Below are 123,656 nucleotides of genomic sequence, written 5' to 3'. Positions count from 1 at the left end.
GGAGACGATGGACTTCAAGACGTACATTGTTCTTGAAGGAAGTAAAGCTAGTTGATCTAATTTGATACACTGAATTGCTCTGAATGTGCCTTTGTTCAGTGAACAGGTTTTCTTTCCTCCTTTTTCTTTGTCATTATACCGGCTGGTTTGATCATCAAGAAGGAACAAGGGGACAACAAAACAAATATGATTGCTGTCACTTAAAGGGTACAAGCAAAGAGCAGGGGAACGGGATTAGAGTACACAGCTTCAATGGGCGAGTGAGTATCAGCACAGACAAAGAGCAGGGAATTGGATTAGAGTAGACAGTTCCAGTGGCGGAGCAAGCCAGCACAGATGCAATGGGAAAAGAGCAGGGCAATACGATTAGACAGTTCCAGTACAGGAGTGAGCACTCCCACTGAGACAATGGAGTAAAAAGCAGGGAAATGGAATAAGAGTGGACAACTCCAGTGAAGGAGTGAACACACGCACAGACACAATCAGGATAGAGCAGGGTAGTGCAAGTATATAGTATAGTAGCAGTGGCTACAGTGGAGGTAACAGCAATGCAGAAACTGAATTCTAAGTTACAGATTTGCTACTATTCTGTACTTTGAAGAGATTATTGGTAATAAAAAAAACAACAATCGTCTTTCACTTGGTCTGGCAAAGGAATGGGTACAAAGTCCTGTGATTCAGCCTGGCTTGCAGAACTCCTTCCACAAATTGCAGGAATCTACTATTAACTTGAGGGGTGAATTCTACATTTTAATGAAGGCACCTCTGTCACCCAGTATAATAAACCTTGCATCTAATATAACATCCATCATGTCTTAAACTGGACACTGCAGGCAAATGTAGTGACAAAATGTAGGTTGTGTGCAAAAGAAAAGAGTTTCTCTCGATGTCCTCACCAACCATGTGGCAAATAAATTTGGACATTCATAGCTGTTAGTGAGACATTGCTGTCTGCAGTTAGCTGCTCTGTATCCTTCAAAATATACAGTTACAGTACACTTTAAGAAAAAAATTCTGCAAAGAGCTTCGAGATGTTTTCAGTACTCCGAGACACCACCCATGTAAAGGGGACTTTATAAATGCAAGTTGTTTTGACATTGGTCATTCAATCTACGACTGTTTGTGGGACACTGCTGTGCACAATTGGCTGCCGCATTTCGCCCACAAATATACAGTCAATTCACTTTGCAGTATATTCTGTGAAGCGCTTTGAGACGTCTAGAAGATGTAAGGATTATTATTGTTGTTGTGATACATTTATGCATAGAAACTCCATTCTCTTTTTGAATAGTGCCGGACAATCTTTACTGTCCACTTCAACTGACAAATGGGAATCGCGTCTCACTCGAGTGAAAAAGTTGTGGATTCAAGTCCTGCACTGGGAATTGAAACTTATACAGTTTATGCTGATGCTCCAATGCAGTGCAGGGAGGGGGGAGGGGGTGGCATTTCCAGAGGTACCGTCCTTCAGATGAGATGTTTCTCCTGGTGTTTTGGCCAACAATCCCCCCCAAAAATTGGGTCATTTACTTCATGGCTGTTTGTGTCACCTTGCTGTGTGGAAATTAGCTGCTGCTTTCACCTATGCAAAACACAGTCAGTACACTTTACAGTATATTCTGTGAAGCGCTTTGAAACTTACTTCTGACGTAAAGGGCACAATATTAAATATGAGTTGTTATCATTACGGCAGCACTTCTTACAATGCACTGCTGCCTCAGCCTATCAGCCTAGACCACGGCGGTCCAATCTTTTGGCTGCCAGAGAGCGAATTCCCTATTTGAAAAAGGTCTCAAGTGTAGGCCGCCAGCTGGCTACCCTGGAGGCAGCCCACAGGCCACGTCTGGACTGAGCCCATTTCCAACATTCTAACCCGCTTTCCCCCCTCTTCTCTCCCACTTCTCTTCTCTCCCCCCGCTTCTCTCCCCCCTCTTCTCTCCCACTCTCTTCTCTCCCCCCCCTTCTCTCCCCCCCTTCTCTCCCCCCCGTTCTCTCCCCCCCTTCTCTCCCCCCCTTCTCTCTCCCCCCACACCTCTCCCCACCCCCTCTTCTCTCAGCCCCCTCTCCTCCCCCCTTCCCCTTTCTCCCCCTTTATCTCTCCCTTCCCCCCACCTCACTCCCCCTCTCTTTCTAAGCCCACCCACCCTGCTCTCTCCTCCCTTCATTCTCTCTCCCAAGCGCGGGTCACTTATCTGCAGCCGCAGGAGCCGGCGGTTGGTAGCTAATGACGCGGTTAGTAAGAGATGCACTTGCCTTCCTGACAGACTGCAGTAAAGGCTCTGTGCTCTGCGTCCTCCCAACCACCGACTCCTGCTGCTGCCCTGAGAGGATGTTTACCAGGGAGGGAGTGGAAGTCGGAATGGTGGAAATGGTCTCGGGTAGCATTGAATCACCCGCTGTCCTGGCTGTTGGACAACGTTGCCTAGACCATGAGCTCAAACTCCAACAGTGCTTCAGACTGATAATGTTTTGAGATTGCTGATCAGTTTGATCTGCAGTCTCCAGGAATGTGCAGTGAATCACTTTGTGGACAACTGTAGAGGGTGTGGTGTTTGGTGGCCAGTACTTAGATAGATCGGGCACCAGCAAATCAGGGGCCTCTTAAAACAGATGAAGCCAGGGAGGGAATGGCAGTTGGAAATGTAAAACCAGATAAAACTGACAAAAAGATTCCATTTATTGAGCGCCTTTCACGTTGGGAGGACGTCCCAAGGCGCTGGACAGTTGGGTCAGGACCCGAGCATTGGGGGAAATGGTCAGGGTGAGGGGAGGGAAGGGAGGGAGCGAGGAGGGGGTAGAGAGTCGAGAGGGAGCTGAAGGTACGGTCAAAGAGAAAGGTCTTGAGACCGGCCTTGAAGGAGGAAAGGGAGGAGCCGGCGGAGGCACTGGGGGATGGAGTTCCAAAGCCTCGGGGCTGAGAGGCTGAAGGCCCGGCCACCGATGGTAGGGAGGTTGGGGCGGGGGGTGTGGAGCAGACCAGAGCCAGAGGAACGGAGGGTACGGGCAGGTAGGTAGGGGGATAGTAGGTCGGAGAGGTAGGAGGGAGCAAGGCCGTGAATGGCCTTGTAGGTGAGGATGAGGATCTTGAATTCGATCCTCTGGGGATGGGGAGCCAGTGGAGGCGAGCGAGGGTGGGAGTGATGTGGTCGCAAAGCCTGGTGCGGGACAGTACACGAGCTGCAGAGTTCTGAATGACCTGCAGCTTGTGGAGGGAGGTGCCGGGAAGGCCGGCGAGGAGAGAGTTCCCATAGTCCAGCCTTGAGGTGATAAAGGCGTAGACCAGAGTTTCGGCAGCGTGAGGAGTGAGGTAGTGCTGTAGTCTGGCGACATTCCGGAGGTGATGGAAGGCGGTGCCAGTTGTGGTGCGGATATGAGGGAGAAAGGACACCTCAGGGTCGAACAGAACCCCGAGGTTCCTGACCGGCTTTGAGAGGTGGAGAGTGCAGCCTTGGACGCTGATGCTGTCAGCGCCTGAGGTGCGGAGGCGCTGACCTGAGCCAATCAGGAGGGCCTCAGTTTTGCGCACGTTGAGCTGGAGAAAGTTATCTCGGACCATGACTTCATCTTCCTCAATACCTCCATACCCCTCCCCCTTTCTCAACCCTCCACCATTACATACCATACGTGGGAAAAAAAATCCCTCTTCCTGCCCTGGAGTCATCTGAACCTCGTTCAACTCTGGCCCTCACTGACCGATCTCCACTGCTCACTCTCCTTTCTCCACAATTCCCTCTCCTCCATTCTGAACTCCCTGGCCCCCCTCACCTCACAAACTGCCTTATACTCCCATAAATCCCCCTGGTGCACCAGCCATCTCCGTTCCCTCAAGGCACAAGTGCGAGCTGCCGAACACGCCTGGACCAAATCCAAACTAACAATCCATCAGCAGATTTGGCTTCACCACACCAATAATAATAATAATAATCCTTGCATTTGATATAGCGCTTTCACGTCGGGAGGACGTCCCAAAGCGCTTCACAGAACACAATGTAAAGTGAATTGACTGTATATTTGTGGGCGAACGCGGCAGCCAATTGCGCACAGCAATGTCCCACAAACAGTCGTAGATTGAAAATGACCAATTTATTATTGGTTTTGGTTTTGGAGGGATTATTATTAGGCTCTGTGTGGAGTAAGGAAACTTGCCCAAGGTTTCGCCCTCTGCCTGGAATTGTACTCAGGTCTCTCACTTGCAAAGCGAGTGCTCTAACCACTGAGCTACAGGACTCCACAAAGTCTCCACCAAGACCTACCTCTGCGCTCTTGCCTTTGCTAAATCCTCCTTCTACTCCAAAGTAATCTTTGAGGCAAAGGACAACCCCAGGCTTCTCTTTTCCACCACAAACCGTCTCCTCTTCTACCCTCCCATGCCTCGCCCAACCTCCCCTCAAACTCCAACTGTGAGCAGCTGCTGGACTTCCTCGAATCCAAAATAGAGGGGATACGTTCAGCCACCTCAGCCCCGTCCATAGCCACCGCCACATCATCTCTATCTCATGACCCATCCCGCTCTATATTCTTTTGACCCTATCTATCCCTCCTCCCTCACCACGACTGTCCGCAAACTCAAACCCACCACATGCTCCCTCGATCCCATCCCCACCTCTCTCCTCATCTCCCAGCTCCAACTTCTGGCCCCTCTCCTGTCCGATGTCATCAACCTCTCCTTGTCCACCAGTTCAGTTCCCACCCCTCTAAAAACAGCCGTCATCACTCCTATCTTGAAAAAACCTTCCCTGGATCCATCCCACCTCTCCAGCTACCACCCCATCTCTAACCTCCCATTCCTCTCTTAAGGTCCTGGAACGAGTTGTCGCGTCCCAGCTCCGCTCCTTTCTTTCTCCCTATTCCCTCTTTAAACCCCTCCAATCCGGCTTCCGCGCTACCCACAGCATGGAAACAGCCCTGGTCAAAGTCAGTAATGACATTCTGAACATCTGTGATCAGGGCTCCCTCTGCCTCCTTGTCCTCCTCGACCTCTCTGCCGTCTTTGACACTGTCGACCACTCTATCCTCATACACTGCCTTTCCTCTTTACTTAATCCTCGCGGACCTGCCCTTGCCTGGTTCGATTCCTCTCTCTCACTGTCTCCACTTTGTTGCTCTAACGGTTTTTCCTCCAGCCCTCGCACTGTCATGTCTGGTGTCCCCCAGGGCTCTGTCCTTGACCCTCTCCTCTTTAATATCTACCTTCCTTGGTGACATCATCTGCAGTCATGGGGTCAACTTCCATATGTACGTGGATGACACCCAACTCTATCTTTCTGCCTCCACCCTCAACTGCAGGACCAATGCTGTCCTGACAGACTGCCTGTCAGACATCAAGTCCTGGATGAGGGCAAATTTCCTACAGTTGAATGTGAGCAAAACTGAGGCCCTCCTGATTGGTTCGCACCAGCGCCTCAGCACCTCAGGCTTTGGCAGCATTAACCTCAATGGTTGCACATTTCAACTCACCAAACCAGTCAGGAACCTAGGTATCTTGTTCGACTCTCAGCTGTCTTCTTCCCCACATCCAAGTCATGACCTGCTCTGCCTTCCCTCACCTCCGTAACATCGCCCGACTCTGCCACTGCCTCACCCCTCAGGCCGCTGATACTCCTCCCTCCACAGGCTGCAGATAATCCAGAACTCTGCAGCCCGTGTCCTCTCCCCTACCAAACTCTGTGACCCCATCTCCCATATTCTCGCCCGACTCCATTGACTCCCTATCCTTCAGAGGATTCAGTTCAAGATCCTGGTTCTCACCTACAAAGCCCTCCATGGCCTCACCCCACCCTACCTCTGCGACCTCCTAACCCCTACCAACCCGCCAGCTCTTTCCGCTCAGCCAGCTCCGGCCTGCTCCACGTCCCCCGACCCACCTGCCCCATCATGTGGAGTCCTGTAGCTCAGTGGTTAGAGCACTCGCTTTGCAAGTGAGAGACCTGAGTTCAATTCCAGGCAGGGCGAAACCTTGGCAAAGTTTCCTTACTCCACACGCCTAATAATCCTCTAAAAAAAACAAAAGAAGCAATAATAAATTGGTCATTTTCAATCCACGACTGTTTGTGAGACATTGCTGTGCGCAATTGGCTGCCGCGTTCACCCACAAATATACAGTCAATTCACTTTACAGTATATTCTGTGAAGCGCTTTGGGATGTCTAGTAGGTGTGAAAAGCGCGAAATCAAATGCAAGGATTATTATTATTATTATTGGCGGGAGAGCCTTCAGCCACTCTGTCCCCAACTTCTGGAATTCCATCCCCCAATCACTCTGCCTCGCCCCCTTCTTAGCCTCCTTCAAGTCCCGCCTCAAGACCCTCCTCTTTGACAATGCCATGGGCCACCCCCCTTCTCTTCCCCTCACGTCTCCCCCATCCCCGACCCCAGCTCGGGTCTGAAATGCTGTACACTGTCTCATGCCTTGGGACGTCCTCTCGATGTGAAAGGCGCTGTACAAATGTAATCTTGTTGTTGTTGAAGCAGGGAGAAAGTGCAAGCTTTTTGGAAAGCTGAGAACCAGCATGGCTTGCCAACTGGAACCAAAGAGTTAGAGGAAATGTTCCGATTGTTTTGCCCTCAATTGTTCACGTCTTTGGATTTTGTAGAGATTTTGAACCTTCTGACGTTTTATATTTTATAAGGTAGTCTTCATTGTACTTATGTAGGGATCCATGTCTCTTGGTGGTATCTAAACAGTTGCAAGGCCAACTCTTAGATTAAACAATTTCTGTTGGGATTCAAGAGCACAGAACACCACCAGCTTGGTCAGAGTCCAGAATTAGGCTTTGCCGGTTTGGTTAGCTGATGCCAGTCAGACAAAGGGACGTTTGTGTGTGATTGTCAGTTGGTCTGGACAGGAGCCAAACCCCATTGCTTCAGATTAGTTTGTGTGGGCCAACAAAAGGCTGCCTGGATAGTGACCAGATGTGGGTGGCTTAGTTCAGGACTCTTAGGTTGTGGAGAGTTGACGAGTAGTAAATCTAAGATGGCACATCCTCTCATTGGAATTGGAACCAACTGGTTGAAACCATCAGAAACTACAAACAAAATTGCACATTGCACCATAGCTACAATGAGCTGCCTTTCTCAGTTTGCTCCTTATCAATCCTTTCAATCCTTATCGTGGTAACAAGAAACTACTGATGGGGAGATGGTACTTCACAGATGAGGTGTTGGAATCTATCGGAAATTCATGTCAATTCCCTCTCTTCAACCTCAGTGTCACCTCTCCTCAAACCTCAGAATCTCCTCATTTCAACATCAGTGTTTCCTTTTAACCCAATTATCTTATCTTTACAATAGCCTCTCATCATTTTAAACCCTCTGTTCTGAGCAGTCATTAGGGTTGAGAGCTCTTCACTCCAGTAACTGAGAAGTATTCAGCATTGTGCTGTTAGATGTTAGATTTAGTTAATATGCCTCTGATTTAAAGTGTTCAAAGAAGATGAAGAGAGGAGTATTCTTTTGTTTCCACGACATGAGAGGATTTTCAATCCTCCATGAGAGGAATTTACTGATTTCCATGTTGGTCTTTTTCAGTCGGTGTGGTCCGCTGCCCGGTCTGTCACCAGGAATGCCGGCAGCCAGATATTATAGACAACTACTTTGTGAAGGACACTGCAGAAGTGCCTAGCAGCACCGATGAAAAATACAATCAGGTAAGAGGAACCAGGCCTCAAATTTGTGTTGCATTCAGAGTGCGGCAGTGTGACCTAGAGGGGTAAATTACTGTGCTTCCACACAGTATTACAGAATTTATGGCAAATGGTATTTCACTCATTAAAACCTTATACAAGAGCCATCCGCTTATCCAAATTGCCGATCTTTCCTGATTAAAATTAGTGACACAGAAAAACATCATTTGTCACACTGTATCAGTGTTTAGTAATAATAATAATAATAATAATAATCCTTGCATTTGATATAGCGCTTTTCACGTCGGGAGGACGTCCCAAAGCGCTTCACAGAACACACTGTAAAGTGAATTGACTGTATATTTGTGGGCGAACGCGGCAGCCAATTGCGCACAGCAATGTCCCACAAACAGTCGTAGATTGAAAATGACCAATTTAATTATTGTTTTTTTTTGGAGGGATTATTATTAGGCGTGTGGAGTAAGGAAACTTGCCCAAGGTTTCGCCAGTAATCTATACTAATAACGGTGAAGTGTCTGTCTGTATATCCGCTAATAACGCAATAACTGATTGACGTAGAGACATGATTTATACCTCATCGGAAAGGTCTTTCATGCAGGAGTGTCACGGGCATTCTTTGTTCGGGGATCTCCTATCATTGATTAGCTATATTTAAAAAATACTTTAATTAAGCCTCAAAATGAGGTATGCATGGTTTCTGCAACAACGTAGCCACAGAGGAAAGCATACACCCTTCTAAACAACAACAACAACAAGATTGCATTTATAGAGCACCTTTCACGTCGGGAGGACGTCCCAAGAGATATATCTATACTAATATATTCCGCAACAAATGAATGGCAGTTTTTTAGCCTTGCAATAATTTGAGGACCTGCCGGATCACACAGTAAACCCGTTTGGTTAGTGTAGTTTTGATAGGAGTCCTCCCACAGGTGTCCTCCCAGTCGAGTATAGAAAAAGACGAAATATCTGTCTGTAACGTCCACCTGAACAGCAGTGAGGATCTCGGTTTAATGTCTCATCTGAAGGACGATACCTCCAACAATGCAGTTATCCCCATTACTGTATTGTAGTTTCAGCCTGCATGATTTGAGTTCAAAGTCCCATGGGCTGGAACCCACAAGCTCTTGACTCAGAGGTAAGTGTGGTACCAACTGAATTAGGTTGCATCTTAAATATTCCCCACCCTCTAATCTCTCAAAACCTTTCAGTATCTTAGACATGTTATTTATACTCATTTACTCTAGCTGACCCTTACTTACACAATAATTATTCTTACTTTTGATAAAGTGTCTATAAACATTCACAGGGACACTCTGTAAAATGCATAAATGTATTTATAAACAAGAGTAGCAGACATTTGGTCCACAGCAATGTCCCAAAATACAATCCACTTTATACTGATATAGAACCTTTCATGTCAGGAGGATGTCTCAAAGAACATTCACCTGAGCTGGAGGTGGGGTCAAGGGGATTGGAGAGGGGAAAGATGACCGAAAGCATGGCCAAAGACCTACACTTGAGATGGCCCTTGAAAGAGGGGAGGAAGCTAGCGAGTCTGGGGGTCTCCAGGGTGGCTTTCCAGAGAGCATGGATTTGGATTCTGAAGGACAGTTGAGAGTCAAGCAAGCTTGATGCACTGGCTCCACGAGGTGGAGTGTGCATCTATGTAGGTCAATGCTGTCAGTGCTTGAGGTGAGAAGGTGCTGATGAGAGCCAAGCAGGAGGGCCCCTGTCTGCAGACATTTAACTGAGGAAAGTTTGAGCTCATACAGGACTTGATGTCCGACAGACAATCGGTCAGAGCAGCGGTGATCCTGGGTCAATGGTGGAGGCAGAGAGATAGAGTTGGGTATCATCCTCATAGGTATAAAAGTGGACTATATTTGCACATGACGTTACCAAGAGGGAACTTATAGATAGCGAAGAGCCTTTAGTAAATAACTGCTTGTGAGGCTCGTCATGTGCAAACTGGCTGCCTGGTTCACCTACAAAAATACAACAACAACAACAACAACAAGATTCCATTTATAGAGCGCCTTTCACGTCAGGAGGACGTCCCAAGGCGCTGCACAGTTGGGTCATGACCCGAGCAGGGGGGAAATGGTCAGGGTGAGGGGAGGGAAGGGAGGGAGAGAGGAGGGGGAAATGGTCAGGGTGAGGGGAGGGAAGGGAGGGAGCGAGGAGGAGGAAGAGAGTCGAGAGGGGAGCTGAAGGCACGGTCAAAGAGAAAGGTTTTGAGACCGGCCTTGAAGGAGGAAAGGGAGGAAGCAAGGCGAAGGCACTGGGGGATGGAGTTCCAGAGCCTCGGGGCTGAGAGGCTGAAGGCCCGACCACCGATAGTAGGGCGGTTGGGGCGGGGGACGTGGAGCAGACCGGAGCCAGAGGAACGGAGGGTACGGGCAGGTAGGTAGGGGGATAGTAGGTTGGAGAGGTAGGAGGGAGCAAGGCCGTGAATGGCCTTGTAGGTGAGGATGAGGATCTTGAAATCAATCCTCTGGGGGATGGGGAGCCAGTGGAGGCGAGCGAGGGTGGGAGTGATGTGGTCCCGAAGCCTGGTGCGGGACAGTACACGAGCTGCAGAGTTCTGAATGACCTGCAGCTTGTGGAGGGAGGTGCCGGGAAGGCCGGCGAGGAGAGAGTTCCCATAGTCCAGCCTTGAGGTGACAAAGGCGTGAACCAGGGTTTCAGCAGCGTGAGGGGTGAGGTAGTGCCGTAATCTGGCGATATTCCGGAGGTGATGGAAGGCGGTGCCAGTTGTGGTGCGGATGTGAGGGAGAAAGGACAGCTCAGGGTCGAACAAAACGCCGAGGTTCCTGACTGGCTTTGAGAGGTGGAGAGTGCAGCCTTGGATGCTGATGGTGTCAGCGCCTGAGGTGCGGAGGCGCTGACGTGAGCCAATCAGGAGGGCCTCGGTTTTTCGCACGTTGAGCTGAAGAAAGTTGTCTCTCGTCCAGGACTCGATGTCGGACAGGCAGGCTGTCAGGACATCGGTGGTCGTGGAGTTGAGAGTAGAGGAGGAAAGGTAGAGTTGGGTGTCATCCGCATACATGTGGAAGTTAACCCCATGTTTGCGGATGATGTCACCGAGGGGGAGCATATAGAGGGTGAAGAGGAGGGGACCGAGGACAGAGCCCTGAGGGACACCACATGAGACAGTACGGGGGGTGGAGGAGAAGCCATTCGTTGAGACGAAGTGAAGACGGTGGGAAAGGTAAGAGCTAAACCATTCAAGGACAGTGCCTTGAAGGTTGAGGTGGGAGGACAAGCGGTGGAGTAGGATAGCGTGGTCGACCGTATCGAATGCTGCCGATAGGTCGAGGAGGACGAGGAGACAGAGGGAGCCCTGGTCACAGATAGTCAGGATATCATTGGTGACCTTGACCAGGGCAGTTTCTGTGCTATGAGCAGCACGGAAACCTGACTGAAGGGGTTCAAAAAGAGAATGGGTGGAGAGGAAAGAGCGCAGTTGGGAGGCGACAACTCTTTCCAAGACCTTGGAGAGAAAGGGGAGGTTGGAGATGGGCCGGTAGCTTGATAGCTGCGACGCATCAAGGGAGGGTTTTTTCAGGGTGGGCGTGATGATGGCAGTTTTTAATACAGTCATTGCACCTCATATTAAAATCCTATGAAGCGCTTCGAGACATTTCAATGAGGTGATGTAGTGCTCTATCAAATGCAAGATTTATTATATTATTATAACTGAAGTGTCGAGCTGGCAGCTTTCTCTCTGGCAATTCAAAGGATATATTTGGTTTCAGCCTAGCTCAGTTAGTTGTGCTCTTGGCTTTGAATTAGAAGATTGGGGTCCCTATGTCAAGACTTTTAATTCACACAGTCCAGGATAACGTTTTAATGTAATGCTGGGGGAGAACTGCATGCTGGAGATTATATTCTTCGAATGAGACGTTAAATTGAGGTCCTGACTGTTCAGGTGGATGTTAAAGATCCCATGGTATTATTGGAAGAGAAAAGGGAGTTTCATATGATGTCCTGGGCAACAACCCCCCAAAAACTTGGGCGTTTGCTTAAAAATTACACTGTCACTACACTTTGCAGTAAATCCTGTGAAGCACTTTGAGAACTTTCCTAACAGTGGTGTAGGACCACCCAAACTGTAAGCGCTTTGGCTTGAAGATTTAACTGGAGTTGAAGGGGGAAGAAATCATCCTTCGGATGAGCGTTAAACTGAGGTCCTGTCTGTTTAGGTGGATTTTAAAGATCTCATGGCACTATTCAAAAAGAGGAGGGAGTGTCTCCCGACATCCTGGCCAACAATACCCCAAAATACAAAGAAGTGGCCACTCACTTTGTATTTGTGGAACATTGCTCAACTGGCTGCCCCATTTCACTCAAAAATACAGTCACTCCCCTTTACAGTAAATCCTGTGAAGTTCTTTGAGCTGTCTCAACAACGTGATAAGGTCTGCACCTTCAAGTGCTGACAGTGAGCCACGCTGGCTGGTCATTCAGTCACCAACAGGAGCCTGGTGTATTGTAGATTTTGGCCAGTTTGTGTGGCACACTGTAAGCAGCTCACCTGTCCTGTACCGCACTGTGCCAATGTTAAGCTTCAGTGGCAGAGGTCTGATCTCAGTGCAATTTGATTTAATTGCCTTTTGGGAAGTACGTGCCTTTATATAAATGTTAGGTGTTTTTTGTATCCCAGTTTAAGACCATCTGTGTGTGAGGGATTTAAACAGCATCTGCCATATTTATACAGTGCAATGAATTGTGCCACTTTTGCATAACTGCAGTCACCGATGCTACACCACTGGAGGAGACAAAGCACAAAAGACACTTAGTTGCACTTTCAGAGCAGTAATAGGATTGGCAAAGTAATCAAAACAACAGAATTTGTGGCTGTATCACTGCAGCAGCCGGACTTAAAGGCCGTGACTAAAGAGCTAACGTTTATTAATGAATTTTTTTGGTCAGCTGAGTGTAAGAGTATATAGACTGATGCACACTCTCCCTTGAGAGGCTTAATTTCTGAGAGTATTAGGCACAGAGTCATGGCTTGGTGAACCCAGAATATGCGTTGAGGCAATTGCTGAAGTTTGTCTAGCCTCATAACATGCCACTGATAGCACTGTCTGGCGAGGTTCCCGCTGCTGGTCCACGAAAACCACCCAACCCATTAGGGCATGGCTTGCAGGGATAACAGGAGCTGAGTGGAAATAATCCCTTATAATAATAATATTAGTCTGCTTCTCCCAAGCCTTGCTGATAATCCAGGCTGGGCTGAGCTGTCATCAGTAATTGCTGGGAGTGATGCAGACCCATCTGGCTCAGGATACTAGTTTGTCGTTGAATACCAGCGGAAGCCAATATCACCAACAAGTGTGGCTTTGAGCCCTCATTGATGGATAGCAGGTACGGAACTGTACAGTACAATCACTTTTTGAGATACCCTTCTGACTTGAAAGGCACACTACCAGCATGTAAGGATTTTTTTCATTAATATTATTATATACCTAGAATCATAGAACTATACAGCACAGAAGGAGGCCATTTGGCCCATCGTGTCTGTGCTGGCTCTATGAAAAGAGCTATTCAACCAACCCACTCCCCATAGCCCTGCAAACTTGTCCTCCCCAAATAATTATCTGCTTCTCTTAAAAGTTGTTATCGAATTGGCTTCAATCATCCTTTCAGGCAATGCATTCCAGATCCGAACAACTAGTGTGAAAAAATGTCTCCTCACTTACCCTCTGTTTCTTTTAACAACTATTTTAAATCGGTGTCCTCATGTGACCGACCCACCGGCCAGTGGAAATAGTTTCTCCTTGTTCACCCGATCGAATCCCTTCATAATTTTGAAAGCTTCTATTAAGTCTCCTCTTAACCTTTTCTGCTCCAAGGAGAATAACCTCTAATCTCTCCTGATAACTGAAGCCCCTCATTCCTGGTACCATCCTGGTAAATCTCCTTTGCACCCTCTCCAATTGCTTGACATCCTTACTAAAGTGTGGTGACCAGGCTGTAGGAAGGAGGCTCATAACTTCCTGACTTTTGTATTCTATACCCCTATTTATAAAGCCTAATAGCCGGTATGCTTTTTTTAACAGCTTTATATACCTAGATAATTAATTGTGACTGTTATTTTTAAGCAAATGCCACCTTCAAAGATTTACTTATATGAATCTCCAGGTCTCTCTGTTCCTTCACCTCCTTTAAGATTGTACCATCAGCTTATATTGCCTCTTCTCATTCTTCCTCCGAAAATGCAGCACGTTGCATTTCTCCACATTAAACTTTATCTGCCCATTTACCAGTCTGTCTATGTCCTCTTGCAGTCTGCTACTATCCTCACAGTTTACTACTTCTCCTAGTTTAGTATCATCTGCAAACTTGGAAATTGTACTCCCTATACCCAAGTCCAAGTCATTTATATAGATCAAAAACAGCAGTGGCCCTAATACCAAGCCCTGGGGAACACCACTGCACACTTCCCTCCAGTCAGAAAAATAACTGTTCACCACTACTCTCTGCTTTCTGTCTCACAGTCAGTTCTGTATCCATGCTGCCTCTGTCCCTCTAATACCGTAGGCTTCTATTTTGTTGCAAGTCTCTTAAGTGGACTTCATCAAATGCCTTTTGAAAATCCATATAAACTACGTCAACTACACTACCTTCATCCACCCTTTATGTTACTTCATCAAAAAACTCTTATCAGGTTTGTTGGACACGATTTACCTTTAATAAATCCGTGTTGGATGTCCTTTATTAACCCATATTTTTCTAAGTGAAAACTTATTTTGCTCCGGATTATAGACTCTAATAGGAGACCTCCCAACCAGGAATCTTCCCACTGAGTCCTCCCAACAGGAGTCCTCCCACAGGAGTGCTCCCAAAAGGATATGTGTGCAAATATGTGAACAAGGGATGCTAACAAGTTCAGTAGCACATTTTCTTAATCTTAAGGGATAAAGATGCCTAAGAAGTGAAAATTAAGCCTTTCGTGGACAAATAAAAATGCCAGACGAAAGAGAGAAGGCTGATTAAATGAAACTGGTTGCAAGTTTAGCTGCAATGGGTACAGCTAGTATATTTAGCTTCTTCCTTGAAGGAAGCAAAGATACTATTGGATAACTTGACACTTTGCAGTACACTGCACCATTCGCAAGACCCCTTTCCTCCTCTCTGACCCCTCTTCTCCTCTCTGACCCCTCTTCTCCTCTCTGACCCCTCTTCTCCTCTCTGACCCCTCTCCTCCTCCCCTGACCCCTCTCCTCCTCCCCTGACCCCTCTCCTCCTCCCCTGACCCCTCTCCTCTGCTCTGACCCCTCTCCTCCGCTCTGACCCCTCTCCTCCGCTTTAACCCCTCTCTTTACCTCTCTCTTTCCCATTTAAGTGCAGAGTACGACCTTCTACCTTTTGAGCTCACCCATTCGGCTGTATAAAACTGGGCCATTTGTTGCAAATTACCTTCAAGTACTCTGTACCATCATGTTCCATTGGATATATTTAATTGACAATTGCTTCACATTGACTGGAAAGTTTTATGATTACAAAAACAAGCCATTCCGTCTCCAGCTTTGAGGGCACACTTGCATTAGTCTGTGCATATGACTGTTATTGCTTGTGTATGACTGATAAGCGAGTGTTCTGGAGGAATAAGATCAGATGGGCTGAAGGGCTTTCTTCATACTTGTGATCTTGTGAATCCTCTGAAGGGAGTAAATCCTCTGAAGTGTTTGAGACAGCCTCCCAACTTCAATGGTGCTATATCGAACGTAAAGGTGGTTCAATTATACGTATGATACCCACTCCACAGATTTATCCAAGAGGTGACTTTGGAAGGGAAACTGTGTTCGGTCCAGAACAAGAACAACAAAATTTCATTTGTATAGCGCCTTTTCCAGAGGATGGGGGCAGAGTAGCTGAAGGTCCACCCTCCAATGGTGGGGCGGATGGGCGAGTGATGTGAACCAGGCTGGAGCCCGCTGAGCGGAGGTTGCAGGCAGGTTACGAGTCACAGAAGTAGGGGGAGCAAGATCATGAAGGTGTTAACTGTGAGAATGGATTTGGATCTGGAAGAATAGGGAGATTTTATTTGCTCGTGTTTACTATAAGCTATTCACTGCTGCTTGAAATCTGCCGCAGGATGACTTTCACAGCCAAAGCTGGTAATGTCTTTGTTTACTACTCATCAGCCACCGTAGAACCATGCAAATTTATATCACAGAAGAAGGCCATTCGGCCCATTTATGTCTGTGCCGGTACTTCTAAGGAGCAATCGTTTCAGTCCCATTTACCTGCCCTTTCCCCATAACCCTGAAGTTACTCCTTTTTATGTGTTTATCTAGTTCGCTTCTGAAAGCTCATATGGATTCTGAGTCAACCACTGCTCCTGGCAGAGCATTCCATATCCTAACTACTCTGTGTGAAAGAAATTCTCCTAACTTCCCCATTCGCTCCTTTACTAACTATCTTAAATAGTTAGTCCTCTAGTCACTGTCTCACCGACCAGTGGAAATAATTTCTCTCATTGGACACTATCAAAACCTCTCACAATTTTGAAGACCTCAATCAGGTCACCTTCAACCTTCTTTGTTCCAGCTGAAAAATTATCAGTTCCTCCAATCTCCATTCATGGGCCAAATCACTCATCCCCAGGATCATCCTAGTAAATCTATCGCCTTGATATCCTTCCTAAAGTGGGATGACTATAACTGGACACAATATTTCTAACTGAGTCTGACAATTTATGTAAAGAACTCTTATTTATTATATATATTTCCCAAGTGCTTTGTGGCAGATCAAAGTGAATGGATGTCTTTACCAGCAGTAGTTCAGATGAACAATAATAATAAAATGATTCTTACATTTGATTCATGGAGACGTCTCATAGTGCTTCACAGGACTTTATATGAAGTGGAGAGACTTTATTTGTAGACGAAAGCGGGAGACAATTTTGAAAACAATTTTGATATCCCACAAACAACTATGAGCAATTTTATCTTGGGAACTGTCAGCTATGACACTGTGAGAAACTTCCTTCTCTTTTTTGAATAGTGTCGTGGGATCTTTAAGATCCACTAACAGGGCAAAGGCGGGATCTCCATTTACTGTCTCATCCGAAGAACGCATCTCCGACAATGCAGCACCCGCCAGCACTGTGCTGGAGTATCATCTTAGACAATGATTTGATGTAAGACAAGGCAGAATCGCAGATTTCTGGAGCCATCAGTGTTCCAACACTGCAGAGATTCTATGCATTGAAATCTGCATTTACATGAATTGTGGAAGGGAGAAACGCCTTGTCTTTTTTATTGCAACCACTCCCAACTACTGAGGTGAGAACAAGATTAAACGTGCCCATCAACTTATCCACCCCAAATAAACACCTCAAAACATAATAAGAATCCTTGCATTTGATACTGCAACTTTCACCTTGAAATGTCTTAAAGTGCTTCAAAAGCAGGTGCTCTCAAATGACAATTACAGTGTGTTTTGTAGGCAATTTTGATAGCTCTGTCCAGTTAACCACCTGTGTAGCCACAGTTAACCATCTTGTTTGTGCTCCTTCGCCTCAAACTCTGCTCATGAGTTGGTTCTCTACTCAAACCCAGAGTGAGGGGTGGAATAACTGCTGGAGTTTAACCAGCTAAAACCACACCGCTTATCATTGAGAGTGCTGTCTGGCAAGTTAGAAATTAACCCTACCTGTTAATTTCTCTCGGGGTCAGTAAAGTAACCTGTGATTCTTATCTTTCCCAGGTCTGCACCAGCTGTGAAGACAATGCGGAGGCCAGGGGATTTTGTGTGGAATGCCTCGAGTGGCTGTGTAAAACCTGTATCGAAGCCCATCAACGGGTCAAGTTTACAAAAGACCACACTGTAAGGCAGAAAGAAGATGTATCGCCAGGTAAATACACACCATTCATTCCATTTTGTTTCCTGCGTGAAATGAGTGACTGATTTATCTGGGGGAAATGTTGGCCAGGACACCAGAGAGAGAAATTCCCTTTTTTTGAAATGTGTCATGGGATCTTTAATGTCCACCTGAACAGGTAGACGGTGCCTCAGTTTAATGTCTCATATCAAAAATGAAAAATCAATGTAGCATCCCCCCAGCAGTGCACTAGAGTGTCAGCCTGGACTGTGAGTCAAAGTCCCTATGTGGGGCTTGAACCTTCTGACTCAGAGGTGAGAGTGCTACCGAAGGAACCAGGCTTACAAAATGATATCAACTCCCAATAAGACAATCAATCTGCCAGCAATTACACAAAGAACAATGAGATGAACAGCCAATTTGTTGGATGTTAGGTTAAAATGGGATTCAGATGGGAATACAAGGGAGGATATGTTTCTTTGGAATAGCAAGGGCAGCAATAAGCCACAGGCAAAATCTTACAACAAAATTACATTTACAGAGCGCCTTTCACGTCGGGATGACGTTCCAAATTACGTTAAATTTGTGTTTTTTTGTTCTGTTCTCAGAAGCGGTTTGTGTGTCCAACCAGCGGGCACTCTTCTGCCCTGTCCACAGGCAGGAGCAACTCAAATTGTTCTGTGAGACTTGTGATCGCCTGACGTGTCGGGACTGCCAGTTGCTGGAACACAAGGAACACAGGTAACCAGACGGCTAGACGCTGCATTGAGATTCAGCACAGGAGGAGACCATTCAGCTCATTCAGTGCCACTGCTCATCTTATTACCGACCTTTACAACTCTCCTCATCTTAGTAGTATAAACTAAGACCTCAATAAGTTTATCTTCAACTGCTAACTCTTAAATTAAGTGCCTTTGCTAAATAAAGACAACAATTTCACACTGAGTTCAGACACAGCCGTGAATTTCAGTAGTAACCGCACTGGCTCCCGGTCTCCCTCATGTTCAAACCTCTGCACGGTCTCATCTCACCCTATCTCCCTCTCCGGCCCCCTGCAACCCTACCGACCCGGCCTGTGCTTGAGAGTATCTAAACCAGACTGAAAGTTCCATGTATATCATCTGCACATAGAAATTCCCATGTCTGGAATGGAGTGCGCATTCTCGCACTGGAGGGACGCATCTTACTTAACTAATACAGGCGCAGCTTGGTAAGAGCCAAGGTTTGGGGACCCTGGAGTTTGGATAACTGCTGGAGTCTGACCAATGTATCTCATTCCTTGTGCCTTTTTGAGCAGGTATCAATTTCTGGAAGAGGCCTTTAATAACCAGAAGGTGATCATCGATACATTGACAGCTAAGCTGCAAGAGAAGAAAAACTACATCCAGTACACTGCCACTCAGATACAAAACAGGTATTAGTCCTCTGTTACCTTGCGAGGAGAGACATAACAGCACAATTAATCATCAGTGATAGCTGTCAGCCATGCTCTGCCATTAGTTGCTGCTCAAATGCTCAAATTAAAAATATGCAAATTAAAAATATGCACCTGGATTTATTGCGATTCTTTGGAAATGGTGTCCTGGACAACACTTCTCCAGCTGGGCATTCACTTCATGACTGTTTGTGGCAGCTTGCTCTAAGCAAACTGGCCGCTGAGTTTACCTACTACACTTAAGTTACTACACTTGACAGTCAATTACCAATAAAAGTATGAGAAATTTTAATGTCATGTGGAAATAAACCAAATAGAATTATTATTCTTGATAGCACAGAGCCTATAATTTAAATCAAGTATAAAGAGCTGCTTTTCAATTCGTGTCAATTCACCAACAAAATGCAGTCACTGCACATGATAGGAAGTGTTGTGAAGCTCTTTTAGACATCCTCTTGACGTGAGATGCGCAATTTCAAATGCTATGATTATGAGTACTTTACAGTGATATACAGTGACATGAAATGTACAATACAAAATGCAATGATTGTCCATCAAGGATTCTTGTGTTACAGGATTAATGAAGTGAATGAAAACCGCAAGAAGGTGGAGCAGGACATCAAAGTGGCTGTCTTCACACTGATGATCGAGATAAACAAGAAGGGGAAAGCACTGTTGCAGCAACTGGAGGCAAGTGACTACACGTGGGTTTACACTGCACAGGTCAGTGTCAAGCCTGCACCTCAGTGAAAGCACCAGTTGCCTCCTGCTGAACTGGTGGAATGTCACAGCAGCCGCAGTCGTCACAGCCGGGCTGTCCTCACAGACAGCCTGAGATATAAACTTTCTGTACCACCTCAACAGCTGACAAGCAGCCTACATGCACAAGATACAGAAACATTCAGTTATACCTTTGTATGTGTATGTATGTGTTGAGGTTCTTGCCTACACTGCGTGGAGGGTGCTATATAAGTGCAAGTTGTTGTTGTTAATGTGTGATAGCAGTAGTAGTTGAGTCCTACAGGTAAGGAAGTGTCTTACACCCTGGCCCCAGGTCTATGTCTAGTCAGCAAACATGGGCTGAGTGCCGCTGGGGTGGGGTTTATAAATGGCCTTAGCGCCCTAGGAACAAAACAAGAAAGCCAGCCAGAGGTTTGTCCCTGATCAATGGACCAAGAAGCCTGCTGGAGGAGCCAGGCCTAGAATTTGGATTAGGAAGCTAATTTCACCTAGGTTTAGATAATATTATAATTCTTGCATTTGGAGAGCACTTCCATGTGAAAGGCGATATATTAATGTAAATTTGTATTTGTCCTAAAATGTTCTCTCATGACGTGAAAGGCAAGGCAAATGTGAGGGTTGTTATTCTGTCAGTTCTGACACTTGACTCATAACCTGCTCAGTGTGAAAGAGCGGCAGACTTGCTGTAACTGGGTGGTTTCTTTGTGCAGAGCGTGACGAAAGACCGCCAGACAAAATTGGAGCAGCAACAGACGGAGATCAGTGGCCTCTCAAAGCAAGTGGAGCATGTCATGAACTTTGCTAAGTGGGCCATTTCCAACGGAAGCAGCATCGCCCTGTTATACAGCAAGCGGCTGGTGAGACGCCAGCTTTCATTTGCAAGGCAGTGGGGGTTTCAGGACAAAGAAAGTCCGGGCTTGTGCAAAGCTTGTTCATTCCCACTCTGTTAAAACAGGGCTCCATTGTACATTACAGCATAGTATAAAGTATAGTGTGCAGTATGTAAAGAACAGCAGACGTGATGGACTGAATAATCTTCTTCTGTGCTTCTGTGTAAATTTCTACGGTCTATCTCCTTGTTTCAGATCACTTTTCAGTTGCGATACATTCTTCGAGCGAGATGTGATGCATCGCCGGTAGCAACCAGTTCAGTTCGATTTCACTGTGACCCAACTTTCTGGGCTAAGAATGTCCTCAATTTGGGTAAGGCACCTAGACCAAATCAAACCTAACTGTCCAACAGCATATCTAAGCTTGAACACACTAAGACCGTTCCGCCCTTTGCATCCGCCAAATCATCCTTTTATTCCAAGATAATCTTGGAGACCAAAGACGATCCCAGGCTCCTCTTCACCACTAATGGCCTCCTCTGTCCATCTTTCTGAACCTCGCCCGTCCTCCTCCAATTCCAACTGTGAGGAGATGTTGGACTTCATCGAATCCAAAATCGCGGGAATTTGTTCGGCTACCTCTCCCCCATCCACCACTACCTCCTTACCACCTCCCCCCCCCCACACACCCGGCCCCCACCCATCCCTCTCTACACACCTTCGACCTTGTCTTCCCCCTCTTCCCTCACCTCCATCATCTTAAAAATGAAGCCCATCATCAACCTCTCTTTAACCACTGACACTGTTCCCCCAGCTCAGGTCCATAACACTGACTTTCAAGAGCCTTGGGACGTCTTCTTGACATGAAAGGCTCTATACAAATGTAATTTTGCTGTTGTTTAACATTCACATTTAATCTGCTGCTTTCTATATTTGTCAGTTTACCTCGCTGTTAGATTAATCTTAGCTATTCCGCTTCATCATAATAATACTTACAATTGATACAGTGCCTTTCATGTCTGGTGGATGTCTCAAAGTGCTTTGCAGGATTTCAGTGTAAAGCAAAGTGACTGTAATTTGTAGGTTAGCTTGGCAGACAAGTTGTAAAGCGATGTCCCACAAACAGCCATGACAACTGATTTTTTCTGGTGGATTGTCAGCAAGTCTGACAAAGCAGTACTCTGCACTGCACTGTGAGTCACAACCTTCGTAGATGAGAGGATTTTTGTGGGGGGAGTAATGAGGAAAACGTGCAAATTGAATATAAAATCTGTATTTTTCCCTTTCTGACAGGCTCTCTGGTCTTGGATAAGGTCCAGCTTCAGACTGGTACTGTGCCGAGCACAGTTACTGGGCAGAACCCACACTCTCAGGAGAACAGCACAGCGAAGGTGCCTGGTCAGATCAACCTGGCTCAGCTTCGCCTCCAGCACATGCAGCAACAGGCCATGGTTCAGCGGATCCAACAGAGAATGCAGCAGATAAGGCCCGTCCTGCCAGGGGCACAGCAGTCCCTGCCGGGGGGTCCTCCACTCCCCCAGCACCAAGCCCCTCTCTCCCCCGTCAGCCAGGTGAGCCGCTGTTCATTCTGAGCAATGTTAGTCAGGTCACCTCTGCTCCAAACACCCTTCTGGCCCGTCTTACACCTCTATAAACATGGCAGCAAATCAGTCGTAATATAAACCAGGTGTATAAACCAGGAAAACCTGGAAAATAAACTGATATAACTGGGTATATCAAGTGAGTATACAAACTAGGATAACCGGGAATGCAGACCAGGAAAACCAGTTGCGTAAACTCGATAACTGGCAATAAAGCCAGGAATTTTAACCAGGAATAATATGGGATTTATGTGAGTCTGGCTCAGTGGTTAGAACTCTCGGTTGTGAGTTAGAAGGTTATGGGTTCGAGCCCCATATCAGGACTTTGAGAAAAAGCATGGTGATCTGGAAGTAAATATTGAATAAACTCAGATTTAATAAATAATGTAATTGTGTGTCAGATTGAGGTTCAAATGCCAGGTTCCCAGACTTGCTATGTAACAACAACCTGTGTTGTCTTCAGTCTCTGCAACCGCCTCGCCTCATCAGTCTACAGAGCCTTCAGAGAACCACATCACATCCACCGCTGCAGGCACATCAGATGAGAATACCACAGAACGCAGGCAGAATGGTGAGCAACCAGCAGCCCAATGGACCCCAGCTGGCCCCCGTACAGCTACTGGTGCGACAGGTAAGCAGTGTGTCTGAAGCATTCAAATGGTTTTAACCGTGACTACACTACAGCTACATATATAATATATATATACAATTTATAGATATATATATACCAAACAGTGTACATGTACAACTCCCCTCCCTGGTTCGGCATTAGGCTCAAGCACTGTTGAGCGCTCTTTGAGACGCTGCCCCATGTGAAGTGTGCCACATAAATACAACTTGTAGTTGTATAGAACAGTAATAATAATAATGATAATCCTTGCATTTGATATAACGCATTATCACGTCTTTGAGACGTCTCAAAGCCCTTCATAGAATATACTGTATAGTGCATTACTATACTTTGTGGGCCAAACGCAGCAGCCAATTGCGCACAGCAGTGTCCCACAAACAGTCGAGAATTGAAGTGACCAATTTCTTCTTATTTTCCGAGTTCATACTTAATGCTAGCTAGAGGCGTGTGAAGTAAGGAAGCTTAGCTAACGAGATTTCTCCCTGCCGGAAATCGAACCCAGGTCTCTCGTTTGCGAGGCGAGTGATCTAACCACTGAGCTACAGGACTCCACTAATGGGGGATGGGGTGCATTCTGCAAAATAACATAGTGTTTGGTACAGTGTGTACAAAGTGTTTGGCATACTATATGGAGTCCTGTAGCTTAGTCCTGTAGTGAGAGAAACTGGTCCTGGCAAGCGAGAGGACCTGAATTTTGTTCCCAGGTAGGGCGATACGTTGGGAAAGTTTCCTTACGCCACACTCCTCTGCTCACGTAGCAGTAAGTAGGAACCTGGTTATTAGTTGTTTGGCTCACGCTTTTCCTGGGGTAATAATCCCTTCAAAATGGTCACTTAATCCACGACTGTTTATGGGACACTGCTGTGCGCAATTGGCTGCTGCATTTGCCTACAAAATATACAGTCACTTTACGCTATATTCTGTGAAGCGCTTTGAGACATCTCGATGATGTACTAAGGCCCTATTTCAATGCAAAGATTATTATTTTTTATATAGTTTATGGACACATCATATGCACTGTAGCATACATATAGACCTTAGATTATATAGTGCAATACATGTTCCACAAGAGTTAACTTTACATACTGGCTGATTTGCCCTCGTTGCTCTACTAAGTGGCATGCAGAGGTGAATTAACTGGGCTGCTTGGCTGAGAACAGCTCACTCACAGAGAACAATTGGCCCCTCTGGCCACATGCTCATTGCAGTTTGTGGTTTAAAGGATTGTGCAGTGTGAGATGGTAAACACACGGACATACACGTAAAACAAATTCTTCCCAGCCAATGGAATCAGAGAGGAATGTAGCCCTGATTGTATCACCAGAACCACCGCCCACGAAGGAACAGGAAACAAACAATCTACAGAAACGCAAGACGGTTCAGCCCAATGATAAACTCAGACCTCTCGATTAAAAACAAGTCAGATGGAGAGTTGGGAGAGTGAGCATTCAGGTTCCGCAGTTACCTCACGCTGTAATGAACAAAGATCGGAGATTAGCCCTAATTAGAGTCCTGTAGAATAATGGTTAGAGCACCCACCTTACAAGTAAGAGATCCTGGGTTTGATTCCCAGGCTGGGGAAAAGGCAAGTTTCTTCACTCCATAAGCCTCTGTTTACCTGGAGGTTAGTAGGAACTGGGTTGTTCGTCGATAGGCAGATCACTTTCCAACATTAACAATTCCTCCCACAAAAAATGTGGTCACTCAATCCAGGACTACTTATGGGCCACTGCTGTATACAACTGGCTGCTGTTTCGTCCACAAAATACGCACTCCATTAATTTTACAATATATTCTGAGAAGCGCTTTGAGACATCTCAACAATGTGATAAGGCACTATATCGATTCAAGAATTATTATTGAGAATAGTGGGTCATTCTGCAGAGCCTGAATGCAGTCAGCATTGAATGTGTTATAGCCTCCTCCTGGAGAAAGCTGCATTGTGCCCCATTTCGCCCGCTCCCTTGGTCTCATTCCTATAACCGTGCACTGTACTATTACCATTTTCCACCATTTTCCTCAGCATCTCATCCCAGGACAACCAAGACCTTTTCCAGTTATGCCCTCTAGTTCTACCATGGCTGCAAGTGGAGGAGCGTTTTCCAAAAATCCGAATCCAATGATAGAGCTGCTCTCACAAGTTACCAGTGCTGAGCACCTATCCTGCATACCTGATTTCCCTCCAATTCAGGTAAAAACAAAACGCACACACCATGATATAGCATTGTGTGGCGAAGTTAGCTATGGTTGGTGTATTGGCTTCAGGTCCAATTATACTTCTCCAGATTCTGTTCAGGGCAGAGCACGACGAACATGAGGAGGTTTCGGTTCAATCTCCCCTCCTGATTTCAAATTTCTTCGGTTGCTATGTCCATCTTTGCCCCCCACCCCCACCACCTTCCCTCCTATTCCGATCGGTGGGGGGGGGGGTTGATTAAGGACAGCTGTTTAAACTGGACTGAAATCATTTTATAAAGAGCTACAGTTTGCCATTTAAGTGCAAGATCACTGCTGTCCTGACAGAATATCTGTCAGACATCAAGTCCTGGATGAGAACCAACTTACTCCAGTTGAATTTCAACAAGACCAAGGCCCTCCTGATTGGCTTCTGTCAGCGCCTCCACACCCTCACGCCTTTACTGCACTGTAAAGTGCAGTGACTGCATTTTGTAGGGAAATGAGCCAGCTGGTTTGCGCTCAGCCTGTCTGTCCTGTCATCACAGTGCCCTGCAGCGTTCCCCGGGACAACACTGGGGTGTCAGTGTTTATAGTAGAACTTTAATGAGTTTCAGGTTCTGATGTGGCTTAAACCTAAAACCATCTGACTCAGAGGCTGAGCCAGGCTGACATACATATGGCTCGCACACTTATTTGCAAAGATTTTGAGTGTTTTCAATCAATGAGCAAAATAATCATAATAATAATACTTTCCTCTCATATAGCACTTTATTGAAATGTTTCAAAGCACTTTGCAGAGTTTTCCCTATTAACTATGCATTTTGTAGCCAAACATAGCAGCCAATTTGTGCACAGCGATGTTCCACAAACAGCTATGAAGTGAGTGACCAATTTATCTGGAGAATTGTTACACAGCTTTTATCACTGTCGGTCATACAGATTTGTTGCTAGGACACTGGGAGAACCTCCATTCTTATTTTGAGCAGTGTTGATCTTCAATATCCACCAGGCAGATGAGAGTTAGTTTAAATTTTCATTCCACCTGTGACATTGCAGTGCCCACCGCACCTTTGCTCAGCCTGGACAGTGAGTTCAAATTCCCAATGTGAGGTGACCAATGCAGGGAAACCAGTTTTACAGAAAATTTCTTTTCAAAATGTTTCCACTTAGTGTCATTGGCCTGAGTGACCTTAAATTGTATAACTAGATAGAATCATCATTATTCCCCTCCTCCACAGCCTATTCTGTTCTGGATAGGGTTTCTGCAGAAAATGTACTGGACTCAAACTTCATTTTATACAAGAGCTTCAGTAGTTACAGTTAATAATCCTTGAAGTTGATACTGCGCCTTATCACATCGTCAAGACATCTGAAACCGTTTCATAGGATTTTTTTTTTACTGGGACTGTGTTTTGAACTCACAACCCTTCTAACTTGGAGGTGGGAGTGCGATAGACTTAGCCAGGTTGACATCTAAAGTTTTTCTAAAGCTATCTGGAACAGGTTGGAGATTTCAATGCAGCGAAAGCCCAGCCCACAAGGTCCCAGTTCAATTTGCTGTTCGCCGTCTGTAATGGTTTCCCAACAAATGTGTATTTTCTTCTTTTTACAATGGCAGCTGGATGATGCTGGGACGGCACTGCTGGATAGTTTACTGAACAGGGAGAAGCCTGGAAATGGCAGCTCCGCCAAACCTTCGGCCTCCAGTACCAACCATTCGCCTGGCCCTTCGGTCCCATCTCCCGGGCACGCAGGTAACCAATCCATCTGCTTCTGTTAAGCCTGAACCAGCCAACCTGAACCTCCTATTATAACTCCGCCTCGCCCCCTCCTTAGCCTCCTTTGCCTCCTTCAAGTCCGGCCTCAAGATGCTCCCCTTCGACTATGCCATCGGCCAGTTCAAGATCCTGGTCCTCACTTACAAAGCCTTCCATGGCCTCGCTCCACCCTACATCTGTGACCTCCTAACCCCATACCAACCCGCCCGCTCCCTCCGCTCAGCCGGCTCTGGCCTGCTCCACATCCCCCGACCCACCCGCCCCACCATTGGCGGGAGAGCCTTCAGCCACTCTTCCACCAACCTCTGGAATTCCATTCCCCAATCACTTCGCCTCGCCCGCTCCTTAGCCTCCTTCAAGTCCCGCCTCCTGTTCGACTATGCCATCGGTCACCTCCCCTCCCTCTCCCGCCCTGATCCCAGCTCGGGTCTGAAATGCTATACACTGTCCAGCGCCTTGGGATGTCCTCCCGCCGTGAAAGGCGCTATACAAATGTAATCTTCTTGTTGTTGTTGTTGACTATGGAGCTTGAATTCACAACATTTTGACTCAGAGGGGAGAGTGATACTGACTGAGCCAGGCTGACACCTGAAAGTATACTTGGTATTCACCCATAAAATACATAGTCACTACACTTCATGATATATCCTATGATGTGAAAGGTGAAGTATCCAATGTGAGGATTATTTAAGGATTATTATTAAGGTATTCTGGCAGGAAAATTAAAAAACCACCCCAAAATATGGTTGATGGGCTGAACAGCCCCCTGTTCCCCTTTAATGCAGAGATAATAATAATAATCCTTGCATTTAATATACCGCTTTTCACGTCTTCTAGATGTCTCGAAGCCCTTCACAGAATATACTGTAAAGTGAATTGACTGTATATATGTGCATGAAACGCGGTAGCCAATTGCACACAGCAGTGTCCCACAAACAGTCGTGGATTGAGTGAACAAATCATTATTGTTTTTTTCTTGATTACAGTGAGTTTTTCTCTCTCTCTCTCAGGATCAGTAACCATCACCAGCGTGAACCCTCCAGGCCGTTCCTCCAGTGCATCCAGCAATGGCAGCAGAGGAAGGTATAAAACTGAGATTAACTCAGATGGTGACCCTTTGCCCAGCCCTTGTGCTTCTAAGTGTGAACATCCTGTTACTCACGGGTCCAGGTGATAAGAATAATAATGGATACTTATAGAAGTTTTTCACTGAAAAATGAAGACCTGAAGTTTTAGGTCTGGACATGTGTGGAAACCGAGCACCATGCTTGAATATGCAGAACACAGTTCCATAAATGCCACCTGCACATGGAAGTTTCCACATATTTATGCCACATACGCAAGGAAATAAAAATGTTCCACTGGCCTCTGAATCAGAAGCTTGCGAATTCAAGCTTCAGGACTTGGAGTCCATATTTTCTATGCAAACACTATGAAGCAGTGTGGGTGGGAGAGCACTGTATTGTCAGAGATATCATCCTTCAGATGAGACATTAATCTGAAGTCCCATCTGTGTCTGTTCAGGTGGACGTTGTAGATTCACTGTTCAAAACTATTTAAAAATATATTTTCAGTAAATCCTGTGAGGCTCTTTGAGACGCCTCAATGGTGTGATAAGGCCCTGTGGAGTCCTGTAGCTCAGTGGTTAGAGCACTCGCTTTGCAAGCGAGAGTCCTGAGTTCAATTCCAGGCAGGGCGAAACCTTGGCCAAGTTTCCTTACTCCACACAGAGCCTAATAATAATCCCTCCAAAAACCAAAAACAATAATAAAAATTGGTCATTTTCAATCTACGACTGTTTGTGGGACATTGCTGTGCGCAATTGGCTGCCACGTTCGCCCACAAATATACAGTCAATTCACTTTACAGTGTGTTCTGTGAAGCGCTTTGGGACGTCCTCCTGACATGAAAAACGCTATATCAAATGCAAGGATTATTATTATCAAATATAAGGATTATATTATTAATATTCTGGACTGAGATTGTGTCCTAATGTGAGAATTGAACCCACCCAGGTGTAAGCGTTTCACTGACTGAGACAGTCTGTTACCAGATTCTGCTCTGACCCAATCATTCCCTCTTTCAGCTGCACCTCATCCAGTTGGATGCTGAGGCCGGAACCTCAGCAGAAGATCTCTCAAGTTTGCCTGGAACCACTGAACATAAAGCAAGAACCTCTTTCGGAGGACGATGTCAGTGACTTTCCCATCATTGTGATCAAGCAAGAGCCTGCAGAGACTGAGCAGGAGATCTGCACGGTGAGTTCGGGTCAAAACTCCAGATAACTGAACATTAATTTTACATGCACGTGGGAGCGTGGGTGGGAGAGCTCAGATTTGTGAAGTGCTTTGAGTGTAGTCACTGTATTTTGTAGGCGAACATAGCAGTCAAATTGCACTGTGCCCCAAAAACAGTCGTGAAGTGAGTGGCCAATATTATTTGGTGATTGTTGGTCAGACACTGGGAAAGAAAAAAAACCTTCTATGGGATTTTTAACATCCAGCTGAACAGACCCCAGACAGGAGCTCGGTTTAAACATCTCCGAAGAATGGCAACTCCATCAAAGCAGGTGCCAATGGAGCCTGCCTTAAGTATAAGAGAGAACACTGAGGAGATTGCGTCAAAGATTGTCTCCAGTGTTAGAGGGATGAGCTTTTGTGAACATCCAGAATTTGGGTGTCCTGCATACAACCTCAATCTTGAAACCGGTTTTCTGTCAATTCTTATGCAAAGTATATTCAGCCGGTTGCCAAATTCTGGACTCTTTGAATAATAATAATAATCCTTGAGATAGAGCTTGATCTTGTTGTTGAAATGTCTCAAAGAGTTTCACAGGATTTTCCTGTGAAGTGGAGTGATTGTATTTGTGGGGTGAAATGTAATGTAATTAGATTAAGGTGGAATATCTCTCCAATAATTGGTAAAAATTGCAACTATTTTGTTCCCCACTTCACAAACAGCTGAATGCAACCCAACCACTACCGAACACATTGCTACCAGAAGTGCAGGTAGACAATCGAGAAGAGGAGATAAACAACCAAGAGGACATGAACAGAGAAGATGCCACAGGAAAAACGGTCCCTCCAGACAGTACAGCCTCGCCCACTGACAACACAATCTTCGCTCAACCCGCCCAATCCAAAAGCACATCTCACAAATCTCTGCGGGCTGCAGGGGAAAACAGCAAAGAGGATGACCCGAATGAGGACTGGTGCGCTGTGTGTCAGAATGGCGGGGATCTCCTCTGTTGTGAGAAATGTCCCAAAGTATTTCATCTGGTCTGCCACGTTCCAACACTTCTCACTTTTCCAAGGTAAGGGCTTCAAGCATTTTTGTCCTGAAGAGTTCCTTCATGTTGGGAGAACTTGGTTCAAGATCTAGTCAGGCTCTTGGGAAATGCAAATCAATCCACACTAAGGTTCTGTGTTAGGATTTAGTTGTCAGTTTTTCTCTGGGATTTCTTAATAAGGATGCCCCATATCCGGTACTTTGAGCTCACAGTCTCGGCTGACACTCCAGTGCAGTGCTGGTGAGAGTGCTCCATTGTCCGAGATGCCGTCCTTTGGATGAGATGTTAAACCGAGCTCTGAGCTATGCCTGTTGACATTAAAGGTCCTAGAGCCATTCGAAAAGAGAAAGGAGTATATCCTGTGAAGTGTCTTGAGACATCTTGGCAATGTGATAAGTTACAATATCAAATTTAAGGATTGCTATTATTTAAAACCGTTGCTGCCAAGCCTGTTCATGTCCGTTTTATTCCTTCCTCAGTGGAGAATGGATCTGCACATTCTGCCGCGATCTTTCAAAGCCAGAGGTTCTGTACGACTGTGATAACCAACGCCATGATGGTGATAAAGGGGAAAAGAGGAAAGGGGGATCCACTGGACTCACTCTTGTTGATCAAAGGGTTGGTGTTTCCAAATGTTCTGCTCTTAAAAGGCTTATAAAAATACATATATGGGCAGGGGGACAGAATAAAAGATACTCTTCAAAAAAAAGCAGTTGCTTTCAGAAGAGGGGATGTTAATAGTTTAGAGAATAATAATGTTATTAGTTTAAATTTTAGAAAATGTTGAATTTTGTCTTTTGCTTCAAACACAGCTTCTGGCAGGGAGTTTCACACTCTGTGTGAAAAAGTTCCTCCTAAACTCCCTATTAAATCTGTGGCTGACTCACTTATATTCACTTATATACCTTCTAGTTATGGACTCACCAACAAGTAGAAACAGCCTATTAATATCCACCTTATTGAATTACTTCATAATCTTAAACCTCTCGTTCAGGTCCGCTCTCAAATTTCTCAACTCAGAGAGAAAAGCTCTGACCTGTCCTATGTTTCCAGATAGCTGGGTCCGCTCATCCATGCTAACATCTTTGCTAAACTTACACTGCCCTATCTCTAATGCAACATTATCCTATAATAGTTACGTGAAATAAGAAAGCTTTGTGCTACAGAAATGTGAACGGCTGCTGCTGTCCTTGTATTGCGATGAGATGAGCGTGGCTTTCCAGGAACCGGTCCCGGCTTCAGTTGTGAGTATTCCCTACCTGTTAATCCTCTGCTATAACTTGTGTTCATCAACTCAAACTCCGCTTTGCAAAAAAAAACACATCCACCAGTCAGCATGGCTGGGTCACGGGGTCACCACTGATGTCTCTTCTTTTGCTTTGAATCCTATGCGCAGGAAGTGGCATAGACACTTCCTGTATAACAGTACAGTATGTTGACCTATCCTAAATTGAAGGGTGATAGAATGGGTCAATATCTACTCGGCAGTTTGTGTATGTGGATAAACAAACCAAAAAGAGATTTGGCCCAGAGCCAGTCAACTGCAACAATACAATTAAAATTTACATTTATATAGTGCCTTTCACGTCGGGAAGATGTCCCAAGGCACTTAATAGGTCTGGTTGTGCACCGAACTATGGGGGTGGGGATGGGAGTTGGAAGGCGAAAGATGACCAAAGAGGTGATCAGGAAGCTACATTTTAAGACGCACCTTGAACGAGGGGTGGGAGTTGAGCAAGTCAAAGGGATTCCAGATTGGAGTTCCAGAGAGTGGAGGCAGATAGGCCAAACATCTGCAAGTTGATGGTGGGGCAGGTAGGGCAAGAGACATGAACAGTCAGCAAACCTTAACGCTCCATACTTTTATTTGACCAACAAAGGTTCTGAGGGAAAGGTGTTACATTTAGACCTGGAAGACAAACAAGCCACAACATTTTCTCCTCTCTCAGCCTGTTTGCACTCCTGACTTGTGGATTCAAGCCCCCCCGTCAGAAGTTCAATTTAAATCTAGACTGATTTGTCAATAGTGCAGCTGTGAACATTTCCTCGAAAATGAGGCACCTTTAGAAAAAAATGCTTATTTTTTTTCTAAATCCACTAGACAGGCTCAACTTCCTATAATGTGGGTCACAGCTCCATTGAGTAACTCAGCTCTACAGACTGAGAGCTCTCAGGCTCCCTGATCAGTGCTGAGTTAAATTGATCTCAGCTATAACTGGCCTCAGTGTTATAGAGGGGAACAGTCCTCCTGCCTCAGTTGGAGGCACTCTCACCTCTGTATCTGAAGGTTAGCAATTCAAGCACTATTTTGGAGGCGATGAGCTCAAGGTCCAGACTGAGCTAGGGGAAGTGCTACATTGTCTATTCGGGTGGATATTAAAGATCCCATGGCACTATTTGAAAACAAAAGGGAGGTTTGAGATGTCTTCATAGAATCATAGAATTATGCAGCACAGAAGGAGGCCATTCGGCCCATCATGCTTGTGCCGGCTCTTTTAAAAGAGCTATCCAAATCAATCCCACTCCCCTGCGCTCTCCCTATAGCCCTGCAAACTTGTCTTTCCTAAATAATTATCTACTTCTCTCTTAAAAGTTGTTATCGAGTTTGGCTGCACTGATCAGGAAGCCTGAGAGCTCCCATTCTGTGGAGCTGAGTTACTCAATGGAGGTGTGACCCAGACCACAGGAAGCTGAGCTTGTCCACTGGATTTAGAAAACAAAAAACTGTCAAATTGCATACTACTTTAGTCTTTCAATCATCCTGTCTTCTATGCTTCCCAATGTGAAAGGTGCTGTATGAAATGCAAGGATCATTATTGATATGAAGAGTAGGAATATCTTGTGAAGCAGTGTGAGATGTTTTGATATGATAAATGCAAGGATCATTACTATTATTACTGTACCTTTGACTGAACCACGACAGAGAAAGGCTGGTCATTTTCTGCAGGTGCCTGATTACTACAAGATTATTAAAAAGCCAATGGACATGTCAACTGTGAAGAAAAAATTACAGAAGAAATTCGCACATCACTATCAGAAACCTGATGAATTTGTGGCTGATGTTAGGTTGATTTTTAAGAACTGTTCTGAGTTCAATGAGGTAAGCACTGCCCCACGCACTCTTCCACCTCCCTCCATTTCCCTCATCATTGACTGCTCCACCTCAGTCTTTCTCAGGACCTCAAGATGATGGAGGCTCCACACCTCTCGGTCTTTCCTTGCTCATTCACTACAAAACTGTCAATTGCAGACTGCTTCAGTCTTTCAATCATTCTATGCTTCCCAACTTCGAGCCTCGAGTCTGTTGAACTCCATACCTCCCTACGATGTCTGTTCCTTACACAGCCCTCAAGGCTTTTAAAATCCAAACTCTCTTCAGCCCTTGCTGACTTTGGCTGCACTGAGTTTTCAGCTCAGTTTCTGAAACAAACAAGAGTGCCCCTGCCCTCCACCCCTCTTGATTCCAACCCCCAGCTTGGGTGCAAACTCTTAACTGTTCAGTGCCTTGAGACACTTCTTCAACATGAAAATCTCTCAAAAAAAACAAAAATTAAAAAAACAAATTGGTCCTCTATTGGGACGCCACTGTGTGGCTACCATGTTTCACCCACAAATTATACAATCAATTCATTTTACAGTGTATTCTGTGAAGCACTTTGAGACGTCTCAACGACGTGATAAGGCGCTGTATCAAACTATATATTCTCTGTCCGGGCACAGAATGACAAGATGCGCCTTGTACACGTGAGACAGAGCTAAGACCCTAATTTGGATTTTTTACAACCAAGGACACACCCCGAAACTAATTATTAAGAGGCTAATACCACGCTTTTTTTTAACCCGACTATCTTCCTGGGGAATGGGGTCTTTTTGAGGCTGAGCTGGCTCCAAGGCAACTTGCATAGTAATGGGACATCAGTTGTCAATCCTTTATGGTGATCTTGGTCGTTCAGTTCCTGAGCCGAGTTGAGCCACAACACTTCAAGGCACTGTTGGTGATGGACCAGCCGGCCCAGCTCATCGGCAGGACTTGGAGGAACAGCACTGAGAGCAGGGATTCTTCCCACTCGACTCCTGTTATTCAAAGCCCAAACGGGCAGTCTGGTCCTAGCAGGAAAAAGAGTGCAAAGCTTGCCTGACAGTGCTCTCAATGATAAGCTATATCTTTCTCACTGGTTAACCTCTAGCAGTTACCCCACATCTGGTTTCTCTTTTGCACACAGGAGCAATGGTATGGATTGCGTGCAAGTAAAAAGGTTGAATGTGTCAAAACTAAACTAATTGTAAGAAAACGACCAATAAACTAAGTCAAAAGTTAATAAACTTTGGAACAAACTAAATTCCCACCAATCCTATTTGGAAACAATGTAAAAGTCAATCCTTTCTTATATGTAGTCCGTCAAGAACCCAAACCTCATATGTGTCCTTGGTTGTAAGAGATCAAATTAAGCATGGAACCCATCAGGTAACTAGTGAGTGGAAGCCTTGCAGAGCAGACAAGGTTTCCGAGAAGCATAGAAATTTACAGCACAGAAGATGGCTATTTGGCCGATCGTGTCCGTGCTGGCTCCTTTAAGAGCAATCCTTTCAGTCCCATTTACCTGCCCTTTCACCATAACTCCATGTTTCTTCTTTTAGGTATTTATCTAGTTCCCTTTGAAGGATTCTGCCTCAATCACTGCTCCGAGAAGAGCATTCAATATCCTAACCTTTATGCGTGAACAAATTCTTCTCACCTCTGCATTTGCTCTTTAAATTGATGCCTTCTAGTCACTGACTTGCCGAGAGTAATATCTATCAGAAAGTTCAGCCTCATTTATATGTTCACTTTGCAGCCAGACTCTGAAGTGTCACACGCTGGTAGGACTTTGGATGATCGCTTTGAGGAGAAATTAAAACTGCTGTATCCAGAAAGGAAATTTTCACCTCCAGGAGCAGCAAAGAGCGAGAACGAAAACACAAAAGTGAACGAGGATTTTGACGATGATTTTGTACAGCCCCGGAGAAAACGGAGCAAAGGGAGAGAGAGCCCCATTCATTTTAAGTGACTCAATGCAACTTTCTCACATTGAAAAGACTGCTGATAGCTGTAATATTTGTATGATAGAAAATGTATTTAAAAAGATGCTTGAAAATCTAGTTAGTGATGAACACTATACTGTATTAGAATACAAACCAGCAGGTGGTAAATAAACATGGATTTCTGCTACCTCACAATTTACATGTTCTTGTTCATTTATGAGTGATTAGTTTTCTCCAATAGATGGAATATATCTGTTCAGCTGCACTTGCAGAGGAGCTCTGCTTGCACCAAGTCAGCCCACGGAAGTATGCTGCATTGCTGCACCTCCTTAAATACAGTGCCCTGCCATGATTCTCTTGTCTGGCTATACCATCCTTCAAATAAAATGTAGAACCGAGATCCCGTTAAAACACCCACAACTCTATTTGATAAAGAGAAGGGAGTTTCTCCTAATGTCCTGACCAACAACCCACCTATTTCCCCCCCCCCTCCATATAATTGGTCACTAACTTCAATTGGAGTCCTGTAGCTCAGTGGTTAGAGCACTCGCTTTGCAAGCGAGAGACCTGAGTTCAATTCCAGGCAGGGCGAAACCTTGGGCAAGTTTCCTTACTCCACACGCCTAATAATAATCCCTCCAAAAAACAAAAACAATAATAAATTGGTCATTTTCAATCTACGACTGTTTGTGGGACATTGCTGTGCGCAATTGGCTGCCGCGTTCGCCCACAAATATACAGTCAATTCACTTTACAGTGTGTTCTGTGAAGCGCTTTGGGACGTCCTCCCGACGTGAAAAGCGCTATATCAAATGCAAGGATTATTATTATTATATTATTATTATTATTATTTATTATTATTATAATTGACTTTATGGAAGATTGCTGTGTGCACAAATTGGCTGTCACATTTGCTCCCAGATTTTGTCACTACATATCTGAGCTGCTGGTGTTTTACAAACTCTTTCCCCTGTGTTTGCAGTGAAGGCGATATTCAAATTAAACACCCAAGTTGCATATTGCTTTGGGACGCGTTGCAATATCTAAAGCCATCTCTTTACACATTTGTTAATGTAATAAGATCGTGGGAAACACAAAACAAAGACTGTTTGTGGGACACTGCCGTGAGCAATTTGGCTGCCTCATTCTGCCCACAAATATACAGTCAATTCATGTTACAGTATATTCTGTGAAGCACTTTGAGATGTCTAGAAGGCATGAAAAGTGCTATATCAAGTGCAAGGATTATTATTATGAAATAACCTGACTAGCTCAACGTCTGTGAGAAACAAGGACATCGATTTCTCATTTGATCGAGAACAGGTCAGTGACTGGTCTTGAGAGTACATTTGACGCTGTTCAGTGAATTTGTCCCCTCCACCCTGGTCTCAACCCTCTGCTTGTCTCTGACTCTCCAGCGCCTTGGGATGTTCTCCCGACATGAAATGCGCCATTTTAATTTTATACTGAATAGGTGCACTTAGATAAGTTCCGAATGCTTAAATCCTCTCAAAGGCAAGATTTACCTTTTACACTGAAGAAACATGAACCTCTTTTGTGGTTTTACTTTACTTTGCAACAAAGATAATTGGAACCTTTCTTTCATATTGCCCAAAAAATAAAGATTTCTGAATCAGGAGGAGAACGCAATTAAACTCAAGCAAATGATTCAGACACAGACAATAGTATCCAGCCTCAACACTAGACCAAGGGACCGCGAAATGCAAAACAACCTTGTGTGAAGCAAACAAGAAGAAGCCCAAACTGGGTGTTTTTCTGCAGAGCAATAAAGCATTTCTCCCAAAACATAAAACATTTTCAACTTGCTGCAGGTCCCAAATAGTGCTTCACAACGTCTTACGGTAGACCTTAATGCAGAAATAGACTCACGGTTACAACAAGTTGCATTTACATAACACACCCTCACGTAGGGCAGCTTGTTAGATAGAGTGCTTTTCAGTTCCCCCCACCCCCTTTTGAAATACAGGACTGAGTATCTGGAATTCGCAATGCAGACCGGCACTTGACTTTTTATATAAAAAGTTAATGCTCTACTGCATATTTCACATGAAAATGGGATATATTACAAATGAGCATGATATCCTCGTGCTGTGAATTCCTCTTTCCCAATTGATAACAAGTGATGCCAAGCACCTGACTTCAGTATAAGATCCTTGACGCCCAAGTAAAATGTGAGACAACAACAAGATTACATTTGTATAGCGCCTTTCACATCAGGACTTGAAGGAGGCTAAGGAGGGGGCGAGGTGGAGTGATTGGAGACTTCACCAGATCACAAGATCAGGTTGGATGAAGAATCGATTTGGATCTGATCTCATCCTTCCAGTATACCCACTCAAACCTGCCCAGTGGTGCACTGTGTGAATTACAATTACTGTATACATATACGGCGTGTTTTGGCACGAGTGTGTCAATACGCGTCACACCATGAAGAGAAACATTCAGGTTAACCTGTGAAAATTCCAAGGGGAGAGATCTCAAGGTATGCAATCATTTTAAGATTTTCATCTATAATGAAACACAACAGAACTTGGAAAGCACAAAAGCTCATGCATATTGGGTTGACTTTCTCTTTTGATGTACAGACGTCACACTTTATGGTCAAGCATTTTGCTTTTATTGCAATTAAATTACACACACTAGCGTTCATAAATCTGTACAGCTTGACCAAGAAGCTCAGATTTATTTCATAGATCCAGTTACAATATAAGAGACATAGCTAAGGTTGGTGGCAACTTGCAATTGAGAGCACAGATGAATGCCTTTGTTCACACAAAGCTTGAGTTAAAGAGATTATGTTCAGAAAAAAGTGCTGCTGGATAGTGCATTTATACCACGTGGAATAAAGGAACCACGGAAGTGTTTGAGTCTTTAGCAGGGCCTCATGGTGATGTTCAAGTTTTCATCCCCTCCGCTGCTCACTTAAATGTTGGACTGGTTGAACGTGCTGTTGGAAAAAAAAATGAAGGTAGTGATATGAAGACAAATAATAAAATGAAATCCTTTCACCTCCAGGAAGCACAACTCTGCTGGAGGAAAGCCAAGTGCTAGTATGTTGGTTTTGGGCAGTCTCAGCTTAGTGAAGGAATTCAGGCACCTCAGATAGGCTGAATCCAAAGCTCTTTCAGGAACAGACACTGATCTAGAACACGCTTGCTCTGTTATCTCATAACCAATCACTGCTTCCTTTTAACTGCTAACTACATCTGGGCAAAAGTGCAGGATGCAATGTTGTTAGCATTGGACTTCGATGAGAGCCGACACCGGCAACAGATAGAGTATTGGGGACGGTTTTGGACACTCCATTCCAGAAAGGATATAAAAGTGACAGAGAAAGTAGTGTAGATTTCCTGAGATGTGAACGGGGGTTAGCAATTTTAGTTGCAAAGAGAGAATGGAGAAACTAGGTCTTTTTCACAGGAGCTTCACAACTTGGTGTTCAAGATTACGGAGGTTTAGGAGATGGTAAATGCTTTAGTTATAGTTATGCATACATGAAATGACCATTGAACAACAACAACAAAATTACATTTATATAGCGTCTTTCACATCAGGAGAACATCCCAAGGCGCTGGACAGACAGAGTTACGGACTCGAGCTGAGGATCGGGGTGGTGGCCAAGGAGGGCTTTGAAGGTGAGGACCAGGAACTTGAACTGTATCCTCTGTGTGATGGGAAGCCAGAGGAGTTGGGCAAGAATGGGGGTGATAGGGACAAGGAGCCTAGTGCGGGAGAGGACACGGGCTGCAGAGTTCTGGATGATCTGCTCCAGACTGCGATTCCTCTGTTGGGCCCACTGTGGGAGTCACCGCTGGCTGTCTAACATCTGTCTATCCCCTACTCTCGCCGCAAGGCTCACCGGTCCCTGACCACAGGGGCCAACTTCTCCTCCCTGATCCACATCCCTACTCTTCCTATCAGTGCCCCCCTCCCCCACCTTGATCAAGGCGCTGTCCTTGATTGGGTCAGATAGTAACTCTCACACCGCTTGACTTCATCTCCTCAAATGGCTTCTCCTCTAGCCCCCGGACCGTCTCGTGTGGCATTCCTCAGGGCTCTCAACATCTATCTGCTCTCCCTTGGTGACATCATCCGCAGACAAGGGGTCAACTTCCACATGTATGCGGATGGCACCCAACTCTACCTCTCTCCCTTGACTCTAGGACTATTGCTGTGCTGACAGAATATCTGTCAGACATCAAGTCCTGGATGAGAGCTAACTTTCTTCAGTTGAATGTCAACAAGACCAAGGCTCTCCTGATTGACTCCCGTCAGGGCCTCCTCACCTCAGGCGACCGAAAACCCTTATACACACCTTCATTACATCGAGGCTCAACTATGCAAATTCACTGCTTGTTGGCCTCCCCAACTTCTTCCTCCACAAGATTGTCTTGGAGTAGAACAATAATTTAGCAGAGGCGAGAGCGGGGCGGTAGGATTTGACATGGTCCAGCCAAATCTGGCGGCAGAAAGTTATGTTTGATTTAAGCCAGGTGCGCTCAGAGAATCTCACCTGGGCTTTAAGGGAGCGGAGGTGGCTGGTGTACCAGGGGGATTTGCATGAGTAGGAGACGGTTCGGGAAGAGAGCGGAGCGAGTGAATCAAGAGTGAAGGAGGGGGAGCTGTGGAGAAGGGTGACCAAGGAGGAAAGGTCAGTGTGGGAGGATGCCCAGAGGGGTAGGAGTTCAGAAGTGGGAGGGGGGGGGACTGATAGGGAGGGTAGGGATGTGGATCAGGAAGGAGACGTTGGCCCCTGTGGTCAGGGACTGGTGAGTCTTGCGGCGAGAGTAGGGCTTTTAGACAGCCAGTGGCGACTCCCACGGTTGACCCGACGGAGGATTCTCAGGCTGGAGTAGAGGGAAGCTGTGGGACGGTCGAGCAAGGATAGGAGTCAGGGAGGGTGGTGGGAGAGGAGGACTGAGAGGGAGTAAGTGAGGGTAGAGGACAGGGGTGGGGGTATTGTGGGGAAACAGCTCGGGTCGGTGGCGGCAGCCATAATGCGCACGCCGAGACTAAAAGCAAGCGGCGGGGGTAGGGGTGGGTTAGCGAGGCATGGTTAGCGCAACGGTGAGTGTCATCATGGGGAGGGGCGGGGGACAATGTTATAGTCCCAGTCAGTCCAGACTGAGAGATTCAGAGTTGGTGGACAGATGTGGCGTCATGCGGCAACCGGTCTCTGGTTGGCTGGTGACTGGGAGAGTCGGTCATGGCTGCCATGGCTGTGGCGGGGACTCCCGCAGACCGGGGTAGATGGGCCTCGGTCCCCGGGTTGGATTAGGGCACCGGTTGGGGCATCGGATAATCAAAGACAGAATTAAAGGAGAGGTTAGATAAATGTCTTTCTGCATTTTGAATGTAGATTCTCTGGCAAGATGTTTGGATAGATAATAATAAGATGGAGGGAATGTGCCTGAGGTCTGGAAATGATGAAGCAACATTCTCAAACCACCCTCTCATCAGATAACAGTAATATGAGACCCTGGTGTTTATCAAACCAGGTGAAGAAAAGAATGGTGTGTGACTAGAACAGAGATGGCTTTGCACTGATTAAAGTAGAAATTACACAAAACCGAAAAGAAGACAACAGCAGAAGCAGTTGGAAACAAAGAAAAGCCACCTAGAGGAGCCAGTCAGTTTCCTTTGCAAGAGATTTTTCTTTGCCGCATGACCAAGTTAAGCGCCATTCACAAAACACTGCCAACTACACATTTCACGCATGCCATGCTAACTACGCAAACCTTTCTGAAGCTTCCCATCATAATATTTCCATCTCTTTTATGCTCAGAAAGCAGCTCATTCCTAAACACTGAACAAAATGGAGCTTGAAGTTCACTTACCAATTGCACTGGAGCTTGAGGACATGGAGGAGACAACTTCAATAACTCTGTAGTGACAAGACATAAGAATGAATATATTCACTCAATCTGACTGCACCTCCTTTCTTTCCCAAACAGCAAGTGTCACATTTCCATGAGCAGAGGAAGGGAACTATCATCCTTACATTTAATATAGCATTTTTTTGTGTGATAGGAGGTCATTTCATATGTTTGAGAATATACATTATAAAGTGCAGTGACTGTGGATGAACCCATTTGAGTGAAGGAATGAATGAAGGAATGAAAGAAGTATTTCTATAGCACTATATTTCTATAGTATTTCTAAAGTCCACATAGAAGTTACAGTCATGGATAGTGAATAATTATTGTAGCAAGCATGGCAACCGTTTTACATATAGCAAAATCACACAAACAGCCATGACGTGAATTACTGATTAATGTAGAGAATTATTGATAAAGAACAACAACAATATGCATTTTATGCAGCGCCCTCCATACAGCTATCATCACAGAGCTGTACAGTGACAGTTAAACAGAGGTGTTTGGAGTAAGGAAACTTGTGTTAAGTTTTGCCTGCCCGGGAATCGAATCTGGGTCATTTTGCTTGCAAGGCAAGTGCTCTAACCAATACACGTGGAGTCCTGTAGCTCAGTGGTTAGAGCACTCGCTTTGTAAGTGAGACACCTGGGTTCAATTCCAGGCAGGGCGAAACCTTGGGCAAGTTTCCATTACTCCACACGCCTAATAATAATCCCTCCAAAACCAAAAACAATAATAAATTGGTCATTTTCAATCTACGACTGTTTCTGGGACATTGCTGTGCGCAATTGGCTGCCGCGTTCGCCCACAAATATACAGTCAATTCACTTTACAGTGTGTTCTGTGAAGCGCTTTGGGACGTCCTCCCGACGTGAAAAGCGCTATATCAAATGCAAGGATTATTATTATTATTATTACACAATAGGACTCCACAAATTAGGGGTGTGATGCCTGAATGCTCAGCCACCAATGTGGTGAGGCCTGGGTGGGGGGGTGGGGGGATTGTGAGGTTTGGGGTAATGGGCGTCTGGAGTTAGGTGGGGAGAGGAGACAAGCAGTGGAGGTTTGGATGAGCAAATGACCATAAATGATTCCATGATACGATTTGAACAGAGAATGGACTTTCTCCTGGCCAGCAATCCTCCAGATGAATTGTTGTTTATGGGACATTGCTGTCCAACAAACGGCCACTGTGCTTCAAGGTTATAGGTGATGTTAAGATGGAATTCTTTCTTTTCTCATATTTTGAAATTTGAACACGTACCTAGTGGAAGATTGAGCTGTACCAGATACAACGCCAGACCTGAAAGAACAAAGTCAAAGCTCGTTATTGAGGATAATCCCTTGTGTAGAACTAACATGTGTTCAAGAGACCTCATCTCTCAAGTCCTTTCAAAATCAAGTCCAAAATGTAGCATCTGAATTTACCAAAGTCTGAAAACCTTAGACTTCTGGGCAGTTGAAGACAGTAGCACAGACTCCCTTTCTACCTCATACCCATCATCCCATTATAGCATCAAACTAGTTCTTAAATACAATTCAATCCAATACAATTGATATTTATAAATTGGCTGGGTACCCGAGCTGGTGGTGGGGAGGAGGAAGATGACCGAAAGCAAGAGACAAACTTGAATAAGGGGGGGAGCGAACCAGTTGGAGGGACTCCAGGATGAAGTTCTGGATAGCAGGTGACCAATGGTATTTGAAGGTATGAAAGATAGAGGCTTGAAGGGGTATGGTGATATGGCAGGGCAATAGAACTGAAGGAACACTTTGCTCTGAGAGCCGATAGTGAATGGCCTCTTTCTGCACTGAAATCTCTGTGATAATAATAATTTGATACAGTGCTTTTCACGTCAGGAGGATAATAATATAATAATAATCCTTACATTTGATATAGCGCTTTTCACGTCGGGAGGACGTCCCAAAGCGCTTCACAGAACACACTGTAAAGTGAATTGACTGTATATTTGTGGGCGAACGCGGCAGCCAATTGCGCACAGCAATGTCCCACAAACAGTTGTGGATTGAAAATGACCAATTTATTATTGTTTTTGGTTTTTGGAGGGATTATTATTAGGCGTGTGGAGTAAGGAAACTTGCCCAAGGTTTCGCCCTGCCTGGAATTGAACTCAGGTCTCTAGCTTGCAAAGCGAGTGCTCAACCACTGAGCTACAGGACTCCAAAGCAGTTCACAGAATTTACTGCAGCGCTTTGTGAGTGAACTTAGCAGCCAAATTGTACCCAGAAATGTCCTGCAAAGTGAATAACCATATTTTCTTCAAGATGAGGGACTGTTGGCCAGGACACCAGGAGAAACCTTTCTCTTTACGAATAGTGCCTAAATCGCTAACATCAACCTGAACAAGAGGACAACACCTCACTTTAACATTTCACCCGAAGGTCAGCAATTCCAACAATGAAGCACACTCTCAGCATTGCATTGGTGTCAGCTTAGACCATATGAGTTTGAAGACCAGACTTGGGACTTGAACCCATAACCTTTTATGATAATGGCTGAATTCTTGCCTGCCATTGGTGAGGTAGATATGATGGTGGACATGTAATGAGTCCTGACCCTCCCTGGTGCCAGTGACCAATTCCAATCAATTACTCTCTTTGTAAAGAAATAAATGCAACTACCCTGAAGTTAGGCAACTGTCCTGAAGTTACCTTTTACAACAACAATAACAAATTACCCCTGAACCTGTGCTCTGTTGTGCTGGTGAAATCTGAAACTATTGTTTCTTATTTACTCCCGAATACGGGGGCCATGTTGCTTCAGCGGCTTAATTCTTTTCCTCCTCTTTAAGCTCTTTACAAGCCCAATGTATTTGTTGGTTTAAGGAAAAGTGACTGCCCAGGTTATGGGAAGGATATGCCACTGTAAAACTGAGAGGTGACATCAGATCTGGTAGATGCTGTGAACTAATACCAACCCCTCCCCTTGATAACCCTTGAGGAGATGAGGAATGAGTCATTAAAGTTGTGGTTTGTTCCTGTACAGGAGGATGTTAAAGATTCCAAGTTAATATTCAAAAAGAGAAAGGAGTTTCTGTCTCCCAGTTTCCTGGCCAACAATCTTCCAGGCAAAATAGGTCAGGGTGGTTTGTGCGACATTACTGTGTATAAATTACCTTTGCAGTCGCTGTCCAATCACTCACCTTGACAAAGATTCTGTGTTAAATGCTTTGAGACTGTCGCAATCAAATGCCAGGATAACATATTTTTATTTGCTTATGGGAATCCAGCAAATTTTTGTTTCCTGAACATGATCCTGTTTCAACACACTGTAAACACTCTGTAACAGAGACTGAACACAGTCGAAGGAACCTAGGTTTGCATTGTACTGGAAAGAGGGTGCGGAGACTGTGCTGCCATTCTAGTGCTCTTTGTCTGTGTGTTTGCCTGACACAAATGGGATGCCCAAGCCCTGGAATGCAGCACAGGTAGGTGCTGCTGCCTAGACCCTAACCTTATGGTCCAGAAGAGACTTGGCTCTTAAGTGTGGAAGTGAGGGCTGTGGGCCTGCACTGGGTGGCAACATCGTGATTAGAGATTGGAAGGGCAAAATCTAAGTAAGAAAAAGGGACAGGAAGCATTGTGCTCACCTGATGGACTGAACCAAGCTAGAAGTGTCACTGAATCTGAAAAACAAAACATTCAACATTTCACTCACTGGGATTCACATCTTCTCCCCCCAAGAGAATGAGATAGAGCAAGAGCAAGAGAGAGAGAGAGTGCTAGTGCGAGAGAGTGTGAGAGTGTGTGAGGGAGAGATAGCAAGAGTGTGTGTGAGAGCATATGTGTCAGGCAAACACACGGCCAAAGAGCACTGGACTGGGGGAGAGCAGCTGGTTGGGGAGAAGTATTAATCGTGGAGAGAGAGGTGGAATGTAACTGAACAGGGAAGGAGCAAACAAAGCCATTACTTCTTACCTTTTTTCCTGGAGTTGAGTACTGCATGGGAATAAAAAAGATGAACATTTGAAACTGGGTGAAGAGTTTGAAAATAGGATATTCCTTAACACAAATACACACAACCACTCCACAAGCGGGGGGTAAACAGAGCACACATGTTTTTCTTCATGGTCAGCCAGGAGTCTGACACACACAGAAACCCTTCAACATGCTTTAGAGCATTGGTTCCATGTATGCCACCTGCACGTGGAAATTCTGGAATGTGCTTTCCCTTTTTGGAAACACCCTGTACACCTGATTTTGGTGTATATTGGGTACAGGTTGGTAAGAGTTGGAGATTGGGGACACTACAATATGTGTAGAAGTAACTGCTGGAGTTTACCCAGCTAAAACCAAATAGCTTTCCATTGAGGGCACCGTTTGGCAAGCTAGCCCGCTGCTTGTCTAGCTAGAACCACCCTTTCTGTTTGGGCTTTGGCTTAACTGAGTGGGAAGAACTCCAACTCCCAGTGACTGGTCTGCCCCTCCAAGTTTTGTCAGTGAGCCAGGCAGGTTGTGCTCTGGAGTGCTGCAGACTTGCCTGGCTCAGGGATTAGAGACTGTCACAGACATTCCATTCCCAAATATGTCAAACTAGTTCCATACGTACCTGTGGTCAGCTTGCACCACACCAGCACTGACCTCCACACGGTCAATCTGTGACAAGCCATTCTGTTCCAATGTGTTCTGTGATGAGGTGGTCTGTGCCAAGCTATCCTGTGTCAAGCTATTCTGAACCAATGTGGTCTGTACCAAGCCAGTGTGAGCAAAGTTATTCCCTGCCAATTTGGCCTGAACAAAGTCATTCTGTGCTGATTTAGTCAGTATCAAGTCATTATGTGCCAAGCCAGTCTGCCCCAAGACATTCTGTGTCGATGTGGTCTCTACTAAGCCACTTTGTGCTGATCTGGACTTTTCTATGCCAGTTAGTGCCAAGTCATTCTGTGCCAAGCCGGTCTGCCCCAAGCCATTCTGTGTGAATGTGGTCTGTATCAAGCCAGCCTGTGCAAAGTCATTCTGTGCCAATTTGACCTGATCCAAGTCAGTGTGTGCCAATCTGGTCTGGTCCAAACCAGCCTGACCCAAGTCATTCTGTGCCCATATCTGTAGCAAGCTAGCCTTCCCCAAATCATTGTGTGCCAATCTGGTCTGCACTGAGCCTGAGGTTGTGCTGGAAGAAAATAGACAGAAAGCATTCAATCAAATCTCTGTGTTGGGTATACAAATCGCATGACGAGGACTATATACACTCTGAGGCTGGGAAAGTCATACCACCCATTTATCTTTTGAAATACATTGTTTTTGTTTCAAAGAACATTTCTCTCAGCATGTCCTAAGAATCATGGAAGTATACAGCACAAAAGGAGGCCATTCGGCCCACCATGTCTATGACAGCTCTGTAAAAAGAGCTATCCAAATCAATCCCACTCCCCAGGTCTCTCCCCATAGCCCTGCAAACTTGTCCTCCCCAAATAATTATCTATTTGGGGAGGACTCCTCTCTTAAAAGTTGTTATCGAATTGACTTCCACCACCATTTCAGGTAATGCATTCCAGATTCGAAAAAATTGCTGTGTGAAAAAATTTCTCCTCATCTCCCCTCTGTTTCTTTTAACAACCCCAGGTGCATTCAGCATCTGGGATTTGTAGGGAGGGGGAGTGTGGCACATCATCATTGAGGATGATGACAGCATCAGCATCCAAGGCTGCACTCTCCACCTATCAAAGCCAATCAGGAACCTCGGGGTTCTGTTCGACCCTGAGTTGTCCTTTCTTCCCCACATCCGCGCCACAACTTGCACCACCTTCCATCACCTCCGGAACATCGCCAGACTACGGCACTACCTCACCCCTCACGCTGCTGAAACTCTATCACCTCAAGGCTGGACTATGGGAACTCTCTCCTCGCCGGCCTTCCCGGCACCTCGATCCACAAGCTGCTGGTCATTCAGAGCTCTGCAGCTCGTGTACTGTCCCGCACCAGGCTTCGCGACCACATCACTCCCACCCTCGCTCGCCTCCACTGGCTCCCCATACCCCAGAGGATCGAATTTAAGATCCTCATCCTCACCTACAAGGCCATTCAAGGCCTTGCTCCCTCCTACCTCTCCGACCTACTATCCCCCTACTTACCTGCCCGTACCCTCCGTTCCTCTGGCTCCGGTCTGCTCCACATCTCCTGCCCTAACATCGGTGGCCGGGCTTTCAGACTCTCAGCCCCTAGGCTCTGGAACTCCATACCCCAGTGCCTTCGCCTTGCTTCCTCCCTTTCCTCCTTCAAGGCCGGTCTCAAGACCTTTCTCTTCAACTGTGCCTTCACCTCCCCTCTCTACCCCCTCCTCACTCTCCCTTCCCTACCCTCACCCTAACCATTTCCCCCCTGCTCGGGTCCCGACCTAACTGTCCAGCACTTCGGGACATCCTCCCGACGTGAAAGGCGCTCTATAAATGCAATCTTGTTGTTGTTGTTGTTGTTATTGAGGAGGTTTGCCCTCTGTGATAATAAACCCACACTGTGTGAATTGTGTGTGTGTATCTGTGTGCCTCAGGGATCCCAATGCATCAAGGAATGTTCAAAACCCTCCACAGTTTCACCGCACTCTATTTCTGCTTCCTCCTTAAACTTGATCATCCCGCCACTTCCTCTGCTCAGCGAGCTTCAACCTGCTTCATGTTTCCTGTCCTGTGCATCTCATCTTCGGCAGGCAGGCTTCCAGCCATTCTTCCCCCGCTCTCTGGAACTTCATCCCAGAGTCCCTCTGACTCAAGAATGACGATTCTTTGGGTTTTAAACTCCTCACACCCAGCTCCACAGTCCTTGCCACCCTCCACTGCATCCCGATGGATTGATTTCAAGGTGTTCATCTTCACTTGCAAATTCATGTCACCTCTCTATCTCTCCAACCTTCTCCTATAACCCGCTCCTCCACTCATCCCATTCTACTAAGCTAACTCAGGCTTGCTGTGTGTCCCGCATTACATCCCACATCAGTGACCAAGCCTTCAGTTCCTCCACCCAGATCTCTGGAAGTTTCTCCCTCTACCCTTCCACCTCACTTTTATAATAAACAAATAATCTTTGCAATTGATACAGCACCTTATCACATCTTCTAGATGTCTCAAGGCGCTTAACAGAATATACTGTAAAGTGAATTGACTTTTGTGGGTGAATTGTTTTGTGGGTAAAACACGGCAGTCAATTGCGAACAGCAGTGTCCCACAAACAGTCGTGGATTGAATGACCAATTTATCATTTATTTCATTTTTTTGAAGAAATTATTACCGCTTGAAAAGCGATCCGACAATCGACTAACAACCGGGTTGGTACTTACTGCTAGGTAAACAAAAGCCTGTGGAGTAAGGAAACTTGTCCAATGTTTTGCCCTACCAGGAATCAAACCCCCTCTTAGGGGAATACTCTGACCACTGAGCTACAGGGCCTTTTCTCTTTCTGTCTCAGTCCTGCCTCAAATCCTATCTCTTCCAATATGAATATAGCCCCATCCCTCCATTGCTCGGAATACAACCATGTCCCTGTAAAGTGAAACTTTACCCTACATGAAAGGCGCTATATAAATACAAGTTGTTGGTTTCTGCAGGTCACAGAGCCCAGCTAGAAAACCGGGGAGTAACGCTCTTTCCCTCCCTACACCCCCTACACCCCAATGATCACTGGTAAGTGATGTGCCTCCTCACTGCTGCTAAATCCCAATCAGTTTTCAAGCTAGGGTTGTAACAAAGGGATCATAAACCCTCTAGTCTTTCAATCCCAAGCTGCTTCCTGACTTTTGTACCTTGTCTGTAATTTGTCTGAGTTCCGAGAGCTCCAAGAGTCACTGGCGTGCAACAGATCATCGATCATCAATTTGCTGAGACTCTGACTCTTCCCCCCATCAGCACTGCAGAGAAGAGAAAAGGAAACATCGAAACAATTAAATCTTCAGCGCGGTTGAAGGCTGTTTGGCCCATTGGGAGCGCACGGGCTCACAAAGCAAAAAATCAATTCAATCTCGCTACAAACAGCTGTGAACTGAATCACCAGTTTTATTTGGGGGATTTTCGGCTGACACTGGAAGAAAGAAACTCTCTTCTCTTTTCGAACGGTGCCACCCAAATAATATCCACCTGAAAATTGGATCTCAGTTTAACTTCTCATCCAACGGATGGCACCTATGGCAACACAGCACACCCTGTAGCACTGCACTAGAGTGCAAGACTATATACTGTAGAAGCTCAAAGCTTGAACCCACAACCACCCCGACTCAGAGATGAGCGTGTTACCCATTGAGCCAGGCTTTCACACAGCGTTGCCTGCTCCGAAGTGCTGGTAGGAGATGGAGTAGATCCTGTCAGTTGCTGTTTTGCATTTAATCTTATTGTTAGCAATAGACAGTTTTATTAAATCTTTTAAAAAACAATTACTGTGATGGTTATTTTGCTGTATGGCTGGACATTCACGAATCTCTCCTCAGGTACCTGTTGTATGGTGGGAGCTTCCAGGATTTTGACAAGTAATTAGCATTGAAGCAGTGGTCCTGGGGGTGGAGGAAGAATGGAGTGTGGTCTGGCTCGACTCCCCGCTGCATTTCCAATCTTCTCTCACGTATGTGCATCCCTTTTGTGAAATGAGTATTGTAGCCGGTCCAATTGTTGATCATGATTCCAGTCCTGCGACGGACGAGACAGAGTGAGAGTGAAAGAGAGAAGAGAAAAAATGAGACAGAGAGAACAAGAGTGAAAGGCTGGGATTTAACACAAACCCCACCAAACCCCCCACCCCATAGCTTCAGCTTTTCTTTATGTGATTCCTTAGCTGGGAACATGGTGCCTGGCTACAGAGCTGGACTTGAGATGTTCTGAAGATCAGATATTTGCAACTACTTTGTTTTCTTACCTCTTCCTCTTGTAGCAGCACATGAGCAGAAGAGCTAGGAGCAAGAGGCAAAGGAGGCACATACAGAGCACTGTGATGATGATCATAGCAGCTGAGCGGCGCCAACCATCCACGTGTATGGACTGGTATGGATGAGCTGGTAGGGGAAGGACAAGTCAGTCAGAAACGCACACAAACCCATCACTCGTCTCCAAATCAAACTACTGAGAATTCCTTAATGTTGGAAATTTCCCTCTATCTAGTTTCATAAGGCCAATTTTTTCCTTGGATCCAGGGTTAACAAGAACTGGTCAGGAATCCCAGAATCCTAGCCCCTGGTGACACTAATATGTGCCTCCACATCCTGTTGATGAGCTAGACATCTCAATGACATCTCAAAACGCTTCATGATGATCTATTGTAAAGTGGTGTAGTGATTTTGAATGCAAATGCATCAGTCAATTTATTGACAGCAATGTCCTACAAACAGCCATAAAGTGAATGATCAATTTCATTTGGGGCATTATTATTAATAATAATTATCAATAATAATAATTCTTGAATTTGATATAGCGCCTTATCATGTTTTCGAGATGTCTAAAAGCGTGTCACAAAATATACTGTATATTATGTGGGCGAAACACGGCAGCCAATTGCTCCTAGCAGTGTCCCACAAACAATCGTGGATTGAGTGACCAAATTATTATTTGTATTTATTTACTTATTTATTTTTAATGGATTATCACCTCCAGTAAAGCTAAAATTTCTCCCTACCCAGGAAATTGAGCCCAGATCCTCTTGTTTTTGAGGCGAGTGCTCTAACCAATAGGTTATATTGATAGATATATTTAAGATGTATTTAAGGGGAAGCTAGACAGGTACATGAGGGAGAAAGGAATAGAAGGTTATGCTTGAAGGCTTAGTTGAGGAAGGGCAGGAAGAGGCTCATGTGGAACATAAACACCGGCACAGGCCAGTTGGGCCAAATGGCCTGTTTCTGTGCTGTTAATGTATTAACCCACCTGATTTAGTCCTGAATTCATCAGACCAGTTAGTGCTCATTATCTCCACTCGATTGTGGTCCACCAGGAAGTATCTGACTCTGCAGAAGGAAAGGTGCAAGTCAGTGCTCTCTCTCTCTCTCTCTCTCTCTGTGATCTCAAACACCCTGAGACCGCAGTGGCAGGACTCTGGCCTGATGACAGGGTGTGAGCAGAGTGCAGCTGGAAAACATCAGGACATCTGGGTATCTGCAGCATTTTCATACTTGTGCAACTTTACATCTGTATATTTTAGACAATGGTAATTAAGTCATGAACTCATGTCTTGCTTCTCCAAGCCATTATAAAAATATTACATTGTCCCACAGAGTAATCTCACATGAGGGCAGAACATTACAACCCAACTCGTCTGTGCTGATGTTTATGCTCCATATGAGTCCCCACCTCTTCTATTCCCCTCTCCTTTCCCCCTCTTCGCTTATATAGCAATATATGGGCATGCATTCCCATACGTTTTAGAGTTTATACATATTATGTGTAATGAGTTATAACAAGCTATGACTCTAATAATAAAAATAATCCTTGCATTTGATAAGGTACTATCTATCGTACCTCATCACATTGAGATGTCTCAAAGCGCTTCACAGGATAAACTGTAAAGTCCAGTGACTGTGTATTTTGTGGGCCAGTTGCACACAAAACTGTCCCACAAACACAAAACAGAATAAGAAGATGCAGGTTTAGAGTTGGTAAGAGCAGTTTCAGCACAACCCAGGAAGTTTTTCTTTACCCAGAACTATTGACTGGAACAGGTTGCCAGGAAAGGTGGTTGAGGCCAGGATACTAGATTTATTTAAAAAAACAGCTTGATGCTGTGATGGGAGGATAAAGAAAGGTGGGTGGTCTGAAGGGATGATATTGCCTTCTTCATCAAATCAATCTTGTGCCTTTGTGTGAGTCTGTCCCACACAGAAAGATGGCTTATTGCAGAGTGCTAACACTCACCGGTATCCTGTGTTTGAGCTGAGTCGATGGTCACATATATTCCAAGCATAACATCTGTCTGCAGAACCAATGGCATAGTAATTCAAAGGTTCCCACATCTTTCCATCATCGCAATCGTATACAGAGAGGTGTTTCTGTGCAATATATGGGCCATGCATTCCCAAGTTATTTTTTTTGTCCAGAGAAGCAAGAGTGAAGTTGTCAGTGGTAGCTGCAAATGGACAGAATAGTTATAATCACTTTATGCTGCGTCTAGAATATAAACATGTCTCAAAAACACTTCACAGGTAATGGCTTGAGTGAATGTTAAAGATCGCATCCACTAATTCACAAAAGAGAAGGGAGTTTCTCTCTCTCAGTGACCTGTCCGACAATCCCCCAGATAAAATGTATCACTTTGCTGTGCCATAAACAGCGATGAATTAGAGTTCCCCGTCCTTGGCGGGTTCTGAATGAAAAGCTTCTGCTGGGAGCATTCTCTCAATTGTGACAAACAGAGAGGTCAGAGAGACAAACAACTGTGGAGCTCTTCACAGAATCATAGAAATTACAGCACAGAGGGAGACCATTCAGTTATTGAGTCTGCAGTGGCTCTCAGGGCAAACCACAGTACCTCTGTATAGCCCAATATTAACAATACCTCTTTGTAGTGTATTACCAGTGAGCACTTGCATATCATCTGATATTAGCAGTGGGCACTTCTATATAGTCTGATATTAACATGACACTGCCCTTGCCCTATCCCCACATAAATTCAATTCCTTTACCTAACCAGTTAACAGCTTGCCCTTAGAAATACTGTCTGGCAAGCTTCCAGCTGCTTGTTTAACTAGGATCACCCTACTTATTAGGGCTTTGACTTCCAGGAGCTGAGAGAGAACCCAGCTGCCAGTGAACTGTGTTACAAACAAGCCTATTATTAATGAATGTTATATTAACGGTCATAGGCTGTTGCTTTGAGCTTGCAACAGTGAAGTTCACTGTGACATAGCTTGTTTTGAATTCCAGTAAAGTTCAAACAAGCCAAGCCAATCAATTCATCCATCACTGTATCCCAAGGATTAAGTGACGTCTGACCATCCTCTGTTTTCAGGACACTGTAAAGCAAATACCAGTCTCTCACAAGTGAGGATATATCAACAATGAAGACATATTTAGTGTGTGTATAATAATGATACCTCTATTCTTTGTGACGATAACAAGGATGGAGAGGCTGCCGTTGGAATTATCCAGTTGTTTTGCAGCCTTATCAAACAGCCCGCAGTCTGGCACTTTCAGCATTATGCTCGATGTCCTGATGGAAAGGGACTCGTTCACTAGCAACTTCGGCTTGGTCTTCCCTTCTGAAAGCCCAGAAGGAAATTAATACCATTAGCCAAGCTTGTGTCTCTGTCACCCGTAAATTATTGTACACAACACAATTCAATTTTCACAATTAAACTGAAGCCCAAGACTCAAATTTGTGATGAGAAATTTGGGCTGAACCCACTGTTGTCTTGATTCTGGTTCCTGTTCAAGGCAGGTCCTGGAGGTACAAGTGGTTTGAATAGGTTGATGCAGATATAGGTGAAACAAATCCCACCTGTTTCACGTCCTTGTGGATCTAGTAGTCTGAAAGACACTGTCTGGCTGGGTAATCCTTCACCCAGACTGTTTACTGCAGTCACCTTGATGCCATAGACTTGGCTGAGCTTCAGATCTTGCAAATAGAGATAGTTTGTGTTGGTTGTGTGATTTCCAGCTGATGTGGAATCATTGGATTTAATGTAAATCTGAAAGAAAATAAAACCATGGAAGTCTTCTCGCCACTTGCTGTTCAAGCAGTAGAAATCAATGCTCACCATTCCAAAACACCCCAAAACTATGAAAAGGAGAAGATGAAGGCTTCCTTTTTTTTTGCTAAAAAGCACCGTGGACTTGGAATTCACATGGCTAAGATGACACTCCAGTGCAGTACTGGGGTGCACTGTCCTTTGGATGAGACTGTTAAACCAAGTCAGTAACACTCTATAGAGTCTGACATTACTTCTAAGTACCTCTGTGGAGTCCGATATTAACAATATCTCTTTGTAGTCCATTACCAGTGAGCACCTGTATATCATCTGATATTAGCAGTGAGCACCTCTATATCGTCTGATATTAGCAGTGAGCACCTCCATATAGTCTGATATTAACATGACACCTCTATATATAGTCTGATATTAACATGACACCTTATAGTCTGTTTTTTTGCCGCAAAATAAAGCTGATGGTGTTCAAAATAAAACAGTACATGTTTTGTGCAAATTGTATGAACTGTAAACGCATGAGCTTGTAAGGCCAGGTGCTTTGTTATTTCTGACCAGGATAGGTTAAAGGTGAAATATGTGATAAAGAATTAAAATGTGCTTAAAATGATTGATTTATGTTCACATCATACATGTTGCAGGGAAGATCATTTCTTTAAAGAGCTAGTCAAGTAGAGCGTTCACGTTGGGAAGAATGTCAATATGGGATGTAAAATAGGGCTCAATTGTTGAGATTAAGGAAGTGTGGAAACGTTGCATTGTCACATATCCTGAGTTGAATGAAAGAACTAGGGTATAAAGGCCTGGACATACAGGAGAGAGGAGACCTCTTTTGCCATGATCGATGAAGCAGAACTCCCACCAAAGGTTCAGGGACTCAAGCAAGAAGGTAAGGCACCTCGACTGAAACCTGCTACTAGCAATCTCAAAGCAATTACATTACATCTAAATGTGAACTAAACAGTACTAAAGCTCTTTGATATGAATCGCCTTGACCGGTAATCAGAGCTGCCTACGTTGTACTTGATGATATTTTGGGTGGATGCAGCAGGTGGCGTCCAGCTGACAAGCACAGAGCCTGCTTCAATCTCTCCAGCTCTCACATCCTGGGGCGCTGATGGTGCTCCACTCGGGTCAACAGGAGCTGTTGTATCAATGGATATAATTGTAACTGGTTGTCACTTGTTATGCAACTGTAAGATGGTTGACTGTGTATTTGTCAATTCACAGCAGCAGCTTATTTGCACACAGCAATGTTATAATAATAATAATAATCCTTGCATTTGATATAGCGCTTTTCACGTCTTCTAGACTTCTCAAAGCGCTTCACAGAATATGCTGTAAAGTGAATTAACCATATATTTGGGGGCGAAACACGGCAGCCAATTGCGCACAGCAGTGTCCCACAAACAGTTGTGGATTGAAAATGACCAATTTATTATTGTTTTTGTTTTGGAGGGATTATTATTATTAGGCATGTGGAGTAAGGAAACTTGCCCAGGTTTCGTCCTGCCTGGAATTGAACCCAGGTGTCTCACTTGTAAGGCGAGTGCTCTAACCACTGAGCTACAGGACTCCACACATGTTCCACAAATAACCACGGTGAATTAACAATTTTAACTGGGGACTGTTATCTGAAGGATTGCATGTCCAGCAATGCTACGTAGCCCTAGCAATGCCCTGGAGTATAAGAGTTCAAAGTCCCAAAATGGACTTGAACGCACAACCTTCTGACTCAGAGGCGAAAGTGCTACCAATTGAGCCAGGCTGACACAAGGCTTTTTTGTTACATGGGACCTGGCTTACAACTGTGTCCAGTAATTCAATAACTCTACACCATAAATCTCAGAAGGAATCAAAAACTGCATCCGATCATTGATTCGTAGAAATTTACAGCACAGGAGGAGCATTCAATCTGCACTTTCTCTCAGAGAAAGGTGTTCATTTGATCCCTCCCTGCCCTACACCCATATTTAGTTTCCCTCTATTTTAAAAAAAGATAGGTCAATAAAGTAGCAAACAAATGCAGAATAAATAATACACACCAAACATACTTACCGTTTGGAGCTTCAACCAGTATAGATTGTGAGGGTCCTTTGAATCCATTCAGTAATGATGTTAGAGTGACTTTGTATTCATTCCCTGGTTCAAAGTCACTGAGCAGCAGTGAAGTGTTGGTGGTGTTGAGAATGGTACTGCGTTTGCTCCTTACATTCTGATACTGTACCTCCCAGAGGCTAGATGGTATTGTCAAACAGCAAGTCCAATTCAGTAAGACACTTGTCTGACTCAGAAAAATTGTGGTTATATTTAAACCTGGGAAAGACAAGTCAGGTTACAAAAGCGCCAACATCAGCATAGGAAAGATTGGGACAATCATTCCAATATCCCTTATTATAGTACAATAATCATTACATTTGGTATTCAGCCCTTCACGTCAGGACGAGGTCCCAAAGAACAGGATTTATTGTAAAATGTAGTAACTGCAGGCGAACGTGGCAGCCCATGGAGCACAGCAACATCCCACAAACATCCATAAATTGAATCACCAATTTTATGTGGGGGATTGTCAGCCAGGACATGGGGAGAGAGAAACTTCCTTCTCTTTTCAAGTAGAGCTATAAGATCTTTAATATCCATCTAAATGGCTACAATCAGGACCTTGGTTTAACATCTCATCTGAAGGACGGCACATCTAACAATGCAATGCACCCCCAGCATTGGAGTCATCTTAGAAAGTGAAAACAGCTAGTAATGTTAGTAAGCATTGTAGCCAAAATCATATCAACTGTTTTACCATGTCAATAGAATTATGCTTAAAATCATAAAGGGTTTTTGATAGAGTCAATAGGGAGCAATTAGTTTCACTGGTCGGTGAATGATTGAGCAAAAGGCATTAGTTTCAGATAGCAAGCAAACCAGGAGATTAGGGGAACATTTTTCAACACACAAGTTGTTGGGTTAAGAATGTCCTGTTAAGAAGTGGTGCTTGAGTCAGAATCCATATTAGCTTCCAAAAGGGAACTAGATAAATACCTAAGAATGTGTCAACTTCAGAGGTATGCAGCAAAAATTCAGGCAAATGGGACGAAAAAGATTGCTCTTTACAAAGGCCAGCAGACAAAACAGGCCAAATGGCCTTTTCGTGTTGTAAATTCCTATGGATGCTGGGATTTAGATCCTCAGAAGCCATGCTGTTCCCTGTTTTATTCAGGCCACTCCAGGTATCCTGTGTAGTTTCTGATCATCGCAACATAAGGTAGCTTCAGAGAATAGTGAGGATGATGTAGTGTTGGAGGAATGGGCATTTTGAGTAGCAATTAGACAAGTTAGGACTCTTCAACTTTGAAAAGAGATATTTGAGGGGAATTTGGAGGCTGAACTCATTTTAGAGCAGCTTGATGCTGTTATGGGAGGATGGGAGGGAGGGTTTTCTGGAAATGGGCCAAATAGCCTTCTTCATCCAAACCGATCTTGTGATCAAATTAGCACCATCAAAGCTCCTGGCATACTTACTGCTTTGTGTGGTAAAAGGGACCATCAACTGAACATGTTCCTTTCCAGAGAAGGTCAGTGCAGAAACGTAAACAAGGTATCTGGTCGATGCCTTCAGATCTGACCAAAGAAATGACAATGTCCATCAATTTCAATCACAGCAATCAAAAAGTAACAGCACAAGAGATACAGAACACAGAAACAAGGGGGTACCACTGCAGCTTTACAGAGTGCTGATCAGACCTCAGTTGTTTTACCACGGATACCGCAGTTTAGGAATAATAATAATAATGCTTGCACTTTGATATAATGCCTTACAGGTCTCAAAGCGCTTCACAGAATATGTTGTAAGTTGTGTATTTTGAAACGCGGCAGCCAATTACGCACATGAGTTTCCCACAAACAGTTGTGCATTGAGTGACCACATTTTTTTTTGAGTGATTATTACCGCCAGAAAGCAATCCATCAATCGACTAACAATCGGCTTCCTACTAAGTTCTAGGGTCTTGCCCTGCCTGGCAACTAAATCCAGGTCCTCTTGCTTGGGAGGTGAGTGTGCTAACCATAATGGTGAATTTGGGTCACCATCGATTTTTTAAATTGGAACAACCTGTGTGAAGGTGACTTTGTCCTCATTAAAATGAAACTAATCCTTGTATTTGATATAGGACATTATCACGATGTCTGAAAACGCTTTACAGGATAAACTGTAAAGTAATGTGACTGTGTGTATTTTTGGGGCGAATGCGGCAGCTAATTTGTACACAGTAATGTCCCACAAACAGCCATGAAGTTGGTGACTGATCTTGTCGGGGATTGTTGGCCAGGACAATGCAAATATCTCCTTTCGTTTTTCAACCAGTCCTATGTGATCTTTAATGTCCACCTGAAAAGTATACGGGACCTCAGTTTAATGTCTCATCAGAAGGATGGCACCTTCAGTAATGCAGCGCTATTATAACTAATTACACTTAAGCTTTGCTATAATCTTTTACCTACAAGTCCCACGTTAGTCACTGGTGCAACAACCATAATGTTCATGTGTTCGTCACTGCCAAAAGCACCGTAGTCAATACTGTAGGTCAGAAATTCTGTTGCCGGTGAATCCCAGGTGATGACAGCTGTTGATGTGGTGATGTGAGATACCAGCACTGTGCTGAGGAACTGCGACACTGCAGAATAAAGTCAGTTCATTTTTTGAAAACACTTGTGGTCATTGAATTCTTTGGGAACCATGTAAATTCACTCATTTTCATTGTCCATGTAGTTTGAACAATAGATATTTATAGCACACAAGAAGCGCATTCAGTCAAAGTGACTGTACTGCTCTTTGGAAGAACAATTCTTTCAGTCCCATTTACCTTCCCTCTCCCCATACCCACGTAGTTGACTCCTTTTCCAGGTTCTTTCTTAGATAATGATAAGTACACAGTTGTTAGCATGTACACTCAAACACAAGCACACACACACTCATATGTGCACATGCGTATTCCTAAGCGCATATACTGGCAATCACACAGACCATTTAAAACACACATAAATAGCATTGTCTTTAAGTTGATACAATGTACAAATCCAAAACACATCAACTACAACGCAGAGCTCATTTTGGGAACAAGCTATTCCCATTCACAATTGCAATTTCCACCGGTGTGGGAGTCACAGATATAAGACAGTTTCTTAGTAGAATCCTTATCACTCACAAAGTTGTTGGGATGTGGGATGCCCTGCTAAGTAAGATGATAAAGGCAGAGGCCATTTTGGAATTTAAGAGGGAAGTAGACAAGGTTACGACAGAATCTTGAAGTGGTACGGGGAAAGGGTAGAGCAGTGGGATTGAAACATCAACTTGGTCTGAGAGCCAGTGGAGACTTGATGAGCCAAATGGCCTTCTACTACACAGTAATTTTCTATGATTCTATTCGTTAGACATGTTTGCACAGGAATACATGACAGAATGGCGTTTCCGAGTACTTACGTGGAGGAGTGCTGATGGTCAGAGGTGCAGAGATGAGAACTTGGTGGAAGGGAAGATCACACTGCATGTAAGCAATGTAAACAGTCGAGGGATTCAGAGCTGAAATAAAATATACAAGCATAAATATCTCACTTTAAAAAAAAATGGGATTATCGCACTCCACCAATATTTTAATCAATTTGAGATTTGTGTCTTGATGGGATGATTTGTAAATTGATTTCCTACTCTTAGGTTAATCACCATCCCTGCGTTGAGCTGCAATTCCAGATGAGAGTTACTGCATCAACTGACCATCAAGGGTAAGAGCTGTCTCAGAACATGCCTTCCTCACTGCTGACAAAGCCTCCCAATATCTACTCTTAGTCTGACTTTGGCCTACAAGCACTGTACTTTACAGTACAGAGTTGTGGGACATCCTCCTGAGGTTATAAGACACTTTATCAAATGAAAGGGTCATTATTTTAGTCTCACTACAAAACTTACCCCTTGGAATGCTCCGTTGGATACCTCCCAATTCTCCCTCCCCCTCTTTCCTCCCCCTTTCTTGGCATCTGACCGTGTCCTTTGTAAAAGGCTCCAAGACATTAACCTACATGAAGGGCAAAATGAAAGATTTTGTGGAAAGATTTTGTGGAAAGTGCTGGCCTGGGGCAGCATCGGGACAGTGACAGAGTGAGGAAACATTGGAGAGAGGAGAGTTGTTCTGTTGTGCACCTGGTTGAGGCTAGCTGAGGAGCTCCAGTCTTGTCCAGAGGCTGGGAGATTACAGACAAGAATGAAGGAAGGGTGGAAACCAAGATTGGGTAGATTGAGCCCACACTGCTATCAAATTGGTTGAGAATCACTACATTACATCACATCAAAATTGGGACCTGTCGAGCCAGTACAGGGAATGGAACGAGAAGGGGCAGGGCCCATAGATGGAAGGAATTATTCATCAGTCTGAAGATTTAATAATAATCCTTACATTTGGTTTAGTGTGAAGTCCTGTAGCTCAGTGGTTACAGTACTAGCCTTGCAAGTGAGAGACGTGGGTTCTATTTCCGGTAGGGTGAAATGTTGGGCAAGTTTCCTCACTCTCATGATTCTGTTTGTCTAGCAGTAAGTAGGAACCTAGTTGTTAGTCGCTTGGCGAATCGCTTTTCTGGGGATAATAATTCTTTCAAAAAAATTAATAATTTGGTCACTTAATCCACTGGTTATGGGACACTGCTGTGCGTAAGGTCCTCAAAACACTGTCAATTCACTCTGCAGTATATTCTGTGAAGCACTTTAGATGTCTAGAAGACGTGATAGGGTACTATATGAAATGCAAGGTTTATTATTATTATTATTATCTCATCACACTCAGGGGCTCGAGACCACACTTACTTGTCAGCAGTACCTCTGTATAGACTGGGAGGATGGTGAGGACAAGGGCATGGTCAGATCTCTTGACATCATAATAGTGCAGGCTGCAGACCCCCGGGCCACTCGGAAGAACAGGAGGGAACCACGTGACCACAGCATTGGTGGTGGAGATGGTCTTCAGGCTCAGGGACACAGGGATGGTTCCTATACGTGAAAAGCAAAAAGATCAGGAATTTGAACCCTAGCATGAAATATCTGCAATGACCATTTGTGGCAATCAGGAGTTTCCTGACCTAGTCACAAGAGTTCAACATTAATGCGCCAGACTGAGGAATAGACAAGCAGAGGGTGGAGCGAGATCTGCAAGAGAAGGAATGAATGATATGCCAATACATCTATTTATTTTTGGTCAGCCGGGTATCTGATGCATACGAATACCCATTATTATGCTTAACTGTATCCAAACCAAGTTCAGTGCATCCCATCTACACAGGAAAATTTCCATGTGTATTCCATGTATCTTTGGGACACCCACCCAACTTGAAACAACAACAACAAATTAGACTTGTATCGCGCCCTTCACTTTGGAAAGACATCCCAGGGTGCTGGACAGTCAAGATGTTTGGGAGCTGAGCTGGGAGTTGGGGTCAGGAGGAGTGGAGGGCAGCAGGCATGGGGGTGGGTGGCCAAAGACATCAGTTGAAGGGGAAGGTCTTTAGATGGGACTTGAAGGAGGCAAGGGAGGGGGTGAGATGGAAGGATTGCCTGATAGAGTTCCAGAGTGTGGGGCATAGATGCTGAACATGTGACTGCTAATGGTGGGGCAGGAAGTGCAGGAGACCTGAAACAGGCCAGTATCCAACCAGTGGAGGGAGTGGACTGGCTGATATAGGGTTAGGAGGTCCGAGAGGTAGAGGAGCAAGACTGTGGAGAGCTCTAAAGGTGAGAACGTGGGTTTTGGACTCGATTCTCTGAGGGATGGTGCTACATAAATATAAATATGCATTGTGTCTGTAGACCCATGCTGTGCTGGAATCACTGTGTTCCCTCCCTCATGGCACATAATCTGGTGGCCACTCACCTGTGTGGAGTGTGAAGGTGAAAGGCAGAGCGGTCGCCAGTCCGTTGGTCAAGGTGTTGACTTGGATCAGAGCCGTGCACACAGACCAGGTTCGTATCCCTGCAGATTTGTTGATAAATTTCATGCAAGATTGTTGAAAATGTTAAGCAGATGGCGTGTGATGCAACTGCAGTCAGTATTCAACTACTTCAGGCTCTCCCTGTTCACTGCAAGTGTGAATGTCCTACCTGGTTTAACACAGGCTTGAGGAGCAGGCTCAGTGTTAAACCAGGTGGTACACTTACAACAGTTCAGCTCAGCCTTGCTCAGGCCACAAAACATGGCTGCCAATCTACATGTCAACTTAACAATACTTATGTTGGATATGGTGCCTTACCACACTGAGATGTCTCAAAGTGCTTCACAGGATACACTGTAAAGTGACTGCATTGTGCAGGCTAACAGGGCAGCCAATTTGCACACAGCAATGTCCCATAAAACAGCCATGAAGTGAAGGACCAATTTATCTTGGGGAATTGTTGACTAGGTTACTGGGAGAACCCTCTCTTTTCAAACAGTGCCAAAGAACTTTAAAGTCCCCCTGAACAGGTTCAGACAGGACCTCAGTTTAACGTTTAGCTGGAATTAGCTGGAGTTAGATTAGAAGATCAGCCATAATTGAATGGCAGGGCAGGCTCGAAGGGCCGGATGGCCTACTCCTGCTCCTACATGTTATGTTATGTTTTATCTGAGGGATGGCATCTCCAGATTGTCCCAGTTGGAGCTGGAAGAAGTGCAGAATGATGCATTTTGCACAGGAAAGATTAACAGGAGAAAAGGAGACTATGTTGAACATTGATGTCTTACCCTTTAAACACAGCTCAGTTACATCCGCCGGCAGCCAGTTGTGGAATCGCTGAAAAGCAGCACCGTCCTCTGTACAGTTGGTGTAAACTTGGTAGTTGAGGAGCTCGACTCCCGGCACTGGGGCAATCCTCCATCTCAGGGTCACGATAGGCCCAGCAACGTCAACACTCACATTCCGCACCATATGCCCAAGGTCTGGGGAACAAGAGTGTCACACACAAGGTCACTGAACAATCTAGTTAGGTGGGTGGGGGAAGGAGGAGGAGTAACTAGTGAATCCATCTGGGATTCCAATGAGAAAAGTTCAGTGCAGCCAGTGAAGCGGAATTGCTAAATTACTGTTTATCACCTGAGATACAAAGTGCAGGCCTAGACATTGTTCATCAGCTGAGATATCATAGAATCATAGAACTATACAGCACAGAAGGAGGGAGGTCATTTGGCCCATCAGTTGGTCCATACCGGCTCTTTGGAAGAGCTGTCCAAATTAGTGGAGTGGCTTCCTCTGTCCCATTTGCAACGTCCAGGATCAAGCAGTGAAGAGGATTTGTGGCAAACACGGGAAGTGGCTGCAGGCAGGGAGGGCTGCGGCCTGCACTGACCTGTCACTAAGCACCCTGGAAGCAGAGGCAGCTTCACAGCAGGCATGCTGTATACCAAAACCCCTCGCATTAGGATCTAGATTGAGCAGCTGGTGTCGAGTAAGCCTGGTATGCGGCATTGGACTTGTAACTTGAGAACATCAAGGTGGCTAGCATGACACAGGCTGTCTTATATAGGTGCTCCCTCTACAATGAAGGCAGATGTCCGCCGGATAGCTGATGAGGAAACACTGAGGCTTGGGGTGACAGCTGCTAGAATTATACAGCACAGAAGGAGGCCATTTGGCCCATCATGTCTGTGCTGGCAAGGAGTTACCTGGAGTCCGAGTTTGTGAACACAAATCTGTATATCCAGAGCCTGGAATCGACCTTGATTGACCTACAGACAGGCAAGCAGCTGTTCCTTGAACTCTGCACCTCCAATCGGTGGAACCATCGCTCAATGGAAAGAGATGTGTGCCCTTTGGACAGGAAGATGGGGGAAATGCTCTCACGCATTTCATGCTAAGTTGTGTTGCCCACCTGGAAGCTCACAGAGTTTCTCGCACCGACCATACACCTAGTGAAGTCTGAAACCCACACTTATCGGATTTCAAAAGACCAATTTGTGACTATCCTCCTTGGGAGGGAGGGTAAGTGGGGTCTCCTTGGAGCTGAACTGGCTCCAAGACGGTATGTCTGTCAACAGAATGTGCACCGTCTGTAGTAGTTCAGTTCCTGAGCCAGGCGGGTCCAGAGCTGATGATGACACTTAGAAATCAGTAGTGCTCTGGAAAATATTTGGAAATCAGCCTGACAGGACTTGTTAGGGCCATTGACTGGGGGCAGGGAATCCTCCCACTCAGCTGCTATTAATCCTGAAGCTCTATTGGATAGGGTGGTCTCCTATCTGGATTTCTTCGAATACAGTAGTTATCCCAACCCACACTCTGGGGTCCCCAAGCCTTGGCTCTTGCCAGTCTGCGCCTAATAGTTTCCAGCATTAGGTAAGCATCTTGCGTCCCTCCAGATTGAGAGTCCGAATTACATTCCACAATCTATCTCTGGAATTTCCATGTGGAGGTAGGATACATGGTATTCTCAGTTTGGTTTGGATTCTCATCAACATGTGTCCGACACACCAAACTGACCAAAGGAAAAGCTTGCAGCATCCTGCAGTGGCCACAAGTTGTGACATGAGATGTTCACAGGGGAATGCAGACTTACCATAGCACCAGGTGCCTGATCCCCTCCAGCCCTCTTTGCAGGTACATTTTGCAGTTCCCAAGCTGTCCAGGACACACATGGCATTTTCATCACAGTTCAGGCTCTGACAAGGGGGGTCTGTCACTGGAATCAAATCCCCCACCAACAACATCAGCAAATGGGGAAGAGGCTACGCAATACCCATTCCATTACAAACTCTTTCAACAATATATTAAAATGAGGTCCTGTCTGTGCCTGTTTAGGTGGATGTTAAAGATCTCAGAGCACTCTTTGAAAATACAAGGAGTCTCTCCAAGTTGAGAAGAATAGCGGTATTCACGTTGGCAGTAAGTCTCACAGTGCTTCACAGGATTACTGTAGTGACTGTGACTAGGTGAAACAGCAGCCAATCAGGACAAACAGACATGAAATGAATCATCAATTTTCTTGGGGATTAGTAGCCAGGATATCGGGAGAAAGTCTCTTCTCTGTCCAATAGTGTCATGGGATCTTGTACTGGCAGATAGGACCTTGGTTTAACACCTCATTCAAAAGATGGCAAGAATGCACTACTCCCCCAGCACAGCAACAGTGTCAGCCTAGAACATGCGAGTCCCTAGAACATGGGGAGGAAACCCACAGACCTCTGACTCAGATGCGACAGTACAACTGCCTAAACCACCACTCTCTCACTCCCTATTTCTTTACCTCTTCCTTTTCCATTCTCTCTCTTCCCTCTCACCCACTTACAATCACTCTTTCTCTCTCTCTCTCTCTCTCTCTCAATCACTTTCTCTTTCCCCCTCTATCAATCACTTTCTCTCCCCGTCTATCAATCTCTCTCTCTCCCGCTCTTCTCTCTCCCTGTACCACTCACACAATCACTGTCTCTCTCTCAATCACTCACCTGCGGGGCGTGTGAAGGTGAAAGGCAGAGCGGTTGCCAGTCCGTTGGTCGAGGTGTTGACTTGGATCAGAGCCGTGCACGCAGACCAGGTTCGTATCCCTGCAGATTTATTGATAAATTCACACAAGATTGTTGAAAACGTTTCAGCAGATGGCGTGTGATAGAACTACTTCACATACTCCCTGTTCACTGCAAGTGTGAATGTCCTGGTTTAACACAGCCTTAAGGAACAGTTCTGCTCAGGGCTGCTCAGGCCAGGAAACATGGCTGCCAATCTACATGTCGACTTAACAATCTTTGTGTCTGATATTGTCTCAAAGTGCTTCACAGGATACACTCTAAAGTGGCTGCATTGTAAGGCTAACAGGGCAGCAAATTTGGACGCCGAAATGTCCCATAAAACAGCCATGAAATGAACGACTGTACATTGATGTCTTACCCTTTAAACGCAACTCAGTTACATCAATCGGCAGCCGGTTGTGGAATCGCTGAACCTGAACACCGTCCTCTGTGCAGTTGGTGTAAACCTGGTAGTTGAGGAGCTCGACTCCCGGCACTGGGATAATCCTCCATCTCAGGGTCACGGTGGGCCCGGCAACATCAACACTCACATCCCACACCATATTCCCGAGGTCTGCAGAACAAGAGCGTCACACACAAGGTCACTGAAAGATCTAGTGAGGGGGATGGGGGAAGGAGGTGTAAATGGTGAATTCATCTGGCAAATCAATGAAACAGTTTCAGTGCAGCCAGTGAAGCAGATGTTAAACAGAACTTATTGTAATGTTGTTTATCACCTGAGATACACAGAGTGCAGACACAGACACTGTTCACCACCTGATATAAATGGGATTCAAACAACAACAACAAAATGACATTTATAGAGCGCCTTTCGTCGGGATGACGTCCTAAAGCGCTGAACAGTTGGGTGTCAGAGCCTGAGCAAGGGGGAGGGGTGCTGTAGGGGTGAGGGAAGGCAGAGGGGTGGGAGGGAGACCAAAGGCATGGTCCAAGAGAAGGGTCTTGAGACCAGCCTTGAAGGAGGCAAGGGAGGAAGCGAGGCGAAGGGTCCGTGGGATGGAGTTGCAGAGTGTGGGGGCAGGGAGGCTGAAAGCCTGGCAACTGATGGTAGGGCGGGAGACATGGAGCAGGCCGGAGCCCAATGAACAGAGGGAGCGGGCAGGTTGGTAGGGAGTCAGCAGGTCTTAGAGGTAGGAGGGGCAAGGCAAGGGATGGCCTTAAAGGTGAGGATGAGGATCTGGAACTCGATCCTCTGTGGGGATGGAGAGCCAGTGGAGTCGGGTGAGGGTGGGAGTGATGGGGTCACGGAGCCTGATGCGTGGGAGTACACGAGCTGCAGAGTTTTGGATGATCTGTAGCTTGTGAAGGGATACATTGGGAAGGCCAACGAGGAGGGAGTTTCCGTAATTGAGCCTTGATGTGACGAATGTGTGGGTGAGGGTTTCGGCAGCCTGAGGGGTGAGGCAGTGGCAGAGTCTGGCAATGTTGCGGAGGTGGTGGTGGGCAGTGCTGGTCATGGTGCGGATGTGGGGGAGAAAAGACAGTTCAGGGTCGAACAAGATACCCAGGTTCCTGACTGGCTTAGTGAGGTTGAGTGTGCAGCCATGGAGGCTGATGCTGCCAGCGCCTGATGTGGAGCTGGCGCGAGCCAATCAGGATGATCTCGGTCTTGCTGACGTTGAGTTGGAGAAAGTTGGCCCTCGTCCAGGACTTGATGTCGGACAGGCAGTCGGTCAGGACGCCAGTAATCCTGGAGTTCAGGGTGGAGGCATAGAGGCAGAGTTGGATCAATACTTCCAGATGCACTGAGAAAGCATCCCATACGTCCAAACTTCAAAAGCCAGCACACCAAGAAATTTTCTTTAAAGATTACAGCAATTCAAATCCCAATTACTTTTAACAAGCTTGCAGCAGCCTACAACTGATATGAATTATTCTCAGGGACATAGACTGACCCGTAATCCATGACATGAGAGGTTTACAAGGCAGTGCAGACTCACCATAGCACCAGGTGCCTGATCCCCTCCAGCCCTCTTTGCAGGTACATTTTGCAGTTCCCGAGCTGTCCAGGTCACATATGGCATTTTCATCACAGTTCAGGCTCTGACAAGGATCTGTCACTGGAATCAAATCCCCCAATACAACATCAGAAAATGGGGAGAAGGCTACGCAATGCCCATTCCACTACAAATCCTTTGGACGATACACGAAACTGAACTTCCGCCTATGCCTGTTTAGGTGGACGTTAAAGATCCTGGAGCAATATTTGAAAAGAAGGGAGTCTCTCCCAGTCGGGGAGGACAGTGGTATACATGTTGGCAGTAAGTCTCACAGTGCTTCACAGGATTTGCTGAAGTGACTATGTATTTGTAGGTGAAACAGCAACCAATCAGCACAAGCAGACATGAAATTAATCATCAATTTTCTTGGGGATTACTGGCCAGGATAACGGGAGAAACTCCCTTCTCTTTCCAATAGTGCCATGGGATCTTGTACTGGCAGATAGGGCCTCAATTTAACATTTCATTCGAATGGCGGCATCTCGAAGAATACACTGCTCCCCCAAGCACGGCAATGGTGAGTCATCCTAGAATATGTTAGTCCCTGGAAGATGGGGCCGAAATCCTCATTCTTCTGACTGACAGGCCTAAATCAACTGCTCTCTCACTCCCTATTTCTTTACCTCCCCCTCTCTTGCACACTCTCTCTCTCACACTCTCTCTTTCTTAATCAATCTGTCTCCACCACTCCCACACAATCACAGTTTCTCTCAATCACTCACCTGTGTGGAGTGTGAAGATGAAAGGCAGGGCGGTCGCCAGTCCGTTAGTCGAGGTGTTGACTTGGATCAGAGCCGTGCACACAGACCAGGTTCGTATCCCTGCAGATTTGTTGATAAATTCATACATGATTGTGAAAACGTTCAGCAGATGGTGTGTGATGCAAATGCCATATTCAACCACTTTGAACTCTCCCTGTTCAAATACTGGATATTTGAATGTCCTGCCTGGTTTAACACAGGCTTGAGGAGCATCCTCAGTGTTAAACCAGATGGTATATTCACAACAGTTCAGCTCAGCCTTGTTCAGGCCACAAAACATGGCTGCCAATCTATATGTCGACTTACAGTCCTTATGTTTGATTTGGTGCCTTTCCACATTGAGGTGTCTCAAAGTGCTTCACAGGATACACTGTAAAGTGATTGCATTGTGCAGGCTAACAGGGCAGCCGATTTGTACGCAACCATGTTCCATATAACAGTCATGAAGTGAACGACCATTTCTAAGCATTTTGTACAGGAAGAAGGATAAACAAGAGAAAAAGAGACAATGTTGTACATTGACGTCTTACCCTTTAAATGCAGCTCAGTTACATCCGCCGGCAGCCGGTTGTGGAATTGCTGAACCGCCACACCGTCATCTGTGCAGTTGGTATAAACCTGGTAGTTGAGGAGCTCGACTCCCGGCACTGGGACAATCCTCCATCTCAGGGTCACGGTGGGCCTGGCAACATCAACACTCACATTCTGCACCATATTCCCGAGGTCTGGGGAACAAGAGCATCACACACACAAGGTCACTGAACGATCGAGTGAGGAGGGTGGGGGAAGGATGGTGAATTCATCTGGGATGAAAAAGAGAAAAGTCTAGTACAGCCAGTGAATCGGAATTGCTAAACACAACTTATTGTACTGATGTTTATTACCCGAAATACAGAGTGCAGACACAGACACTGTTCATCAGCAGAGATATCATAGAATTATACAGCACACTTTGAGGCCATCATGTTCATACCGGCTCTTTGGAAGATCTGTGCAAGTTAATCCCACTCCCCTACTCTCTCCCCATCACCCTGCAAATTTGTCCTCCCCAAGTGACTATCCACTTCTCTCTTAAAAGTTGTTATCGAATCGGCTTCCACCACCCTTTCAGGCAATGCAATCCAGATCTGAACAGCAATATATAACTGGGATTGAGAAAGCAAACCCAGATCAATGCTTTCAGATGCACTGAGAAAGCATCCCACATGTCTAGCGCTTCAAAGACAGCATACTTAGAGATTATTTTGTTTTAACACACAGCAATGGAAATCCCAATTACTTTTAACAAGCTTGCAGTGATGGGCGCTCTAGTCATGCTTATCCCTCTCAAAGGACAACAAGGTCCCATTTGCAAAGCTCAGGATCAAGCAGTGAAGAGAATTTGTGGCAAACACGGGAATTGGTTGCAGGAAGGGAAGGCTACACTGACCTGTCACTAAGCACCATGGAGACCTAGGCAGCTTCACAGTGGGCACGTCTATATGCCAAGGCCTCTCGCATTAGGACCCGGATTAAGCAGCTGGTGCTGAGTAAACCTGGTACCCAGCATTGGACTTGTACATCGAGGTGGCTAGCACGTCACAAGCTATCATGTAACCGTCCTCCCTTTACACTGAAGGTTGATATCCGCCAGATTGCTGATAACGAAACTGATGAGGCTTGGGATGTCAGCTGCAGGACAGAGTTACCTGGAGTCCGGGTCGTGACACATGTCCGTACATGGAATCCACCATGATTGGACCTGTAGACAGGCAGGCAGCTGCTTTAACTCCGCACCTCCAATCGGTGAACCATCGCTCAATGGAAAGAGATGAGCGCTCGAGCTTTGGACAGGAAGATGTTGCCAATGCTCTGACTCATTTCATGCTAAGCTGTGTTGCCCGCTGGGAAGCTCACAGGGAGTTCCTCGTACCTACCTTCAGGCCTGAAATCTGCGTTTGTCAATTTGGGAATATCCCCCTTGGAAGGGAGGGTAAGTGTTATCTCCTTGGAGCTGAACTGATTCCAAGGTGGTATGTCTGGCAATGGCATGTGAAGATGGAGTCCACCCTCTGTGGTAGTTCGGTTACCCCAACGGAAACTCCGGGATCCCCAAATCTTGGCTCTTCCCAGTCTGTGCCTAATATTTTCCAGTATTAGTAAGCAGGATATGTCCCTCCAAGTAGAGAGTGCACATTCCATTCAAAATATATCTCTGGAATTTCCATGTGTGTTTGTAGGTAGGATACATGGAATTCTCAGTTTGGTTTGGATACCCTTCAACATGTGTCCAACTCACCAAGCTGACCAAAGAGAAAGCTTGCAGCATCCTGCAGTTGATAAGAATTGGCCACAACCCATGACATAAGAGGTTTACAAAGGAATGCAGACTTACCATAACACCAGGTGCCTGATCCCCTCCAGCCCTCTTTGCAGGTACATTTTGTAGTTCCCGAGCTGTCCAGGGCACACATGGCATTTTCATCACAGTTCAGGCTCTGACAAGGATCTGGCACTGGAAACAAATTCCCCCACCAACAACATCAGCAAATGGAAAGGAGGCCACGTATTTCATAGAATTACACAGCACAGAAGGAGGCCATTTGGCCCTTTGTGTCCGTGCCGCCTCTTTGAAAGAGCTTTTGTCAAAATTAATCCCACTCCCCGACTCTCTCCCGATAGTCTTGCAAATTTGTCCTCCACAAATATCTATCTACTTCTCTCTTGAAAGTTGTTATCAAATCGGCTTCCACCACACTTTCAGCCAATGCATTCCAGATGTGAACAACTCACTGTGTGAAAAAATTTCTCCTCACCTTCCTCTGTTCTTTTGGTAACTATTTAAAATTTGTTACTGATCCATCTGCCATTGGAAGCAGTTTCTCCCTGTTTACCCTATCGAATCCCCTCATAATTTTGAACATCTCTATTAAGTCTCCCCTTCGTCTTCTCTGCAAAAAGGAGAATAATCCTAGTTTTTCTAGCCTCACTTCATAAATGAAGTCCCTCATTCCTGGTATTAACCTGTGAAATCTCCTTTGCATGCTGTCCAAAGCCTTGATATCCTTCCGAAAGAGTGGTGTCGAGAACTGAACACAGTACTCTAGCTGAGGCCTAACCAGTGTTTTATGAAGGTTCATCATAACCTCCTGATTTTTGAATACCATGCCCCTATTTATAAGGCTGGGTATCCCTTATGCTTTTTTAACAGCTTTACCTACCTGTCCTGCCACCTTCAAAGGCTTGCTTATGTTGACCCCCAGGTTCCCTTGGTTGCTGCACCCTCTTTAAGATTGTACCATATAGCTTAAATCGCCTATCCTCATTCTTTCTCACAAAATGCATCACTTCGCATTTCTCCGCATTAAATTTCATTTGTCATGCATCTGTCCATTTCACCAATCTGTCTATGTCCTCTTGCAGTCTGCTACTATCTTCCTCACCATTTACTGCTTTTCTTAGCTTTGTATCATCTGCAAACTTGGAACTGTACTCCCTAAACCCAAGTCCAGACCATTTATATAGATTAAAAAGATTAGTGGTTCCATGGGGGAAATCATTGCATACCCCTCCAGCCCTTTTTGCAGGTACATTTTGTAGTTCCCGAGCTGTCACATGGCATTTTCATCACAGTTCAGGCTCTGACAAGGATCTGTCACTGGAATCAAATTCCCCACAATATCAGCAAATGGGGAGGAGGCTACACAATGCCAATTCCATATCAAATCCTTTGGACGATACATTAAACTGAGGTCCCGTCTGTGCCTGTTTAGGTGGACTTTAAAGATCCCAGGGTACTATTCGAAAAGAGAAGGGAGTTGGAGAGGACAGTGGTATTCACTTTGGCTCTCTCTCTCTCTCTCACAGTGCTTCACAGGATTTACTGTAGTCACAGTGTATTTGTAGGTGAAATAGCAGCCAATCAGCACAAACAGACACAAAAATAATTATCAATTTTACTTGGGGATTGCTAGCCAGGACAACGGGAGAAATTCCCTGCTCTTTCCAATAGTGCCATGGGATCTTGAAGTGGCAGATAAGACCTTGATTTAACATTTCATTTGAGGGATTCAATTTGCAAGAATGCACTGCTCCCCCAGCATGACAACAGACTGTCAGCCGAGACCATGCGAGTCCCTGGAGCATTGGGCTGAAACCCACACACTTTTGACTCAGAGACGACAATTCAACCACCTAAACCAACAGCTCTTTCACTTCCTATTTCTTTACATCCCCATCTCCTGCACACTCTCTCTCAATCACTCTTTCTCTCGGAATCACTCTCTCCCCATCGCTGAATCAATGTCTCCCCCTCCTCTCTCTCTCTGCATTTATCACACACTCACTCTCTCCCCCACTCTCACTCACACAATCACTGTCTCTCTCAATCACTCACCTGCGTGGAATGTGAAGATGAAAGGCAGAGCGGTCGCCAGTCCGTTGGTCGAGGTGTTGACTTGGATCAGAGCCGTGCACACAGAACAGATTTGTATCCCTGCAGATTTGTTGATAAATTCACACAAAATTGTTGAAACGTTCAGCAGATGGCGTGTGATGCAACTGCAGTATTCAACTACTTCGAACTCTTCCTGTGATGAATGTCCTGTCTGGTTTAACACAGACTTGAGGAGCAGGTTTAGTGTTAAACCAGGCGGTACATTCATAACAGTTCAGCTCAGCCTTGCTCAGGCCAGAAAACATGGCTGCCAATCTACATGTCGACTCAACAATCCTTAATAATAATAATAATAATAATCCTTGCATTTGATATCGCGCTTTTCACGTCGGGAGGACGTCCCAAAGCGCTTCACAGAACACACTGTAAAGTGAATTGACTGTATATTTGTGGGCGAACGCGGCAGCCAATTGCGCACAGCAATGTCCCACAAACAGTTGTAGATTGAAAATGACCAATTTATTATTTTTTTTTTTGGTTTTGGAGGGATTATTATTAGGCTCTGTGTGGAGTAAGGAAACTTGCCCAAGGTTTCGCCCTCTGCCTGGAATTGAACTCAGGTCTCTCGCTTGCAAAGCGAGTGCTCTAACCACTGAGCTACAGGACTCCACATATGTTTGATTTGGTTCCTTTCCATATTGAGGTGTCTCAAAGTGATTCACTGAATACACTGTAAAGTGACTGCATTGTGCAGGCTAACAGGGCAGCCGATTTGCATGTAGCCATGTTCCATAATACAGCCATAAAGTGATTGACTATTGCTAAGGATTTTGCACAGGAAGAAGGATAAACAGAAGGAAAAAGAGACAATGTTGTACATTGACGTCTTACCCTTTAAACGCAGCTCAGTTACATCCACCGGCAGCCGGTTGTGGAATTGCTGAACCTCAACACCGTCCTTTGTGCAGTTGGTATAAACCTGGTAGTTGAGGAACTCGACTTCCGGCACTGGGACAATCCTCCATCTCAGGGTCGCGGTGGGCCCAGCAACATCAACACTCACATTCTGCACCATATTACCGAGGTCTGAGGAACAAGAGTGTCACACACAAAGGTCACTGAACGATCTAGTGAAGAGGGTGGGGGAGGATGTATAAATGGTGAATTAATCTGTGATTCCAATGAGAAAGTTTCAGTGCAGCCAGTGAAGCGGAATTGCTAAACAGAATTTATTGTAATGTTCTGTTTCTCACCTGAGATACACAGAGGGCAGACACTGACACTGTTCATCACCTGATATAAATGGAATTCAAAAAAAAAACCCAGATCAATGCTTTCAGATGTACTGAGAAAGCATCCCACACGTCCAAACCTCAAAAGCCAGCAACCGAGAGATTTCCTTCAAAAAAACAGCAATTCAAATCCCAAGTACTTTTAATAAGCTTGCAGCAACTAATATGAATTGTTCCCAGGACATAGACTGATCCATAACCCATGACATGAGAGGTTTACAATGGAATGCAGACTTACCATAGCACCAGGTGCCTGATCCCCTCCAGCCCTCTTTGCAGGTACATTTTGCAGTTCCCGAGCTGTCGAGGTCACACATTGCATTTTCATCACAGTCCAGGCTCTGACAAGGATCTGTCACTGGAATCAAATCCCCCACCAACAACATCAGCAAATGAGGAAGAGGCTATGCAAGGCACATTCTATTACAAATCCTTTGGACGATATATTAAACTGAGATCCCATCTGTGCCTGTTTAGGTGGATATTAGAGATCCCGGGGCACTTTTGCAAAAGAGAAGAGTTTTCCCAGTTGGGGAGTACAGTGGTATTCACGTCAGCTGTAAGTCTCACAGCGCTTAACAGGATTTACTGTAGTGACTGTGCATTTGTAGGTGAAACAGAAGCCAATCAGCACAAACAGAGAAGAAATGAATTATCAATTTGACTTGGGGATTGCTAGCCACGATATCGGAAGAAACTCCCTTCTCTTTTCAATAGTACCATGGGATCTTGTACGGCAGATAGGACCTCGGTTTAACATTTCATTCAAAAGGTGGCATCTGCAAGAGGGATTCCATTATATAAGAATGCGCTGCTCCCCAGCATGACAACAGACTGTCGGCTGAGACCATGGGAGTCCCTGGAACATGGGGCTGAAACCCACAAACTTTTGACGAGAGGCGACAGTTCAACCGCCTAAACCAACAGCTCTTTCACTTCCTATTCCTTTACATCACCACCTCCTGCTTACTCTCTCTCAATCACTCTTTGTCTCGCAATCACTCTCTCTCCCCATCGCTCAATCAATGTCTCTCCCTCCTCTCGCTCTGCATGTATCACACACTCTCTCTCTCCCCACTCTCACTCACACAATTACTGTCTCTCTCACTCACTCACCTGCGTGGAGTGTGAAGGTGAAAGGCAGAACGGTCGCCAGTCCGTTGGTCGAGGTGTTAACTTGGATCAGAGCCGTGCACACAGACCAGGTTCGTATCCCTGCAGATTTGTTGATAAATTCACACAAGATTGTTGAAAATGTTCAGCAGATGGCATGTGATACAACTGCAGAATTCAACTACTTCAGGCTCTCCCTGTTCACTACGAGTGTAAATGTCCTGCCTGATTTATCACAGTCTTGAGGAGCAGCCTCAGTGTTAAACCAGGTGGTATGGAGTGAAACAGGAATTTATCTGGGGATATTGTTGAACAGGTTCCCGGGAGAAACCTCTCTTTTCAAACAGTGACACGGGATCTTTAATGTCCACCTGAACAGGTACAGACGAGTCCTCAGTTTAATGTCTCTTTTGAGGGATGGCACCTCCAAGTTTCCCCAGTTGGAGTTGGAAGAATTGCAGAATAATGAGCTTTGCACAGGAAGATGATTAACAGGAGAAAAAAGGACTATGTTGTACATTGACGTCTTACCCTTCAAACGCAGCTCAGTTACATCCGCCGGCAGTCGGTTGTGGAATCGCTGAACCACAACACCGTCCTTTGTGCAGTTGGTGTAAATCTGGTAGTTGAGGAGCTCGACTCCCGGCACTGGGACAATCCTCCATCTCAGGATCACGGTGGGCCCGACAACATCAACACTCACATTCTGCACCATATTCCCGAGGTCTGGGGAACAAGAGCGTCACACACAAGGTCACTGAATGGTCTAGTGAGGAGGGTGGGGGAGGAGATGTAAATGATGATTTAATCTGCGATTCCAATGACAATGTTTCAGTGCAGCCAGTGAAGCGGAATTGATAAACAGAACGTATTGTAATGTTGTTTATCACCTGAGTTACACAAAGTGCAGACACAAACACTGTTCATCACCTGATATAAATGGTATTCAATAAACAAACACAGATCAATGCTTTCAGATACACTGAGAAAGCATCCCACACATCGAAACCTCGAACGCCAGCAACCAAGAGATATCCTTTAAAAAATGCAGCAATTCAAATCCCAATTACTTTTAACAAGCTTTCAGCAGTCTACAACTGATATGAATTGTTTCCAGGGACATACACTGACCCACAAACCATGAAATGAGCAGTCTACAAGAGAATGCAGACTTACCATAACACCAGGTACCTGATCCCCTCCAGCCCTCTTTGCAGGTACATTTTGCAGTTCCCAAGCTGTCCAGGACACACATGGCATTTTCATCACAGTCCAGGCTCTCACAAGGGTCTGTCACTGCAATCACATCCCCGACCAACAACATCAGCAAATGGGGTGGAGGCTACGCAATGACCATTGCACGTCAAATCATTTGGATTATATATTAAAATGAGGTCCCATCGGTGCCTTTTAGGTGGCGTTAAAGATCCCAGGGTGCTATTCGAAAAGGGTGTTTATCCGATTGGGGAGTGGTATTCACATTGGCAGTAAGTCTCACTGCACTTCACAGGATTTACTGTAGCACAAAAAGACATGAAAATAATTATCAATTTTACTTGGGGATTGATGGCCAGGATATCGAGAGAAACTCTCTTCTCTTTCCAATATACCATGGGATCTTGAAGTGGCAGATAGGACCTCGGATTAACATTTCATTCGAAGGATGGCATCTGCAACCACATGGCAATGGAGTGTCAGCCGAGGTGAGTCTCTGGAACATGGGGTTGAAACCCACAAACGTTTGGGTTAGAGGAGACAGTACAACTGTACTAGTTGTACTGTTGCCTAAGCTAACCATTCACCCACTTCCTATTTCTCTACCTCCCTCTCTCAAGTACACTCTCGCTCTCAATCATACTCTCTCCTCCTCTCTCAATCACTCTCTCCCCATCCTTTAACTCTGCGGGTATCACACACACTCTCTCTCCCCCACTCTCACTCACATAATCACAATTTCTCTCAATCACTCACCGGCGTGGATTGTGAAGGTGAAAGGCAGAGCGGTCGCCAGTCCGTTGGTCGAAGTGTTGACTTGGATCAGAGCTGTGCACACAGACCAGGTTCGTATCCCTGCAGATTTGTTGATAAATTCACACAAAATTGTTGAAATGTTTCAGCAGATGGCGTATGATGCAACTGCAGTATTCAACTACTTCGAACTCTTCCTGTTCACTGCAAGTGTGAATGTCCTGCCTGGCTTAACACAGGCTTGAGGAGCATCCTCAGTGTTAAACCAGAAGGTACAATCTCAACAGTTCAGCTCAGCCTTGCTCAGGCAACAAAACACGGCTGTCAATCTACCTGTCGGCTTAACAATCCTTGTGTTCGATTTGGTGCTGTTCCACATTGAGGTGTCTCAAAGGGCTTCACAGGATACACTGTAAAGTGATTGCATTGTGCAGGCGAACAGGGCAGCCGATTTGTACACAGCCATGTTCCATACAACAGCCATGAAGTGAATGACCATTTCTAAGTATTTTGCACAGGAAGAAGGATAAACAAGAGAAAAAACGACTTCGTTGTACATTGACGTCTTACCCTTTAAACGCAGCTCAGTTACATCCGCCGGCAGCCGGTTGTGGAATTGCTGAACCGCAACACCGTCCCCTGTGCAGTTGGTGTAAACCTGGTAGTTGAGGAGCTCGACTTCCGGCACTGGGACAATCCTCCATTTCAGGGTCACGGTGGGCCCGGCAACATCAACACTCACATTCTGCACCATATTCCCGAGGTCTGGGGAACAAGAGCGTCACACACAAGGTCACTGAATGGTCTAGTGAGGAGGGTGTGGGAGGAGATGTAAATGGTGATTTAATCTGCGATTACAATGACAATGTTTCAGTGCAGCCAGTGAAGCGGAATTGATAAACAGAACTTATTATAATGTTGTTTATCACCTGAGTTACACAAAGTGGAGATACAGACACTGTTCATCACCTGATATAAATGGGATTCAATAAACAAACACAGATCAATGCTTTCAGATACACTGTGAAAGCATCCCACACGTCCAAACCTCAAAAGCCACCAACCGAGAGATTTCCTTTAAAAAAACAGCAATTCAAATCCCAATTACTTTTTCAACAAGTTTGCAGCAGCCTACAACTGATATGAACTGTTCCCAGGGACATAAACTGACCCACAACCCATGACATGAAAGTTTACAAGGGAATGCAGACTTACCATAACACCAGGTGCCTGATCCCCTCCAGCCCTCTTTGCAGGTACATTTTGCAGTTCCCGAGCTGTCCAGGGCACACATGGCATTTTCATCACAGTCCAGGCTCTGACAAGTGTCTGTCACTGCAATCAAATGCCCCACCAACAACATCAGCAAATGGGGAGGAGGCTAGGCAATGCCCATTCTACAACAAATCATTCGGATAATATTTAAATGAGGTCCCACAGGTTCCTTTTTTGGTGACGTTAAAGTCCCGGGGCGCTATTCGAAAAGGGTGTTTATCCGATTGGGGAGTACAGTGGTATTCATGTTGGCAGTAAGTCTCACAACGCTTCACAGGATTTACTGTAGCACAAAAAGACATGAAAATAATTATCAATTTTACTAGGGGATTGCTAGCCAGGATATTGAGAGAAACTCTCTTCTCTTTCCAATATTGCCATGGGATCTTGAAGTGGCAGATAGGACCTCGGATGAACATTTCATTCGAAGGATGGCATCTGCAAGAATGCACTGCTCCCCCAGCATGTCAATGGAGTGTCTGCCAGACCATGCGAGTCCTTGGAACATGGGGCTGAAACCCACACACTTTTGACTCAGAGGGGACAACAGATCACGGAGGTAACCTCATTATCAATCCCAATATCCTTACCTACGCCTCTACCGCAATTTCTCTCTTAATCACTCTCTCTCCGCCTCACTCAATTACTCTCTCTCCCTCCTTTCTCTTTGCATGTATCACACACACTCTCTGTCCCCCAGTCTCACAATCACTGTCTCTCTCAATTACTCACCTGCGTGAACTGTGAAGGTGAAAGGCAGAGCGATCGCCAATCCGTTGGTCGAGGTGTTGACGTGGATCAGAGCCATGCACACAGACCAGGTTCGTATCCCTGCAGATTTGTTGATAAATTCACACAAAATTGTTGAAATGTTTCAGCACATGGCATGTGATGCAACTGCAGTATTCAACTACTTCGAACTCTTCCTGTTCACTGCAAGTGTGAATGTCCTGCCTGGCTTAACACAGGCTTGAGGAGCATCCTCAGTGTTAAAACAGATGGTACATTCACAACAGTTCAGCTCAGCCTTCCTCAGGCAACAAAGCATTGCTGTCAATCTACATGTCGGCTTAACAATCCTTGTGTTTGATTTGGTGCCTTTCCACATTGAAGTGTCTCAAAGTGCTTCACAGGATACACTGTAAAGTGATTGCATTGTGCAGGCTAACAGGGCAGCCGATTTGTACGAACCATGTTCCATGTAACAGCCGTGAAGTGAACGATCATTTCTAAGCATTTCGCACAGGAAGAAGGATAAACAAGAGAAAAAGAGACGATGTTGTACATTGACGTCTTACCCTTTAAACGCAGCTCAGTTACATCCGCCGGCAGCCGGTTGTGGAATTGCTGAACCGCAACACCGTCATCTGTGCAGTTGGTATAAACCTGGTAGTTGAGGAGCTCGACTTCCGGCACTGGGACAATCCTCCATCTCAGGGTCACGGTGGGCCCAGCAACATCAACACTCACATTCTGCACCATATTCCCGAGGTCTGGGGAACAAGAGTGTCACACACAAGTTCACTGAACGATCGAGTTAGGAGGGTGTGGGAGGAGGTGCAAATCGTGAATTAATCTGGGATTCCAATCAGATAGATTCAGTGCAGCCAGTGAAGCGGAATTGCCAAACAGAACTTATTGTTTATCACCTGAGATACACAGAGGGCAGACACTGACACTGTTAATCACCTGATATAAATGGGATTCAAAAAACAAACCCAGATCAATGCTTTCAGATGCACTGTGAAAGCATCCCACACGTCCAAACCTCAAAAGCCAGCAACCGAGAGATTTCCTTTAAAAAAACAGCAATTCAAATCCCAATTACTTTTTCAACAAGTTTGCAGCAGCCTACAACTGATATGAACTGTTCCCAGGGACATAAACTGACCCACAACCCATGACATGAAAGTTTACAAGGGAATGCAGACTTACCATAACACCAGGTGCCTGATCCTCTCCAGCCCTCTTTGCAGGTACATTTTGCAGTTCCCGAGCTGTCCAGGGCACACATGGCATTTTCATCACAGTCCAGGCTCTGACAAGGATCTGTCACTGGAATGAAATGCCCCACCAACAACATCAGCAAATGGGGAGGTGCCAATTCAAGGCCTAATTCTTACAAATCCTTTGGACGATGTGGTAAACGGAGCTCCCATCGGTGCCTGTTTAGGTTAATGTTAAAGATCCCGGAGCACTATTCGAAAAGAGAAGGGAGTGTCATCTTGTTGGGGGGACAGTGTTATTCCCGTTGGCAGTAAGTCTCACAGTGCTTCAAAAGACGTACTGTAGTGACTCTGTATTTGTAGGTGAAACAGAAGCCAATCAGCACAAACAGACTTGAAAACAATTATCAGTTTTACTTGGGGGTTGCTAGTCAGGACAATGGGAGAAGACAAGGCAATGCCCAATCCACTACAAATCATTTGGATTATATATTAAAATGAGGTCCGATCGGTGCCTTTTTAGGTGGTGTTAAAGTCCCGGGACGCTATTTGAAAAGGTTGTTTATCCGATTGGGGAGTACAGTGGTATTCATGTTGGCAGTAAGTCTCACAACACTTCACAGGATTTACTGTAGCACAAAAAGAAATGAAAATAATTATCAATTTTTTGTTGGGGATTGCTAGCCAGGATATTGAGAGAAACTCTCTTCTCTTTCCAATATTGCCATGGGATCTTCAAGTACCAGGTAGGACCTCGGATTAACATTTCATTCGAAGGACGGTATCTGCAAGAATGCACTGCTCCCCCAGCATGTCAATGGAGTGTCAGCCACACCATGCGAGTCCTTGGAACATGGGGCTGAAACCCACACACTTTTGATTCAGATAGGACAACAGAATCACGGAGGTAACCTCATTATCAATCCCAATATCCTTACCTACGCCTCTCCGCAATTTCTCTCTCAATCACTCTCTCTCCGCCTCACTCAATTACTCTCTCTCCCTCCTTTCTCTTTGCATGTATCACACACACTCTCTGTCCCCCACTCTCACAATCACTGTCTCTCTCAATTACTCACCTGCGTGAACTGTGAAGGTGAAAGGCAGAGCGATCGCCAGTCCATTGGTCGAGGTGTTGACGTGGATCAGAGCTGTGCACACAGACCAGGTTCGAATCCCTGCAGATTTGTTGATAAATTCACATAAGATTGTTGAAAACGTTCAGCAGATGGCATGTGATACAACTGCAGATTTCAACTACTTCAAACTCTTCCTGTTCACTGCAAGTGTGAATGTCCTGCCTGTCTTAACACAGGCTTGAGGAGCATCCTCAGTGTTAAACCAGGCGGTGTATTCACAACAGTTCAGCTCTACCTTGCTCAGACCAGGAAACATGGCTGCCAATCTACATGTCGACGTACAATCCTTGTGTTTGATTTGGTGCCTTTCCACATTGAGGTGTCTCAAAGTGCTTCACAGGATACACTGTAAAGTGTTTGCATTGTGCAGGCTAACAGGGCAGCCGATTTGTACGCAGCCATGTTCCATACAACAGCCATGAAATGAACGACCATATCAAAGCATTTTGCACAGGAAGAAGGATAAACAAGAGAAAAAACGACTACGTTGTAAATTGATATCTTACCCTTTAAACGCAGCTCAGTTACATCCGCCGGCAGCCGGTTGTGGAATTGCTGAACCGCAACACCGTCATCTGTGCAGTTGGTGTAAACCTGGTAGTTGAGGAGCTCGACTTCCGGCACTGGGACAATCCTCCATCTCAGGGTCACGGTGGGCCCGGCAACATCAACACTCACATTCTGCACCATATTCCCGAGGTCTGGGGAACAAGAGTGTCACACACAAATTCACTGAACGATCGAGTTAGGAAGGTGTGGGAGGAGGTGCAAATCGTGAATTAATCTGGGATTCCAATGAGATAGATTCAGTGCAGCCAGTGAAGCGGAATTGCCACACAGAACTTATTGTTTATCACTTGAGGTACACATAGGCAGACACTGACACTGTTCATCACCTGATATAAATGGGATTCAAAAAACAAACCCAGATCAATGCTTTCAGATGCACTGTGAAAGCATCCCACACGTGCAAACCTCAAAAGCCAGCAACCGAGAGATTTCCTTTAAAGAAACAGCAATTCGAATCCCAATTACTTTTTCAACAAGTTTGCAGCAGCCTACAACTGATATGAACTGTTCCCAGGGACATAAACTGACCCACAACCCATGACATGAGAGGTTTACAAGGGAATGCAGACTCACCATAACACCAGGTGCCTGATCCCCTCCAGCCCTCTTTGCAGGTACATTTTGCAGTTCCCGAGCTGTCCAGGGCACACATGGCATTTTCATCACAGTCCAGGCTCTGACAAGTGTCTGTCACTGCAATCAAATGCCCCACCAACAACATCAGCAAATGGGGAGGAGGCTAGGCAATGCCCATTCCACCACAAATCATTTGGATTATATATTAAAATGAGGTCCCATCGGTGCCTTTTTAGGTGAGGTTAAGGTCCCGGGGCGCTACTTGAAAAGGGTGTTTATCTGATTGGGGAGTACAGTGGTATTCATGTTGGCAGTAAGTCTCACAACGCTTCACAGGATTTACTGTAGCACAAAAGGAAATGAAAATAATTATCAATTTTACTAGGGGATTGCTAGCCAGGATATTGAGAGAAACTCTCTTCTCTTTCCAATATTGCCATGGGATCTTGAAGTGGCAGATAGGACCTCGGATTAACATTTCATTCGAAGGATGGCATCTGCAAGAATGCACTGCTCCCCCAGCATGTCAATGGAGTGTCAGCGAAGACCATACGAGTCCCTGGAACATGGGGCTGAAACCCACACACTTTTGACTCAGAGGGGACAACAGAATCACGAGGTAACCTCATTATCAATCCCAATATCCTTACCTACGCCTCTCCAGCAATTTCTATCTTAATCACTCTCTCTCCGCCTCACTCAATTACTCTCTCTCCCTCCTTTCTCTTTGCATGTATCACACACACTCTCTGTCCCCCACTCTCACTCACACAATCACTGTCTCTCTCAATTACTCACCTGCCTGGAGTGTGAAGGTGAAAGGCAGAGCGATCGCCAGTCCGTTAGTCGAGGTGTTGACATGGATCAGAGTCGTGCACACAGACCAGGTTCGTATCCCTGCAGATTTGTTGATAAATTCACACAAAATTGTTGAAATATTTCAGTAGATGGAGTGTAATGCAACCGCAGTGTTCAACTACTTCGAACTCCTCCTGTTCACTGCAAGTGTGAATGTCCTGCCTGGCTTAACACAGGCTTGAGGAGCATCCTCAGTGTTAAACCAGGCGGTGTATTCACAATAGTTCAGCTCAGCCTTGCTCAGACCAGGAAACATGGCTGCCAATCTACATGTCGACTTACAGTCCTTGGGTTTGATTTGGTGCCTTTCCACATTGAGGTGTCTCAAAGTGCTTCACAGGATACACTGTAAAGTGATTGCATTGTGCAGGCTAACAGGGCAGCCGATTTGTACGCAACCATGTTCCATATAACAGCCATGAAGTGAACGACCATTTCTAAGCATTTTGTACAGGAAGAAGGATAAACAAGAGAAAAAGAGACAATGTTGTACATTGACGTCTTACCCTTTAAATGCAGCTCAGTTACATCCGCCGGCAGCCGGTTGTGGAATCGCTGAACCACAACACCGTCCTCTGTGCAGTTGGTGTAAACCTGGTAGTTGAGGAGCTCGACTTCCGGCACTGGGACAATCCTCCATCTCAGGGTCACGGTGGGCCCGGCAACATCAACACTCACATTCTGCACCATATTCCCGAGGTCTGCGGAACAAGAGTGTCACACACAAGGTCACTGAACGATCTGGTTAGGAGGGTGTGGGAGGAGGTGCAAATCGTGAATTAATCTGGGATTCCAATGAGATAGATTCAGTGCAGCCAGTGAAGCGGAATTGCCAAACAGAACTTTTATATTTGTTTATCACTTGAGATACACATACGGCAGACACTGACACTGTTCATCACCTGATATAAATGGGATTCAAAAAACAAACCCAGATCAAGGCTTTCAGATGCACTGAGAAATCATCCCACACGTCCAAACCTCAAAAGCCAGCAACCGAGAGATATCCTTTAAAAAAACAGCAATTCGAATCCCAATTACTTGTAGTAAGTCTACAGCAGCCTGCAACTGATATGAATTATTCCCAGGGATTGACACTGACCCACAAACCATGAAATGAGAGGTTTACAAGGAAATGCAGACTTACCATAACACCAGGTGCCTGATCCTCTCCAGCCCTCTTTGCAGGTACATTTTGCAGATCCCGAGCTGTCCAGGGCACACATGGCATTTTCATCACAGTCCAGGCTCTGACAAGGATCTGTCACTGGAATGAAATCCCCCACCAACAACATCAGTAAATGGGGAGGTGCCAATTCAAGGCCTAATTCTTACAAATCCTTTGGACGATGTGGTAAACGGAGCTCCCATCGGTGCCTGTTTAGGTTAATGTTAAAGATCCCGGAGCACTATTCGAAAAGAGAAGGGAGTGTCATCTTGTTGGGGGGACAGTGTTATTCCCGTTGGCAGTAAGTCTCACAGTGCTTCAAAAGACTTACTGTAGTGACTCTGTATTTGTAGGTGAAACAGAAGCCAATCAGCACAAACAGACTTGAAAACAATTATCAGTTTTACTTGGGGGTTGCTAGTCAGGACAATGGGAGAAGACAAGGCAATGCCCAATCCACTACAAATCATTTGGATTATATATTAAAATGAGGTCCCATCGGTGCCTTTTTAGGTGACGTTAAAGTCCCGGGGCGCTACTTGAAAAGGGTGTTTATCTGATTGGGGAGTACAGTGGTATTCATGTTGGCAGTAAGTCTCACAACGCTTCACAGGATTTACTGTAGCACAAAAAGACATGAAAATAATTATCAATTTTACTTGGGGATTGCTAGCCAGGATATTGAGAGAAACTCTCTTCTCTTTCCAATATTGCCATGGGATCTTGAAGTGGCAGATAGGACCTTGGATTAAAATTTCATTCGATGGATGGCATCTGCAAGAATGCACTGCTCCCACAGCATGTCAATGGAGTGTCAGCCACACCATGCGAGTCCTTGGAACATGGGGCTGAAACCCACACACTTTTGACTCAGAGGGGACAACAGAATCACGGAGGTAACCTCATTATCAATCCCAATATCCTTACCTACGCCTCTCCGCAATTTCTCTCTCAATCACTCTCTCTCCGCCTCACTCAATTACTCTCTCTCCCTCCTTTCTCTTTGCATGTATCACACACACTCTCTGTCCCCCACTCTCACAATCACTGTCTCTCTCAATTACTCACCTGCGTGAACTGTGAAGGTGAAAGGCAGAGCGATCGCCAGTCCGTTGGTCGAGGTGTTGACTTGGATCAGAGCTGTGCACACAGACCAGGTTCGAATCCCTGCAGATTTGTTGATAAATTCACATAAGATTGTTGAAAACGTTCAGCAGATGGCATGTGATACAACTGCAGATTTCAACTACTTCAAACTCTTCCTGTTCACTGCAAGTGTGAATGTCCTGCCTGGTTTAACACAGGCTTGAGGAGCATCCTCAGTGTTAAACCAGGCGGTGCATTCACAACAGTTCAGCTCAGCCTTCCTCAGGCAACAAAACATGGCTGCCAATCTACATGTCGACTTACAATCCTTGTGTTTGATTTGGTGCCTTTCCACATTGAGGTGTCTCAAAGTGCTTCACACGATACACTGTAAAGTGATTGCATTGTGCAGGCTAACAGGGCAGCCGATTTGTACGAAACCATTTTCCTTACCTCAGCCATGAAGTGAACGATCATTTCTAAGCATTTTGCACAGGAAGAAGGATAAAAAACAGAAAAAGCGACTACGTTGTACATTGACGTCTTACCCTTTAAACGCAGCTCAGTTACATCCGCCGGCAGCCGGTTGTAGAATCGCTGAACCACAACACCGTCCTCTGTGCAGTTGGTGTAAACCTGGTAGTTGAGGAGCTCGACTTCCGGCACTGGGACAATCCTCCATCTCAGGGTCGCGGTGGGCCCGGCAACATCAACACTCACATTCTGCACCATATTCCCGAGGTCTGCGGAACAAGAGTGTCACACACAAGGTCACTGAATGATATGGTTAGGAGGGTGTGGGAGGAGGTGCAAATCGTGAATTAATAGGGATTCCAATGAGATAGATTCAGTGCAGCCAATGAAGCGGAATTGCCAAACAGAACTTATTGTTTATCACTTGAGATACACAGAGGGCAGACACTGACACTGTTCATCACCTGTTATAAATGGGATGCAAAAAACAAACCCAGATCATTGCTTTCAGATGCACTGAGAAATCATCCCACACGTCCAAACTTCAAAACCCAGCAACCGAGAGATTTCCTTTAAAACAACAGCAATTCAAATCCCAATTACTTGTAGCAAGTCTGCAGCAGCCTACAACTGATATGAATTATTTCCAGGGACATAGACTGACCCACAAACCATGACGTGAGAGGCTTAGAAGGGAATTCAGACTCACCATAGCACCAGGTGCCTGATCCCCTCCAGCCCTCCTTGCAGGTGCATTTTGCAGTTCCCGAGCTGTCCAGGGCACACATGGCATTTTCATCACAGTCCAGGCTCTGACAAGGATCTGTCACTGGAATGAAATCCCCCACCAACAACATCAGTAAATGGGGAGGCGGCTATGCAAGGCCTAATTCTTACAAATCCTTTGGACGATGTGTTAAACTGAGCTCCCATCAGTGCCTGTTTAGGGTAATGTTAAAGATCCCGGGGCACTATTCGAAAGAGAAAAGAGTTTCTCCTGGTTGGGGGGGACAGTGGTATTCCCGTTGGCAGTAATTCTCACAGTGCTTCAAAAGATTTACTGTCGTGACTCTATATTTGCTGGCGAAACAGCAGGCAATCAGCACAAACCGACTTGAAAACAATTATCAATTTTCCTTGGGGGTTGCTAGTCAGGACAATGGGAGAAACTGCCTTCTGTTTCCAATAGTGTCACGGGATCTTGAACTGGCAAGATAGGACCGTGGTTTAACATTTCTTCAAAGGACGGCATCTGAAAGGATGCATTGCTCCCCCCACATGGCAATGAAGTGTCAGTCAAGGTGAGTCTCTGGAACATGGGGCTGAAACCCACAAACTTTTGACTCAGAGGAGACAGTATAACTGTACTAGTTGTACTGTCGCCTCAGCTAACCATTCTCTCACATCCTATTTCTCTACCTCCCTCTCTCAAGTACACTCTCTCTCTCAATCATACTCTCTCCTTCTCTCTCAATCACTCTCTCCCCATCCTTTCTCTCTGCAGGTATCACACACTCTCTCTCTCCCCCACTCTCACTCACATAATCACAATTTCTCTCAATCACTCACCGGCGTGGATTGTGAAGGTGAAAGGCAGAGCGGTCGCCAATCCGTTGGTCGAAGTGTTGACTTGGATCAGAGCCGTGCACACAGACCAGGTTCGTATCCCTGCAGATTTGTTGATAAATTCACACAAAATTGTTGAAATGTTTCAGCAGATGGCGTGTGATGCAACCGCAGTATTCAACTACTTCGAACTCTTCCCGTTCACTGCAAGTGTGAATATCCTGCCTGGCTTAACACAGGCTTGAGGACCATCCTCAGTGTTAAACCAGATGGTACAATCACAACAGGTCAGCTCAGCCTTGCTCAGGCAACAAAACATGGCTGTCAATCTACATGTCGGCTTAACAATCCTTGTGTTTGATTTGGTGCCTTTCCACATTGAGGTGTCTCAAAGTGCTTCACAGGATACACTGTAAAGTGATTGCATTGTGCAGGCTAACAGGGCAGCCGATTTGTACGCAACCATATTCCATATAACAGCCATGAAGTGAACGACCATTTCTAAACATTTTGCATAGGAAGAAGGATAAACAAGAGAAAAAACGACTACGTTGTAAATTGACGTCTTACCCTTTAAACGCAGCTCAGTTACATCCGCCGGCAGCCGGTTGTGGAATCGCTGAACCGCAACACCGTCATCTGTGCAGTTGATGTAAACCTGGTAGTTGAGGAGCTCAACTTCCGGCACTGGGACAATCCTCCATCTCAGGGTCACGGTGGGCCCGGCAACATCAACACTCACATTCTGCACCATATTACCGAGGTCTGGGGAACAAGAGCGTCACACACAAGTTCACTGAACGATCGAGTTAGGAGGGTGTGGGAGGAGGTGCAAATCGTGACTTAATCTGGGATTCCAATCAGATAGATTCAGTGCAGCCAGTGAAGCGGAATTGCCAAACAGAACTTATTGTTTATCACCTGAGATACACATAGGGCAGACCCTGACACTGTTCATCATCTGATATAAATGGGATTCAAAAAACAAACCCAGATCAATGCTTTCAGATGCACTGTGAAAGCATCCCACACGTCCAAACCTCAAAAGCCAGCAACCGAGAGATTTCCTTTAAAAAAACAGCAATTCAAATCCCAATTACTTTTTCAACAAGTTTGCAGCAGCCTACAACTGATATGAATTCTTCCCAGGGACACAGACTAACCCACAAACCATGACATCAAAGTTTACAAGGGAATGCAGACTCACCATAACACCAGGTGTCTGATCCCCTCCAGCCCTCTTTGCAGGTACATTTTGCAGTTCCCGAGCTGTCCAGGGCACACATGGCATTTTCATCACAGTCCAGGCTCTGACAAGTGTCTGTCACTGCAATCAAATGCCCCACCAACAACATCAGCAAATGGGGAGGAGGCTAGGCAATGCCCATTCTACTACAAATCATTCGGATAATATATTAAAATGAGGTCCCATCGGTGCCTTTTTAGGTGGCGTTAAAGTCCCCGGGCGCTATTCGAAAAGGGTGTTTATCCGATTGGGGAGTACAGTGGTATTCATGTTGGCAGTAAGTCTCACAACGCTTCATAGGATTTACTGTAGCACAAAAAGACAAGAAAATAATTATCAATTTCACTTGGGGATTCCTAGCCAGGATATTGAGAGAAACTCTCTTCTCTTTCCAATATTGCCATGGGATCTTGAAGTGGCAGATAGGACCTCGGATTAACATTTCATTCGAAGGACGGCATCTGCAAGAATGCACTGCTCCCCCAGCATGTCAATGGAGTGTCAGCGAAGACCATACGAGGCCCTGGAACATGGGGCTGAAACTCACACACTTTTGACTCAGAGGGGACAACAGAATCGCAGAGGTAACCTCATTATGAATCCCAATATCCTTACCTACGCCTCTCCTGCAATTTCTCTCTCAATCACTCTCTCTCCGCCTCACTCAATTATTCTCTCTCCCTCCTTTCTCTTTGCATGTATCACACACACTCTCTGTCCCCCACTCTCACAATCACTGTCTCTCTCAATTACTCACCTGCCTGGAGTGTGAAGGTGAAAGGCAGAGCGATCGCCAGTCCGTTGGTCGAGGTGTTGACTTGGATCAGAGCCGTGCACACAGACCAGGTTCGTATCCCTGCAGATTTGTTGATAAATTCACACAAAATTGTTGAAACGTTTCAGCAGATGGCGTGTGATACAACTGCAGTATTCAACTACTTTGAACTCTTCCTGTTCACTGCAAGTGTGAATGTCCTGCCTGGCTTAACACAGGCTTGAGGAGCATCCTCAGTGTTAAATCAGATGGTACAATCACAACAGTTCAGCTCAGCCTTCCTCAGGCAACAAAGCATGGCTGTCAATCTACATGTCGGCTTAACAATCCTTGGGTTTGATTTGGTGCCTTTCCACATTGAGGTGTCTCAAAGTGCGTCACAGGATACACTGTAAAGTGATTGCATTGTGCAGGCTAACAGGGCAGCCGATTTGTAAGAAACCATTTTCCATACCTCAGCCATGAAGTGAACGATCATTTCTAAGCATTTTGCACAGGAAGAAGGATAAAAAACAGAAAAAGCGACTACGTTGTACATTGACGTCTTACCCTTTAAACGCAGCTCAGTTACATCCGCCGGCAGCTGGTTGTAGAATCGCTGAACCACAACACCGTCCTCTGTGCAGTTGGTGTAAACCTGGTAGTTGAGGAGCTCGACTTCCGGCACTGGGACAATCCTCCATCTCAGGGTCGCGGTGGGCCCGGCAACATCAACACTCACATTCTGCACCATATTCCCGAGGTCTGCGGAACAAGAGTGTCACACACAAGGTCACTGAATGATATGGTTAGGAGGGTGTGGGAGGAGCTGCAAATCGTGAATTAATAGGGATTCCAATGAGATAGATTCAGTGCAGCCAGTGAAGCGGAATTGCCAAACAGAACTTATTGTTTATCACTTGAGATATACAGAGGGCAGACACTGACACTGTTCATCACCTGTTATAAATGGGATGCAAAAAACAAACCCAGATCATTGCTTTCAGATGCACTGAGAAATCATCCCACACGTCCAAACCTCAAAAGCCAGCAACCGAGAGATTTCCTTTAAAAAAACAGCAATTCAAATCCCAATTACTTGTAGCAAGTCTGCAGCAGCCTACAACTGATATGAATTATTTCCAGGGACATAGACTGACCCACAAACCATGACGTGAGAGGCTTAGAAGGGAATTCAGACTCACCATAGCACCAGGTGCCTGATCCCCTCCAGCCCTCTTTGCAGGTGCATTTTGCAGTTCCCGAGCTGTCCAGGGCACACATGGCATTTTCATCACAGTCCAGGCTCTGACAAGGATCTGTCACTGGAATGAAATCCCCCACCAACAACATCAGTAAATGGGGAGGCGGCTATGCAAGGCCTAATTCTTACAAATCCTTTGGACGATGTGTTAAACTGAGCTCCCATCAGTGCCTGTTTAGGGTAATGTTAAAGATCCCGGGGCACTCTTCGAAAGAGAAAAGAGTTTCTCCTGGTTGGGGGGACAGTGGTATTCCCGTTGGCAGTAATTCTCACAGTGCTTCAAAAGATTTACTGTCGTGACTCTATATTTGCTGGCGAAACAGCAGGCAATCAGCACAAACCGACTTGAAAACAATTATCAATTTTCCTTGGGGGTTGCTAGTCAGGACAATGGGAGAAACTGCCTTCTGTTTCCAATAGTGTCACGGGATCTTGAACTGGCAAGATAGGACCGTGGTTTAACATTTCTTCAAAGGACGGCATCTGAAAGGATGCATTGCTCCCCCCACATGGCAATGAAGTGTCAGTCAAGGTGAGTCTCTGGAACATGGGGCTGAAACCCACAAACTTTTGACTCAGAGGAGACAGTATAACTGTACTAGTTGTACTGTCGCCTCAGCTAACCATTCTCTCACATCCTATTTCTCTACCTCCCTCTCTCAAGTACACTCTCTCTCTCAATCATACTCTCTCCTTCTCTCTCAATCACTCTCTCCCCATCCTTTAACTCTGCAGGTATCACACACTCTCTCTCTCCCCCACTCTCACTCACATTATCACAATTTCTCTCAATCACTCACCGGCGTGGATTGTGAAGGTGAAAGGCAGAGCGGTCGCCAATCCGTTGGTCGAAGTGTTGACTTGGATCAGAGCCGTGCACACAGACCAGGTTCGTATCCCTGCAGATTTGTTGATAAATTCACACAAAATTGTTGAAATGTTTCAGCAGATGGCGTGTGATGCAACCGCAGTATTCAACTACTTCGAACTCTTCCCGTTCACTGCAAGTGTGAATATCCTGCCTGGCTTAACACAGGCTTGAGGACCATCCTCAGTATTAAACCAGATGGTACAATCACAACAGTTCAGCTCAGCCTTGCTCAGGCAACAAAACATGGCTGTCAATCTACATGTCGGCTTAACAATCCTTGTGTTTGATTTGGTGCCTTTCCACATTGAGGTGTCTCAAAGTGCTTCACAGGATACACTGTAAAGTGATTGCATTGTGCAGGCTAACAGGGCAGCCGATTTGTACGCAACCATATTCCATATAACAGCCATGAAGTGAACGACCATTTCTAAACATTTTGCATAGGAAGAAGGATAAACAAGAGAAAAAACGACTACGTTGTAAATTGACGTCTTACCCTTTAAACGCAGCTCAGTTACATCCGCCGGCAGCCGGTTGTGGAATCGCTGAACCGCAACACCGTCATCTGTGCAGTTGATGTAAACCTGGTAGTTGAGGAGCTCGACTTCCGGCACTGGGACAATCCTCCATCTCAGGGTCACGGTGGGCCCGGCAACATCAACACTCACATTCTGCACCATATTCCCGAGGTCTGGGGAACAAGAGTGTCACACACAAGTTCACTGAACGATCGAGTTAGGAGGGTGTGGCAGGAGGTGCAAATCGTGACTTAATCTGGGATTCCAATCAGATAGATTCAGTGCAGCCAGTGAAGCGGAATTGCCAAACAGAACTTATTGTTTATCACCTGAGATACACATAGGGCAGACCCTGACACTGTTCATCATCTGATATAAATGGGATTCAAAAAACAAACCCAGATCAATGCTTTCAGATGCACTGTGAAAGCATCCCACACGTCCAAACCTCAAAAGCCAGCAACCGAGAGATTTCCTTTAAAAAAATAGCAATTCAAATCCCAATTACTTTTTCACACGTTTGCAGCAGCCTACAACTGATATGAATTGTTCCCAGGGACATAAACTGACCCACAACCCATGACATGAAAGTTTATAAGGGAATGCAGACTTACCGTAACACCAGGTGCCTGATCCCCTCCAGCCCTCTTTGCAGGTACATTTTGCAGTTCCCGAGCTGTCCAGGGCACACATGGCATTTTCATCACAGTCCAGGCTCTGACAAGGATCTGTCACTGGAATGAAATCCCCCACCAACAACATCAGTAAATGCGGAGGAGGCTAGGCAATGCCCATCCTACTACAAATCATTCGGATAATATTTAAATGAGGTCCCATCGGTGCCTTTTTAGGTGGCGTTAAAGTCCTGGGGCGCTATTCGAAAAGGGTGTTTATCCGATTGGGGAGTACAGTAGTATTCATGTTGGCAGTAAGTCTCACAACGCTTCACAGGATTTACTGTAGCACAAAAAGAAATGAAAATAATTATCAATTTTACTAGGGCATTGCTAGCCAGGATATTGAGAGAAACTCTCTTCTCTTTCCAATATTGCCATGGGATCTTGAAGTGGCAGATAGGACCTCGGATTAACATTTCATTCGAAGGATGGCATCTGCAAGAATGCACTGCTCCCCCAGCATGTCAATGGAGTGTCAGCCACACCATACGAGTCCCTGGAAGATGGGGCTGAAACCCACACACTTTTGACTCAGAGGGGACAACAGAATCACGAGGTAACCTCATTATCAATCCCAATATCCTTACCTACGCCTCTCCCGCAATTTCTCTCTTAATCACTCTCTCTCCGCCTCACTCAATTACTCTCTCTCCCTCCTTTCTCTTTGCATGTATCACACACACTCTCTGTCCCCCACTCTCACTCACACAATCACTGTCTCTCTCAATTACTCACCTGCCTGGAGTGTGAAGGTGAAAGGCAGAGCGATCGCCAGTCCGTTAGTCGAGGTGTTGACTTGGATCAGAGCCGTGCACACAGACCAGGTTCGTATCCCTGCAGATTTATTGATAAATTCACACAAAATTGTTGAAATATTTCAGCAGATGGCGTGTAATGCAACTGCAGTGTTCAACTACTTCGAACTCTTCCTGTTCACTGCAAGTGTGAATGTCCTGCCTGGCTTAACACAGGCTTGAGGAGCATCCTCAGTGTTAAACCAGGCGGTGTATTCACAATAGTTCAGCTCAGCCTTGCTCAGACAAGGAAACATGGCTGCCAATCTACATGTCGACTTACAGTCCTTATGTTTGATTTGGTGCCTTTCCACATTGAGGTGTCTCAAAGTGCTTCACACGATACACTGTAAAGTGATTGCATTGTGCAGGCTAACAGGGCAGCCGATTTGTACGCAACCATGTTCCATATAACAGCCATGAAGTGAACGACCATTTCTAAGCATTTTGTACAGGAAGAAGGATAAACAAGAGAAAAAGAGACAATGTTGTACATTGACGTCTTACCCTTTAAACGCAGCTCAGTTACATCCGCCGGCAGCCGGTTGTGGAATTGCTGAACCGCAACACCGTCATCTGTGCAGTTGGTATAAACCTGGTAGTTGAGGAGCTCGACTCCCGGCACTGGGACAATCCTCCATCTCAGGGTCACGGTGGGCCCGGCAACATCAACACTCACATTCTGCACCATATTCCCGAGGTCTGGGGAACAAGAGTGTCACACAGAAGTTCACTGAACGATCGAGTTAGGAGGGTTTGGGAGGAGGTGCAAATCGTGACTTAATCTGGGATTCCAATCAGATAGATTCAGTGCAGCCAGTGAAGCGGAATTGCCACACAGAACTTATTGTTTATCACCTGAGATACACATAGGGCAGACACTGACACTGTTAATCATCTGATATAAATGGGATTCAAAAAACAAACCCAGATCAATGCTTTCAGATGCACTGTGAAAGCATCCCACACGTCCAAACCTCAAAAGCCAGCAACCGAGAGATTTCCTTTAAAAAAACAGCAATTCAAATCCCAATTACTTTTTCAACAAGTTTGCAGCAGCCTACAACTGATATGAATTATTCCCAGGGACACAGACTGACCCACAAACCATGACATGAGAGGTTTACAAGGGAATGCAGACTCACCATAACACCAGGTGTCTGATCCCCTCCAGCCCTCTTTGCAGGTACATTTTGCAGTTCCCGAGCTATCCAGATCACACATGGCATTTTCATCACAGTCCAGGCTCTCACAAGGGTCTGTCACTGCAATCAAATGCCCCACCAACAATATCAGCAAATGGGGAGGAGGCTACGCAATGCCCATTCCACTACAAATCATTTGGATTATATATTAAAATGAGGTCCCATCGGTGCCTTTGTAGGTGACGTTAAAGTCCCGGGGCGCTACTTGAAAAGGGTGTTTATCCGATTGGGGAGTACAGTGGTATTCATGTTGGCAGTAAGTCTCACAACGCTTCATAGGATTTACTGTAGCACAAAAAGACAAGAAAATAATTATCAATTTCACTTGGGGATTCCTAGCCAGGATATTGAGAGAAACTCTCTTCTCTTTCCAATATTGCCATGGGATCTTGAAGTGGCAGATAGGACCTCGGATTAACATTTAATTCGAAGGACGGCATCTGCAAGAATGCACTGCTCCCCCAGCATGTCAATGGAGTGTCAGCGAAGACCATACGAGGCCCTGGAACATGGGGCTGAAACCCACACACGTTTGACTCAGAGGGGACAACAGAATCACGGAGGTAACCTCATTATCAATCCCAATATCCTTACCTACGCCTCTCCTGCAATTTCTCTCTCAATCACACTCTCTCCGCCTCACTCAATTCCTCTCTCTCCCTCCTTTCTCTTTGCATATATCACACACACTCTCTGTCCCCCACTCTCACAATCACTGTCTCTCTCAATTACTCACCTGCGTGAACTGTGAAGGTGAAAGGCAGAGCGATCGCCAGTCCGTTGGTCGAGGTGTTGACTTGGATCAGAGCTGTGCACACAGACCAGGTTCGTATCCCTGCAGATTTGTTGATAAATTCACACAAAATTGTTGAAACGTTTCAGCAGATGGCGTGTGATACAACTGCAGTATTCAACTACTTTGAACTCTTTCCGTTCACTACAAGTGTGAATGTTCTGCCTGGCTTAACACAGGCTTGAGGACCATCCTCAGTGTTAAACCAGATGGTACATTCACAACAGTTCAGCTCAGCCTTCCTCAGGCAACAAAACACGGCTGTCAATCTACATGTCGGCTTAACAATCCTTATGTTTGATTTGGTGCCTTTCCACATTGAGGTGTCTCAAAGTGCTTCACAGGATACACTGTAAAGTGATTGCATTGTGCAGGCTAACAGGGCAGCCGATTTGTACGCAACCATGTTCCATATAACAGCCATGAAGTGAACGACCATTTCTCAGCATTTTGTACAGGAAGAAGGATAAACAAGAGAAAAAGAGACAATGTTGTACATTGATGTCTTACCCTTTAAATGCAGCTCAGTTACATCCGCCGGCAGCTGGTTATGGAATTGCTGAACCGCCACACCGTCATCTGTGCAGTTGGTGTAAACCTGGTAGTTGAGGAGCTCGACTTCCGGCACTGGGACAATCCTCCATCTCAGGGTCACGGTGGGCCCGGCAACATCAACACTCACATTCTGCACCATATTCCCGAGGTCTGGGGAACAAGAGTGTCACACACAAGTTCACTGAACGATCGAGTTAGGAGGGTTTGGGAGGAGGTGCAAATCGTGACTTAATCTGGGATTCCAATCAGATAGATTCAGTGCAGCCAGTGAAGCGGAATTGCCACACAGAACTTATTGTTTATCACCTGAGATACACATAGGGCAGACACTGACACTGTTAATCATCTGATATAAATGGGATTCAAAAAACAAACCCAGATCAATGCTTTCAGATGCACTGTGAAAGCATCCCACACGTCCAAACCTCAAAGGCCAGCAACCGAGAGATTTCCTTTAAAAAAACAGCAATTCAAATCCCAATTACTTTTTCAACAAGTTTGTAGCAGCCTACAACTGATATGAACTGTTCCCAGGGACACAGACTAACCCACAAACCATGACATCAAAGTTTACAAGGGAATGCAGACTCACCATAACACCAGGTGCCTGATCCCCTCCAGCCCTCTTTGCAGGTACATTTTGCAGTTCCCGAGCTGCCCAGGGCACACATGGCATTTTCATCACAGTCCAGGCTCTCACAAGGGTCTGTCACTGCAATCAAATGCCCCACCAACAACATCAGCAAATGGGGAGGAGGCTAGGCAATGCCCATCCTACTACAAATCATTCGGATAATATTTAAATGAGGTCCCATCGGTGCCTTTTTAGGTGGCGTTAAAGTCCCGGGGCGCTATTCGAAAAGGGTGTTTATCCGATTGGGGAGTACAGTAGTATTCATGTTGGCAGTAAGTCTCACAACGCTTCACAGGATTTACTGTAGCACAAAAAGAAATGAAAATAATTATCAATTTTACTAGGGCATTGCTAGCCAGGATATTGAGAGAAACTCTCTTCTCTTTCCAATATTGCCATGGGATCTTGAAGTGGCAGATAGGACCTCGGATTAACATTTCATTCGAAGGATGGCATCTGCAAGAATGCACTGCTCCCCCAGCATGTCAATGGAGTGTCAGCGAAGACCATACGAGTCCCTGGAAGATGCCCAGGGCACACATGGCATTTTCATCACAGTCCAGGCTCTGACAAGGATCTGTCACTGGAATAAAATCCCCCACCAACAATATCAGTAAATGCGGAGGCTGCTATGCAAGGCCTAATTCTTACAAATCCTTTGGACGATGTATTAAACTGAGCTCCCATCGGTGCCTGTTTAGGTTAATGTTAAAGATCCCGGGGCACTATTCGAAAAGAGAAGGGAGTTTCTCCTGGTTGCGGGGGACAGTGGTATTCCCGTTGGCAGTAAGTCTCACAGTGCTTCAAAAGATTTACTGTAGTGACTCTGTATTTGAAGGTGAAACAACTGCCAATCAGCACGAACAGACTTGAAAACAATTATCAATTTTCCTTGGGGGTTGCTAGTCAGGACAATGGGAGAAACTCCCTTCTGTTTTCAATAGTGTCACGGGATCTTGAACTGGCAAGATAGGACCGTGGTTTAACATTTCTTCAAAGGACGGCATCTGAAAGGTTACACTGCTCCCCCCACATGGCAATGGAGTGTCAGCCAAGGTGAGTCTCTGGAACATGGGGCTGAAACCCACAAACTTTTGACTCAGAGGAGACAGTATAACTGTACTCATTGTACAGGTATACTGTCGCCTTAGCCAACCATTCTCTCACATCCTATTTCTCTACCTCCCTCTCTCAAGTACACTCTCTCTCTCAATCATACTCTCTCCTCCTCTCTCAATCACTCTCTCCCCATCCTTTCTCTCTGCAGGTATCAAACACTCTCTCTCCCCCATTCTCACTCACACAACCACAATTTCTCCCAATCACTCACCGGCGTGGAGTGTGAAGGTGAAAGGCAGAGCGATCGCTAGTCCGTTGGTCGAGGTGTTGACTTGGATCAGAGCCGTGCACACGGACCAGGTTCGAATCCCTGCAGATTTGTTGATAAATTCACATAAGATTGTTGAAAACGTTCAGCAGATGGCATGTGATACAACTGCAGATTTCAACTACTTCAAACTCTTCCTGTTCATTGCAAGTGTGAATGTCCTGCCTGTCTTAACACAGGCTTGAGGAGCATCCTCAGTGTTAAACCAGGCGGTGTATTCACAACTGCTCAGCTCAGCCTTGCTCAGGCCAGAAAACACACCTGCCAATCTAAATGTCGACTTAACAATCCTTGTGTTTGATTTGGTGCCTTTCAACGTTGAACTGTCTCAAATTGCTTTACAGGATACACTGTAAAGTGATTGCATTGTGCAGGCTAACAGGGCAGCCGATTTGTACGAACCATGTTCCATGTAACAGCCGTGAAGTGAACGATCATTTCTAAGAATTTCGCACAGGAAGAAGGATAAACAAGAGAAAAAGAGACGATGTTGTACATTGACGTCTTACCCTTTAAACGCAGCTCAGTTACATCCGCCGGCAGCCGGTTGTGGAATTGCTGAACCGCAACACCGTCCTGTGTGCAGTTGGTGTAAACCTGGTAGTTGAGGAGCTCGACTTCCGGCACTGGGACAATTCTCCATCTCAGTGTCACGGTGGGCCCGGCAACATCAACACTCACATTCTGCACCATATTCCCGAGGTCTGGGGAACAAGAGCGTCACACACAAGGTCACTGAACGATCTGGTAGGAGGGTGTGGGAGGAGGTGCAAATCGTGAATTAATCTGGGATTCCAATCAGATAGATTCAGTGCAGCCAGTGAAGCGGAATTGCCAAACAGAACTTTTATATTTGTTTCTCACTTGAGATACACATAGGGCAGACACTGACATTGTTCATCACCTGATATAAATGGGATTCAAAAAACAAACCCAGATCAAGGCTTTCAGATGCACTGAGAAATCATCCCACACGTCCAAACCTCAAAAGCCAGCAACCAAGAGATATCCTTTAAAAAAACAGCAATTCGAATCCCAATTACTTGTAGTAAGTCTGCCGCAGCCTGCAACTGATATGAATTATTCCCAGGGATTTACACTGACCCACAAACCATGAAATGAGAGGTTTACAAGGAAATGCAGACTTACCATAACACCAGGTGCCTGATCCTCTCCAGCCCTCTTTGCAGGTACATTTTGCAGATCCCGAGCTGTCCAGGGCACACATGGCATTTTCATCACAGTCCAGGCTCTGACAAGGATCTGTCACTGGAATGAAATCCCCCACCAACAACATCAGTAAATGGGGAGGTGGCAATTCAAGGCCTAATTCTTACAAATCCTTTGGACGATGTGGTAAACGGAGCTCCCATCGGTGCCTGTTTAGGTTAATGTTAAAGATCCCGGAGCACTATTCGAAAAGAGAAGGGAGTGTCATCTTGTTGGGGGGACAGTGTTATTCCCGTTGGCAGTAAGTCTCACAGTGCTTCAAAGGATTTACTGTAGTGACTCTGTATTTGTAGGTGAAACAGCAGCCAATCAGCACAAACAGACTTGAAAACAATTATCAGTTTTACTTGGGGGTTGCTAGTCAGCACAATGGGAGAAGACAAGGCAATGCCGAATCCACTACAAATCATTTGGATTATATATTAAAATGAGGTCCCATCGGTGCCTTTTTACGTGGCGTTAAAGTCCCGGGGCGCTATTCGAAAAGGTTGTTTATCCGATTGCGGAGTACAGTGGTATTCATGTTGGCAGTAAGTCTCACAACGCTTCACAGGATTTACTGTAGCACAAAAAGAAATGAAAATAATTATCAATTTTACTTGGGGATTGCTAGCCAGGATATTGAGAGAAACTCTCTTCTCTTTCCAATATTGCCATGGGATCTTGAAGTGGCAGATAGGACCTCGGATTAACATTTCATTCGAAGGATGGCATCTGCAAGAATGCACTGCTCCCCCAGCATGTCAATGGCATGTCAGCGAAGACCATACGAGTCCCTGGAACATGGGGCTGAAACCCACACACTTTTGACGAAGAGGCGACAACAGAATCGCCTTGCTAACCTCGCGATCAATCTCTGTATCTTTACCTACGCCTCTCCCGCAATTTCTCTCTCAATCACTCTCTCTCTCTGCCTCACTCAATTACTCTCTCTCCCTCCTTTCTCTTTGCATGTAACAAACACACACTCTCTCCCCCACTCTTACTCACACAATCACTGTCTCTCTCAATCACTCACCTGCGTGGAGTGTGAAGGTGAAAGACAGAGCGATCGCTAGTCCGTTGGTCGAGGTGTTGACGTGGATCAGAGCCGTGCACACGGTCCAGGTTCGAATCCCTGCAGATTTGTTGATAAATTCACATAAGATTGTTGAAAACGTTCAGCAGATGGCATGTGATACAACTGCAGATTTCAACTACTTCAAACTCTTCCTGTTCACTGCAAGTGTGAATGTCCTGCCTGGGGCTAACACAGGCTTGAGGAGCATCCTCAGTGTTAAACCAGGCGGTGTATTCACAACAGTTCAGCTCAGCCTTGCTCAGGCCAGAAAACACACCTGCCAATCTAAATGTCGACTTAACAATCCTTGTGTTTGATTTGGTGCCTTTCAACGTTGAGGTGTCTCAAAGTGCTTCACAGGATACACTGTAAAGTGATTGCATTGTGCAGGCTAACAGGGCAGCCGATTTGTAGGCAGCCATGTTCCATACAACAGCCATGAAGTGAACGACCATTTCTCAGCATTTTGCACAGGAAGAAGCATAAACAAGAGAAAAAGAGACGATGTTGTACATTGATGTCTTACCCTTTAAACGCAGCTCAGTTACATCCGCCGGCAGCTGGTTATGGAATTGCTGAACCGCCACACCGTCATCTGTGCAGTTGGTGTAAACCTGGTAGTTGAGGAGCTCGACTCCCGGCACTGGGACAATCCTCCATCTCAGGGTCGCGGTGGGCCCGGCAACATCAACACTCACATTCTGCACCATATTCCCGAGGTCTGGGGAACAAGAGTGTCACACACAAATTCACTGAACGATCGAGTTAGGAAGGTGTGGGAGGAGGTGCAAATCGTGAATTAATCTGGTGTTCCAATGAAATAGATTCAGTGCAGCCAGTGAAGCGGAATTGCCACACAGAACTTATTGTTTATCACTTGAGGTACACATAGGGCAGACACTGACACTGTTCATCACCTGATATAAATGGGATTCAAAAAACAAACCCAAATCAATGCTTTCAGATGCACTGAGAAATCATCTCACACGTCCAAACCTCAAAAGCCAGCAACCGAGAGATTTCCTTTAAAAAAACAGCAATTCGAATCCCAATTACTTTTTCAACAAGTTTGCAGCAGCCTACAACTGATATGAATTATTCCCAGGGACACAGACTGACCCACAAACCATGACATGAGAGGTTTACAAGGGAATGCAGACTCACCATAACACCAGGTGCCTGATCCCCTCCAGCCCTCTTTGCAGGTACATTTTGCATTTCCCGAGCTGTCCAGGGCACACATGGCATTTTCATCACAGTCCAGGCTCTCACAAGGGTCTGTCACTGCAATCAAATCCCCCACCAACAACATCAGCAAATGGGGAGGAGGCTAGGCAATGCCCATTCCACTGCAAATCATTTGGATTATATATTAAAATGAGGTCCCATCGGTGCCTTTTTAGGTGACGTTAAAGTCCCGGGGCGCTATTCGAAAAGGGTGTTTATCTGATTGGGGATTACAGTGGTATTCATGTTGGCAATAAGTCTCACAACGCTTCACAGGATTTACTGTAGCACAAAAAGACATGAAAATAATTATCAATTTTACTTGGAGATTGCTAGCCAGGATATTGAGAGAAACTCTCTTCTCTTTCCAATATTGTCATGGGATCTTGAAGTGGCAGATAGGACCTTGGATTAAAATTTCATTCGAAGGATGGCATCTGCAAGAATGCACTGCTCCCACAGCATGTCAATGGAGTGTCAGCCACACCATGCGAGTCCTTGGAACATGGGGCTGAAACCCACACACTTTTGACTCGGAGGGGACTACAGAATCACGGAGGTAACCTCATTATCAATCCCAATATCCTTACCTACGCCTCTACCGCAATTTCTCTCTTAATCACTCTCTCTCCGCCTCACTCAATTACTCTCTCTCCCTCCTTTCTCTTTGCATGTATCACACACACTCTCTGTCCCCCACTCTCACAATCACTGTCTCTCCCAATTACTCACCTGCGTGAACTGTGAAGGTGAAAGGCAGAGCGATCGCCAGTCCGTTGGTCGAGGTGTTGACGTGGATCAGAGCTGTGCACACAGACCAGGTTCGAATCCCTGCAGATTTGTTGATAAATTCACATAAGATTGTTGAAAACGTTCAGCAGTGATACAACTGCAGATTTCAACTACTTCAAACTCTTCCTGTTCACTGCAAGTGTGAATGTCCTGCCTGGTTTAACATAGGTTTGAGGAGCAGCCTCAGTGTTAAACCAGGCGGTATATTCACAACAGTTCAGCTCAGCCTTGCTCAGGCCAGAAAACACACCTGCCAATCTAAATATCGACTTAACAATCCTTGTGTATGATTTGGTGCCTTTCAACGTTGAGGTGTCTCAAATTGCTTTACAGGATACACTGTAAAGTGATTGCATTGTGCAGGCTAACAGGGCAGCCGATTTGTAGGCAGCCATGTTCCATACAACAGCCATGAAGTGAACATTTCTCAGCATTTTGCACAGGAAGAAGGATAAACAAGAGTATAAGAGACGATGTTGTACATTGATGTCTTACCCTTTAAACGCAGCTCAGTTACATCCGCCGGCAGCCGGTTGTGGAATCGCTGAACCACAACACCGTCCTCTGTGCAGTTGGTGTAAACCTGGTAGTTGAGGAGCTCGACCTCCGGCACTGGGACAATTTTCCATCTCAGGGTCACGGTGGGCCCGGCAACATCAACACTCACATTCTGCACCATATTCCCGAGGTCTGGGGAACAAGAGTGTCACACACAAGGTCACTGAAAGATCTTGTTAGGAGTGTGTGGGAGGAGGTGCAAATCGTGAATTAATCTGGGATTTCAATGAGAAAGTTTCAGTGCAGCCAGTGAAGCGTAATTGCTAAACACAACTTATTGTACTTATTGTTTATCACCTGAGATACACAGAGGTCAGACAATGACACTGTTCATCACCTGATATAAATGAGATTCAAAAAACAAACCCAGATTAATGCTTTCAGATGCACTGAGAAAGCATCCCACATGTTACTGTTCAACACCTAAGATATCATATGAATTATACAATAACAACAACAAAATTACATTTACAGAGTTCCTTTCACGTCGGGAGGATTTCCCAAGGCGCTGGACAGTCAGGGGTCAGGACCCGAGTATTGGGGAGTGGTGGTGAGCGGTGAGGGAGATAGAGTGTGGCAAGGCGATCGAAGGCACGAACGAAGAGGAGTGTCTTGAGACCAGCCTTGAAGGTTCCAGAGTGTGTGGGCAGAGAGGCTGAAAGCTTGGCCACTGATGGTAGGGCAGGTCGGGTGGGAGTCAAGGAGCAGGCTGGAAACCACTGAATGCAGGGACTGGGCAGGTTGGAAGGGAATCAGCAGGTCAAAGAGGTAGGAGGGGGCAAGACCATGGATGCCCTTGAAAGTGAGGATGAGGATCTCGAATTTGAACCTCTGAGGGATGGGGAGCCAGCAGAGCCGGGCGAGGGTGGGAGTGATGGGGTCACGGAGCCTGGTGCACAAGAGTAAATGAGCTGCAGAGTTCTGGATGATCTGCAGCTTGTGAAGGGAAGGGTTGGGAAGGCCGCTGAGGAGGGAATTTCCATAATCGAGCCTTAATGTGACAAATGCGTGGGTCAGGGTTTCAGCAGCCTGAGGGGTGAGGCAGTGGTAGAGTCTAGCAATGTTGCGGAGGTGGTGGTGGGCAGTGCCGGTCATGGCGAGGATCTGGGGGAGAAAGGGTCAGGGTCAAACAAGAGACCCAGATTCCTGACTGGCTTAGTGAGGTTGAGTGTGCAGCTGTGGAGGCTGATGCTGCCAGAGCCTGAAGTGCGGAGGCACTAGCGCGAGCCAACAGAAGGGCCTTAGTGTTGCTGACGTTCAGCTGGAGAAAATTATCCCTCATCCTGGACTTGTTATCAGACAGGCAGTCAGTCAGGACGCCAGTAGTCCTGGAGTTAGGGTGGAGGCAGAGAGCTGGATGTCATCCTGATACATGTGAAAATTTACCCCATGTCTGCGGATGATGTCACCAAGGGGGAACGTGTAGAGGGTGAAGAGGAGGGGACCGAGGACAGAGCCCTGAGGAATGGCGCACAAGACTGTGTGGGGGCTGGAGGAGAAACTGTTAGCTGAGACGAAGTGGAGGATAGGGCCTGAACCAGTCAAGGATAGAAGCTTGGAGGTTTAGGTGGGAGGAAAGGCGATGGAGGAGGATTGAATGATCCACAGTATCAAAAGCGTTGGAGACGACGAGAAGGCAGAGGGAGCTCTGGTCACACATGGTCAGGATGTCATTTGTTACCTTGAACAGAGCAGTTTCCGTGCTATGGACAGCATGGAAACCCGATTGGAGGGGCTCACGGAGGGAGTGAGAGGAGAGGAAAGACCAAAGTTGGAAGGCAACGGCTCTTTCAAGGACCTTGGACAGAAAAGGAAGGTTGGAAATAGGCCGGTAGCTGGATAGCTCTGTTAGGTCAAGGGATGGTTTCTTCAATGTGGGGGGGACAGTGGCTGTTTTGAGTAGGGTAGGAACAGATGACAGGGAGAGGTTGGTATGTCGGGGCAAGGAGGTGGAGTTGGGATTTAAGGAAAGGGGTAAGGATGGGGTCCAGGGAATAGGTGGTGGGTTTCATGGAGGACATGGTGGTGATGATAGAGGAGGTAGTGACAGGTTCAAGAGTGTGGAAGGAGGGATGCGTAGTGGTCAGAGTGTGGGGTGGGGATAAGGAGAGGGGTGGAAGTTGGGAGGGCAGTGGCAGCTGATCGGATTCCCTTGATTTTGGACTCGAGGAAGTCCAGCATTTCCTCCCAGTGAGAGTTGAAGGAAAGAATCTGCAAGGTGTGGCGGGGCGGGCGGAGGAGCTGGTTGGTGGTGGAGAACAGGAGCCTGGGGTTGCCCTTCGGCTCCAGGATTAATCTGGAGTAGAAGGACGATTTGGCAGAGGCGGGAGCAGATTTTGATGTGGTCCAGCCAGATGTGCCGGTGGACTGTTAGGCCGGATTTGAGCCAAGTGCATTCGGCAGCCTGCACCTGGCCCTTCAACGAGTGTAGGTGACTAGTGAACCAGGGTGAGGATCAGGATAGGAGGCAGTTCAGCAGGTGAAGGGGGCAAGGGCGTCAAGTGTAGTGGAGAGGGTGAGGGAGAGAGTAAATACAGAGGATGGGTTGGTGTGGGAGGTGGGCCAGTGGGGAAAGAATTCAGAGGACTCCAGGGCATCGGAGAGGGATTGCGGGGAGATCTTCTTCCAGGGCGGTAGGACATGGTGGTAGATTTGGAGGCAGTGTAGAGAGGGATATAGGAATTGAGGGAGATGGTGGTCAGAGATGACCTTGTCGGTGATGGTGATATCCGAGACACTGAGGCCTTGGGTGATCACCAGGTCAAGCGGATGGCCGTGAACATGGGTAATAATAATAATAATAATCCTTGCATTTGATATAGCGCTTTTCACGTTGGGAGGACGTCCCAAAGCGCTTCACAGAACACACTGTAAAGTGAATTGACTGTATATTTGTGGGCGAACGCGGCAGCCAATTGCGCACAGCAATGTCCCACAAACAGTCGTAGATTGAAAATGACCAATTTATTATTGCTTTTGGTTTTGGAGGGATTATTATTAGGTGTGTGGAGTAAGGAAACTTGCCCAAGGTTTCGCCCTGCCAGGAATTGAACTCAGGTCTCTCACTTGCAAAGCGAGTGCTCTAACCACTGAGCTACAGGACTCCAGTAGCAGAGTCGATGTGGAGGGAAAGGTTGAGAGAGGAGAGGAGAGAGAGAGGAGAAGTCTGAGGAGGTGGGGCAAGAGGGGGTGAAGTGGAGGTTGAAGTCATCTAGGATGATGAGGCGGTCGGAGCAGAGGTAGAGGGAAGCTAGAAGGGCGGAGATGTCAGAGATGAAGGTGGGGAGGATTTAGAGGGGCAGTAAACTAGAAGGGCTTTTAGTGAGAGATGGGAGGGATGGCAGTGGGTAAGTTGTTCAAAGGAGAGAAATGAGCCAGTGGAGTAAGGGGATAGGGCAAGTGACGCCCTGGAGATGAGGGCCATCCCACCGCCACGACGGTTGGGGCATGGGCATGGTGGTAGGTGTGGCCGGGTGGTGTGAGTGAGGGGGAAGGTGTCACCTGGAGTGAGGGCCATAATATCAATGTTCTCATCAAGGATGGGGACATTACTGACCAGGGTCCTATTGCACATGGAGCGGACGTTTTGAAGGCCAATGCGGAGTGGACAGTTGGCAGGGGGATGTGTGGGATAGGAGGGGGTAATGGATTGGTTGGCAGGGAGGGTGGAGATGCGGATGAGGGAGGAAAGGTTAGCCCCCGGGGTCTGGGTCCAAGGTGGCTTGCGGCAGTAGTGGGGAATGGGACAGTCAGTGTGGCTGCTGCTGCGCCAAGTGCCGCGATGAGCCCGGCGGAGGATTCCCAGACTGGAGCAGACGGAGGCAGGGGAAGGGGGTGGGCGTCAAGCAGAGAGAGATAGCAGGCGGTGAGGGCGGAGAGAGAGCAGGACAGAGCGGGAGAGTTGCAGGGAGGGGGGCATTTTGAGAGAGGGCCAACTCGGGTCAGGGGCGGCAGCCAAAATGCCCACGCTGAGATGAGGAGTGGCGGATTAGTGGGACATTGTCAGCCTGCAGGGGCTGTGGGAGCTGGAGGTGGCGCAGGGAGGGAGCTCATTGAGGTTAGCAATGAGTAACCTGCAGGGGAAGGATAGGGGAGGGAGACAGACAGAGGATGGGAGGGAGGGAGGCACTGGTATAAGCTATACTATACCTGCTACCAGGGATTCAAACCTGGCGGGCGGAAGTTACATCTCGCAAAATGGCGGAAAAATCTGAAAGTTCAATATGGCGGCTCCCCCTAACCAGGTAATGGCCGCCGCTTGATCCCCGAGACCCCACGTCAGGGTCCATGAGACCCCAGTCCCGCCAACAGCTACCGGCCGGCCCCTGCCTCTGACTAACGCTGGCCCCGATCCCCAGGACCCTGAACCTGCCTCGAGCAATCGCCGGCCCCGATCCCCGAGACACTGGCCCTACCACTAGCTGTTGCTGGACCTAGCCCCCACTCTCGTACAGCACAGAAGGAAGCCAGTTGGCCCATCGTGTAGCTGGCTCTTTGGAAGAGCTGTCCAAATTAATCCCACTCGCCCCATCCTCTCCTCATAGCCCTGCAAATTGGTGCTCCACAAGTATGTATCTACTTCTCTCTTGAAAGTTGTTACCGATTGGGCTTCCACCACCCTTTCATGCAATGCATTCTCAATCCGAACAAGAAGATAAATGGGATTGAAAAAGAAAACCAGATCAATGGTTTCAGATGCACTGAGAAAGTATTCCACGTGTCTAGCATCTCAAAGGCAAGAGGTTTGAGGTGAGATTTTTTTCACCTAGAGATTTTTTTTAAAATCACAGCAATGCAAAGCTCAATTACTTTTTAGAAGTTGCAGCGATGGGCACTCTGGTCCTGCTCATTCCTCTCAAGGACAGCAAGGGCCCAGTACAGATCGAACATGTGGCACAAAAGACCTGTGTGCAAACTATCCTCCTTTATGGATCTGAGCTCCTGGGGATGCAGCAGAGTTGGCTTCCTCTGTCCAATTGCAAAGTCCAGGATGAAGCAGTGAAGAGGATTTCTGGCAAATATGGGAAGTGGCTGCAGGGAGGGAAGGCTCCGGCCTACACTGACATGTTATTAATCACCATGGATACTGAGCGGCTTCACAGTGGGCACGTCTATTTGCCAAGGCCCCTTGCCATTGGACCTCGATTGAGCAGCTGGTGCCACGTAAACCTGGTACGCAGCATTGGGCTTGTACCTGGAGAACATCAAGGTGGCTAGCACATGACAAACTGTCCTCAAGTGGGAGGATCTGTAAAACTGTCCTAGCTTTACAGAAATGGATCTCTCACTGCATGAAGGCAGACGTCCGCTAGATAGCTGATGAGGACGCACTGAGGCTTAGGGTGACAGCTGCAGGAAGGAGTTACCTGGAGTCCGAATTTATGACACACATCCGTATATCCAGCGCCTGGAATCCACCCTGATTGGCCTGCAGACAGGCAAGCATCTGTTGCTTTAACTCCACACCTCCAATTGCTGGAACCATCGCTCAATGGGAAGAGATGAGTGCCCGAGCTTTGGACAGGAAAGTGGAGGCAATGGTCTCCTTGGGAGGAAGGGTAAGTGGGGTCTCCTTGGAGCTTAACTGGCTCCAAGGTGGTATGTCTGACAATGGAATGTCAAATTGGAGTCCAGCAGTTACCCTGATGACCACTCTGGGGTCCCCAATCCTTTCTCTTGCCGGTCTGTGCCTAATACTTTCAGGCATCAGGTAAGTAGGATGCATCCCTCCAGGTAGAGAGTGCAAATTCCATTCCACAATCTATCTCTGGCATTTCCACATGTAGATAGGATACATGGAATTCTCAATTTGGTTTGAACACTCTTCAACATGTATCTGGTACAGTGAGCTGACCATAGAAAGTTTGTAGATCCTGTAGTTGATAAGAATTGGCCACAACCCGTGACCTGAGAGGTTTACAAGGGAATGCAGACTTACCATAGCACCAGGTGCCTGATCCCCTCCAGCCCTCTTTGCAGGTACATTTTGCAGTTCCCGAGCTGTCCAGGTCACACATGGCATTTTCATCACAGTTCAGGCTCTGACAAGGGTCTGTCACTGGAATCAAAACCCCAACAACAACATCAGCAAATTGGGAGAAGGCCATGGATTTCATAGAATCATAGCATTATACAGCACAGAAGGAAGCCATTTGGTCCATTGTATCTGTGTCGGCTCTTTGAAAGAGCTGTCCAAATTAATCCCACTCCCCCACTCTATCCCCATAGCCCTGCAAATTTGTCCTTCACAAATATCTATTTACTTCTCTCTTGAAAGTTGTTATCAAATTGGCTTCCACCACCCTTTCAGGCAATGCATTCCAGATCCAAACAACTTGCTATGTGAAAAAATTTCTCCTCACCTCCCCTCTGGTTCCTTTGACAGCTATTTTAAATTTGTGTCCCCGGGCTACCGACTCACCCGCCAGTGGAAACAATTTCTCCCTGTTCACCCAATCGAATCCCCTCGTAATTTTAAACACCTCTATTAAGTCTCCCCTTAATTTTTTCTGCTACAAGGAGAATAATTCTAGTTTCTCTAGTCTCCTGATAACTGAAGTCCCTCATTTTTGTACCATCCTGGTAAATCTACTTTGCACGGTGTTCAAGGCCTTGAATCTTTCCGAAAGAGTGGTGCCCAGAACTGAACACAATACTCTAGCTGAGGCTTAACCAGTGTTTTATAAAGGTTCATCATAACCTCCTTACTTTTGGATTCTATGCTTTTATAAAGCTGAGTATCCCGTAAGCTGTTTTAACAGCTTAAACTTTCTGTCCTGCCACCTTCGAAGATTTGGTTTTCTGGATCCCCAGTTCTCTCTGTTCCTGGACCCCATTTTGATTGTACCATCTGGGTTAAATTGGCACTTCTCATTCTTCCTCCCAAATCACTTCGCATTTCTCTGCATTAAATTTCATCTGCGTGTGTTTTCCCATTTCATCAGTCTCTCTTATTTCCTCTTGCAGTCTGCTAACTATTCTCTGCAACGTTTGCTACTTTTCCTAGCTTTGTATTATCTGCAAACTTGGAAATTGTACTCCCTATACCTATGTCCATGTCATTTATATAGATTAAGAAGTTCATTGGTCCTAATATTGATCCTTGGGGGACACCACTGTATACTTCCCTTCAGTCAGATAAACAACCGTTCACCACTACACTCTGCCCCTCAGCCAATTTGTATCAATACACTACTCCTTTAGTACCGGCTACTTGAATTTTTATGTGGCCTTTTAAAAATCTACATCAACTGCACTACCTTTTTCCACCCTCTGTTACTTCATCAAAAAACTCTTATCAGGTTTGTTAGACATGATTTGCCTGTAACACATCCATTTTGGCTGTCCTTTTTAACCCATAATCCTAAATCAAAAATTATTTTGTCCCTGATTTTTGTCTCTAGAAGTTTCCCCACTACTGATGTTAGGCTGACGGACCTCTAGTTCCTGGGTTTATCCTTCTACCCCTTCACACAATCACTCTCCCTTTCACTCTCTCGCTCCCTCTATCACACACTCTCTCTCCCCCACTCACTCACACAATCACTCTCTCTCACTCAATCACTCACCTGCGTGGAGTGTGAAGGTGAAAGGCAGAGTGGTCACCAGTCCGTTGGTCGAGGTGTTGACTTGGATCAGAGCCGTGCACACAGACGAAGTCGGCAGACCTGCAGTTTCGTTGATAAGTTCACACAAGATTATTGAAAATGTTCAAAAATTTGCACACAGCAATGTCCCACAAACAGCCATGAAGTGAATGACCAATTTATCTGTGGGAATTGTTGACTGGGTTACTAGGAGAAACCTATCTTTATCAAACAGTGTTTATCACAGGATCTTTAACGTCCACCTGAACAGGAACAGATGGGACATCAGTTTAACATCTCGTCTGAGGGTTGGCACCTCCAGGTTGTCCCAGTTGGAGTTGGAAGAAGTGCAGAATAATGCGTTTTGTACAGGAAGAAGCATTAACAGGAGGAAAAGGAGACTATGTTATACATTAACATCTTACCCTTTAAATGCAGCTCAGTTACATCCGCTGGCAGCCGGTTGTGGAATCTCTGAACCACAACACCATCTTCTGTGCAGTTGGTGTAAACCTGGTAGTTGAGGAGCTCGACTCCCGGCACTGGGACAATCCTCCATCTCAGGGTCACGATGGGCCCAGCAACGTCAACACTCACATTCTGCACCATATTCCCGAGGTCTGGGGAATAAGAGTGTCACACAAGAGGTGAATGATTTAGTTAGGAGGGTGGTGGGAGGAAGGTAAATGGTGATTTAATCTGGGATTCCAATGAGAATTGGAATTGTTTCACTGCAGAATTGCTAAACATAACATACTGCTGTTTATCACCTGAGATACACGGACACATTGTTCATCGCCTGATATAGATGAGATTGAAGAAACAAACCCAGATCAATGCTTTCAAATGCAACGAGAAAGCATTGCACATGTCCAGCACCTCAAAGGCAGCACACCAAGAATTTTTTTTTAGAAAACACAGGAATTCAAATCCCGATTAGTTTTTACAAACTTATATCAGCCTGAAACTGATATGAATAGTTCCCAAACACATAGTTATAGGTATTTTCATCACAGTTCAGCCTCTTACAAGGATCTGTCAATTGAATCAAATCCCCCACCAACAACATCAGCAAATGGGGAGGAGGCCATGCAATGTACACTCCATTACAAATCTTTCGGACAAGACATTAAATCGAGGTGCCGCCTGTGCCTGTTTAGGTGGACGTTAAAGATCCAGTGGCACCATTCGAAAAGAGAAGGGAATTTTTCCGGCTGGGCAAGATATCAGTATTCACTTCTCACAGTGTTTCACCGGATTTACAGTAGTGATTGTGTATTTGCACAAGCATCCATGAAGTGAATGATCAATTTTAATTGGGGGTTTGTTGGCCCGGACAACAGGAGAGAAGATCCTTTCTGTTTTTCATTAGTGCCACCGGATCTTGAACAGGACCTTGGTTTAACATCTCATTCAAAGGGCGGCATCTCCGAGGATGCAGTGCTCTCTCAGCATGGCAATGGAGTGTCAGGCTCGACCTACCACTCTCTGGAACATGAGGCTGAAATCCACAACTTTCTGACTCAGAGGTGAGAATACAACCACCTGATCGAGGCTAACACGTAGGTCAGAGAACAAGATTTGATAGTATTTCTCACACTTTTACACACTTGGCCTTACCAAACTCTGGGTGATGGAAAAGCTTAGGAAAGGTTACTTACTACACAGCTGAGTGTAGGACATTGCTAAGTGTAAATTAGCTGCCGTGTTCGTATTCAGAACACAGTCAGATAATAATACACATAATGTCCTTATACCTATTTTACCTCTATTTCATTCACTCACAGCTCACATATACAGCCAGCAGAGACACAGATACAGGCATAGCTTCCGTCAGTGTTCAGGCACTGCATGCCAGGACCACAGCTGCTGCTGCTGCATTCGTCAATATCTATAAAGAGTTTTAAAGAAAAGCACCCTTCGCATTGGTAGAACTCCTTAAAGTGCTTCGCAGGATACACTAAGTGTAGTAACTGTGTACTTCTCGTGGAGACGTGGAGTCCTGTAGCTCAGTGGTTAGAGCACTCGCCTCGCAAGCGAGAGATCTGGGTTCAATTCCCGGCAGGGCGAAATGTTGGGCAAGTTACCTAGTGTAAGTAGGAACCAGTTGTTAAGAACATAAGAACATAAGAAATAAGAGCAGGAGTAGGCCATTCGGCCCCTCGAGCCTGCCTGGCCATTTAATGAGATCACGGCTGAACTACTAACCTAATTCCATTTACCTGCCCTATCCCCATAAGCCTTCATCCCTTTAGTTTTTAAAAAGCTATCGATCTTAGTCTTGAATATGTTCAATGACTGAGCATCCACAGCCTTCTGGGGTAGAGAATTCCATAATTCACTACCCTCTGAGTGAAGAAATGTTTTCTCAACTTTTCTAAAGAGCTGACCTTTAATCTTGAGACTATGACCCCTAATTTTAGATTCTCCAACCAGGGGAAACAGTTTCACATTTTCTACCCTGTCAAGACCCCTAAGAATCTTATAGGAATTTTTATGGAGACAAAGAGTCATGGATTAAAGTGACCAACTTTTGGTTTATTTCTTGATTATTATTAAACGTGTGGAGTAAGGAAACTTAGCCAAGGTTTCGCCCTGCCAGGAATCAAACCCAGGTCTCTCGCTTACGAGGCGAGTGCTCTATCCACTGAACTACAGGTCTCCACTTTTGGACCTGAGGTACATTTTTATCTTGGTTTCCTGTTGGAGGTTGAGCACTATTGAACAGCTAGTGAGAGTACAACCACCTGAGCCAGGCTGACACTGAGGTCAGAGAACAAAACTTGATAGCATTTGTTGCACATTTACAGATTTCGACCATTATTAAAATCTGGGTGGAAAAGCTCAGGAAATATCACTCAAGGCACCTCACTGTAACTCTTTTTCCTCCTTATATATGTACAATCCTCTGACAATTCTCAGAGTCTAACACTTACCCTCACAGTTGCCATTGATAAACTGAAAGCCTGAACTGCACACGCAGGAGTAATTGCCAAGAGCGTTGGTACAAGTAGATCCAAACGGGCAAGTGTCGGGCTCATCCACACACTCGTTGATATCTGCACAACAAGGAACACTCGAAAGTTTGTGGAGTCTCATTGTCTAGTAGTTCGCGCACTCACTTCACAAGCGAGATAGTCTGGTTTCAATTCGAAATTGAGTGTTAATAACCCTCAAATCAAAGTCACTACTTTTTACAGTAAATTCTGTAAAGCGCTTTGAGACATCCTACCCCTGTGAAAGGTGCTGTTATCAAAGTGCCTTATCATGTCGAAAAGGCATCTCAAAACACTTCATAGTGAATCCTGTGTAATTGTAGGTTAAAGCGGCAGTACAATTGCGCAAGCAATGTCCTACCAACAGCCATGAAGTGAGCGACCAATTGTTTTGGGGGATAATTGGCCAGAACACCTAGAGAAACTCCCTTCTCTTTTCGAATAGTGTTATGGTATCTTTAACGTCCACCCAACAGGCAGACAGGACCTCGGTTTAATGTCTCATCCGAAGTACACCTCCGATAACGCAACACAACCCAACAATACAGCTTAGATAATGACTATGACTGAAATATAACAGCCAACTTGTACACAGCGATGTCTCCCAAATAGCCAATTTTATCTGGGGAATTGTCAGCCAGGACACTGGGAGAGAAAAACTCCTCTCTCTTTTTGATTAGTGCTGCAGGACCTTTATCGTCCACCGGGACAGGCACAGATGGAACCTCAGGTTGAGCAACTCATTTGAACGACGTCCAGTCTTTCCTTCCAAAAGTGTCTTTTCACATAATAAATCCAATGTGGAGACGCTGATAGCGTCGCATTGAAGGCATTTGTAGTAAAAATATAATGTACGCTGTACCTGTGCAAGTTGTGCTGCTTCCGGGCTGCAAGGTGTACCCCGGGTGACACTCACACTTGAAGCTTCCTAGTGTGTTTATACAACGCTGTGAGCAGCCACCATTGTCCTCCAAACATTCGTTCACATCTGCAAACACAAAGCGTAACAAATGTGAGGTCTGTGTCCATCTCTCTGGTACACCACCACCCAAAAACATCAGGCCAGCGGTTGTGGGAGAAAGGTCTGCCTTTCCTCTCCAAGGAATAGATACAGTCCTACTGCGGAGAGGCAATGCAGAGTAATTACCATGAGAGGCCCATCTACTGGCTGCCATGTTTCTCCCACAAAATATACAGTCAATTCACTTTACAGTATATTCTGTGAAGCGCTTTGAGACTTCTCGAAGACCTGATAAGGCGCTACATCAATTCCTAGGATTATTATTATTCAAACTCTGGAGAAGGAAATAGTTACTTGATTATTTCTAAATCGTTTTAATCCAAATAATCGTTTTAATCCAAATAAATATCCAAATAATAAAAGCTAATGACTTTAAATGCACACCACCTATTATTTTACACATGTACCCACTGCTATGTACATACACAGCTAATATATTTTGCAAGACATGTAACTAGTGGCTGGTATACATACTGGTTATTATATTCCTGCAGGATATGTACACACGCAGCTATGATATTATTGGCAGGTCATGTACCCAGTGTCATGTGCAAACACCAGCTATACATTCCTGCAACCACTAACAGATGCAGTATCTAGTGAGATATATAACATTGGTTTCTATCTTCTCTCAGTTGCGGGGTGTACCCGGTGTAACACTGGCACATGTAACTGCTCAGGGTGTTGGAACAATGCTAGGAGCAGCCTCTATTAGCCTGTAGACACTCGGTCACCTCTGAAGAAAGGTGAGATAGTTCATTACTCAGAAAACAGAACTTACATTTTTATGGAGTAAAAGCACAAATCATCGCATTGAAACCTCTCAATGCACGTGGCAAAGAATTATCAAGTTCAGACTTGCTCAGTTGGAAGCATGCTCAGGATTTGTTTAGGAGGTTCAAGCCTCATGAGCTCATAGACCAGGCTGACGCTTGTGTGATATGCTGGGGGAGCTCTGCATTGTAAGACCTTGCTGTGCGCAAGGGAGCCGAGGGGGTGGGGAGGAGAAAGATGACCAAAAGCGCAGTCAAAGAGGGAGGTTTTGATACATGCCATAGAAGCTCTTGGTCGTCAACGCTGTAAACTGTAGTTTGTCTGTATTGGTTGCAAGCATTGGTATGCACAACAAATTCCCACAATCAGCTGAAGAGGCTTCTGTACCTTCAACTCAAGCGAAGGCCTCTGACAATGCAACACTGCCTCACCATTGTATTGCAGCGTCAGCCTGGACTGCAAACTCAATGTGCAACAACAACAACAACAACAACAAGATTCCATTTATAAAGCGCCTTTCACGTCAGGAGGACGTCCCAAGGCGCTGCACAGTTGGGTCATGACCCAAGCAGGACTTCAACCCACAGGCTTTCGGAAGGGAGAGTGTTACTGAGTTGATGCAGATTGCCAGGTCATGGCACTTTTGGGTACCATCCTGACATGGGTCTGGTGAACATGAGGGAGGGAGTCATGATTTCTAATACAGGACAAACCAGGGAGACAGCGACCACAGCACAACAGTCATCCTCACCCAGACACACCGGGAAGACACCCACCTCTTTGCATCATTATATAGAAAATAAACCCAATGAAATACTTTCTGTATGAGTCTTTCTGACATGCAAAATAGCATTTACAACCTCAGACTTAAACAAAAGCAAATACATTCACATCTCTTCTTTCTGGCAAAGCACACAAGCAGGGGACAATCTTTTGCTGAATTTCAGGTTGTGTAACACACATTAACAGGGCGGAGAGAAAAGATTTGTGCTTTACTCTGAACTGAGGGAAATTATACATCGAGATTTCACACTGATATAAAATGCTTCAGTTGGCTTATGTCTTTCCCTGACATGGTGCCTTTCATCGTATGGTGGAATTACCGGGGTAACAGGCGCAGAAGTAGCTGCCCACGGTGTTGACACAGTACTGTCCTGGACTGCACGGATTTCTCCTACATTCATCGATGTCTGTGTGAATAAATAAATAAAGAGAGACTCATTCCACAATCACGGACATTTGTGTGTGTGCATGCGGCACAGCAAATAAAAGTAAATTTACCATAATTTCATTATTTTGTCCTTGTTCAGCCTGGCTCAGTTGGTTCTCGCTTTGAGTCAGAATATTAGGGGGTTTGAACCCCTAATCTTTCTGCCACACATCGAGGAATTTGAGCTCATGATCCAAATTGCCTGTTCAGATGCATGCATAACAATCCGACAGTTATTGGAAAAGAGAAAGGAGTTTCTCTCTTCCAGTGTCCTGGCCAATAATCCCCCAAATAAAATTGGTCATTCACTTCATGGATGTTTGCGGGATAATTGCTGTGAGCAAATCGGCTACCGCGTTCCTCATATGTATGTTTTTTTTTGTCTGGAATTAGTGCACTCTCTCTAGAGGGTTGTACTGTGCTCAGTTAGGGACAGATTGCGTGGGAGAAGCCAAGAATTAGGGTGCCCAGAGTGTGCAATGGAGTTTCACTAGCAGTGAAAAACAGCAGTATATCATTGTACACACTGGCAACCTTCTCGCTGTTCATCCAGCTAGTATCACCCTACCCATTTCGGCTTTGGCTTGCAAGTTTAATAGGAACGAGTGGAAAGCATCTCAGCCCCCACTTAGGCACTGCACTCATATCAGACGTCCATCTGAGGTTGGTGTCTGTTGAGATTCATAGATCCTATAGTTCTGTGTGGTGTCGTCATGTGATGATTTAGTTTGGACAATAAACGCTTGACATCAAGTGACCTCCCATAAAGACTCACCAGAACACTCGCTCATGCTGTTGTTGCTGTACTCAAAGCCAGCAATGCATTCACATCTGTAGCCTCCCATATAGTTCCGACAGACACTATGAGCCCGACAGGGACCGTTCAGGCATTCATTGATATCTTATAATGAAAACAGGCATTAGTTAGCAATAACAACTAAATATATAAAAATGTTTACCCTGGATGAATGTCTCCCTCCCCATTTCTAAGTGCTCTTAGAAACCACCCCTTGTGAAGGGCGTTATATAAATACAAGTTGTTGTTTAAGACCCTTAATTTTCACCTGCGATTTTAGTCACTTTTCCCCTTCCCACCTCCCTCAGCTCCACTATACTCCAACTGCATTCAGTATTGGTGCCTCATCTGATCACAGTGGAGTCCTGTAGCGTAGTGGTTAGCACGCTCGCCTCGCAAGAGAGAGGACCTGGGTTTGATTCCCGGTCAGGGCGAAACCTTAGGCAAGTTTCCTTAGTCCAGACGCTTTTGTTTCCCTTGCAGTAAGTAGGTATCTGATTGTTAGTTGATTGTCGGATCGCATTCTGGGGATAATAATCCCTCAAAAAAAATTGTGGTCATTCAATCCACAACTGTTTGTGGGACCCTGCTTGGCTACCACATTTCACCCACAAAATACGCAGTCAATCCACTTCATATTCTTTGAGATCTTTCAATTACTTGATAATGCGCTATATCAAATGCAAGAACTTTTATTATTATTATTAGGGCACTACGATTGACACTTTGAGGGGAAACAGTATTGGTGCTCTATCTGATCACAGAGCAACACGCCTGCCTCCATTCCCTTTTTCACTGTTTTGGAATCTAAATTTCTAATAACCTTTGCATTCAGTATTGTTCCTTATCGTGTTGTCAAAGCCCTTCAAAGGATTTTATGCAGCAGCAAATATTAGCACAACAATGTCCTACAAACAGCCATAACGTGAGTGACCAATTTGATCTGGGGATTGTTGATCAGGACACTGGGAGAACACAAAGCTTTCTTGGTGTTTCAGCTCCACAGAGCAGAGTTCCCACAGATTTGTCACATGATTCTGGTCGCTTGACTCACCTTTCTTGTGAATACCACAATAGGAACCTAACATGTCCACTGGAGGTCACTAGATAGTAACAAGGAACACAGAGATAGTGAGTGAAGGAAGCGTAAACCTTCTGAGCTGTGCACAGATCTGAATTCCATTGTTATTAAGATAATCACAGACCGTCTCAGTATGAAAATAATTCAGCTCAGTGTTGAGCAACTGAGGTTTACCTACCAACCCGTCCGTTCCCTCCGCTCAGCCGTCTCTGGCCTGCTCCACGTCCCCCGCCCCACCCGCTCCACCATTGGCGGAAGAGCCTTCAGCCATTCTGCCCCCAACCTCTGGAATTCCATCCCCCAGTCACTCCGCCTCGCCCCCTCCTTAGCCTCCCTCAAGTCCCGCCTTAAGACCCTCCTCTTTGACCATGCCATCGGCCATCCCCTTCCCCTCCCCTCCTTCCCCCCCGCCCCCAACCCCAGCTCGGGTTTGAAATGCTGTATTGTCCAGCGCCTTGGGACGTCCTCCCGACATGAAAGGTGCTATACAAATGTTGTTGTTGTTAGATGCACCTCACTGCCAAGAGAAGCAGCTCAGCTTAGCTGAGCTCCTCAGCATACCTCTTGTCTGACGAAGTTACGAAGTTCAGAACCTTGCAGTGAGATGCATTTCTCATAAAAAGAGAAAGAAGTTTCAGGGATGAGGGCTCCCGCCCACACTGACCTGTCGCTGAGCATCCTGGAGCACCCACCACCCAGCTTTACAAAGTCCCTCGCATGACCTGAATCGAACAGCTGTTGTTAAGTTAGTTCGGTCCATAAATTAGATGTCAATATTTTATCACAACGTACCGGTGAAACTGTGTCATGATGTATTGTTTTCAAAATTCCCCCACCAGACTGATTACTAGGACAACTTACCAGGAAATGGAAGCACAATAATGGACAACTATATTTGAGGAGCTTTGTTGGAACTAGCAGAGAAATATTACTTTGGAGTTGTACTGTGTTCTAAGCTCTGTACAGTTCCAATTTTTTTTTTTACACAGAATTTATAGCTATTTTGTCCGAACAGAGCGTTGTTTATACTCCTACATGCTCTCCACTCTCCTGTATTCATGAGTTTCCTTTTAAATGGATTTCTGCTTCCTGCTTCAACCACAGCTTGCACCAGTGAATTTCACATTCTCATTACACTGTGAGGGAAGAAGTTCTTCCTAAACTCTCTTTTAGATCTGCTATAAGATATCTTACATTTATGACCCTTGATATGTACTGACCAACGAGTGGAGTTGGTCGATTTATGTTTACCTTATCAAACTCCTTCAGAACTGTAATGGGACTTTCAGGATTTTGAACTCAGATAGTCCAGACTCACATCCCAATGTAGTGCTGCATTTTCGGATGAGGTTAAACCTATACAGATGGACGTTTGAGATCCTATGGTATTGTTCGAAAAAAGGAGGGAATTTCCAGACCAGAAATCCCCCAAACAAAATTGGTCACTCACTTCATGGCTTTTTATGGGTAAAATGTTGTGCATAAATTGATTGCTGCTTTGTGACTACATTTAAAGTCACCGCACCTTACAGGAAATGCTGGGAAGCACTTGGAGACATCCTCCCAAAAGGCGCTGTGTCAAATGTAAGGAGTGGTTTTAAATGAATGCTTCAGGATTCTTCAGCAATACAATGTCGAGATAGATTTCAGCCCTTGAGTCAAAATCAATTTGCAATTCAGGATCTAAATGGCTACACAGAGATTCCATTATGCTCTGAATTACTGAGACCTTTGAAGCCCTCAGATTTCAGATAATAAAAGTATGACAAAAATATGTGTCTTCCAATTAGGAAAAATGTCTAGAAAGCAATTTACAGAGATGGGATGGGAGCCTCAGTGTGGAGGGAGGTAGTCAAGGATGGTTGCTCATTAAGTTTGGAAAGCAGAGAATGAGAGAACAAAGCGGTGGTATTTAGGGATACATTCTTGGGGGGCAAAATGACTGGAAATTCACCCAACGTAAAGAAATTACATGAAAAAAATTATGCGAACTTTGCTATAATAAAAGTCAAACCTATGCACTCAGTACTGCTTCCAGGTTGCAGGGTATATCCCAGGAGGCAGACACACTGGTAGTTCTCTCCGTTGCTCACACAGCGCTGGGAACAGCCCCCGTTGTCCTTCAGGCACTTGTTCACCTCTGAAAACGGAAACAGGCAGTGCAATATGTTCACATAAAACACCTCTATCATGGTCTGAAATGACATATAGTGATATCTCAACATTGTCTGATATTACCAGTGAGCAGTGAGTGTGTGTAGTCTGATCTTAGCAGTGACACCTCTATATGAATCAAGTTACTCTTTAAAATGCGTCCAGTGTCCTGACCTAAACCACCCTTCCTGATTAACCTGTTCCAGTCATTAATTACAGTCTGACTGAGAAGGCTCAGAGGTAACCTCAATTTAAAATTGGATTGAAAAACAATACTTTTGGATACATTAGACAGTAGAACAAGAGGACACAGGTATAGAGTGAGAAAGGGCAATTTCAGAACAGATACCAGCTATGACATAATAAGAGTTCTCTTTGGATTTGACATATATCGTGATTAATGGTTAAATCGTTGAGATGTCTTAAAGAACTTGACCAATTTTTTTCAGTGGATTTAGGGGAAAGGGGAAAGAGAATTAGTTGATCTTTTGTACTGTAATAAATTGGCAGAACAGACTCAACAACTTCCTGTTTCAGCATTAACTGGTGGTGACACGTTCCTAAACACGTTCCTACGTTCCACTTACCAGTGCAATAGGCTGCATCGAAAGGAGTTGCAGGAAGTTTGTACACGTAGAAGTGTTCTCCGTCCTCAGGATCCTCACACAAGCGGATCTTAATTGGCAAAGTCTCTTGGCAACAGTCATCGCGGGTCAGACCAGGAACACATGCGTAATGCTGCACCTCCCTGGTCTTCAGGGTGGGGTGGGAGACATTCAACCACACTGGTCTCCTGGTGCCACAGTGTAGCAGCGGGGCACAGCGGCTCTGCATTTTGGTTTCTGTCGACTCCCCAAAACGGAACCAGTGACCATCCATTTTGTAGTCACTCTTGAATGATGCATCCAGCCCGGGTAAAACGTTGGCAGGTATGTCCTTCCTCCAAGGATCATTTAGATCAATGTAGACATCCCAGTCACAGGGATCTGTAACAGAATGGCTCAACTCTTAGCACTCTAAGGTACAATAAAGCTTCCCTGTGGGTGGTGGTTCCCACTTTCTGATTTCCAAACTTTCATTACCAAACTCTCTTTGTTGTTGAGCAGTCACTTGCACCTTTACGTCTTGAACCAGCCACAGGAAAACTGAAAGGTTCATCCCGTGTTATCCCACCACCTCCCTTCGATACAACAGCAGCTGACTTGCAGGCAAGATTCTACTATCACTATCGCAGATGCAAGGTGTTAACACAAAGAATAAATTCTCAATCACCTTGTTCAAGTTCAATGGAGTTGGGCAGATAACAAAAAACTGTGGGATTCCCCTAAAAGTTCAAGTTACTTTATTTCCATTTTGTTAAGTAAGATTAGATAAAAACATGTAGAGGGACTACTACAATAAGAACAGCTTGCATTTATACAGTGCCCTTCACAAGCGATAGCATCTCGGAGCACTTAAGAGTGGCAGGCAGACACCGAGCAGATGGAGGGTTAAAGGGGGAGGTATCCATTGGCGGGGTCGAAGAGATAGATATTAAGGTGCGACTTGAAGTTATACAGAGAGGGCTTGAGAAGGAAGGAAGGATGTGGGATCAATGATGGTGGGGACAGCAGGCAGGAGATTGGAGAGTTATGAAGGTGCTCAGGCGTGGACAGCAAATTGGCAACAAGAAATTATTTGGTCTCATGTTTCTCTTCCCTGTTAAACCGAATAAAACCCACAGCAGCATTGCTGGTGAAATAGCCGCAAGCCCAAGAACCACCCAAAGTTAAAATTTGCAGAGAGTAAAATGTGACCAAATTTAGCCCAAAGACCTTGCATTTTGACATTGCACCTTTTTTAGAGGACGTCTGAAAGCGCTTCACAGTATTATCTGTAAGGTATGTTGTAGGTTGCCTTGCACTGTCACAAACACCAGGAACAAACATTTATCTCTCAATCCTTCACTTTGCTTACCACCAGCTGCGAATATGTTAATTCAGTACAGTTCAGGTCGACCTGCTAACCTGTTACCACTCTCGTCCCTCTGAGTCAGAGTGAAGCACTTTGAGACATCTCGAAGAAGTGATAAGGTGATATATCAAATGCAAGGATTATTATTACTATAATCCCAACGCTGAGCTGTTAATATTGATACTATTGAGATTTAACTTTTCACAACACAGCAATGAGCCCTTAAAATTTGTGATGGATAGATGTAACCACAGCACTGTGTCCTTAACATAGGTACCCACAAAGTCACAAAATTGATTTGAATGAAGAATGTCTTTAGACCCACCTGATCTCATCCCCCAAGAACACCCACCCTAATGTCCCCCATCACAGCATCAAGCTACTTTTTAAGGGAATCCAGTGTCATGGTCTCAACCACTTTCCTGGCAACCTGTTCCAATTGTATATTATCCTCTAGGTAAAGAAAAAAATATCCCAGTACCTGTTGTGAAAATTCCCCTTGAAAACTCTAAACCCGTGTCTTCCCATTCTGCTGTCTTGTTGCATCCTAAAGTGGTGAACTGTTTATTTGTTTAATCCCATTTAAAATTTGATACACACACTGCTGAGATAATAATAATAATGCTTGCATTTGATATAGAGCCTTATCACGTCTACGAGATGTCCATCTCAAAGCTCTTTACGGAATGTACTGTAAAGTTAATTGACTGTATATTTTGTGGGTGAAACACAGCTGCCAATTGCGCATAACAGTTTCCCACAAACAGTCGTGGATTGAGTGACCGATTTATTCTTTTTTTGGAAGATGTAACCATCTAAAGCCCCCTCATAAGACAATTAGAAGAGAGACGGGAGATTCTTCCATTGTCCCGGCTAATAATCCTCCAGATAAATTGGTCACCCACCTCATGGCTATTTGTGAGACCTCGTTCCCGCAAATTAGCTTCCGAGTTTGTCTACAAAATAAAACACTTGATAATAATTATTTACAGACTTAGGCTATAAAATACAAGTAATACATATTATTCTCTTACCACACAAATCTGCAGGGTCTGCCAGTATCCACACAATAACCAGCAAGCAGCACGCTGTGCTTTGCAAGCGCCCCCCGAACATCTCTCTATCTCAGCAATCCTGCGGCCAGTCTGAAAACAAGGGAAGCGTTTTCTCCTTTTTATAAATTATATGTCAGTCACATATGTCACACCCTGGCATTTTAAAGATATTAGCAATGCAAAATTGTGGGGTGGGGTTCATTAATTGCAAAGTAAACAGAAACATAAAACGAGGAATTTTGTTTGATTAAAAAAAACCAAAA

The 123,656-nt window shown here is 45.5% G+C and overlaps 2 protein-coding genes and 1 non-coding gene across 3 annotated transcripts; 1 reads left to right on the top strand and 2 right to left on the bottom strand.

Annotated features, from left to right (window-relative positions):
- Window positions 1–7,526: 7,526 nt before the first annotated feature.
- LOC103189841 (E3 ubiquitin-protein ligase TRIM33) lies at window positions 7,527–35,174 on the top strand (the record flags this gene model as incomplete). The annotated part of the gene is given in 18 exon segments (XM_042335542.1): window positions 7,527–7,645; window positions 17,369–17,516; window positions 18,092–18,224; window positions 18,781–18,897; window positions 19,494–19,608; window positions 20,370–20,516; window positions 20,745–20,862; window positions 21,783–22,060; window positions 22,554–22,721; window positions 24,745–24,912; window positions 26,518–26,653; window positions 27,688–27,760; window positions 28,764–28,935; window positions 29,638–29,990; window positions 30,446–30,584; window positions 31,133–31,210; window positions 32,914–33,066; window positions 34,802–35,174. Coding segments are annotated over 18 exon segments (2,828 nt in total), but the record flags the coding sequence as incomplete, so codon positions are not given.
- A 2,568-nt stretch (window positions 35,175–37,742) lies between these two features.
- On the bottom strand, window positions 37,743–51,915 carry upk3b (uroplakin 3b). The gene is made up of 11 exons (XM_007910372.2): window positions 51,724–51,915; window positions 50,740–50,819; window positions 49,739–49,874; window positions 49,321–49,512; window positions 48,639–48,743; window positions 45,456–46,016; window positions 44,825–44,845; window positions 44,497–44,532; window positions 42,150–42,188; window positions 40,847–40,893; window positions 37,743–37,956 (listed from the first exon to the last, which is right to left on the bottom strand). Exons 1-11 carry the CDS (start codon window positions 51,879–51,881, stop codon window positions 37,928–37,930), a joined length of 1,404 nt encoding a protein of 467 aa, XP_007908563.2. The 5' UTR covers window positions 51,882–51,915; the 3' UTR covers window positions 37,743–37,927.
- Window positions 51,916–55,014: 3,099 nt separating this feature from the next.
- On the bottom strand, window positions 55,015–55,086 carry trnav-uac. Its single transcript has one exon. It is a non-coding gene; the product is annotated as a tRNA-Val (tRNA).
- Window positions 55,087–123,656: the final 68,570 nt, after the last annotated feature.

This window comes from Callorhinchus milii, unplaced genomic scaffold, assembly GCF_018977255.1.
Source record: "Callorhinchus milii isolate IMCB2004 unplaced genomic scaffold, IMCB_Cmil_1.0 Scaffold5, whole genome shotgun sequence".
Taxonomy (NCBI): Eukaryota; Metazoa; Chordata; class Chondrichthyes; order Chimaeriformes; family Callorhinchidae; genus Callorhinchus; species Callorhinchus milii.
The sequence above is the reverse complement of the archived record's forward strand: the minus strand, read 5'-3'. Positions and strand labels throughout refer to the sequence as shown.

What these genes read in the sequence shown, in the direction of transcription:
- upk3b (XM_007910372.2), bottom strand. Translation starts at nt 51,881, where the DNA reads ATGCATGGCCCATATATTGCACAGAAACACCTCTCTGTATACGATTGC. An exon ending in TGCTGCTACAAGAGGAAGAG is followed by an intron (nt 49,513 to 49,738) that starts GTAAGAAAACAA and finishes CGTCCGTCGCAG; the next exon opens with GACTGGAATCATGATCAACA. An exon ending in CTCAAGCTCCAGTGCAATTG is followed by an intron (nt 37,957 to 40,846) that starts GTAAGTGAACTT and finishes TTTTTCCAACAG; the next exon opens with CACGTTCAACCAGTCCAACA.